Source organism: Panthera leo, chromosome B2, assembly GCF_018350215.1.
Source record: "Panthera leo isolate Ple1 chromosome B2, P.leo_Ple1_pat1.1, whole genome shotgun sequence".
Classification (NCBI taxonomy): Eukaryota; Metazoa; Chordata; class Mammalia; order Carnivora; family Felidae; genus Panthera; species Panthera leo.
This window is the reverse complement of record NC_056683.1, coordinates 38,403,377-38,545,669: the sequence shown is the minus strand read 5'-3', so window position 1 is coordinate 38,545,669 and position 142,293 is coordinate 38,403,377. Positions and strand designations below refer to the sequence as shown.

At 50.5% G+C, this 142,293-nt stretch overlaps 1 protein-coding gene, 2 long non-coding RNA genes and 1 pseudogene across 5 annotated transcripts; 2 read left to right on the top strand and 2 right to left on the bottom strand.

The window, feature by feature from the left end:
* The first annotated feature begins 40,291 nt into the window (after positions 1-40,291).
* On the top strand, positions 40,292-79,761 carry LRFN2 (leucine rich repeat and fibronectin type III domain containing 2). Of its 2 annotated transcripts, none has more exons than XM_042938668.1 (2): positions 40,292-41,704; positions 78,609-79,761. In XM_042938668.1, the coding sequence occupies exons 1-2, from the start codon at positions 40,305-40,307 to the stop codon at positions 79,585-79,587; spliced, it is 2,379 nt and encodes a 792-aa protein (XP_042794602.1). In that variant the 5' UTR covers positions 40,292-40,304; the 3' UTR covers positions 79,588-79,761. The 2 variants fall into 2 exon arrangements, with proteins under 2 accessions (XP_042794602.1, XP_042794603.1); XM_042938669.1 differs by lacking the exon at positions 78,609-79,761 and adding an exon at positions 65,686-66,423.
* LOC122220836 lies at positions 64,957-65,056 on the bottom strand (annotated as a pseudogene).
* Positions 79,762-92,131: 12,370 nt separating the features above from the next.
* Positions 92,132-93,655, bottom strand: LOC122219007. Its single transcript, XR_006202216.1, has 3 exons — positions 93,454-93,655; positions 93,155-93,287; positions 92,132-92,793 (listed from the first exon to the last, which is right to left on the bottom strand). It is a non-coding gene; the product is annotated as an uncharacterized LOC122219007 (long non-coding RNA).
* A 129-nt stretch (positions 93,656-93,784) lies between these two features.
* On the top strand, positions 93,785-105,665 carry LOC122219880. Of its 2 annotated transcripts, none has more exons than XR_006202593.1 (5): positions 93,785-93,857; positions 95,794-95,862; positions 101,921-102,274; positions 103,373-103,469; positions 104,950-105,665. It is a non-coding gene; the product is annotated as an uncharacterized LOC122219880 (long non-coding RNA). The 2 variants fall into 2 exon arrangements; XR_006202592.1 differs by having other exon boundaries at positions 104,734-105,665.
* Positions 105,666-142,293: the final 36,628 nt, after the last annotated feature.

Sequence of the window (142,293 nt, the reverse complement as noted above, 5' to 3'; positions counted from 1 at the left end):
CCTCATCCAGACCTCCCGGATCAGGACCTTTTTTTCTGGAGTCCCCAGGTATTTCATGTGTGCCTCTAAGTGTGAGAGGTGCTGACCAGCCATCCAGAGACACTGCTCTGAACTCAGAAGGTGGGGGCAGATCCACCGAGGAGCTCTCCCTCCTCAGAATCAGAGCAGCCAACAGCCAGGGACAGAGAAACACTGATGAGCAGTAACCGGGCAGAGTCCTCCGGAGATGAGAGCTCTCGGCCAGCTCTGTCCCTCGACCTGTCACCACACTCTGTCCCTGTCAGGGCCTGCTGTCTGCCCGCTAGTAAATCCTCGCCCCTGCAACATGATCGTTTCCTTGGCATTGGGGACTCAGGGGCAACAGGAAGCCTTTTACTGAACCCCTGGGTACAGGTTGTGCCAAAGGAGACCGAGAGCTGTGTGCCCACTGTGCATGCCGAGACAGCCCCACACCCGGCGGGCAGAGTGGATGAGAGACAGCCATCCCCTCTGAGTCAGGCACCTTGTTAGACTCCAAAGGCAGATGGTGGGAGAGACTCTGGGGGTCACCTTGCACTTGGACCAAGAATACTTCCTGGGAGTCAGATGCTCCTTGTGTGTGTTTGCGATATCACAGCAGAACCTGTCTCGAAGCTAACTGAGCCACAAGAAAGGAAGGGAAGTTCCAGCCTCTGAGCTGCCAGGCCTCCCCCTCCCTCTCCCCTACTCTCCTGTCACGTGCATGTCACAGAATCGCTGCCCCTCATTTCCTGCCACTTCTTCTTTTTTTTTTTTTAGATGCAAAATCGGGGATGGCAATAGTAAGTGTCTCCTAGGGGTGATGTGACAATTAAATGAGCTGATTTACCGAAAGATCCTCAAATAGAGTCTGGCACATTGTAAGTGCTCAATAAATGCTGTCGCTTGCCATCACTGTTGTTCTCGTGCTCCCACTGGCTCCCCATCAGACGAGGGCTGTCCCTTCTGGAGGCCGGGCATCTTCCACCCCCTTCCCCAAGAAGCCCCGTGACCCCGGGAAGAATGGAGGCCAGGCTGTGAGGGTGCTGCTGGCCCCACTAGCTGCCTTCCCAGTAAAGCCTGGGGAGGCGGGAGTGGAGAAGAGACAGGGCAGGGAGGGGGTGGAGAAGGGAGAGAAACAAATGGCAGGAGAAGGGGGTGGAAACAAGGGAAAGCAGAGAGAAGGGAAGGGAAGTCCCTCCAGCATCTATCGTGTTTTTTACACTCAGTTTCTCATTAATGCCCCACAGCAACCCTTAAGTTAAATCTTAGTCACCCATTTTGTGGATGGGGAAAGTGAGGCTCTGAGAGGTGAAATAGCTTACCCAAGGGTCAAGCTAACCAGTTTTCACAGATTCTTTCTTCTCAACCACCCTGGAGCCTTCTAGGCTTTGGAGGAAGAGGAGAGAACTCCAAAGGACAGAGGAGGCTTCAGCAGGGACAGGGAGCCAGCGGTGGAGTGGGCATGGCCCCTTGGGTGACTCAGGCATGTCCGGGCACCGCTGGCAGGCCCGTGCCACCCAGGACCTCACTACGGGTCACTTCCCCGCCTGTGTGCCCGGTTCCTCTGAAGTGCTCCTTGACCCAAGCCCGAACCATCTCCCACTCTGCCGGCCCGTGGCTTCTGACCCGCCGCACCTGGCCAGGAGGAATGGGAGGCTGGGCCCGGGGACCTGTGAGGGCAGGCGAGGGAAGGGGTGCAGGCACAGGTGGGGCGAGGAGGGGAGGGCGCAGGGGGGGAGGCTGCCAAGGCTGCTGGAGGTAGCGGAGTGCTGACTTCAGAGAAGCTGGCAGGTGTCACCATGGCAACCGCAGACCAGTGACATCTCCGAAAAAGAAAAAGGACAACAAGTTTGAAGATTTTATTTGCTGGTTTTGCACTCCTTGCCAAGAAGAGAAGGCTGGGTAGACAGGTTGGGTGGGGGTGTCAGAGGAAGGCTCCCCCTGAAGAGAGGATGTGGTTGAACCCCTGAGGAAGGTGGTGGAAGCTTCTGCACGTGGGCTTTAGGACCCCCAGGCCATGGTTCCCTCTCCTGAGGCAGATCCATCTACCCTCCACCTTCCAGATCCTATTTTGAGAACTGGGGACTCCTCAGGGCTTGTCAGCCTGGTCTGGTTCTATGCACAGTAACCCCCCGAGAATCCCTGTTCAGATTTAGGCCCACCAGGAGGAGGAAACTTCAGAGGTCAAGATTTTCCATGCCCCATCCTCCCTCCCCCTGCCTAAAAGTACCCCTTTCATCTACATGGCATTTGACATGCATCCAGGAGACACAGGAAACAGAAGTTCCGACTCCCAGAGCCACACTGCCTGGCTCCGTAACATCCTTGTCCCTTCCAGCCGTGTGGGTAAGCTAGTTAGCAACTGTACCTTGGTTTCCCCACTGTGGGACTGGGTCAATAATGATATCTGCTTCAATGGGTTGTGGGCCTGAGTTTCCAGCCCCAGCATAGGGACCTCTCATATCTGGGCACCCCCCACCTTGATCTTGCCCTGAGAGCCTCCATCCAGCACACTCACCGGGTCTCTGGAAGGGAGAGGAGGAGGGTTCCATCTTCTTAGGTCTGCCTTTCCAGGCTGCTCTGGGACCACATGCACAGCTAGAGTCCCTGGGCCTCAGATTGTTTAAGCGGCTTTCCATCTCTGGAATTTCTAAGATCCTGAGCAAGAAAAATGCACACACACACACACACACACACACACACACACATGCATACTGATTTCGATCCTCAGAGGAGGACCTGTCTGCATTGATGAGAGTGTGAACCAGAGGCTGCTTTTCGATAAGTAGTTTCCTTCCTTCCAGACCCAAGCCCGCAGAAGATCTGTCTTCCTGAACAGACCCAGACACTTGTCAGGGACCCATCAGCAATGGGTGACTCACTCAAATTAGCCTGGCAGTTGCAAATAACATGTAAGTGCTCTAGAAAGGTTCTCTGTGCATGTTTTCCCCAGAATTTTTTTAACGTTCCCTGTAGATGTAGATAGGTGATCTTGTTTTAGGCTCTATCTTAATTGCTATGAATTTCAAAGGAATGAGGCTTGGCCGTAAACGCCCAACCAGCAGTTAGCCAGTGCTTGTAGGTCCCACCGGACCTCCTCTGAGAGTTGGGGTTCTGTGTGACCCATTTTTAAGGTCTTATCCTTATTTCCAGGGGGAGGAATGAGGGGCCCGGAGGTCATGGGCTCATTCGAGATCACACGGTGAGCCAAAGAGTCAGGCCTCAAATTCTAAGATCTCCCGGCGCTAGACATGATCCCTGACCTATAGGGCAGCCTATGTGGTGATTAAGAGCCCGGGCTCCTGACCAGACAGGTAGGGCCAAGTCCCAGCTTTCCCAGCATCTAGCTGTAGGAAACCACCTTTCAGGCCTCCATTTCTGCATCTGAAAATCAGGGAGAAAACGTCTAACCTGGTGCTGTTAAAAAAGCCAAAGAGTAAATATATACCGAATTCTTAGAACAAAGCCTGGTACACAGCAAGTGCTCAATCAGTGTTTGATTTCAGCCTTCCTGTGGAGGCCATGAGGCTTCCATCCATGGCTCTGGAGAAGAGGAGTAGATACATGTCTCTACCCCAACATCAATTCTCAAGGGTCCTTGAAATTTTCCTAAAGGTAGGCCTTTAAAAAAAAAAAAAATCATGGGTTTTAAGCCAAAACTATCTTCCCCAACTTATCTCTCAGCAGCGTGGATTCTCAGGGCTGGCAGGGCCTCCCACGGCACAGAGAAGAAAGAGCGTGCAGCCAGATGGACCAGCATTAGAATTCAGGCTCTACCCTTCACACGAGGTGACCCTGGCACATTCTTTAACCTGCCGAGGGCTCCAGGTTGGCTCTGTGATGAGGGCTGAGCCAGCAGCCCGGCAGCCCCAGGCCAGTCTTACCCTGAACTTGATGGGTTCTTGCTCTGGGTCTCAGCCTCCTTACCTTAAGATGAGGAGTTCATTCCACACGGTGCTAACAACACAGGCTCAGGTTTATGGCCCCCCCACCCATAGCGCCCCCACCCCCAAAGTGCCCCTCAGAGTCCTGGGTGGCAGCATCAGATGCTCACAGCAGGAAGGAGATAGGAGAGAGACTCCTAGCAATTCTAGAAAATGAGGGCCAGAGGGGGGTCCTAGAAGGTTACATGGGGCACTCCCCATTTTACAGATGAGAAAACTGAGGCCACGGTCGGGGGTGGAGAGAGTGCCTTGTCCAACGTCAGAGCTGGGACTGGATCCCCTGTGTTCTGCCTTGTAGTCCCAGTGCCCTTGACACTGTGTCAGTTCATGCGTGTGAAGGCTGATACCCCTCCTCTGGGTTTTTCCCACTTGGCAGCTTGAGGAAAGCGAATCATCCCAAGTGTGTTTCAGCGCAAAGATGGTGAGACATGCTTCTTATTAACTGTAATGATCATGGTGATGACAATAGCTCTAATTCATCGAGTGCTATGTGTCAGACATGGTTGTAAGGGCTTTATATTCATTTAATCCGGTCGGGTGGGAACCGTTCTCGTCTCCCTTTACAATGAAAGGACTGAGGCACAGAGAAGTTAAGCAACCAGCCCAAGGTTTCCCAGCTGGTAAGTGCAGGAATATGGTCTTGAGCCACACAAAGTTCTAAAGCCTGCCCTTCAACCGTGTATCCACGCTGACTCCTGGGAGTGTAATTTTTCTGCATTTCCAGGCCGTAGAAGCCCAAGGAAGGGAATTGTGCTGGATTCAATTCGGTTTAACTCCATTGGTATATTTGTCGAGACGTGCTAATATGATCAGCTGGATAGCCAAAAACACTGGCAGGTTCCAAATTAAATGTATCAGGATAAAATAGGTTTCTGGATTGACCTCTCACACAAATGTGTGCATGTGTACACATATGCATACACACACACACACACACACACACACACACACACACACAGAGGGGGGAGAGAGAGAGAGAGAGAACCAAGACTATGGTCAAGCAAAGAACAGAATGAATTCAGAGAACCAGAACGCCTAATTCAAGTCCCAGCCCTGTTGCTATCCAGCTAGAGGCTGCTTGGCGGGTTCATCTGCCTGCTCTGTGAGCGATGGGGCTGCATCTATATTATTTGCCCCCAAATTTCCAGTGGTTCCCACTCAGCAAATGAATAGATTATTTCCTCACTTCGGCTTTCTAGCTGTGTGACTTTGGGTAAGTTACTCAGCCTCTCTGTTCCTCAGTTTCTCCCATCTGTAAAGTAAAGATAACGATTTTACTTACTCATGGGGCTGTCTGTTGCCAGGATTAGATAAATTGACGTGTGTAAAGTGCTTAGGGCTCCGCACAGAGTTAAATATGCACCAGTGTTAACCAGGACGGTGGTGAGTACATTGACAATCTCATTACCGTAAAATGGGCCGGCAATAGCGTTTACCTCCTAGGGTTATTCCAAGGACCAAATAAGATAGTAGCTAGCATGGAGTATGGGCTCAGCCCCCCACTCACATCACAGGTCAGGGACAGAGGAAGGAAGGGTGTGCAGAATATGGGGACACCCTACCACTCTATCCGTGAGGAAGAGGGAGGTGACAGGGTGGGCCCTGGCCTGGAGCCTGTCACGGTAGTAGCAGATGGGACATTTCTTCCCCTTGCGTCAGTTATTTCTATGACTTCCCACCCCAAAGCTGCCACTTTGCACGTGTGACCCAAACTGTCTCTTTAATTATCCCACGGAGGAGGAGAAGCCGCAAACAGGTTTAAGATATCACGGTTTGCTGCGTTGCGCTACACCCCGCATGCATGTAAACAACATCTTGTGGCATTGTCTGATAAATTAAACATCTCTCCTTCCTGGGCTCGGAGAGGAGCATCGGGTCCCCAAGAGGAGCATGGGTGACTCAGCCAGCACCTCCGCCGCTGAAGAGTTTCCCATGGTGCCCCTAGAGCTAAAAGCTTGGCGAAGGACAGAGAGTGGAAAGTGCCAACCTCAGCTCAAGCATGGTCTGTTTCCCTAGGAGCAGACAACAGGATGTGCCCAGACCAGGCTGGGATTCGTTATTGGGGAGCGGGGAGCCGAACACCTCGGCAGCCCCAGGTTCTGGGAGAGCACGCTTCTCCGCATCACACCGCCCCCAAGGCTCTGTCCCCTAGACTCTAGCCCCTCTGTCCCAGCCCATCACCAAGTCCTGACTTATCAGCTCAGCTCTGCCATCCACTGCGTGACCTTGTGACAGACACTCAACCTCCCTGGGTCTTGTTTTCCTCCTGGGCCCACAGACAATGAAGATAACCTTGTCAAAGGCAAGCAGCTGGATCACACTGTCCCCTGGGCTGTCCCATGAGCTCTAAGAGCCAAGAGCCTCTTCCCAGCCAGCCTCCAAGGAGATCTCCTGACTCGGAAAATGAGCCAAAACAAAGACATCCTGAGAACAAAGGGGAGCCAGCTTTGATGAGAAAACCCACCACCTAGATGACTATTCTTCCATCCCACTGGTAGTTAGAAATCACCCAAAAAGCTTTTTTTAAATAACCCCCCCAAATACCAACACTGGGACAATTCCCAGCATTTCTGACACAATTGTTTTGCTGGAAGCTCAGGCTTTGGCGTTTTGCAAAAGCTTCCCTTAAGGTCTAACACGCAGCCAGGATTGAGAACCACTGACCTAAATAATCCATTCCCTGTTAATTAAGAACTGAAGGTGATTTTAATTAATAAAGAAGATAAAGAAGATGGGAAGAGATTCTGGGGAACCAGACGTCTAGGTCTTTTGGCAGCCTGACCTGAGATGTTCCTCAGGGTCCAGCCCAGACAGGCTAGAAAAAGGACACCGCCCGCCCCCACCCACCTCTGATTCTTCTCCCCACTGAGTGTAGGCTGGGGCCGGGATGGAGTGTGTCCATGGGCCACCAGCGACTCCTAGGCCCCGTGCTGGGAACTGGGGAGAGCAGGCAAGGGGAGAGATGGGCTCTGCCTGGAAAGGTAAAGGAGGGAGGGCTTCTCCAGGCAGAAGGCTTGAGCTGAGGGTTGAAGGAGGCATACAAATTTGCCAGGTGGAAAGCAGAAGGAGACAGCAAGATTTCCAAGCAGGGAATGGGAAATAGCAAGCAGCTCAGTGCACGTGACCTAGGGGCTGTCCTGCTCCCTCAGCACTCATGGGGCTCTCTGTGTGGCCAGCTCCTTACCAGGCTATGCTGGTGTGGGTGGGAGGCCCGCCCACCAGAGAGCTTGGGCCCCGCCCTTCAGACTTACAGTGAGGCTGGGAGGTTCAAAGGGAATGTCAAGATGGTTCCATACAAAGGGAATTCCTAGTGAGGGCCCCTAGTTGGCCTGTATCATTAGGAAGTTGTTTGGAAGTTGAGTCTGGAGAAATGCATAGGTCAAACAAGATGCGGGTGACATCTCAGGGGACTGGGTAAGAAAAATCCCTGCTCATCTGATGATTTAGCCCCTGCCATGGCCTGGGGCAAGGACAGGACAGGGAGCCCCATGTGACTGAGGTACAAGGAGGGAGATGGCCTGAGCACAGCTGCACCAGGCCAGGCTGGGACTGGGCAGTGAGGGGTCCCCAAAACCACACTGAGTTGGTTGGACCCATTCTGAATTTGGGGCTTTGAAACAGATATTTTAGTTTTTAATCTAGTCTGGATTATCTTCATCTTTTTTTTTTTTTTACCAATCCAATTGTAAAATATAATTTTTAATCTCTTCTTATGGAGGAAGGAACCCACAAAGGCAAGCATACCTAGGGCCAAGGAAAATCACATCACCCTTGAGGCTGCCCAGTCGGCTGGGATTCTAAGTCCCCGGATGCTCGTCTGAGCCCGCCTGTAATTATCTGGGTATTTTTGGGCAAATCACCAACCCTCATGGAACCTCAGTTTCCCCTTCTATAACCCGGGAGCAGTAAACCCTTCCCAGAGGCAGCACCCCCATGGGCGCCGTCCACCTGGGTTACCTGGAGAACAGTGCCCACTGAATGTACAACAGGGCTTAAGGGCTCACGAGAGTGAAGAGTGGAGAAAATAAGAGCCATGCAACCACTTTTCTTTTTAAGTTTATTTATTTGTTTTGAGAGAGAGAGAGAGAGAGCAAGTGGGGGAGGGGCGGAGAGAGAGAATGCCAAGCAGGTGCTGCACTGGCAGTGCAGAGCCCTATGCGGGGTTCGAACTCATGAACCGTGAGATCATGACCTGAGCCGAAGTCAGATGCTTACCCGACTGAGCCTCGGTCTTAGCACTGGGGGAAGGGGATCGGGGCTCCTCACACAGCCTCACCATCCCGCTCCCTATACCTCCCATCAGATCTTCCCCTTGAAGGAAAGAGTATCTCTGAGGTTGCCAACGCTGATGAAACCCTTTGTGGGAACAGCCTGCGGCACTCTCTGTGCACCCCACCCGTGCACATCCCTGGCTCCTTCAAGACACCCACAAGTCCCGGAGACCTGGGACCCCGTTTTGTCCATTGCCAACCCACCGGCCCCAGCACACGACTCATCTTCATACAGGAGCTGGCACTGTTAGGCCACAGGCCGTGCTGGTCTGTGGTGCTGAGCCCAATCCCCTGGCTCCGACCCCATTGGGCTTACCTCCGGTTCCCTGTCCCCTGGGACACTCTGAGTCCAGCTGTCATCTCTCTGCACAACAGTGACCTGCCCTTGTTATGCTTAGGTCAGTCGGTTTCCGTGCTGGTGCTGGGGTCCCCAGCCCAGCCCAGGCCACATGCTGGCTTCTCACACACTCCGGGGGCCATGCTGACCTCTGGTGGCTCCTGTTCACTTGACTGTCCCCTCATGAAGCTCTAGTCCCCACCAAACATGAGTAAGGGCAGCTTCGGTGGGGCCGTCTCCCTCCTGCCGCAGGGGGGCTGACAGGTGCAATGTCATTTTCTTGGCAGACCCAGAAAAGCACAGGGTCTTCTAGCATTATCCTCTCAACAAGTTTGAAGAAGCAGCAGCTGGGGCCAAAAGAGCGTGTAGTGTGTTGAATGGTGGCCCTCGGAAGATAAATCCACCCACAACCTCAGAACGTGACCTTACTTGGAATGAGAATCTTGAGATGACATTAACCTGTATTGTATTTAAGCCGGGCCCTAACCCCAAGATGGGTGTCCTCATAAGAGACAAAAAAGGAAAAGATGCCAAGAAGCACAAAGACAGCCATGTGACGACCGAGGCAGAGATTGGAATGACATAGTCACAAGCTGAGGGGCTCCAGGGGTTGCAAGGAGCCAGCAGAAGCCAGATGAAGCATAAAGCCCTCAGAGGGAGCACGGCCCTACTGACATCCTGATTTCAGACTTCTGGCCCCCAGACTGTGCAAGGATCGATATCTGTCGTTTCAAGCCACCCAGTTTGTGGCAATTTGTTACAGCAGCCCCAGAAAATGAATGCAGAAGGGGCGTGCTCTCCCTGAAAGTGCCCCCTCTTCTTTTCCTGGTTTGATAGTCTCCCCTCGTTGCATCCATTCCAACCACTGGCTTGCCCCAAAACCCCATGTCTGAATTACCAACAATGGCAAGGCCATCTTGCATTTACCGAGTGCCTGCTATGTGCCAGGGACTGGGTTTTTGCAGCCCACTGAGTGTGCAGGGCAAGTGTGAGAAGCAGCATGTGACAGTGATTCAGGCCATGGAGGACCTGGATGGCCACTCTCTACTTCTGTGTCCCTGGGCGGTGGTTTAACCACTTGCTGCCTCAGTTTCCTTATCGGTAAAATGGGGATGATCATAGTAATGCCCACCTCCTGGGCCGCCGAGAGGATTACGTGGATTAACCTGTCTGACGCCCTTGGAACCACAGCCTGAACCCTGCAGGCATTGGCCGCCATCCTTTCCCCATGGCTCAGGTGAGGAAATGGAGGCTCAGGTGGAATATGTCACTTTCTCGGCACAGCTAGCAGATGGCTGGGCTGGAGTTTCATCCCAAGTTTTTCTGACTTTAAAGCTGAAGCACTTTCTAGTCTGACACACACGGTCTCCTTTCCAGGAGCTTCCCAGAGACTTGACATTTAAGCTGTGAGGAGGCATGATGTTACCTGAGATGCTTAACAGGGCTTCTCGCCCAGGGGTGGCAGCCGGGGGCCGCTTGTAAGTTCACAAGCACCGTCTTGGCCACCAGCTGGCAGAGAGCAGAGCCCCAGAGCTGGGCTGGGGCCCAGGAGATCACCATTCTTAAGGAGAAAGAAGGCAGAGGAGGAGACCCAGAGACTAGGAAAGCGAGGCGTGATCCGGCCTGGGAGAGCCAGGAGGGGGCCAGACACAGAGGCGTGGGGACTCCCTGGTGTGTGTTGTGCGTCTTCCGGTGGCGCAGGGAGGGCCTCTGTCCCAGCATCTCACCCAGTGAGACCCATTTCTGTAACAGCGCGAGAAACAGGTGCTTAAGTAGCTGTTGAACGACGCAGCCCGGAGGGAACGAGGGTGTGAACGCCGGGGTGGAAAGAGACAGGAGATCGCAGGCCAAGGAGAATCGCAGTCATGGGAAGTTGGACGCCAGTGAAAATGAGGTTTGGGGAATGACATGGTTCTTGACTGTCAGCTTGCCAGGGGACCTGAAGGTGGGGGCTGCGGCTGCAGGCGGGAGAGAGGCCTAGGGGAAAGCCGATATCATTGTGTCAAACAATGTTCAGGGTCATGATACACCAGGGGCTCCCCACTGGGTCTCCCTGGCACCACAGGCCCCAGTTTCTTACGTGATTTGTAACAACCGCAGTGTGGGAGGAGGGGCAGGTGTATACGCCTGGAAGGAAGTGCATATGTGTGCTAGGCTTTGGAGGGTCAAGGCTGTGGGTGCATCGCAGGGAAATCTGGATCTGTGTGGGGAGGGGGGGTACTTCACAGACCACTCCCAAAGGATATTTGGCAGGACCCCCCAGAATCCCTATAAGGCTAAAAATGACCACACTGGCCCCTCTGCTCCCCACAAATTTTCCCCCTTCTGTCGAGTCAGCGCTATGGCTGACATCCGGGGTCTTCCGACATCAACTCAGCCAGAAGCAGAATGAAAAGTTCAGGCAGACATTGAGTGGTTCTCATACTGCAAGAAGACGTCCCCAGATTTCCTGGTTTTCACCAAGACCCACCTGCTGGATTCCTGAGTTGGTGGACTCAACCAGTTTTGACCTAAAGACACCCAATCCACCCCTGGGGAGGAAATAAGACAAGAGAAATGGGAGGGGCTGGAAGGAGGGCAGAGGGAAGATGGGCAGAGGTGGGGAAGATTCAGGTTTTTTCATAGCACAACCCGAATTTCTTTCTCTCCTGTGCACACACACACGGAAACTTATCTCTTTTTTTTTTTTTTTCAAAAATTTTAAGTTTATTTATTTATTTTTGAGGAAAAGAGAGAGAGTGCAAGTGGGGTAGAGGCAGAGAGAGAGAGAGGGAGAGAGAGACAATCTCAAGCAGGTTCCGCGCTGTCAGCACAGAGCCCGACGTGGGGCTTGATCTCACCAACCACAAGATCATGACCTGAGCCGAAATCGAGAGTCAGATGCTTAACTGACTTTATCAAGCCCCCACATGTGGGGTGGGGGCATCTGTTTGTCCAAGTTATTGAGCCCCTGTGACCACACCCACCAGCACATGAGATGCCTGGGGGCAACCGGGGTCACTAAGTGCACAACTAGGTCTCACGGTTTCTGGGCACTCGGTCATCGTCCTAAGAGGCTTGCCTTGCAGGAATGAGGTTCTGTTCACCTTCTTCCTTCAGGCAAGTATATTCTGGCTGCGGGTGTGGGACAAGACATAATACAGAGCACATCGCTCTCAGTGTAAGCAGTAATGGAATCCTTGGGTCCGTCTGGAGGACGGCCCCCCGCCAGCCTGGGTGGCAGTTCCGGCTGTGGTACCGGAAAGAGCGAGTCCGAACAGTAATGACTGTAGCAAGCACTTAACCTATTACCTGCAGTATTAACTCATTCCATCTCTGCAGCAGCCCAAGGAAGGGGGGACTGTTATCTTCATCCCCATTTCACAGCAGGGGGCTTCAGGGAGCTGTCCCCACCCACACTGCTCACCAATGACAGAGCAGGGATTTGAACCAGGGCCAACTGACCCCCTGTCTGTGCTCTTGACTCTATACACAGCACTCCTCACAGCGTCTTAGGGAGAGATTTTAGCAGTCGGAGTAATACATCCTTTACAGAGCATTCCATGACAGCATCCCTGAATCCTGGTGGCCTGGCCCTCACTTGAATATATCCAATGATGGGTGGCTCATTACTTTGCCAGGAGTCCATTTTTCAACAGCTTGGGTTTTTGTAAAAGTCGTTTGGATGTTGAGCCCCCAACTTGCCTCCCTGTACCCTGCTTCCCTGGCTCCATTTCTGGAGCCACTGAAAACAAGTCCATTCCTTCTGCCTGATAACCCTCAGGTATTTATTTGTAGGCCAGCCCCATCCTCGGCACTGCAGACTTGGATTGCACAAGCATGGGGTCCCCTAGCCCCCACGTCCTACCTCCTTGCTTGTCATAAGCTCCCACACCCCTTTCCTGTCAGGCCCAGACCTACTGGACACGCTCTCCTTTGCCAACATGCTGTCTTTAGGCTTGGAGGCTCGGAGACACCCTGCTGTGGCCCCGCCTCTCCTGGTCTTTGGCCTCATGGGTAGGGTGAGGGGCTGGCTCCAGAGCTCTGACATTTTTCCAGCTCTGACATTCCCGTTTGTATCTGGGGTGCAGCGCCACCTGCCTCTGTCCTGTCCCTGGTCCCTCGTGATCCACTTCTGCCCCCGGTGCCCTCCTGGAGGTGGGCCCCAGGCCCACCAGAGCGGAACAGCGAGAGCAACAGCAGATGCTGCAGGGGCCGAGGCCAGAGGAGGCCGCAGGTGCTGAGTCTTGGGGAGTAGGGATGGGGTGGGAGAATCACAGCCCCCCCTCCCCAGCTGCTGGCTGCCTGGCCTTCTGAATTTCTCGACTTCTTTCTCCCTCCCTCCCTCAGGGAATCCCTCTAAGCTGCAGACAGGAAACAGCCTCTTAAGTTGTTATTAACTGGGAAACATTGGCACCATTTCACTGTTGGTCTCCGTTATGTCGCATGGGAGAGGGGGAGGGAGGACATTGTGTTTCCTTAGATGTGCCACCCCAAGCCTCCATGCCCCGGGGACCAAGGGCTGGGGCAGGGAAGTCCCAGGTGAGGTCCTGCAGGGAAGATGGGTGGGTGGGGGGTGTGTATGTGTGACAGGTGAGGAAACGGAGACCCAGACAAAGGCTTCAGGTATCCACGGGCCTGCGATCACCCTGTTTGATGGTCTAGAAAGAAAACTCTGCCAGCTGTGGGGACATCTCTGGTGAGAATTCAGAAGGAAGGGACAGGCTTTGGGGTTCCCAGTCTGTCAGGCAGGTGGATGCCGCAGCTGGCAGGGGCCCAGCTGCAAGTGGGTGACTAACCGCCAGCGCTGACCGAGGGACTCGGTCGCCCCGACCACTACAGGGCAGGGAGCAGTGCCACCCTGAGTCCATAGAGCAAGGGGCGAGAGCAGGGTGCTACTGAGAGCTTCATCCGTAGGGAGCAGCTGGGAGCCATGGCAGGGCACCGGAAGAGATCCCCCCCACCCCCACCTCCAGTCTCCTGTGGGCGCCTCCCATTGACCAAACCCGAGAAAGCCACTGGGAAGGGGAGTCCAAGAAACGCCGGGGCCAGAGCAGGGCAAAGAACAGGTTGCAGAGAGGGTGCCCTCACGGAGAGTGAGCAGCAGGAACACCAAGGTGATGATCGTGTTGGCTTCCTGGGACGGCTGTGACAAATGACCGCACACGGGGGCTGCCAACAACAGGAGTCTGCCCTCAACAGTTCTGGAGGCCAGAGGACTGAGTTCCAGGTGCTGCTGTGGCCGGCTCTCCTTCCCTCCCTCTGCTGGCTCATGGCTGAGGAACTCTACTCTCTGCCTCTGCCTTCATGTACCTTCTCCTTGGGTCTCTTCTAAGGACACTAACTGTTGGGTTTCGGGCCCACCTGGCTAATCCAGACTGGTTCCATCACCTTAACTGAATTACATCCCCAAAGACCCTTTTTCCAAATAAGACCACATTCACCGGTTCTGGGGATTAGGACAGGGATGGATCTTTTTTTGGGGTGGGGGGGCACCCTTCCACCCACTATAATGGTTATCCAGGTAAGCGTCTGTCCCTCTTCTAGGTCACCTACACATGTCACTTCAGTGCACTTCAAAGTTGGCCTGGAAGGAAGAAAGGGCCAACACTGGGTCCATTTTACAGAGGAAGCCAGAGAGGAGAAAAGATGCCTCAGAAAGGGCGGGGTGTATCTCTCCTGCCGCACCCCTCCCCCACCATACACAGTGCTTCTCAGCACTGGGCCTACTCCCTTTGCTGGTGTTGTTTTCACTGGATAGTTTTTCCCTCTTTGGACTTCAGGCGCCCAGACCTGGTTCTCCTGTTTCAATGGTCTTAATGTGACCCACTTTTATTTGGATATTTCATTTTCTTTAGTAACAGAATAAGTATGCACAGAACCACCACCCCCAAAAAACAGCTTGACTGTCACCCACATCTGAGTTCGATCCCACCCCATCCCACACCCCTGCTCCCCAAATCCGAACCTGCCTTCCCTCCCCTCTGCCGCATCCCATCCAGGCCACCTCTCCGTTTGGACCACCACTGGGCTTCCCCTCAGCTCTGGGAATGGGCAGGCATCCCTTGAGCCTCCAGATTCCTATAAATTTGATCATCTGGGGAACTTAATTGCCCCAGAGATCCTGAAGCTGTCATGTCAGATCTAGGTCAAATCATAGGTGGGTCAGGAGAGCCCAGGTGTTTTTGGTCAGACATCTCTCTAGTCCCTCCGACTCATTAATGTCTTATGTTGGGTTCCTCCAGAAACAAACGAAAGCGAGGATCTGAAGTAGGTAGTTTATTTGGGGGTGACCTTAGGAAGCACTGGTAGAGAAGCGGGGAAGTGAGAACAGGAACCAGCAGAAGCCATTCTGACTCCCCCTTTGCCATGTAACCTGATGTATTCCCAGAGGGTTAGGGTGCAGATACGCTGGGATACTAATCCACCAGCTCCCATCCAAGATTGGTTACAAGGGGAGGTAATTTCTCAGCGTTTCCGGTCTGCCCACTTGAGCCCAGTGAGTTCCTGTGCCCAGAGAAAGCCATTAGGCAGAGTCGCAGATGCTTGGAGCAGGAAGCCATCAGTATGCGTAGAGGTGCTGAGCACTGAGGGATATGGGCAGCTCACCAGTGGGGTCTGCTGCAATTAATTAATCTATTTATTCATCAGAAATTGAATGTCTGGTTAGACCGGGTCTTTACCAGGTCCTGGTGAGAGAGTGATGAAATAGACACTAGTCCTTGCTCTGAAGGCTCTCATAGTCTAGAGGAGGAAACAGAGGCGTGTGAAATCATTATAATGCAGTGTTGTTAAGTGCAGCAGTAGAGACCTGAGCTGGGAGTTTACACAGTCTGGAGTGGGCAGTGTAAAGCCCAAGTTAACATTGGAGGATGTTTAGGAGTTGGCTAGATGACAAGGGCAGGCCACTGTTCTGGACAGAGGATATGGTGTGAGCAAATAAACACACCTGGGCAAGAAATGGTGTGATGCATGCAGGGAGCGTGGAGTGGAATAAGTAGCCTGGCTTCAAACCCTGGGCGGGGAAGGGTAGAGGTGCCTCTGCACAGCTAGGCAGGGGCGTGGGCCTGGGGCACTAGCACCCACGAGAAGCCACCTCCTCTTCTGTCCTCGGGCCAAGCCAGGGTTAACACTCATGACTTAGGCCCTGTTTTTTCTCTTCACTGGCAAATGAAATCATTTCTTAGCTTTAGCCGAGGTGCCCTCCGCGCTTTATAGTAATTATTGCTCGATCAGTAAATGGAAAGGTTTTAATTTCGCAAGGGTATGTGCAAACTGCACGTTTTGCATTTACTCAGGCTTAATCAATACTGGAACAGGATTAAGAGGCCCCAGCAAGTCTTGTGATCCTACCTAAGCTAATAAAAAACGAGCCTACATAGCTACGGACAAGACTTTAGCTAATGTACTGGTAGATAGCTGGTGACCACATTTTTCTGTCTTGTATCAAATTGTCGCTAGTTTATTCAGGTATTGACTAAAAGAGTGTGTTTCTTAGAGGCAGGGACAGTCTATCATTGTTACTGTAGTTTAAGATTTTGTGTCATCTTCTTTCCAGTCACCCAGTTACATTACATCTCGATCTCAAGCCTGATCATCAGCAGTCTCCATCTGCTCTCTTGCTTTGTTTTTCTCCCTCCTCCTATTATACTCTTTTTTTTTTTTTATTTATCTCATTCGTTCTGTCTTTCCAAACTAGAATGTGGACTCTGTGAAGGCATCATCATTGATGCTCATTGTCTTTTTGTCTCGATCATTTGCGGCTGTGTTCCCAGAGCCTAGAACAGTGCCTGGCACAGGTTAGAAGTTCAATGAATTATTTGCTATTGAAAGGAATGCAATCACCTGGTACAGTTGTTGTACACACGGTATGTGCAGTTTCTAACGTCACTTTTTGGCTCTAAAATGCTGTGTTTCCATATGCTTGGTATATAGTGTATGCTTCCTTGAATGCCTGGCTGGCTGATTAAACAAATGGCCGAATCAAGTGTTACATTACAATGATGGAAAACGATGTCGTTGTTCCCTCCACCAGCCTCCCACAGACTCAGCTGGACAGAAGGAAGGAGGCGTGGAGAGCAAGCATATATTCTCTGCCCTATCTCTCCAGCACATGGCCAATTTTTAAAATAGCATTTAATGGCCATTGCATAAAGATGTCACTGCATCAGCGCTGGCCCCAAGCGGCTGGGAGACTGCGCAGCCCCCTCTTCTTTCTGTGGCGATCTCTCCAAGGGACCACAGAGTGGGGGTGTTTCCTGGCCCAGCTCACCTGCTTCATTTGTAACCCAACTCCCTGGATAGGGTGTTCTGCTAAACACACCGTCTCCCTTATCTGCCTCTCCTATGGTAATGCTCTTGCTACACAAGCCAGACAATTAGAGGTAATTGGGATAATCGGCATTTATTATGGCAATTTGCATTTCTACAGCAGGCAGCACAGAACTTACCACCCGGCTGGGGAGTGCGCTTTTTTGGATCAAGGCTGAATTCAGCTCTTCATCCTAAAGCACATTTTAGAACCCACAGGATTTGTCCCTTCTTTGCTCACTGGAGGTCCTTAGGACTGCATTAGATGGGAGTCTCACCAACCAATCAGAAGGGAGCATACAAATTAGGGTCTGGAAATTAGGGAAGCCTCCTTCTGTCTCCCGGGAGAAGAGTGTACCTGCTCCAAGGAGCACTTGGGTCTGTGGCCAGACCCCTGGTGACTGATTTTTCGCTACATTGACCAGATGTTTGACTTAATTGACAGAATTGTTTCACTGTCTCAGCCGAGTAACTCAAAGCTCATGCCTGCTGGTGGTAGGAGCCCTCAGCACAGGAGCCCCTGTGAGGAAACAGCTCCACACAGGAGCCCACATGGGCTTCTGTACTGGCCCCTGTGCTTGTCTGCAGCCACCTTCTCTTGTGCCCAGCGTGGACACTTCCCTCACGCCCAGCTTCATGGGCCCCTGCTCGTCCCTCTCATGAACGAGGGCAGCGTTGTGTCGTGATTCTAACTGTAGCTTCCAAGGTTGGAGTCTCTTCTCCAGCTGTTAGCTGGGTGACCACAAGCAAGTTACTTAACCTCTCTGTGCTGCAGTTTCTCATCATCAAAGTGGAGATCATAATAGTACCTTGACTTGTAGGGTTGACAGGAGAATCAAGATCATGTATGTGAGGGGCGCCTGGGTGGCTCAGTTGGTTGGACATTTGACTTCGGCTCAAGTCATGATCTCATGGTTCGTGAGTTCGAGCCCTGCGTCGGGCTCTGTGCTGACAGCTCAGAGACCGGAGCCTGCTTCTGATTCTGTGTCTCCCTCTCTCTCTTCCCCTCCCCCACTTGCGCTCTGTCTCTCAAAAATGAATAAACATTTAAAAAAACTGTTTAAAAGAAAAGATCATGTATGTGAGTCCTCTTGCAGAGTGCCCGAGACAAGTGTTGAGATAATCTAGTGAAAAGGTCCCCTCTCCAGCCACTGCACACGCCTTATTCTGCATTTTCACCAACCCATCTACACATTACAAAGTGCCAAGTGTCCCCAGAGAAGCACAGAGAAAAGTGCTTAGGGAGTTTGGAGAAGGGAGCAATCGATCTGGCCAGGGGCGTGTGCAGGCTTTTTGAGGGGAAAGAGGTGGCATTAGTTCTGGGCCCTGAAAAATGGAGAAGACAGAGACACCTGCCGAGACAAAGTGGAAGACATTAGGAAACAGGAAAAAGTGGGATGTGCATGAAGAGAAGTTCATTACAAAGGGCACAGGTTTGTGTCTGTACCCGAAATATCCCTATTTATAGAAAAAAGACCATGTTTACAATTTAACCACAACTGACAAGGGAGTGACATCACACACAGCCTCCTGGAGTCTCTTGCTCTATTTCATCTCACCCTGGGCAGGGAGACCCAGGGAACCTGTCACCCCCTATAATGGCAGCTCCTCGGGTCCAAGACTTTACTCCTATGACAGCCCCATCACAGAGTTTGTCCACTTGGTTAAGAATGTGGTGGCCAAGGAGCAGAGACAATTTCCTTGGATTGCTGGGGAAAATGAGGATAGTTAGATGGTGGGGCCCACAGATCGCTAGACCCTTCAGAGTCCCCCTACCTGCCTACCTAGGAGAGGGACCTGGCTTTCCTTCTACCCGGGCTCACAAACGAGAAAGATTGATTTTGTTGTTGTGGGTCCTGTGGGTTCTTGGAGAGCAGGTGGGAAATAAAGTAAAACATTTGCTGCACCTTCTTTTTATCCAGTGTATTAGTTAGGATATAGGTAAAATTGCTGTAACAGAGTCCCCAAAGAGAGTGGCTTAAAGAACAGGGAAGTGTATTATACTTTCACACAATGTGCTAGCTGGTTCAGGCTGGTGGGGCAGCTGTGATTGACAAAGTCATTCAGACCCGGGTTCCTTCTGTCTTGTGGCTCATTCTCCCCATGGGTGTGGTACTCACCTGCATAGTGATAGCTGTGTAGAGGGCACATTTGCTTTCTAATATATGAGAATCGGAATGAGGAGCATGATCCCTTTTTAAAGCCCTTTAAAGACAGGGATGTAGAAGTTGCACTTGTCATTTCTGTACCCTTTTCTTTGGAGAACACAAGGTCGCATTGTCACACCTAACCCTATGAAGGGCTGGGAAACACAGTCTCTGGCCGGTACCTTGTGCCGAGTAAAAGCCTTGCGGGAAAGATGGGGTCTGTCAGCATAAAGAAGCAGGGTGCTTAGTGTTTCTGTTCAATCTGGCTGTTGGGCGAATAGAAGAAGTTGGGAGTTATTTCACATGGCTCTGGACCATCACCTACCAGTGGAGCCAGGACTTGCAACCCAATATGTAGCTTGCTGTGGACCTCTCTGAGCTGAGCTCGAAAGAGAACATGGGTTGCTGAGCCCTTTGGGCTTCTGCCACTCCTAAACAGTACCTCTTTTCGTGAGAATGTCCACTGTCCAACCCCCACCCCCTTGCCCTCTCATGCCCAAGAGTCATCCCTGCTTGCATGGAAAAACAGCATCAGGTGACAATGAAGCCTCCATTCTGGGAAAGTGCCAGCCCATTTTCTGATCTAACCTGACACGTGTTCATGTTTGTAAAACAGTTGTCTGTAGTTTCATCCATTCCTCACATATACCCTAGGATGAAAGCTGGACAGGTTTTCCCCCACATGTGATTAAAGAGAAGACAGGCTCAGAGCAGTTAAGGGATTTATTAGTTAGTCCAAGCTAGTTACACTTTAGTAACAAGCAGCCCCAGTCTCCGTACCTCAGCACAACAAAGGTTTACCTCTCATCCTCACAAAATCCATGGGGGGCCTGAGTGACTCTTCAGAATGACCATCCTCCATGTGGACCATAAAGATCCAGGCCTCTAATGGTTCTGTCTTCCTATAGTCTCACCGTCTAAAACACACAGCCTCCTTGGGACTCATGGCCAGGGAAGAGAGACACCGGATAATCGTGTCTGACAGTGACACACTTTGTCTGCTTATATTCCAGAGTTCACCTGATAGGGAGTGGTGTTATCATCTTGACTACTGATACCATTGGCTATTATGGCTTTGACAGCTGTGGCTAATTATAGATCCTTGCTGGCTTGAGGTGTCAGCAGGATCATGGGAGCAAATAAATGGCATGGTTGACCCAGGATGTGGTCTTCCTTGGACCTGTGATGTTGACCAGCTATGACTCTGCCCTTGAGAATAGCTGCTACCATAAATGGTAAATAGGCTGTCCTGTACTGTCTGACATGTACTGACATTACATAGGAGTTCTGGTCTGTGCCCTGCCTTCTGTTTCCAGAAGACTTTCACTGAAGACTTCCCAGAAGACTGGACCCTTTGGAAGTCTTCTCAGAGTTTTTATCAATGTGTTCAGCCTTTTTCCTGTGCTTCTGTTTCTCCTTATGTAGGAGGGAAAATAATGATGATCTCTATGGTGATTTGAGGTGTACATAATATTGTTTTCACTGGGAGAGGTACCCTTGGAAATGACAAAATGAAAGAGTGATTGTCCTTGGAAGGCTGTCTACCGGCAGCCTGTGGAGTTACTAATTTTTAGTATGGAAAGAATCAGTGATATGTCTCATCATCTGTCTGCAGCCAGAGCAGCCCAGGCCCAAGGGCGCATCCCAAAAATGCCTTCCTCTTGTACTTTGGGTTCTCCTACAAGGGGCCTCTTGCCTCCCCTGGTCACTTAAGAGCTGCACATGTGACTGGGGAGTGGAAAAGAGCCTGTATGTTTTGAACAAGGTGACGTTCACAAAAGCATTCTGCTTGGCACTCTGGCTCCTTCTCATAATTGTCAGGAAACCAGGATCAACATTGCACCACTGAATTCTGGTAATGAAATGTCTGGTCTCCCCAACACAGGCCTCGTGGCTGGTCCAGAGAGATGCTCATTAAGTGAAAAGGCTGATAATTCAATCACTGCAGGGCCAGACATAAGCAGAGGATGCTTCTTCCTTGGGGAAGAACATGACTTGCTCTTCCCCTGAGTTTTCTACCACCTACTGACTCCCCCAACCCCAAGCTGAGGCTGGTTTAGCCTCTTAGGTAAGTCACATAATGTAGGTCTCAGGAATTAGAACTTGTGCAGGAAGAGCATATCTGGAAATCTCCAACCTCCCTTCATGAAGCAGATACAGTCAGACAAGTAATGGTCTGAGATTCAGTGAGGCCTTATTTCTCACCAGCTTCTAGAATGGGGGTTCAACTTTGGGGGAAGTCGCCTTCACCTTAGAGAATCTGATGAAAGCTGTGGATGCTCTTCCCAGAAAAATGCATGGTCACACAAAATTCAGCACACACTTTGAATAAGTTCACAGGTCCCAGAAACCCTTCCTGTGCTAGATTATGTCACATGTATCTGGTTCCCTCGGGGGCACTTCCCTCTTGTTTAGAGGGAGCAATGATAGTAAAGCTAAGAGTAATGTGGGTGGACATGCCTTGATGCTATCTTTGAGGTGCATAGGACCTTCAACTCACATCTATGCACGTCTAAATGTTGTGCATCCTTCAGGCCTCATAGCAAAGCCTCTGAAATTCTTCCCTGGTTATCTTTCCTCATCCATTTTCTGAGAACCGAAAGAACACAGCACCCCTAATGATGATGGCCATTTTCTTCTTACATTAGATCTTTATACACCTTCTGTGCTCTCTAAAGACCATTCCCAGGAGTTGGGGACCAGCCATATTTGTTTCATTGCTGGGTGTCCCTTAGCACCTACTGCAGTATTTTATACAGAGTGAGTGCTCAGTAAATACTCTCTGGATGAATGGATGGATGATGAATGAGTGTCCTCACTTGGGGATTGCCCAGTCCGCCTGCAGTGGGATGCAGCTGGACATTGACAAACACCACCCACTGGGCCTTCCTTGCAGGCTTCTGACACAGTTGCATATCCCAAGCACACATATTCGGGGACACAGACGAGTCTGTCCCCATGAGGAAATGCCCCTCCCTCCCTTGCAATATGCTCAGGGGCCTTTGACATTTAACTCCAGTGCAATTTGTTTCTTTTCACCCGAGTTGAAAATACCAACAAATGTCACCCGCCTTCGCTCCTCTCTCCTGACATGTGACTTTGATGGGCCAGGAGCTTGCAACACTAATGAGCATCTCGGGTGTCCAGGAACTAGCAGGGGGATGCAGGGCTCTTGGTAGGTAAGAGGCTGGTGTGGAGATGGTTCCCACCTGAGAAGGGTGAGCACAGAGTTAGGGATGGGGGCATTGATGTGTGCAGAGATGGGTGGTGGGACAAGGAGGTAGAAGAGGACAGTCCTTCCTTCTCCCAGCTCCATTGAAGGGAAAGATGACTTAAAAAGAAAACCTGCAGGGAGTCCAGGGCTATGTGGTGGCACCATGGTACCCAGGTTCCTTCTAGTTTCTTGTTTTGTATCCTCAACAAAATAATCCAACTGCTGGATCAAGATAGGTACTCAGGTCTGTCTGTGCATCTACTTTCCAGTTGTTAGGAAAGAGAGAAGTGTAAAGAAGGGTATGCCTTTTCTTTAAGGAAACCTCTACAATACCGCCTATTGGTTTATTTACAGCCCATTGGCTAGAACTTGGTCATGTGACCACACCTAGGTACAAGGGAGGCTGGGAAATGTAGTCTTTATTTTGCATGGCCTCTAAGGCAAATAAGACTTGGGGCTTCTTACTGGGGAAGAAGGAGAGAATGGATATTAGAGGACACCCAGGAGTCTCTGTACTGTCACTCCTTGGAGGAAGAGCACAGCACTGGGCATCAAGGAAGACCTGGTTGATTTGATTGCCCTCCCAGCTGTCCAACTGGACTTTCCCATTACCTCTCTGGAGGGGAGCACTTGCTTGCTGAGCTCACTAAACCCCAGGGGTTGTGGAGAGACAAGAACTTCACTGCCTGAGCCAAGCCCTGATCCTGTTTCTTCCATTGATAGCAGAAAATTGTGAGCCCCTACCCCAAATCAGTAAGCCCCCTGAATCCCGAGGCCATGTGATTATTGTGAATAAGAGGAGGCATTCACACACCAGTGTGAAGGACACTGCCCAGGGGCACCCAGCCCCCTGGTGTCTCACCTGCTTATGCTCTAACCCTGGGAGCACCCTGACCTTAGACATGTCAGGGTGGGGCCTCCTCACCCTGAAACTCTGGGGTGAGCTCCCCATTCCCTGTCCGTGGAATGCTCGACAATAAAGTGACTCTGAGTGATGTTTGACTAGAGCCTTCTGTATGTTTCATTGGTTGACTCTCCTGGAGAACATATGTGGTCAGTTCTAAAGTCCCAAGACTGATGACGCCCACAAAGCTCTCTGAGGGCCCAGAGGGACCACTGAACACCCCTCCGAGCCTCATGTGCCTCATCTGTAACATAAGGGTATTTACCACACTCCCCACAAGGTGTGAGTGGAAGGGTGAGAGGTTAAAGCATAAAATGGTTAGCAGGTAGTTAACAGTGGACAAATGTTCACCATGAGATGGTGATGATTCCATCTACATTTGAAGAGCCAGAATTACTGAAGCCAATTGCAAGGTGTTTAGCCTACAAAGTTCACAGAAGAAGAGAGGTTTGGGGGCAAGCTTTTAAAATGTTCTTGAAACCTAGTTCCCCCATTTAGTGGAGGTAGAAGACAGGACCACACACTGATAGCTGTGCCTATGGTGAGGCAAAAGGCAGCCAAGTTTGGAGGAAGAAGAGAGACTGGGGTGAGGCTCACTCCTGAGTCTGTGCCCAACATCATTATAACACAGCACCTTTAAAGCTAATGAGTGCCCATCTTTACACAGGAGAAGCTGAGCCACAGGGTGGGAATGTGCTTAGCCTGAAGTTAATGAGAAGTTCAGTGGGGGGGGGATTTGCCCCTTGCAAAGAGGAAGTATAAATAGAGTGTTCCTGAAGAAGTACTCTCATGGTGAAGAAACAGAAGACTTTGTTACCAAGGACCCCCAGTCTGAGGGGAGACAGCTCTGTCTTCAAGGAGCATCAGGGGAGACACAACCCTGTTGCAGGGACTCCAGTCTGAGGGGGGGAGACACAGCCCTGCCTTCAGGGAGACCCAGTCTGAGGGGGGAGACATAGCCCTGCCCTCAGGGAGCCCCAGTCTGAGGGGGAGACGCAGCCCTGCCCTCAGGGAGCCCCAGTCTGAGGGGGAGACACAGCCTTGCCCTCAGGGAGCCCCAGTCTGAGGGGAGAGACACAGCCCTGCCCTCAGGAAGCCATAGTCTGAAGGAGGAGACATGGCCCTACCCGCAGGGAGCCCCATTCTGAGGGGGAGACACAGCCCTGCCCTCAGGGAGCCACAGTCTGAGGGAGAGACACAGCCCTGCCCTCAGGGAGTCCAGTCTGAGGGGGGAGACGCAGCCCTGCCCTCAGGAAGCCATAGTCTGAAGGAGGAGACATGGCCCTACCCGCAGGGAGCCACAGTCTGAGGGGGAGACACAGCCCTGCCCTCAGGGAGTCCAGTCTGAGGGGGGAGACACAGCCCTGCCCTCAGGAAGCCATAGTCTGAAGGAGGAGACATGGCCCTGCCCTAAGGGAGCCCCAGTCTGAGGGGAAGACACAGCCCTGCCCTCAGCAAACCCCAGTCTGAGGGGGCAGACACAGCCTTGTCCTCGGGGAGCCCCAGTCTGAGGAGGGAGACACAGCCCTGCCCTCAGAGAGCCCCAGTCTGAGGGGGGAGACACAGCCCTGCCTTCAGGGAGCCCCAGTCTGAGGGGGGAGACACAGCCCTGTCCTCAGGGAGCCCCAGTCTGAGGGGGAGACACAGCCCTGCCCTCAGGAAGCCATAGTCTGAAGGAGGAGACATGGCCCTACCCACAGGGAGCCCCATTCTGAGGAGGAGACACAGCCCTGCCCTCAGGGAGTCCAGTCTGAGGGGGGAGACACAGCCCTGCCCTCAGGAAGCCATAGTCTGAAGGAGGAGACATGGCCCTACCCTCAGGGAGCCCCAGTCTGAGGGGAGACACAGCCTTGCCCTCAGGGAGCCATAGTCTGAAGGAGGAGACATGGCCCTACCCTCAGGGAGCCCCAGTCTGAGGGGAGACACAGCCCTGCCCTCAGGGAGCCCAGTCTGAGGGGGGAGACACAGCCCTGACCTCAGGGAGCCCCAGTCTGAGGAGGAGACACAGCCCTGCCCTCAGGGAACCCCAGTCTGAGGGGGAGACACAGCCCTGCCCTCAGGGAACCCCAGTCTGAGGGGGAGACACAGCCCTGCCCTCAGGGAGCCCCAGTCTGAGGAGGGAGACACAGCCCTGCCCTCAGGGAACCCCAGTCTGAGGGGGAGACACAGCCCTGCCCTCAGGGAACCCCAGTCTGAGGGGGAGACACAGCCCTGCCCTCAGGGAACCCCAGTCTGAGGGGGAGACACAGCCCTGCCCTCAGGGAGCCCCAGTCTGAAGGGGGAGACACAACCTTGTCCTCAGGGAGCCATAGTCTGAGGGAAAAGACACATCCCTATCCTCAGGGAGCTCCAATCTTAGGAGGGAGACACAGCCCTTCCCTCAGGGAGCCCTAGTCTGAGGGGAGACACAGCCCTGCCCTCAGGGAGCCCCAGTCTGAGGGGGAGACACAGCTCTGCCCTCAGGGAGCCCCAGTCTGAGGGGGAGACACAGTCCTGCCCTCAGAGAGACCCAGTCTGAGTGGGGAGACACAGCCCTGCCCTCAGCAAACCCCAGTCTGAGGGGGGAGACACAGCCCTGCCTCAAGGACCCCAGTCTGAGGGGAGACACAGCTCTGCCCTCAGGGAGCCATAGTCTGAAGGAGGAGACACAGCCCTGCCCTCAGGGAGCCCCAGTGTGAGGGCAGACACAGCCGTGCCTCAGGGAGCCCCAGTCTGAGAAGAGAGGCACAGCCCTGTCCTCAGGGAGTCTCAGTCTGAGGGGGAGACACAGCTCTGCTTTTCTGTGAGTTTGAGTTTGGGGAGGTAGGCAGGGCCGATTTTGCGTCTATCATCTGTCAGCTGCCCCCTACACCTCTCCCTCTTCCCTCATGGCTGGGTCTATCTGGCCTTTAATAGATTGCAGTCTCCTAGAGAACAGAGAGGAACTATTTATTCAGACTCTGTATGGAGCCCAGCACAGCAGGTGCTCAATAAATATTTATAGGTGCTAATGATTTTGCCCACTAAATACACATAACCTAAGTGACAGAAGTGTAATGAGCGTAGCACACAGCAGCTGTGCCAGCGGCCATTGGTAGTAAGAAGCAGGGTAGAGAAGGAGTTTACTAACAAACTGGAAGCGATCAGAGAGAGGGAGTGGAGGGTCCTCCTTTTCTGTGGACGGCACAGCGAGTGAGCAGAAAATACTCCCAGTACAAAAAAAATAAATAAAATAAAATAAAAATCTCAGCCTCTTCTCTGGGCCTAGAGGCATCCTATGCCCAAACTACCCCCAAGCCTGACCCTGGAATGGGAGCAGCCAGTTTGGAGGAAGATTTCAAGCATTGCTTCCTGACCCCAGCTTTACTTGCATTAACTTCTACACACGTGACCTACAACAACAGAATTTCTTCCACTAGTGGCAGAGATCCCTGGGTGTGCAGAATTCTAGAATATGTTTTACGTTCTAGCTTTCTATTTCAGTGGCAATCCCAAATCCATTCTTTACCAAAGATGCTTTTGAGAACAGCCAGTTGTGACTTAAAGACAGTCACAGAATAAGAATCATAATGGGTGACCCTGTTTCGCGATTTCACTGTGTGCTCAGCTCCGCTTAAGTGTGTTCTACACGGAGTGACCTAGCTAATCTTCACAACTCTGTGAAATTATCCAGTTTCACAGACAAGGAAACCAAGACCCTGAGAGGTCAAGCCAGTTGCCCATGATCACATGCTAGTAAGAGTCAGGATTCAAGTGCATGAGGTGGCTTGACTGGAGAGTCTGTATGCTTACCACTAGTCACCTTGCTTCTAGGTCAAGCTTTTTAAGACAGCACTTCTCAAACCGGGACCTCCAAAAGGATCTTCCCTTAAAAAAAAATTCTGTAATTACTCAGCTGTGTTAGACTACCACAACACCTTGAATCTGTGTTCTTCTAGAATGTTCTCATTAAGACAACCATCCCTAGCTGCTGAAATCCTACCACCTATCATGTAAGGCCACAATCAGTGCTACCTTCTTCCAGAAGTGTCCCATTGCCCTAGTTAGGAGGAATGTCTTCTGAAGAATTCCCATTGCATTTTGCCATCCTTCTATCTTGAGATCGGTGTTGTCCGTGGTGGGGTAGGGTTTATCTGGGTTGGGAGTCCAGCTCTACCTCTTGCCTTTGTCTTAATTCATTGAGCAAGCTTTGTCAGCTTCCTGAACCTCAGCTTCTCCATCTGTAAAATGGGCAAGTAGTATTACACTGTCAAATGGTTTAAAGGAGAAAACGTGTAGAAGGAGCCAGACTCACCAGACACTCTGTAAACACTGCCCCCCCAACCCCGCTGGGTTACAGTTATCTAGGTAGTTATTTTTAAGCTCCTCCTGAGAAAAGGGGGGATGTCCTGTCCAGTTCTGTCCACTCCCATGTCCTGCATGCCCACGTCCCAGCAGGTACTCAGCAGAAGCCTGATTAAATGACGGAGTCCCTGCTGCTGAGTCAATCAGGTCCCCTGTCTGGGGGAGTCGGGGTGGGGTAGAGCGTCGTAGGAGGGAGGAATTGGCTGCAGTGTTCCAGATCTCCCCTCCAGATAGTCTCCAGGGAAGAGGACAAAGGAGAGAAGAAGGAGAGGACAAAGAAGACTGGCAGAGACAGAGGGAAATGGGGAAGGATGGAAGGTCATGGAGAGAAAGGGGTACAGGAGGAAAAAGGAGATAAAAGGAAGGGAGAGATGAGTCTGTAAACTGAAAAAGAAAAAAGGAAAAAGAGAAACTTTGTGGGGCTTTCACACTTGAAGACAGAGAGGAGACTTCCATTTCCCACGCTTGACGGGCTGGGGTGATCGTGTGGCCCGAGTCTTCATTGCCCCACCCGAAATCTCATCCAATGGGCTAGAAATGGACTTGAATAGATGACCCCTTCAACACACACACACACACACACACACACACAGAACCAAATTGCCCAGATGAGGAAACTGAGGCACAAGGAAGAGAAGGGGCTTGCTGAGGGTCCCGGGCAGGGCCAGGATGGGGACGCGGGGCTTGGAAACCCTGCACCCCGCTCTTCCTGCTCTTCCTGCTCCGCTAGTCCTTACGTGGGAGTCAGGACGCTCACATTCCAACACGAAGAAAGACAATATTAGGAATGCAGAGAGCAAATCCCAGGGTAATGGAGCCTGGTGTTTGCAATAAAAATTTAAATGTGCCGTCCTGGTGGCGACAGTGACTTTTATCTGATCAGCCTGTCAGCGCTTAAGAAGGCCGGCACTGTAAATGGCAAAACCAAATTGAATTCATATTTACTGCCCTTGAATCTGTGGGGTTTATTGCTTCCAATGGATTAATCTCTCTCTTCTCTCTCTCCTCTTCCTCCTTTTCCCGCCGCCCTCCTGCTTCCTGCTTGTTTTTCTTCCACTTCCAAATGGCCTTATTATCTGCCAACTCATTGGGAAAGTTGACAGGAGAGAAGAGCACTCTTTCTGAGTGTAGATGATTTTCTATCTGCGCCTCCAAGTACACTCTCCACAGCCCTGCCCTGCGGCCAGGGAGGCTGACCTGTGTGGCAGCTTCACGCAGGCCTCCTTGTTCTCTGGCTTCCTGAGTTTGGCTGCTGGAAGGTACCAGCAGGCGGTGAGAGGGCAGCATGGGAGAGAGGCCCTTCCCTCCCGGGCCCGCTCCGTCCCAGGCTGCAGTTTGTCAGTGAATGTGTTCTCTACGCAAGCCCCACAACTCCTGTTGCCCGACTCTTCTCCCATGGCTGTAATGCATTCCTAAAACTGTCCTCTGCCTTTACCCCTTCAGGCCTGGGGGGCAAAAGGGTAAAATCCTCTCTGTTGCCAGTCCCTGGGTGCTACACCACCCTTCCAAGTCTTCCCTAACCCTGCCCACACCCCTGTACATCGTCCCTTCACTAAACTCCCTTCAGGCAGCCCTTAGACTCTGTCGGCCGTTTCCTCCAAGGACTCTGAGGGATAATGTGTCCCTGCCCCTTGTCCCCAGAACTGGGAGGACACAGGAGAGCATCGTAACGAAGGGACAGGCAGGAGGACCTTGTTCCATTCCCTTATTACAAAGTGGGAGGAAGCTTTTTTTCTCTTATGGCTTTTTCTTAGGCCTTCTGTCTGCTAGGGAAATTGTGGGGGTTATAAGACAGCAAAAGTAGCCCTGACTAAGAAGTCCTCTTGCTTTTGTGTGTCACTTTATAAGTCGAGGTTGGTCATCAGCTGAGGATTCTGTTCCAAGTTCAAGGAAAGACCAGACAGACCTTGGAGGTGAACATGGGATTCTCTATACCCATGTTCCTCCTTGCGGGAAGCAGGCCTGTCCCCGCCACCACAAACAGGCAAGATGAAACAGGCAAAAAAAAAGAAAAACCCTCCCATCAGGAAGCCGATTTGATTGTCTAAATTCTTTCTGTTTTAATAATCAGAGGTGTTATTAGAAGCCCGAGATTAAATATGCCATGCTTGATGTCCTGGTGAATGCATAATAACAGAGCAGGGTAATAACCACAGGCCTTTGTAATGAGACCTTCTCAGAGTAGCCTGTGAACTTGTATGATACTCTGCCCGGGGCTGCCCGGCTGAACCCCAGCTGCCTACCCACCAGGCAGGGCTGCTTCTTGGAGGTCTGGCCTTCACCTGAGCCCCCAAGACTGGGGTGAGGAGAAGGGCTATAGAGGGAACAGAAGGATAATGCTAAGGCTAGCTTCAGGTCCCAGAGACAGAACTGTGAGCAGATGCTTGGGATAGAGACACTAAACACAGCCCTGCCCTCAGGGAACCCCAGTCTGAGGAGGGAGATATTGCCTTGCCCTCAGGGAGCCCCAGTCTGAGGGGAGACACAGCCCTGGCCTATGGAAGCACCAGTCTGAGGGGAAAACATAGCCCTGCCCTCAGGGAGCCCAGTCGGAGGGGGGAGACACAGCCTTGCCCTCAGGGAGCCCCAGTCTGAGGGGGGAGACACAGCCCTGGCTTCAGGAAACCCAGTCTGAGGAGGGAGATATTACCTTGCCCTCAGGGAGCCCCAGTCTGAGGGGGAGACACAGCCCTGGCCTATGGAAGCACCAGTCTGAGGGGAAAACATAGCCCTGCCCTCAGGGAGCCCAGTCGGAGGGGGGAGACACAGCCTTGCCCTCAGGGAGCCCCAGTCTGAGGGGGGAGACACAGCCCTGGCTTCAGGAAACCCAGTCTGAGGAGGGAGATATTACCTTGCCCTCAGGGAGCCCCAGTCTGAGGGGGAGACACAGCCCTGGCCTATGGAAGCACCAGTCTGAGGGGAAAACATAGCCCTGCCCTCAGGGAGCCCAGTCTGAGGGGGGAGACACAGCCTTGCCCTCAGGGAGCCCCAGTCTGAGGGGGAGACACAGCCCTGGCCTATGGAAGCACCAGTCTGAGGGGAAAACATAGCCCTGCCCTCAGGGAGCCCAGTCTGAGGGGGGAGACACAGCCTTGCCCTCAGGGAGCCCCAGTCTGAGGGGGGAGACACAGTCCTGGCCTATGGAAGCACCAGTCTGAGGGGAAAACATAGCCCTGCCCTCAGGGAGCCCAGTCTGAGGGGGGAGACACAGCCCTGCCCTCAGGGAGCCCCAGTCTGTGGGAGAGATACAGTCCTGACTCAGGGAGCTCCAGTCTGAGGGGGGAGACACAGCCCTGGCTTCAGGAAACCCAGTCTGAGGAGGGAGATATTACCTTGCCCTCAAGGAGCCCCAGTCTGAGGGGGAGACACAGCCCTGGCCTATGGAAGCACCAGTCTGAGGGGAAAACATAACCCTGCCCTCAGGGAGCCCAGTCTGAGGGGGGAGACACAGCCTTGCCCTCAGGAGCTCCAGTCTGAGGGGGAGACACAGCCCTGCCCTCAGGGAGCCCCAGGCTGAGAGGGAGACATAGTCCTGAACTCAGCAAATCCCAGTCTGAGGGGGGAGACACAGCCTTGCCCTCAGGGAGCCCCAGTCTGAGGGGGGAGACACAGCCCTGCCCTCAGGGAGCCCCAGTCTGTGGGGGAGATACAGTCCTGACTCAGGGATCCCCAGTCTGAGGGGGGAGACACAGCCCTGACTTCAGGAGCTCCAGTCTGAGGGAGAGACACAGCCCTGCCCTCAGGGAGCCTCAGTCTGAGGAGGGCGATTTAACTTCTACCTCTAGTGACCTTCAAGTCTGATATCCTCATCAGATATCGACCCTAAATTATGTTCTCCAGCTGGAGTGAACTTTAATGCTATCCAGTCATTGCCTACCCTATAGCCTGGATGGCTTCAAGAAGAAAAGCCAATTTTAATTTTAGCCTGAGCCAAACATAATGAGGAGAGTAAATCATAGTGTGAACCTTCCCTAGCCAAATGGAAATGAGTTTTGGATTATCTGCCGTTTTGAATTATCCACCCCACTGCTCCTTTCATTAGCCCAGTCCCAGAGAGGACCACACACGGAGGTTGCTCCCCGAGTGTGGGGACCAGGGAAAGGTCAGGGCTCTTGGGGGCAGGGTGCTGTGAACCCAGGGGTGCTCTGTGATTTACAGCAGGGAAGGATTAAAGGGTTAAGATTGCAGGGACTGGGTCCTTGGACATGAGTTTGTGGCGGGGAGGCTTTGAGCGAGGGAGAGAGGACCAGACAGGCCCTGGTGCCTGGAAAGGCATCCCTGTGGATCCATACCCTCCATATTCTCCCTCTGAGGTACAAAAGGGGTGGTCCACCAAGCTTCCCAGAGCAGGACCGTTGTGTGAGTCTTCAGGTGATAGAATCCAAAAAAGCGTTTGGAATGGGGGCAGGGGGTATTTTAGAGAAAACATCTCGAAAGTCAGGACTGAATCAAAAGCAAAAATCTCTCTGTGTGAGACCAGAGCTCCCACACACTCACCCGAGGGCCGGAATAGAGGCTGACAAGCAAGAACAGGGAGGGAGGTCGAGGTCTAAACTGATGCCGGGAGCCGCCAGCCCTGTGGGCTGTCTGTGTCCCCTAGGCAGGGACAGATCATCTGCAGCCATGGAGAGGAGCACATTTGCGGTGGACGACACGGCAGCAAAACAGCATTTGTTTCCATCAAAGATGGACAAACAAGCTTGCTCCCTCTCCCTGCCTCGCATGCCATCGGCTCACAGGCAGCCTGATTCACATCCAGGCCCCCGTTCCTAAAAGCAGGCCCTCCTTCACCCACACAGCCCTCCATTCAGGCAAACACACCCGTTCCCTCACTCACTCACTCACCTCCATTCATGCAGCACCCCCTCACTCACACACGAGGCGCCTGCAGGCGCCTGATCAGTCAGACATGCCAGTTCCCGCACACACACACCCCTCCGTTCGCGTTCCAACCCCGGCATCCACACGCCACACGCGTCCACACATGGGCCTCCGTCATCCACGCTCCTTCCCACAGTGGCTCGCACGGGTCTTGAGACCAGAGGGCTGGCCGTGAACACGCTGGGTAGAAGACAGGTGCCATTCATCCATTACCGCCAGTCCTTTGTGTGGGAGCTAAGATCTTCTTCCTTCACCAAGTTGCTAGTTTTACGTGTGTGTGTGTGTGTGTCTCATTGACGAGAACGTGTGTGATTTTCGTATCATTTTTTATTTCCGTGTAGCTGACATTTCCACAGCGGCCCAAGCTCAGCTGGTACCTTATGTATGAGAGTAATCACTAAGGAGTTTGCCTCGAGCTGGGTTCCCCAGAAGTGGACCCAAAACAAGGATTTGAATGCAAGTGCCTTATTTGGCTGGTGGCATCAGGACACCCAGGAAAAGGAGTAGGAGGTGAGAGGGGGAAGGGAAGACAGCCAGTATCGGGTGAGAAGAGCAGGAGGCAGCAAAGGGCATCTGGGGCTCACCCGGGACCACTAGGGGACGGGAGAACGAGCCTCAGCATCATCCCACCCCAGGAGGGGAGGAGCCGAGGTATGTATCCTCCACCCTCTCATGGGGAAGCTTTGGTTGGAAGCTCCCCTCTGGGGCATCGCTTCTCCAGCATCAACAAATCAAAATGGACGGGGTGGCAAAGGTGCCCCCGGGGTTCAGCTGGTCATGCTAGAGCACTCATTCATTCAGTCCACCACTCATTCATTCTCTCATCAAGCATGTCTCACATGCCTGCTCTGGGCCAGGTACTGAGCTTGCTCCTGGGGATTCAGAGCTGAACAAAATATGGTCCCTGCCAAGAAGGGGTTCCCAGGTGAACGGAGTATGAGACAGAGAAACACGTAATTACATTGCAGCACAATAAAAGCTATCATGGATGCATTAACACGGAGGCATAATGCTGTCATTGAGAACAGAGAGGAAGCGGTTCTGAGCTTAATAACTTACTTATGCTAACAACTGCTTATCTTGCACAATAGAAGTTTAAACAGAGCCTAAATGGGCTCATTCTGCCCTTTTGATGTTTGAGACATTATTTCCCTCTTCCGTTCCCGTTGCCTGTGCTATCGCAGACCGCATTTTAAAAGTAGTTTGTGCAGAACTTTGGGGGTTCCGGATGTGGCCTCTGCCTCCATAGGTTTGCTTGGGGACAGCGCGGCAAAGGATTTTGCCCATCCTGCGTGAGTGTCTTTCTGTAGCCAAGAAACTAGGACCTTTGGAGGGGCTCCCTTGGGATTTGGCTTTCTCTCTCTCTCTCTCTCTCTTTCTCTCTCCTCTCTCTGTCTCTCCCCTTCCCCCATTCACACTAGAAGCTGTGACTCCAACATCAAAACAGGCGTTGCTGCCTGAGATCAAAGACGATGCCTCTCCCATCAGACTGGGCACTCTGAGGTCTCAGCTCTCTCTCTCCAGCACATACTCCTTAAGCTTGCTCCCTCCTCTCTTTCTCAGGATTCTAGAAGGATCTCTCTACAGGGCAGCATCAGAGAGGGGGCTTGGGAAATCAGCTCTCTAATGCTAACTCATTTTTCTTCTCCTTAGAAGAAGCCCCAGTCTGTTTTCCTGAGGGCCTGGGAGGTAGAGTTGTTGGAGATGGGGCTGACAGGGCTTGAAAGCCTTGCACTGGAGCCAAACGCGGGGCTGGGGGCAGGGCCACCACCTGCCAACTCCTAGGCCAAAAAAAAAAAAAAAAGCAGCCCCATCAGCTCTTGTCTGGAAGTGAGGTTTCCTTTCCCCATCCCCTTGCTCCAGAGCAAGTCCCTCCAGGGCTCGCCTGGAGTGGTATGATTTATGGGGAGCAGCAGGTGCCCCAGGAGGGGGAGTCTGGGAAGAAGGCGCAAGCAGCGGCCTCTCCTGACAGATCTGAACCCCTCCCACTTTTATTAATTCACACTTTCCTGGCTGGGAGCACCCTGGAGGGGCCATTTCTTTTTACCTGAAGCCGAGGCAGGCATCTTACTTGATTTACAAGCTCCAGGGGCGGGTGGCTCCTTGGCTGGTTGCTAAGGTATCTTTTAAATGGAAATCAGGGTGGAGAGATATCACATATATCGTGCCAGCCATCTGCTAAATGTTGCCTCTTCTGTCTGGAACAGCTCGAGGTGGTTCTGACAGGGAGGCAGGGCCCAGGGGCCGGAGGGAGTGGGGAGGAAAGTCTGTGGTCTCACCATCAAGGGAAGGAACAGGAACTTTCCGTTTCTGCCGCCATGTCCATTAGTTTTCTGATTTCAGCCCTCATCTTTCTTTTTCCCTTTTGTTTTAAATATAAAATCCCATCTGGAGATTCTGATTACAAACCATCAGCCTAGTTCCACACGCTATATTTATTGCCAGTATATTTAAGCATGTGCATGCATGTGTGTATGTGTGCGTGCGCATGTGCGTCCTGTGTGTGTGTGTGTGTGTGTGTGTGTGAGTGTGTGTGTGTGTGTGAGACCCACTGCCGTGAAGCCTGACAGGTGGGTCTTTCTGAGCCAGTTAGGGCTCTGCCTCTGGGAACACCATCCCTAAGCAGGAAACACAAGAGCCCCAATTTAGTCAAACAGCTGGGCCGTCACAGGTTACTAAGCGATCCCATAGTGGCAGCAGCAGGATTCTCTATGTACACCAGGCACATGGAAGCCTCTGGAGGGACCTGCTCCACTCCAAGGACAGCCTAGAGCCTGACAGTCCTCAGTTCAAACCATTGCTTTTCTCGGGGTAGCTGGGAGAGTTTGGGCCGGCCCAAACCTCTTTGAACCTCAAGTCCCAGTGGTTAAAATGGGGATAGCAATACTTGAGGCCACAAGGTACGGGAGGGTGGGTTGTCTCCTGCACAAGGTTATCCAGCGAAGGGGCCCTACAAATGCCCTGCAAGGACACCTGTTCCTAATTGCACAGGAATACCTTAGGGACCAGGGACAACACTCACCTTGCAGAGTTGCTGGGAAAACCACCCGAAGAAACCCAGGCAGGGAGGAGACATTGTTCCTGCCCAGAGTTGTGCAGATTCTTGCGGGCACTGCCGGTCCTGGGTAGAGTGTTTCTCCTCCTCTCCTGGGTCCTCTGTCTGCGTCTCCAGGCAGCCCCTGCCCCGCCCCTCCCTCTCTTCCCCTCCTCTCCCCTCCCCAGGCCCAGGCTCATAGACATTCTGAGCAGACGAGCTCTTGCTCCTCTGCAGATAGATTCCTCTGCATGAAGGCTGATGCTGACATTTGATACCAGCATCCATGTCACTGCCTGGCTTCTGATCCCCGTGCACCTCTCTCAGCTTTGCCCACAAATAATCCCATAGCCCCTCCTGACTGCTTTCATCCGCTCGCTCCTTTGTTCCTGAAACCAAATCTCTACTCCTAATCTCTCCCTCTCTTAGCTCCCCTCTGCCACCTGCCCCATCCAGACATGCTTAGAGGGACCTAGTGGCTCCTTCCAGCTCAAATCCCTGCTCAGGAGAGGGAGCCCCCACTCTGGGGGTGCGCTAATTACGCGCATCCACACGCTCCCCTTGCCTCCCTCCCGACTTGGGGTTTAAGATGCTTTTTGTTGGGCTATGGGAGTATTATAAGTGATGGTTCTCGGAATACAATTTTAATTAAGATTCAATAGTCACCTTCTCTGTCAGTAAGCTTCCATGCTGATTACTTAAAATATATTTACCCAGCTCTATTATGTCACAGATTTGAATTCATTAGACACTTGTTAATCCTTAACAAACTTTTTAAAAATAAGGTTTGGTTAACATAATTTACAAAGACAAAACTGTCTGAAACAATGGGCCCTGTGCAGGGTGTACATCCCAAAGTGCCCGGGGCTTCCCTGCTTGCGGCCACTGCCACCCTCTATCAGAGGGCAGGTGACAGGACCAAGGATGGGCAGGCCCAGAGGATGCCGTAGGATGGGGCGGTCTGTCCACATTGCACTGATGCAGCCCAGACAGCAAGCCTTCTAGGGCACAGGGCAGGGTCAGAGAGGGTAAAGGAAGGATCCAGAGGGGCAAATCAAAGAGATATAGCACAGGCCACCAGCAGGCTTGGCCCTGGACTCATAAGAACCTGACAGATATTACCACTTCCTATGTATGCCATGTTGTGTAAATGTTGGAAGTGCTGCTTAGCCTCGGGTCACTTCAGTGTTTACTGACAAGAGCTTATAAAGAGGAAGCCTTTCTCTTGGGACCATAGGCTTTCAGCACACTACCCCCCTCTCTACACATGCACACATGCATGCCTCCAACTTAACCAAGGAGGGACATCCTTGGGTGTGGCTGTCCCTGGATCCCCAGTGGGTATAAGGGGTACTGTTCACCTCTACTTGAGCAGACACAACAGCCAGAGACATATGGACTCCCTGACTCCATGACCATGGTGAGTCATGCTGGGCAGTGCAGCTGTTGGTTGCCAGAAGTTGTTTCTGAAGTTTCTGCCGTGACCGCACCTCTCCATAAAGATAGTCTTCTCAGCTGACTAACCAAGTGAACCCTAAACAGTGTTAATACAGACCTCGGAACCTTAGTGACAACGCCAGAAACTGGCTTTGTTCAGTACTATACTTCATTCATTCATTTAATTGATATTTATGGGGCACTTATGATGAGCTGGGTGTGTGCAAGGCACTGGAGGACAAGATAGGTAAAGTCCCTGTCTTTTGGAGTTTACGGTCTATGAAGGCAGATAGCTGAGTAATTAAGGAATTATAATGAAAAGTGCAGTGAGCATGTATGTAGGACAAGCATAGAATAAGGAGCACATAGCAGAAGGGTTTAATTTGGTTGAGGTTGTGGAGAGGCTTCCTGGAGTAGGTGGTGTTGAAGCTGAGACCCGGAGGTAGAATAGGAACTTGGCCAGGCAGGAGTGGAGTTAGGGAGAGAGGCCAGGAAGAAACCAGAGCATGTTGGAAGTCCTGGAGGAAGATCAAGCATGGCATTTATAAGTGAGAGACGTTGAGCCTAGCTGGGAAAAGAAGAGCGATGGAACAGAGGGTGGTAAGAGATAAACTAGGGTAGTGGCCAGAACCAGCCCTTGCAAAGATTTGTTCTTGTGCTAAAAATATAAGAAGAGGGTCAGCGCAGATGGAGAAGATTCCTGTTTGTTTTATCAGGCTCCAGCTAAGTATGAACCTAGAAAGCCCGAGCTCATTTGAGCACAGGGAAGGTGGCAGGTGGAAATCTTTCACATGCAGACACCTCTGGGCTGGATGTCTCTGGTGAGACCTGGTTCAGGGTCGGATGATAACCCCTCAGGTCTGTAAAGCAGGGACTGGCAGGGTGGATGGCTGCTCATGGAAACCCAGAGCGGAACTGTGTGGAATTAGGCGTGTTGGCAAAGGCTTGATGAGGGTGATTGTAATGAAGAAGATGAAGAGGGGGAAAAAATCCTCTACAACAGATATTGGCAAACATTTTCTGTAAAGGGCAAGACAATACATATTCTAGGCTTTGCTGGCCACATTATATCTGCTGCAACTACTCACCTTTGCCATTGTAGTGTGTGCCCACACGCACGCACGCACACACACGCACACACACACACATAAGGCATAGCCATAGATAATATGTAAATGAATTGAACATGACCATGTTCTAATAAAACTTTATTTCCATAAACAGGTGGCAGGCTGGATTCGGCCCTTGGCTATAGTTAGCCAACACCTGTTCCAACAACACTGTCCAATATGGTAGCCAATAGCCACATATGGCTAGTGAGCACTTAAAATGTGCTCTAAGTATTAAATACACACCCAATTTTAAAGACTTAGTGCAAATAAAAGAATGTTAAATATCTTGTTAATAATTGTATGTATTGATTACATGCGAAATAATATTTTGAATATAGTGGTTTAAATAAAATATATTATCAAAATTTATTTCATCTTTTTCTTTTTTACTCTGTATATGTCTGCTAGAACATTTAAATTACATTTATGGCTAGTAAATTACATTTCTATTGGACAGCGCTGAGCAGAAACAACACTCTCCAGATGGAATACAGATTAAGTCTTTGGCCCTTGAAGGGTCTTAGGTGGGAGATTTACCCTGAAATAGACACAATAATGAAATTCACATCTTCACAATAAAGTAATATCTAATTGGAGTAGGTTTTTAAATTTACCATACAGCCTTTCAAATCAGCTGGCTGTTTTTTCTGTGTCTGGGCTTCTCAAACTGGGAGCTATGGAGCCCTACTTCCTCAAGATATTAATGATCGTTGCTCCCCAAAAAGAGTATCTTTAGCTAAAAAAGGCAAAGCAATGTAGAATTAAACATTAATCTATTTTCTTTACTGCAGCAGAATTTCTCAACCTTTCTGCACTTGCTAACGCATATCGAGCTTTTGCGAGAGCAAGAGAGAGCAGGCAATGTGTCCCCAACTCGGTGGCCTTAGAACGCCTTTCTTGCAGAACCCTAGCCTGCACTGCTAGAAGGCAGTTTGAGAGCGCTGGTCTGCGTGAGGCTACACAACCCGTGTGCAGGGATTTTCAAAAGTCCAACTCCATTGATGTTTTCAGCACTACATAAATGGAGCCACAGCTAGTACAACATGGAATAGTGAGAAAACTCTAAGATTTGGAAGCACAAAGACCTGAGTCAAAGGCCATTTCTTCCTTCCCTAGATATCCATTCATGCAAAAGCACAGACTATGTTCCAGGCAGTACTTTCGGCCTTTGAGTATGTAGTGGTGAATAAAAACAAGCCCCTACGTCTTGGGGCTCTGTTGCCAGTGCAGAAGACAAGCATTAAACAAGACAAGTAGGTAAAATAAACAGACAGGAGGTTAGATCGTGATCAGTTTTAAGGAGAAAATACAAAGTAAGGAAAAGGGATGTGCACGTCAGGGTGGGGCGTCGGGAGGGAAGGTGACTTTTGAGTGAACACCTGAAGGAGGCTATTCAGCGGTGGACAAGTTCTCATCTATATACACAGATAAGCCCTTCCTTATGACAGATGTTCCCAAAGCCCAAATGAGATGATGTACCTGAAGGTCTGGGCAGAGGACCCAGCACAGGAGAAGTTCATGCCTTTGCTTCCTGTCTCACCCCTCTTCTGCATTTCCCAAAGATTCATCCACTGTATGGACTCTCCATGGTGAAACTTACCTATAACCAGTTCCCCAAAAACCCCAATAACCAGTTCTCCAGGGGTCAGCTCTCTCCCTGTCCATGTCCTTGTTCCTAAGGAATGCTAAGTCTAAACCAATTAAGAAAGGAAAACTGCGGGGCGCCTGGGTGGCTCAGTCGGTTAAGCGTCCGACTTCAGCTCAGGTCGTGATCTCACACTCCGTGAGTTCGAGCCCCATTTCGGGCTCTGCTGTCAGTCCAGAGCCTGGAGCCTGGTTCAGATTCTGTGTCTCCCTCTCTCTCTGCCGCTCCCCACTCACACTCTCTCTCTATCAAAAAAATGAATAAACAACAACAAAAAAAAAGAAAGTAAAACTGCTTCAAGATACATCCATAACACACTTTTCAAATCTGATGATTATTACTTGAACCACTGGTATGGATTTGTCCCTCCATTCATTCCACACATTTATAGCGCGCCTACTGTGTTCCAGACACTGTGCTAGACGTGTGGGATAGAGCAATTCACAAAACAGATCAAAGTAATCTATCCCTGTGGAGCTGACATTCTCGTGGGGGAGATAAGAAATATTCCATAAATATAATTAGTAAGTAAATTAGTCTGTTAGAAGGTGATGGTAACTAAGGGCACGGGGGGAGTGGAACTCTATGAAAGGGATTGGTTGGAAGAAGAGGTTAGACCTCGCACGAGCACAGGCCATTCTCTGCTGCCCCCCTAAGGCAGGGGTTTGGGTGACCAGTGAAGCTCTGGTGGGTCATTAGGAAGTGGCCTCTTGACCCTGACCTTGTGTCCCTCCCTTCTAGGCACCACGGCCTGAGTGACCAGACCATGGAGACCCTGCTTGGTGGCCTGCTGGCGTTTGGCATGGCGTTTGCCGTGGTCGACGCCTGCCCCAAGTACTGTGTCTGCCAGAACCTGTCTGAGTCACTGGGGACCCTCTGCCCTTCCAAGGGGTTGCTCTTCGTGCCCCCTGACATTGACCGGCGGACGGTGGAGCTGCGTCTGGGTGGCAACTTCATCATCCACATCGGCCGCCAGGACTTCGCCAACATGACGGGGCTGGTGGACCTGACCCTGTCCAGGAACACCATCAGCCACATCCAGCCCTTCTCCTTCCTGGACCTCGAGAGCCTCCGCTCCCTGCACCTGGACAGCAACCGGCTGCCCAGCCTCGGGGAGGACACCCTGCGGGGCCTGGTCAACCTGCAGCACCTCATCGTCAACAACAACCAGCTGGGCGGCATCGCCGACGAGGCCTTCGAGGACTTCTTGCTGACACTGGAGGACCTGGACCTCTCCTACAACAACCTGCACGGCCTGCCCTGGGGCTCCGTGCGGCGCATGGTCAACCTGCACCAGCTGAGCCTGGACCACAACCTGCTGGACCACATTGCCGAGGGCACATTCGCCGACCTGCAGAAACTGGCTCGCCTCGACCTCACCTCCAACCGGCTGCAAAAGTTGCCCCCGGACCCCATCTTCGCCCGCTCCCAAGCCTCCGCCCTGACTGCCACGCCTTTTGCTCCACCCTTGTCCTTTAGTTTTGGGGGGAACCCGCTGCACTGCAACTGTGAGCTGCTCTGGCTGCGGAGGCTCCAGCGGGACGACGACCTGGAGACCTGCGGCTCCCCCGGCGGCCTCAAGGGCCGCTACTTCTGGCACGTGCGAGAGGAGGAGTTTGTGTGCGAGCCGCCTCTCATCACCCAGCACACACACAGGCTGCTGGTTCTGGAGGGCCAGGCGGCCACGCTCAAGTGCAAGGCCATCGGGGACCCCGGCCCCCTCATCCACTGGGTGGCCCCTGACGACCGCCTGGTGGGGAACTCCTCAAGGACCGCCGTGTACGACAACGGCACCCTGGACATCCTCATCACCACGTCCCAGGACAGCGGCACCTTCACCTGCATCGCCGCCAACGCCGCCGGGGAGGCCACGGCCATGGTGGAGGTGTCCATCGTCCAGCTGCCACATGTCAGCAACAGCACCAGCCGCACGGCGCCCCCCAAGTCCCGCCTCTCGGACATCACTGGCTCCAGCAAGACCAGTCGGGGAGGGGGAGGCAGTGGGGGCGGGGAGCCGCCCAAAAGCCCCCCGGAGCGGGCTGTGCTCGTGTCTGATGTGACTACCACCTCGGCCCTGGTCAAGTGGTCGGTCAGCAAGTCGGCGCCCCGCGTGAAGATGTACCAGCTGCAGTATAACTGCTCCGACGATGAGGTACTGATTTACAGGTGAGCCGGGGGCTGTGGCAAAGGCAGGGAGGTGTCTGGCAGGAGAGGGAGGAGGAGGTGACGGGGAGGGTGTTGAACTATTCCCACCTACACCCTTTCTCCCCAGAGGTGCCTGTGGGGTTCTTGGGGCAAACTGTGTCCTCTGTGCAGGTAAGAGGACATAGAAAGAACTTCGACTACCTGCCCCGGGGGCAGCCCCAAGAGATACATGTCAGAAGGACCAGGCCTCCGAGGGCGTGGCTGTGATAGGTGGGCATGTGGCTCTGAGCCTCCGGACTTTCTGGGTTTTGAGCCCCAGGTGGGGGACACACAAGAACAATGAGGGGAGCTCTTGGCCAAGGGATCTAACTCCTCCAAGGAGGAATGAATCTGGCCTTCATCTGGACTCGCATGTAGTCATGCTTAAGGCTTTGAGGCCAGAAAGAGTAGAATTTGGATCATGACCCCACCACTTGCTACCCATTTAATTCTCCTGGGCTGCCTCAGTTTTCCCTACCTGTAAAATGGGGAGAAGCCATACCTGACTTAGGCTGGACATTTGAATGCAGGTAATCGAATCCAATTCAAACCGGTTGAAAAAAGAAAAAGGGGAAATGGAGACATAGTGTGTTAGCCCAGGTACTGTAAAAGTCAGGAAGCTGCTTCGGGCTCAGCTAGATCAAAGGACCCACCAAAGTCCTGTATTCTCAGAGTTTCTTACATTCCCTAAGTTCCATTTTCTTCTGGTTTGGCTCACCCCCATGCAGTCTCTTTCCTCTGAGCTTCCCTCTGTCCCTTTCCCAGCTGGTCCCACAGAAGCCCTGGATGAGCTCTGATTGGCAAGAGAAGGTCACGGTAGCCCCCTGGATATTAGAGGTGGGGCCATCTTGCCCACCTGTGCTGACATCTCTGGGCATGATCTCCTTTAACTGGAAATGGAGACAATGAAGTTGACCTTGTAACTTTACGGTGAGGATCAAGGGGTCATTTCCTGGGCCTGGTAGAAAGGGAGGTTAAGACTAAAAAGCTGCACTTGAATTGCCCCTCAGTCATTCAGAGGGAGGGAGAGAGGAGCTCACAGAGGGACAGATCCAGGCCAGAGGGTCCAGGCTCTGACCTCGGATGAGTCCCCATCTCAGCCAGCCTTGGTTTGCGTTAACCGAGAAGCATATGGCCTAGTATCTTACTGCTCAAGGAATGCCTGGTTTCTCCTGAAACCCTGTGTATTTTATTGCGTGCCTTTAAAATGATTATTCTGAGAAGGGATCCCATGGGCTTCGTAGACACCCGAGGGTCCATGGTGCAGGAGAGGTCAAGAGCATTGAGATTTCTTCTGGCCTCTGTCTCAGTTGCTGTGTCTCTGGATCAGGATGTCTGAGGGAGAAGAGCTCACAAGGAAGGCATTCATTCACCAAATAGAGTCCTGGAGACTGAAGGGGGGCGCGTCATGGAAACTGATAGAAACCAGGGTACTTCCCTGACTGGCCTATGCTTGGCTTGTCTGGACAGCAGCTCCTCCCCTCAGGATGTGCAGAAGGCAGCATTAGACCCTATTAAATATATACATGTGAGCACATATAAAGAGATCTACAGATAGATCATTAAGCCTAATAATACACATATGTAATTTTCTAATGATAAAAGTAATAGTCTGTAGTAAATTTGAAAAATACAATGACAAAGAGAAATGAGAATTACCTGTAATCCCACCACCTAAAGTTACCCCGTTTTCTTTCTCTACATTTTATCTCAATTCGAAATGATATTTATGGCCAGTCTAGTTTGTACTTCTTAATTCTTTGCACCCAACATTATACTTGCTTAGTTCCCATAGTAGTAAAAATATTTTCCATTTGCCTCTACCACAATTTCTTTAACTAATCTTCTATTGTTGAACATTTGGGTTTCTCATTTTCAGCATGAAAAGCAGTGCAGCGATGGCTCTTTGTACACAAATAGATTTGTGCAGGTTCAGTGCTGTGCTTGGCATATTTTTCTAGGGGTTGAATGACTGGTTTCATGAGTAAATTATAATCTTTACACAGTCTGTGTAAATATTTATCGACCCCTCCCTATGGAAGGGGACAGTGCCCATTTCGACCACACCTTCACCAATGATTGAATATATAATTACTTTCATCTTTGCCATTTTATAAGTAAGAAATGGAACTTGTTTTAATTTGCATCTCTTTGATAACTTGTGAGGTTGACCTTTGGAAAATAAGTATATTTCTTCACTTGTGAATTTATCATATGGTCTGACTTTGGTGAGAAGTGTCAAGGTGAAAGGCGACCAGCTCTGAGGCTTGCACCGGCATAGGGTTGCACAGGCAGCACGCCCCTATCATACCCCTCCCCGGGGGGGCCAGAAAGCCAGGCAGGGACACAGGAGGGGTTGGGGCTCTGCTTCTGAAGTCACTCAAGATGGGAGTTCAACCTGCTTGCATTTGGTGATTGAGAACCTGGAGACACTACGTTCTTAAAAATAAATAAAATGAATCTATCAGAAAACTTGGAAGGGCACCTGGGTGGTCCAGTGGGTTGAGCGTCCGACTTTGGCTCAGGTCATGATCTCTCAGTTTGTGAGTTCGAGCCCTGCATCAGGCTCTCTGCTGTCAGTGCAAAGCCCACTTTATATCTACTGTCTCCTTCTTTTTGTCCCTCCCTGCCTTTTCTCTCTCTCTAAAAAATAAGTAAACATTAAAAAAAAAAAAGAAAAGAAAATGGAATAAAAACAACAACAACAAAAACTGCTGACTTCCTCTGAGCTCAGTCATGGGGACCAGGGGAGACAGAGCTCAGAAAGATTTCCAGATAGTGCATGCACATAGTAGGTGTTCAGGGTACACGCGTCACTATCATTATTAGTAAAAGTAATAGTAATGGTGAGAGGAAGACCATTATCTTGTCTGTGGCACTTGGGGGAGGAAAGGAAAGGGAGAGCTGAATACATACTTCGGTCTTTAACAAGACAGATTTCTAAAATTGGAAACAAAAAGTTCAGAGTGAGTCTGTAGTCAGTTGATAGGAGCGGCCCTCGCTGGTCACCTTGGCTGTCTCCTCACTCTGTGTCTGACACGTGGCTTTCCAGGCCGTGTCACATTCAGGGCTCCCAGGCATACTGCGAGACGTGGAAAGGGCCGAGAGAATTAGGAAACTCTCCCAGGCTCGGGCAGCCAGAAAGAAGCAAGACTGATTTGAACTGAGGCCGCTCCTGGAGTCACTGCTAGACTCAGCCCTGTGTTCATGCCGCCCAGCATCCTAACAGCAACTCTGAGAAAGAAGGAGACTCCAGGAAGGAAACTGAAGTTTTAGAAAATGAACTGTCCCCATAAGAAAGAAAAGACACCAGTGGCTGCACGGTGGCTTCTGATGTGCACCAGAAAGTGTACAAGAGAAGGGAAGAAAGGCCTGTATCCAAAGATGAGGAGGAGAAGGTGCTGTGTGGAGAGAGCTAAAGACAGTCGAACGGGGGCTTTTTAACCCCTGTTCTAGCAAGAAGGAAAAATGACAGCAGTCTGCAGGTTGGGAAGAAGGTTACAGGGAGACTAGACCAGAAGCTGCGGGCCAGCCTGGCCTTTTCGGATTTGCCCCCACTCTCCCCAGCAAGGAGACCAGCAGCACAAATAGCACAAATCTGCGCTACGAGCTTAGTTGTGCCGCGCGCCGTGTTCTAAGGGCTTTATGCACACCGATTCATTTAGTCTTTACTATCCCCGGGAGGTGAGGGCTACGATTATGCCACTTTGCATATAAGAAACTTGCCCAAGGTGTTACACAGGGGTAAGTAGCAGAGACAGAATTGGGATCCCAGTCACCTGGGTAGGAAAAGCCCTATACATTGCAGAAGGAAACAAAGAACGTGAGTGCTGGTCCCCAGGCCCTGAGGGTCATGTTCAAGACTAAAGGAACACTAGATGAGGTTCTCGAGCTGTGGGAGTGGTCCCGAGGCAGCATGGACAGAAAGAGAAGTGCCTCAGATGGGGAAAGGGCGGATATTCCGCTTTTCCAAGAATAGACGGCGTAAATCATAGGATGCTAGGCTGGGCATGGAGTCCCTGCCAAGTTCTAGAAAGGATTTCACAACAGATGGCGGCAAGCCCTGAGAAGAGAATGCTGATTGCCAGGCCCCAGCGTGGATTCACATGGGGAAAATCCTGCCTAATTACTGATCTGTCTTCAGGAGACACTGTGGACCCGCAGCTCTCAGACCCGCGTGCCTCCAAGCCATTTACGAGGCTACACCCCTCGGTTGACACCCTCCTTGTACAGCGATTCTCCGCTAGACCCTACCCCCATGTGGCCCCACAGGGAAGAAGAGTCGAATCTCTGGGGTGCTGAGTGCCCTTGGAAAGCATCCCAGGAGTTTCCATTGGCTATGACTCACAACCGTAAACAGAGCTCCTCACAATTTTATAGGACACTTGACAAAATCTCACACTGTGTTTGGGACAAAATGGAGACACGCGTGCATGGTGAAATGGGCTTGAAACTGTTCAAGTAACCAGACTGATAAATTAATGTGAACATGCAACAAAGCCTCTACCGTGTGCCTCAATTTCTGCCCCCATTTCTGTTCCTCTTGATACATTTCCCTCTTGTCATGGATAACGATGCGGAAAATGTGTCTTCCCTTTGGTTCAAGGATTCCATTGAACAAGCACAAGGTGAAGAAAATCTGGCTCAACTGGAATTCTGTGCAGCATGGGCTCTGGAGTTTTAGTTGATCTCAAGGACATTATAGCCCCAAAGTGATGGAGCCACTAAGACTCCTATGGTTTTGATTGTGTTAACAGAAATAGAAGGCTCAGCTAGGGAGAGATTACAATTCTAACCACGGAATCATTTGAGCTGGTCAGAGCAGCGATGTAGAGTGTTTAGCACAGGGTGGCGCAGTCTTAAGAATCATTTTACCAATTGCAATGTGTCCAGAGATCAGTTGATGAGAGTGGGATTCTAGAAGCTCGTGTGAGATGGACGAAAGTTACCTTGGAGAGGAGAGGACTTAGAAAAGAAGTCGTAACTCCCTGAGCTTATTCCAAGAATTCAGGAGTAAAAGATTGGAAAACACACGCACAAACGCACACGCATGCATATGCACTTACAAAAGTAAGCATCAGCCCATTACAAGAAAAAAGCCCGACGGCAGCAGCTTGATGTACTTTCTCACTGCTGTCCATCTGGCTGCGAAATTTAGTGTTGTATCCTTCTTCCTCTCCAGCATGTGTTTTCACGTGTACTCATCTCTGTACCCCAGCTCCTAGTAAGTCCTGGCCCACCCACAGCTACTGAATCAACCTTCAGTGAACTGAACAGAATGGAAATGAGCATTAGAGCCGCCCAACAGCAGAATAAGTAAGAGCTGTCACAAAACAACAAGCCGCCCATGCCAGAAAGGTTCAAGCAGAACCTTGCTGACTTCATGCTGGGGACACTGGGTGGGCAGCCTGACGTTAGGTGAATATGGAAACATTTGACTTAAATGACCCCAGCTCTGGTAGTCTACGACTCTTTTTAAGATCTTTTTAATCCCATGATTGAGGCAGTATGGTTATCACTTTTGCTAAATACACCTGCTTTTACCAGTTGGGGCCACTATGGCATCTTACCTCCCAGGGTTCGGGTGTCCTATCTCATAGGGGTTTGAGCCCCAGGGCCTGAAGTCACAGACAGGCTTTTTGGCAGAGACTCAAATTGTCCAACAAGAACTGGACACAAGTCATTGATGGGTCGCCACTGACCCACACCAAGGGCCCATAGAAGCCCTGGGATGCTGTGAGCAGTGTCTGAAAACATCAGGTTCTATTCTGCATATCAGGAAGGGGGAGCAGCCATGGGTAACTCAAACCCAAAACATGGGTAACTCAGGATTTCAATTTGACTATGAAATAGGGTCTTGCTCTTTTATCAGATAATTAGCTCCCTAGTTATCTAATGCTTCCCACTGACCTCCCAAGGCATTTGTCTTCCCTGCGTACACACGGCTGAGCCCCACAGCGCCCTGGCATGTTCCCCGTGTGACTGGGGAGGGCCAACTCTCCCATCTTTATGCCCCAGGGCCTGCCCTTTCAGGAAGTATCCAACATTAATGAGGGCATTGTCAGAGCCAGGAGGGGTCACAAGGGCAAGAGGCAGGGTGGCAGGAGAGGAGTCAGAAAGAGGGGAGCCTCCCTTCCCATTGGAGAAGCCAGCAGCCCATCCAGCTTAGCCTCATCCCTGATGTGACATGGAAAGTTAAGTGCCCTGCGTGTCATTATCAGCCCAAGTGACATTCACAAACACTTGTCTCCAAGAGTCATCGAGAACATCTGTCACCAGGCGTGATGTTGCAACTGTCCCCAGGAGGGCCAGGGGAACAGCAAGCATGCTTCTAAAACACAGTGTGGAATTAGCCAGCCTTGCCTCCCTGCTGTTTATTATGCCATGGTCATCAACATGTAGGGCAAGTGGGGGATGATGAGAAGAGAGACCCCAAAGGTGGGGCAAGACAGCAGCCATTTCATGCCCCACCCCCGTTCCATCTGCAGGCCCCCCTTCCCATGCCGTCTTCTTCCATGAATGTCAGACATGACACCACCACCCCTATCCTGGGGAGAATGTACCACCCTACTAAGTTTTGCAGTGCTGGGGCTGGGGGCATCTTCTACTGTTGTTCTGCCTTCCATCGAGGCAAAGGATAAGAGGGCCAATTCCATCAGGTCCCACCCCATCAGGATCTTATCAATCAACACTTGAATGGAGGTCCGTTCCCTCCCCATGATAATACAGCCATGTCCACCATGGGATGGAGGGAAATTTACTAATGAAGCCGAGACCTTGTGGATGGGGGAGAAACTGGTAGGAGAAACATGTGTTCCCTACACAGAGGGGGAGCCCAGGTCTATAAAACCCTCCCCCTGGATGAAGAGAGGTTCTTTGACTCAGCTGATTCCCCAGACACCCAGCTTCTACTGAAAGTTTTGACTGAGCTCCCACAGGTGAAAGAAGAAAAAGATGTAAAGGAAGAAACAGGGGTGCATGGGTCGGGGGAAGTTCCCTACAGCTTGCTGGTCAGGACCACAATCAAAACCAGCCTGCCTTGGATTTTATAGTTTTCTAAGTTTCGTTCATGCTGTTAAGTTACTGAAAGCTGACATCCACAAGGGAGGGATGGACAGGACAGATGCTCATTTTATAGGTGGCGAAATTGATTGTCAAACGAATTGAGTAGATTTCCCAAAGTTGCAAAAAATCAGACTAGAAGTGTGGTCTCCTTTCTAGTCCCAGGTACCATGGGACTAGTTACCATGCTGTGGGGCACATCTCACTAAGAGCACATGAGTTTTTGTTAAGACTTGGGCTGAGGAGTGGCACCTGTAACTTCTCTTTCTGGGAAGGATGGATAACTCAATGGGAGTCTGCTGGGATTGTCTCTTTCAGCTTTAGTTGTTCCACCGTTCTTTTTTTTTTTTAATGTTTATTTTTATTTTTGAGAGAGAGACAGAGACAGAGCATGAGCAGAGGAGAGACAGAGAGTGAGGGAGACACAGAATTCGAAACAGGCTCCAGGCTCTGAGCTGTCAGCACAGAGCCTGACGTGGGGCTCACTCATGAACCGTGAGATCATGACTTGAGCCAAAGTCGAACATTTAAATGACTGAGCCACCCAGGCACACCCATTTCCCCCCACATTTCTAAGACCTAGTAGGGTTGAGGGAAAATGACAGGAGTGCCAGTAAGAACCTTGGGTCCCATTCAGAAATAGCCACCTGGGACCAGCTAACAGAAAATAAGGCAAGATGAGATAAGGGCAGGTGAGCCATTGTGGAGTAACTTAGTTGCTAGAGGCATCCCAGAGAAAAACAAGTCTGGAGTCAGAAGTCTGGAGTGGCAATTAGGATGAAAAACTAAACTTAATACGACTTAAACCCACTAGGGTTTATATGTCTCTCATGTAAAAGAAGTCCAGTGGAAGAGAGTTTAGGTCTGGTCTTATGGGCAGCATGGCCACCAGCAGCCCAGCTCCTTCTAGCTTTCTGCTCTGCCATCCTCAGCACATGGTTTGTGTCCTTAAGGATCACCTCGTGGTGCAAAAATGGCTGCTGAAGCTCTAGCTGTCACATCTCCCTTTTTAAAAATTTTATTTTATTTTTATTTTAGAGAGAGATAGAGCATGCGTGAAGGGGAGAGGGGCAGAGGGAGAGAGAGAGAGAGAGAGAGAGAGAATCCCAAGCAGGCTCCATGATCTGTGTGGACCCCGACCTGGGGCTTGATCCCACAACCCTGAGATTGTGACCTGAGCTGAAATCAAGAGTCAGACACTCAACTGACTGAACCACCACCTAGACGCCTCCACATCTCCTGTCTACACACGGCAGGAAAGATGAAAACCAGAGAGCAAGAGGGCAAAGGGGAGGAAATTCACAGAAGCCCCAGCCAATAACTTGACCACACCTATCTGCAAAGAAGGCTGGGAAGCGTAGTGTTTTAAAGCTAGGCACAATGTACTCCCATTACTATAGAGAAGATAGGGAGGCAGCTAGAATTTCCAGAAATTCAGTTTGCACCCCAACTCCACCATTTACTAGTCCTGGAACCAGGAGCAAATTGTTTCATTGCCCTCTGTCTCTATTTTCTCACTTGTACTTGGGAACAGAGATTCCCCTCTGCATATTTCCTGGGATTGTGGTGCAGACTGAATGAGATCGTGTATTTGAAAACACATCTTTCATTTTCTACTGTGCAGTGCTGGACACATATAAGTATGTATTGTTATTAGAAACCTTCCCACTTTCCCTTCTTGCCCCTCTTCTTGGCCCTTTTCTCCAGGCTGTCTTTTGTGGCTCCAGTCTTCAAAACCTTATTCTAAGAGAGCTGTAAAATTGAAAAATGATCTAATAGGGTTTTAAGAGATAAAGGTATAAGATGTAAACCCTCTCACAAATTTTTGCAGTTCAATTGGGAATTCTGAAAGACCCAAAGGAATGAATCTCTAATGGTGGAATTTCAAAACCCATAGCAGACTTGTGCATAGGGAAGACATTTTTCAGGGGTGCCTTCCAAGAGTATTTCAAATCATAGCGCTACCTTCTCATCCTTTCTTTCTTGTGCTGCACAAAGAAGATGACACCACCGAGATTCAAAAAGCTTCAGGGCATCTGCTCAGAGGTGACTACTTTTTCTACTTGTCATTCCCTCTTCATTCTCAAAAAGCTTTGGCTGGAGACATCTCCGAAGATAGAAATAATTAGCAGGAGTAAAGGGATTATCCAGTGTGCCTTGCTTCTGAAATATGGTTTTCCCCCCACTGGTAAGGAAGAACCAGAGAACCAGATCCTTGTTAATTTTATATACCTTTGGTTACTCAGTGGGTGGAAGAGGGGATATCATTTATTTCACGCCAGCAAAACCAAAGAAGGTTCACAGAGGGAGGGGCTATGTCCGGAGGAGTGTCTGGTGCTGGGGGTCAGTGCTGGTGGTGATGGTCATCAGAATGCCTCCAAACCCTCATCTGACAAGACTCTGCCCAGGTGGGTTCACAGAAGCCAGCTTCTTTTAGAAAGCACCAGGGGTGGGGAAGGGGTGAAACCCAGGTGTCCTGACCCCAAGCCCCAGGTTCCCACCTCCCCAGTGTTCCTTGACCTTGGCTGCACGCTGGAATCTTTTGGGGAGTTGTAATCTCTCTCCAAAAGATTCTGAGTCAGCTTGGGGTGGCGCCCAAGCATCCGTGTTTTCAAAGCTCCCCTGGTGACTCTGACGCGCATTCAGCATCATGCCACATGCCAGGGAAATCAGGTGTGTGGGCAGCACCGGTGGGCAGAGCCACTGTGCATCCCACGGCTGGGGGTTGGTCTCTGAACTTCCGGTGAGGGGAGAAGCCAGAAGACCTGGTCATCTCACTTCTCGGAGACTTTGCTTCATCCTTAACATCGAAATAAAAATCCCTGAGAATGGGGTTATCTCCCAAGAGGTAAAGTGTGAGAAACACAATGGAAACTCAAGCACCTTGCACGCTTTAGTTGCTGGAGTAACGGTTCTTGGTCTCTCAGTGGAGCCTGAGTGACGAATACAAGGATGGGATCAGGGGCCCCAAACATGGGTTCTCGTTATCTCCCCTCCCTTTCCTTCTCTGAGCCTCCAGCTTCCCATCTGCAGAATGGGAATAATACTAACCATCCTGCGTACCTCACTACGTGGTAGCGAAATGGAAGGAGATGTCAAGACGTGAACAAAGAGCATCTTCATAAAGCGCCAAGTGCTTCTAGTGGCGGAGATCGGACTACAATGGATTAATCAAATTTGAACTTGGAGAGTTTTTGTGTAACAGAATCCTAGAAGGAGGTAGTTCAAGGCTGGTATGGGAGCCCCCTGGCCTTCAAGGACTGAGGCTTCTTCTGTAGGTCAATGGCATAATCCTTAACATGTGGCTCATGTCTCCTGTGCTCGGGGCCTCCCCGCCTGCCCAGCCCACAGGTCGAGCAGGCACCGCCTCTGAGAGATGTCCCAGGAGGACTGAGCCCCAATTGCCTACAGTGGTAACCTGCTTAGTGGAACCCCCTGTATGGACTTTCTTCCCCATTTCCTCACTCACCACAGTGTCCTGGGCCCACCTCCCAGATAAACTACTCGTGTTCAAATCCTTATCTCCGGGTCTGCCTCTGGGAAACCAAAACTTAAACAAGCACCGCCTCCTGGATGGGTCAGCCCCTGTAAAGAGGGTAAAGAGCCCCCCAGAAGTCCCACCCAGTGACTCTGCTGAAGGCTGAGAAAGGTAGTCCTTTGTGAGGCACGTCGCCTCCCCAAACAAAATCAGGCCTCTGCCGGGAAGCTGGGAGAGGGGACAGGATGGTGGGGAGGCTACAGCCACTGCAGAGCTTTGGTGGTGAAAAGCTTTGGTGTCATTAACATCTCTTGGCACCTGTCCACTCAATCCCAGAACCCAGTAGCCAACATGTAGCTGAGGCCAGCCTGGGAAAGAAGATGATCCCGGCTGCTTTTCTGCCTCTTTGTGAGTGCTCTTTTTTCATCTCTGGAGACAGTGAGACAGAGAGAAACAAAGAGGGATGTCTTAGTTCTTGCCAATTAGGCCTATGGTCTGGCATGTGTGTGTGTGATGGGAGTGGGGCACCCTGTGGGTGACAGGAGGGCTCGGGACATGAAGTCAAATTAATGCCCATCATCCTCAAAGTCGCCAAGGTGGTGGGGGCGGGGGGCGAGTGGGCAGAGGCACATGAACCACAGACTGCGGTGCGCCAGCCCAGGGTGAAGGCAGGGCCACGGAGACTTTGCAACGTGGACGAACGAGCTCATTTACTATTCACAAGGGAGAGCTACTTCTAGCTGGGGTGGGCTCCCAAGATGGGCTCCGACTCATTCTCTGGCTGCGGGGCTGATGCTGTGGGTGGAAGTGCTGATCCAGATGTGGGAACTAACTTGCACTGCCTCGTAAAGGAGATAAGTGTTGGGAAATTGAACATCACAGGGAACTATTAAACACTTAACCTTGTAACATGGTAATTAGTTAGCGATGGTACCGAGTTAAGAGGCCTTTCAGTGTAGTAATTAGCCGCCTAAAAGGTTAAAATATAAACGAATGGCTTCGTGAACTTTATCCACTTGAGCTTTTTCATGAGCTAACTGAAGTGAATTCACTTGCTTGGGTCAGGAGGGTGTGTTCCGGGAGGGGGGCGGGGAGCTTCCGGGAACAGGTGGAGTGGAGTGTTGGGTGTATCCTAGAAAATAAGTGGAATTCGAGGCAAGAAGGTAAGGCAAGCTATTTTAGGTGGAACTAGTAAAGACAGATGCAGAGGCAAGACCTGGTCAAGGACCTACAAGGGCTCCTGGTATATTAGTCAGCTGCTGCCACAGTAATGCTGCATGACAAAGAACCTCCAAATCTAGGCTGCTTACAGCCATTAACATTTCATTTTCTTACTCCTGTGTCTGCAGGTTTGTTGGAGTTTGGCTGGTCTTGGCCAGCCTGGGCTGGGCTGGGCTGGGCTGGGCTGTGGTTTAGATCCTCCCTACATACCTCATTCTGGAGCCCAGCTAGGGGTGGGAGCGGTTCAAGGTATGTTCTTCATTCTTCTCGCAATGAGAGCAGAAATGCAGGAGGGGAAGCCCAACAGAAGAGCCACACGCCAAGCCGCTGGTGACACCACACGTACTAAATCCCATTGGCCGAAGCGAGTTACCTGGCCAAGCCCAAAGTCAAGGGGCAAGGCTTGTACTTCACCCACCATCAGGCCATGGCTAGGCTGGGACGAAACAGGACCGACAACTCAATCCAGCATGCATGGCCTGCCTCATGGAAGAGCCGTCTCTGGGCAGGTTCTCAAACCTAAGCGTGCATCTGAGTCACCCGGCACATTTGTAGGCACCCAGATGCACAACCCGACTGGGTTTCTGACTCAGCTGGTCTGGAGCGGAGTCTGACAATCTGCTGTTGTAATACATTCTCCCAGGGTTGCCAATACTGTCGGCCTGGGGACCACACTTCAAGAAGATCCAGTCTAGGAAAATAATAGGAGGTTTGCTTAGAGAGGATCAGAGAGGTCAGCCTGTGGGTAGCCTTGAATGCCACACAAAATAGCTCTATGTACTGAACCCTTACTACCTTCCAGTTACTGTCCTAAAAACATTCTGTGTGTTCTTTTCGTTGGTACATTAACCCTGTGAGGTGTGGCATTGCCATCTGACAGATGAGGACTCTGAAACCTGGTGGGTGATGTGACTGACAAGTCCCCACAGCTTGGGGCGGGGTGGGGGGGGTGGAGATAGAACTTATAACCAGTGCTCTATCCTGTCCTGAATGTCAGCCTTTCACCTGTTGACAGTGGGGAGCCAGATCAAGTTCTAAGAGAAGGAATGACCTGCGGTCGAGGAAAGTCTGGATTTGGAACTGGATGGTCTAGGCACAAACCACACTTTGATGGTCGATAGCTAGATTTTCATTTATTCAATCAACAAAAATTTATTGAATTTTGGGGTAGACTCTGTCAAGACCCTAGGGCTAGAACAAGATAGGCAAAGTCCTTACATTCTTATGAGAGAGGGGGACAAAACATTTTATATGTGCACTAGGAAGACAAATAATTAGTATGAGGGGACACAGACTGAAGGGCTACTGTTGTATATGGGTGGCCAGGGATGGCCCCTGTAAGGAGTGACATTGGAAGAGAGACCTCAATGGGAGGAGAAAAACAGTCCAGCAAGGGAAATAGCATGGGCAAAGGCCCTGGGGTGGGAACAACTGGCCTTGTTGGAGGAGCAGCAAGGATTCTAGTGCATCTGGAGGAAGAGTGACAGTAAATGAGATTAGAGGACTGGACAGGGCTGGGTCCTGGAGGGGCTCACAGACTGTGGTTAGGCCTTGGATTTTATGCTGAAAGAGATGGGAGCCACTGGGGTATTGAACGTGGGAGAGTGATGTGATTAAGAAAGAAGATTCTGGCTGCTAGGTGAAGAATAGACCTCAGGTGGTTAGGGGTGGAAGCAGGGAGACCAGTTACAAGATGGTTGCCGAGGTCTTCGCTATGTCTTGAGACCTTCTTGCTCCTTAAGGTTCACATCCAGAAAATGGGAGAAGCATCCCTTCTGTCTTTTGCCCTCAGGCTCTGTATGAGAGCAGAAGGAGATCAGGGTGTGGGCAAGGGAGTGAGTAGGAAAGACTCGGGCAGGGAAATCAGGTAGTGATTTTTCTGGCGGAATCCGTGGGCCTGCCTCTGCCTGGCTGGGGGACCAGCACAAGCCTGGAGTGGAGAGGGGTCCCGTCTCCCCCTGCAGAGCAGACGTCTCACGCATCACTGTCCCAGCTCTGCGCACAGCGTCCCATCCCCCACCCTCTCCACCCCCAACCCTCTCACTCTGATAGGGAGTAATTATTTATGTTCTTGTTTAATTAGCTCATTAGGCATGTGCTGCAGTATTTCTGATAATAAATCTCCTCCTCTAGTGGCTCTTAAGTGCATTTTCACTGGTGCCTGGCCGCAGCGATGGACGCTGCAGTTGCAGATGTGAGGGTAGCTGCTGGTTGGGGCTGGGTGACCCGCGTTCTGTCCCCTGGAGTGTGTGTGGACAGGTGGGGAGGCTGCCGAGGCCCTAGGCATGGAGACAGGATCTTGGAAGCTAAGGCGGTGGCAGCAGCCGGCACTGAACGCCAGAGAGATATTTTTACCACCCGTCAAAATGCCACCGTGTGTGAGCCAGTGCCAAGGGCTGCCTCCCAAGGCTGCTTTGCTCTCCTCCCCCAGCCTTTGATTGTCGCTCAAAGGAAGGTCTGAGTGAAACAGAGAGACTTTGAAAATTCCCGGGTTGGGTAGGCTGGTGCCCAGCAGTTCTTTCCCTCTGGCAGGGGCTGGAAGGAAGCTTCTGTCCTACAGCAAAAGTGAGTGGGTGGGAGTTGCCTTCCTAAGGCACAAGTGCCAGGATTTAGACCCAAACCCCACTCTCCCCCATTCTGTCTAGAGTCCCCTCCTTCACAGAAGATCAGAGGGCCTGAAATTCTACCGTTAGAGATGCATTTCTTTGTACTCAGCACAGGCAAAAGCCTGGGTGATGCTGACATGGCTTCCTCCGGGACTGGTCAACAGAGGATACGTGCATGATGGAGGGCACAGTGGAGGTCCCAGCAGCAGGAGGAGGCACGGGGTCAGGGTGGGGTCGTAAGGCAAACTCAGAGCCCAGTTCCGCTGCGTGAACATATTGCCCAGGGCTCAAAAATGCCCAGAGAGACGAAGGGGAAGCCAAGGTCTTGCGATGGGTCCTGCTATTTATCTGTCACAACTCTCTTGGACTCTGTTCTTCTATCTTTAAATGAGCTTTGTTCTTGTTACCCTCACAGATTGAAAAAGGTTCGGAGTTAGAAAGGCATAGTTCAAGGTCATCCATGCCTGGCCTCTCTTCGTGAATGCTCATGATGCCCACCCCTTCTCCCACCCATCACCCCCACCTCCCACCACACCCTTAGGATGTTACCTGGCCCCATAGGGGAAGAACTTCCACATAAGAGAAACTACCCCCTCCTTTATTTCCCCAGGAGCCCAACTACTGTTGGGAGCTCTAGCTAAAAATGTTCCTATGACAGACCCCCCAAATTCATCTGCCTCCGCCTCCTGCCCTTACCTTCTGCCTTCACCCACATCAGGAATAATATGAATTCTTGTTTCAAAATATGTCCATGTGATGTTTGCAGATAATTCTCAGGGCTTGCCTGCCTAATGCCATTTTTTTTTTTTCAGATTCAACATCCTTTTTTTCCTGCCTTCTTCCGTTCTTGCATTTCACCTTTAGACATTGAAGAGGTGTTTAGTTTATGCTTCTAATGTCAGGTCTGGGCCACTCACAGGACCCCCCTGCCCTCATGCAATTCACATTTCCGAGGGAGGCAGACATTAAAGCACTTGGTACTTGAGGAGTAACTGATTCAGTTATTACAGTTGGGATAAGTGCTGTGCAAGCACACGTGAGAGAGTGTCCTGGGAAGGTCAGGGAAGTCTTCCTGGAGGAGGTGATTCAGAAGGTCAAATAGGAGCATGGTCAATGAAGAGACACAGGAGGCGATTTAGGTCAAGGGCCGCCATGCTTGTCCCTGGAGCAGGGAGGGACCTGGGGTGTATTCTGTGCTGCGTCTCCTGCTCCCCTGCCTCCGAAGTGTGCCAGGTTGTGCCCTCCCTCTGCATGTGTGGGGTCCAGTGGGCAGTGTGCTGGATGTGGCCTGGCCAGAGCAATGTGGACTAAGGCAGCCCCTCCTGGGTTGGGGGTACCCCTCATCTGAAGGCAGCCTCGGCCCTTTCTGCTCCTATGGTCCAAGTCCCACCCAGACTGGAGGCCCCTAACATACCTCCCCGTCTCACGTTGTTGTGAGACCACCACAGCCCCTCCTCCGTACGAGGCTCTTTCCAAGACAGAATGACCCAGGGCTGTGTGGCAGCTTTGTGGGCACAACCAAGCATCCTGGGGTCCCAGGGCCTCTAGCTCAAACCTTCCTGATTCTTGATCTTCCATAAAATATATATTTTTTTACTTTACTTGTCTCATTTTATGCGCTTTTGTGTGGCAACTCATTTTATATCGTTGGTTGGAAGTAAGTGGATTATAAATCACAAAACCAATGGATGGAAATTAGGTCAAAAGTGCCAAGTAAATGCAAGTGGTTTTTTTTTCCTCCAGTAATGATGATGACAATAAGAGCCAACCTTTCTTTTTTAAAAATTTTTGAGAGAGAGAGAGAGAGAGAGAGCGCATGAGTGTGGGAGGGGCAGAGAGAGGGACACACAGAATCCGAAGCAGGCTCCAGGCTCCGAGCTGTCAGCACAGAGCTCAATGTGGGGCTTGAACTCATGGACTTTGAGATCATGATCTGAGCTGAAGTCAGATGCTTAACCGACTGAGCCACCCAGGCGCCCCAAGAGCCAACCTTTCTGAGAAAGTACTATGTGCTAGTTATGATTCTAGTGGCTACCATGTATAAGCTTATTTAATGTTTCCAATACATCGATGACCAAGGTACTGTTATTATCTTATTTGTTTTGTTTTTTTTTCTTTTACAGATGAGAAAACTCAGGTGCCGAGAGGTTAAGTAGCTTTCCTGAGGTGTTCTGCCTGGGATTTGAACCCAGGCAGGCTGGCTCCAGGGTCTGGACCTCAATGCCTTAAAAATCTGCAGCTAGCTTGTGAGCGCTTGCTGTATGCTCCCCACTGTGCCAGGCATGTACGTCATGACCCGAGAGGCAGCCCTTACTAATATGCTCACTTCACAGGGTAGGAATCTCCAGGATCAGAGAGGGTAGGCAAGCTGTGTGAGGTCTCCCATCTTGGAAGTGGCAGAGCCAGAATCCAAACCCAGGCCTGCCATCCTCCAGAGAGTTCCTGACCACTCTTCTTCCTCCCCAGACATGACTTAGGGTGGAGAGGGGTGACATGGATGTCTTGGAGTTATAGGTAGTATGTTCAAAATTAGGGCATCTTGCTGGCTCAGTGGGTAGAGCATGTGACTCTTGGTCTCAGGGTCATGAGTTCAAGCCCCACACTGGGGCTTTAAAGCTTGCTTTCTTCTTTCTTTCTTTCTTTCTTTCTTTCTTCCTTCCTTTCTTTCCTTCTTCTTTCTTTCTTTCTTCTTTCTTTCTATCTTTCTTTTTTCTTTCTTTCTTTCTTTCTTTCTTTCTTCCTTTTTCTTTCTTTCTTTCTTTCTTTCTTTCTTTCTTTCTTTCTTTTCAGCTTACCATAAATAAATAAATAAATACATAAATAAATAAATAAACAGACCAGTGACCGCATTTCCTTTCTAGATCGCCCCCTTCCCAGCCACCTACTCTATTAACAAACCCAGAACCATCAGCCCGCTCTCCTTCAGAACCACCATGAGGCGAAAGGGAAGTGTGAGCCAGGCCAACACATCCCAGCCACCCAAACATGGGAAAGCAAGTGGGTGCCTTAGGGAGGGGTCTCAGCTGGGCAGGTGGCAGAACTTCCAGGCAGTGCCGGTGACGTCTCACAAATAAAACCATAGCTTCTGTGAAAGCAGAAGGAGGTCCGCGCTGCAGAAAGGGCCTGGAGGATTCCATGTGAGGCCTGCGAGCTGAGGCGTGTGTGCCTTCCGCCTCTTCTCCACACTGCAGAAAGGGATGGCCGGGCCCTGGGGCATTTTAATTTATGGCTTGCCATTTGAACCGTGGCCGATCGGCCTCCCCATGGCTGCCTCCTCCCAGGACTGAAATGAAACGCAGGTCACGGGTTCAACCCTAGTGATGGGGTGTACTCAGGAGAGAGGGAGGAGATTTATGGCTTGGTCTCTACCCTTAATGAGCCATCATCCCCCAGAGCCACGGTGGCCACTGCCTTCCCAGCCGGGTGAAGCCCGGAACCAGTGCCAAGGGGCAGGCAGGGGTGCGGGGCTGGAGGACGGTGCCATGAATCTCTGACAGCCACGGGGCTCCCTGGCTCACGGACATCCGGTGGAGGGAGCAGCCAGTGGATCACAGTTGGGCTGTTGACCTTGAGTCTTAAGCAAAGTGAAGAATAAAAGGTCATATTTATTCCGTCAGAGCCACAGGAGCCATAAAATATCTGAATGTGAATCAAGACAGCGATAAATCACTCATCGTTCTTGGGAACTTGGCTGATCTGTCTTCTGGCCTTGTCACCCACTGGGCAAGCTGGGGAGCAGTGTGTTCAGAAACGGGGGACTCCAGGGGATCCCAAACAGTGCTCTCTCTGGAACGCAGAAGTGCCAAGAATCACTGAGACTCATGGGTTCCTAGAATGTAAGATGTCCCTCACTGCAAATAAGACCTTCTTAAGAGGTCTTCCTGACCACCTCCCCACAGAGGTTTTCGAGTGTGAGCGGGGGAGTGACACAGAGGGGGAGACACAGAATCCGAAGCATGCTCCAGGTGCTACACTGTCAGCACGGAGTCTGACGCAGGGCTTGAACTCACGAACCGTGAGATCATGACCTGAGCCGATGCTGGACGCTTAACTGAATGAGCCTCCCAGGCGTCTCTTACTTTCTTTTAACCCAATAGGCTTTTCCTTTTTGCCATAGCATGGTCCACTTTATAACATATTCATTTGCCAATTATGTTTGTTATTTATTTTCTGCCCTCACCCTGCCCAGAATGTCAACTCCGCGAGGCAGGGACTTGTATCCCCAGTGCTGTATCCCCACTGCCTCCAGCAGCGCTGGCATATAACAGGTGCTCCGCAGACATTTCTTGGATGAATGGACCAGCCTGAAAAGACTGATCTAACCGTAACCCTTCTCTGTGCCCAGGAAGACCAGAGTCCCATCTGGGACACAGGACTTGCCCCGGGTCATACAGCCGTTAGGGGTTGCAGGACTGGAAAAAGAATCCAGGCATCCAACTCCTGGGCCAGAGATGGGGTTCCACGTGGTCTGAACTGCACTCACACCCATCAGAGGACGTGCTTGCCCGCCACATTCTGCTAACTACCTATAAGATCGGGAGCTGGCAGTCCAGGGTGGGCAGGCTGGGGGTTCCTTGCTTCCTGTCTTGATTTTTTAAAAAAGTAGGAAGGGGGGGGGCAGGGGGGGGCTCAGTCAGTTGAACATCTGATTCCCGCTCAGGTCATGATCTCGCGGTTTGAGCCCTGCATGGGGCTCTGTGCTGGCAGTGCAGAGCCTGCTTGGGATTCTCTGTCTTTCTCTCTCTCTGCCCCTCCCCCACTTGTGCATGCATGTGCTCTCTGTCTCTCTCTCTCTCAGATAAATAAATAAACTTAAAACAAGGTGATGAATATACTGATAACTGACTTCCTAACCCAGAGGGGGTCCGATAATATGGGTTCCATGGGTGTGGGAGGTCAGGGAACTCTTACAAGGTGGCTGGGCATACAGCAAGAGGTGTTTAGGGAGCACCTTCGCCTGGTGGCCACCACTGTGCCGGCTTCTTCGCCTGGATCGCTCGTTGCATTCTGACTCCGCGCCGTGAAGGAGTATAATAATAATAGCCAACGTGCACTGAACTATGCGCCAAGTCCTGTTCTCAGTGCTTTTAGGTATTCATTCATTTAATCTGCCCGACAGCCCTATGAAGTGGAGAGCTTTCTATTATCGTCCCTACGTTACAAATGAGAAACCGGAGGCAAATATGCCAGGATATAAATGCTTCCATTCTGGGTGCTTGGGAGGCATCAGTGAACAAAACAACACAAGATCCTTGTCCTCCTGGGGGAAGCGGGCAACCAACACAAGTCCACAAGTTCATTCTATAGGTAGGGGGAGGCAATGCATGCTGTGCAGGTAGAGCAGAGCAGGGTAAGGGGCTGGCGGCAGTGGCCTAGTTGCAGTCCTAGGGCAGCAGGAGCAGGCCTCCCTGGCAGAGGCTTGAAGGAGGTGAGCCAAGCGGAGGTCTGCAGGAAGTGAGTTCCAGGCAGAAGGAACAGCCAGGGCCAGACCCCCAGGCCAGAGAACCTCCGAGGAGCAGTGAGGGGCCTGGGTGGCTGCAGTGGGGGAGTGAGGGGCAGAGTCCAGGAGATGGGACAGGAAGGGAGTGGGGTCAGATGACGGGAGCCTTACAGGCCCCCTCAAGGACACTGTCTCAAATGCTCTGACTCATTCAAATGGTCGCCTCACTTCCAAGCTCACAGGTGGGACGCTTGCGTGGTTCAGTTAGTTAAGACTCTGACTTCAGCTCAGGTCACGATCTCACAGCTCATGAGTTCGAGCCCCGCATCAGGCTCTGTGCTGACAGCTCAGAGCCTGGAGCCTGCTTCGCATTCTGTGTCTCCCTCTCTCTCTGCCCCTCTCCTTCTCTCTCTCTTTCTCAAAAATAAATAAATAAATAAATAAATGCTCACATGTGCTCACAGGCTCATGCCAGCACCCTCCTCTCCTCTCTGCTCACACACTGAGGGTGCTTCCACACTGGCCAGTAGACACACACTCACACACACACTGGCCAACAGACACACACTTACACGGCTACCCCTCCCCCCAGAGCTCCCCAGAGCTTCATTTTCCATCCTACCTGTGTCTGTGGAAGAAGGACGGGAGGGGTCCTCATCAGCCTTGCCCCATCAGCAGCCCAGCCTGGCCTCTCCACAGCTGGACCAGGTGAGGGAGGAAGGCAAGCCAGTTCCTGGACCTTCAGACCCGTACACCCCAACAAACAGTGCTGGAGAGACTCCCAGAAAATTACAGATGGAAGTCTATGATGTACTCACACCCAACTGACTCACGTGATTACTCCCATATGAGATTACAGACCCACATGGCCATCCTGCAGGGACACCAAAGTGCATTTAGTGGCTCTGTTCTGTGCTCATTGTCGGCACAGGAGCTGCTGTCCCAGGCACGGGGAGGGGTGGGGACAGAGAAGGTAATAATACTGCTGCTTTTAGGGGCACCTGGGTGGCTCAGTTGGTTGGGTATCCGTCTCTTGATTTTGGCTCAGGTCATGATCTCACGATGGGTGGGATTGAGCCCTGCCTCAGGCTCTGCACTGATTGTGCAGAGCCTGCTTGGAATTCTCTCTCTCCCTCTCTCTCTCTGCCCCTCCTCCACTCACTCGTGCTCTCTCTCTCTCTCTCTCTCTTCCTCAAAATAAATAAACTTAAAAAAAAATACTGCTGCTTTTAGGTAATCCCAGTTAGAACCAGGACGGGGCACCTCTAGACCAGGCCGGCCTCACCTGAGAGCTTCTGGCTAATGAATAAATTCCACAGTAAGGTTCATCTTCTCAGCACCGAGACCCTGACCCCCAAGATGACCTACCGGTGCCCCCAGACAGTTCACCTTCTGCCACTACAAGAGCTCCTGCCTGGAGATGGGTTAGGTGGTGTTAGTGTTCTCTATGAAAAAGATGTTGCTGCAGCCAAAGATCAGTAGACAGACAGACAGACAGGGAGAGATGATAGACATGACAAAGTAGGTAAGCGTTCACTATATTTATACATGATGTAGTGAGTACATATTGCATGCCAGTGTTTTGCATGTACTATTTCTAATCCTTATGTGGCTCTGCAAATTAGATTTGCAAACTGCCTTTATGAGCAAGAAGCCTGAAGTTCTGGGAAGTGAAGTAACAGGGGTAAAGATTAGGCGGCCGGTACGTTGGGAGTCAGAAGTCGAGCTCACGGTCCGGGTCACTCCCGGGCCAAATCCTCTGTGCGCTCATGGTTGGGAACGCGGTGCCTGAGCTCCCCGCCCCTCTTTGCTGGCCGTACCTCACCCGCCCTCCTCCTGCTCCACATGGCTCCGGTCACCCTCTTCTGGTGATATTCTTGTAGAGTTCTAGAATGTCAGAATTGGACATTGAAGCACAGAGAAGAAAAGTGCCTTGCCCAAGGCCCCACAGCAAGTCCATGGCAAAGCCAGGGTTAGAGCCTTGTCCATGCAGTCTGGACCTGAGGCTATTTGATGGCGGGGGACAGCTCTGTTCCCCCACCCCGCCTCCCACTCGGCTGCGCAGAGTAGCCTCCGCACTGCGTCAAGATCTGACTCCAGAGGTCATTCTCTCCCTACCCCTGTTTAATTCCTTCCCGGCCAGCCTGCTTGTGAGAGGCAGAGGTGTCCGGGGGAGGATCAGCAGAAACACAGCCGGGAGAAGTGCTGAGCGGGCTCCCTCCGCCCACCGGCTGGAAAGGACATCTCTCTGCAGGATGAGGCCGCAGGAGAATGATGCCTGGCCAGCCAGGTGTCTGGCACGCCACTTGGTCGTGGGGTCCGGCTTCCAGGCACGCAGCTCAGAGCAGCCCTTAAGGAAGCACCAGACAGTCTCCAGATCACTGATTCGTGCACCGGTGCTGAGTGTCCCTGTTATAAAAAACACCACCTCACATCCGTGACCACCTTACCGCTTAACATGCTGTGTCCGAGGAGACACATCTTCCTAGGTTTTCCCAACAGTCCAGTTGCAGTAGTATCTTTCCCATGTGACAGACAAGAAAGCGGAGATTCTCAGGAGCGAGACCTCCTTGTTCCCGATGGCTCAGCTAGCCGACGGCGAAGCCAGAAATGGAACCTGATCTTCAGACGGTAGATCTGAGCATTTTTATTACACACACGTATTCCAAGCACTGTACACGGTACTGAGCAAATATTGTATTTAATTTTCACAAAGATACCGTACGATCGCTATTATTAACCCATTTTGCAAGCAAGAAAACCGAGTGCAGTTTGGAGATGTGCTGTGAAGAGGCGTACGTACATTGCATGGCCAGTGAGCTTTCTTTCTTCCACATAGCACAGATTCGACCTCGGGATTGATACAGTTCCCTTCCTCGGGGAGCTTCTCATCTGACACAGAGAGGGGATTATTACTGGGGGGAAAGGCAGGACCCCAAAACTCACCCATGAAATAACTGAGGGTTTCACATCATCTTGATTTCTTCTATCAAGGGTCAGCGTTGACTTCAGCACCATCATCGAAACAAAACCTCCCTCCTACCCTCCTGGCAGAATTTGCTTTGTGATGGCATTTTGCGGGGGGAAGGGGGGGGCACTGATTTTATTGCGCCAAAATATGCGTAACGTGAAATTGACTATTTTAGCCATTTTCAGTGTGCAGTTCGGTGGCACAAAATGCATCCACACTTGTGCTACCGCCGCCCATCCCCCAACTTTCCGTATTCCGGACCGTAACTCCGCATCCATCAAACACCAGCTCCCCTTTCCCTTCCCCCCAGCCACCCTTCTACTTCTTGTCTCCCCCCACTCTCAGAACTTCGTATAAGTGGAATTGTGCCATTTTGGTCCTTTTGTATCTGGCTTATTGCCCTGAGCGGAATGTCCTCAAGGTTCACTTACGGTGTAACGTGGGGCAGAATTTCAGAAAAATATGGAATGCGTCATGAATTTTCACGTCATCCTTGTGCAAGGGCTTCACTAATCTGTGTATCATTCCAACTTTAGTATACATGCAGCTGAAGCAAGTACTGTGATAACATTTTTTAAATGTTTATTTATTTTTGAGAGAGAGAGAGAGACAGAGCGTGAGCAGGGGAAGGGCAGAGACAGAGAGGGAGACACAGAATCTGAAGCAGGCTCCAGGTTCTGAGCTGTCAGCACAGAGCCCAAGGCAGGGCTTGAACCCACAGACCAGGAGATCATGACCTGAGCTGAAGTCAGACGCTTAACCAACTGAGCCACCCAGGTGCCCCGCTGTGATAACATTTTTAAGAAGGCTGGTGCCACAGGTGACTTTGCCGCTGGGTGGTGCCACCGTGAAATTATGGATCTGACAATGCGGGGAACTGTCTGATCAGGGACATCACTGGGTGGCACTGACCTGGGTCTGCCAGTTAGCTTTTCCGGTGCATTTTGGACGCAGCTGGTGGGGAATCTTCGGTTTGAACACTCCTGTGTTTACAGCGAGGTGTAATTGGTCTGACACCTTCTGCATTTTTTCTGTAAGTGATGAATTGTTAGTGAGCAAGCTTTCTCAGCTCCTCAAGGAGATGAAAGGCAACTATCATCGTCATCTTCACGGGGGTAACCAGCCGCCCTGGGAGGGGGCGGCCATGCTTATCTCCACTGCATTTCATTTTTCATACCCACACAGGAGGTTGTCCTGCTATCCTCATTTCACACATGAGCGAAGAGGTTCGGAAGGAGAAAGTGATCCGGAGTCCCACGGTTGGGGGCAGAACCGGCCCTCAAAGAGAGATTTCTGTCTGATTCCAAAACCCACGCTTTTTCCTCTGAGACATGCCAACCCAGTCCTTGGGGGCTGGGAGCAAAGGACAAGTAAATACAGGGAGAAGTTCCCCATCCACAGAGACCTGGATCAAGAGAGATGGAGAGAAATTAAAGACCCAGAGAGAGAGGCCCGACACGGGCGGGAGAGCTTGCTGGGTCGGCTGCGGTGGTAGAAACAAGTCTGCAATCGTAGAAACACTGCTTCCAGGGAACAGAATGGAACAACATGACTTAATAGCAGCCTGGGGGAAATCACAGAACGTTTCCATTGACCGTGCGGAGCCACGGATGGGATGCAGCTTCCAGAAACTCTGATGCAATCTTGGGTGGGAATGGGAAGAGGCTCAAGAGAAGTAGGATGTCCCATTGGGGGAAGGTGGGGTCTGACTCTGTTCTCTGTGCTCAGACCGCCCCAGAGAGAAGGGCCAAACCCACCCTGGCATGCTACTGGAAGGGAGCAGCCGGGTTGTACGTGGAACCCGGGGCCCTGAGGAAATTGGAAGGAATGGGAATGTTAATTCTGCAGAGGCAAAAAGCTCAACGTGGGATGGGAGAGCAAAGCCCAGTTTGAGGAGCACTGATGTGTCCACACAAAATAAATAAATAACACCTTGTTCTGAGTGTTCCCAGGCGGGTGGCTTGGGGCCCATAAGAAGAAGGCCCAACGTGGGCCAGGACTCTCCTCCACTCAGGGTTGTGAGAAGCTGGAGGGGCTGCCTGGCCTGCCCCTGCAGAGTGGCGATCACAGTGCTGATAGCCAGAACAGTCTGTTGCAGAGGGACCCATGCCCCTCTCCAGCAGCGCTCCTGAGGTCTGTGTGTGGAGATGGCAGGGGAGGCTGGAAAGACCAGCAGACGTGGGTGAGTCACCAAGCTGGGCCAGCGGCCACACGGAGACAGACCATCAGGTCTCAGATGGCTGCCTCTGAGCTGGGCTGCATGCTGCCTAGCTGGCCGGAACTTGATTTCTCCGTCCCCATTGAGACCAGATGACTCCTCAGGTACCAACTAGCATACGCTGAGTGCTCTCTATGGACCCGGAACTGGTCAGAGCACAGGTGCTGACTCTTTAGTCCTCATAGCAACCCTGTTGAACTGTAAACCTCCCTCTTTACGGAGAGGTTGAGCAGCTTGCCCAAGGTCACACAGTCGGTAAGTGATGGTGCTTGGCTTTGAACCCTGATGACCCAGTATCAGCACTTTAACCCCTCCAAGAGGAAGAGCACCATGGAGCGGGGCCAGCCTCCCCCAGTGACACTATAGTCTCAGCCAAACCCGGGGCCTGGTGATTTCCCATACCCTGACAGGCAGCCAGATCTGCCACACTTCCCGAGTCAGAGAGCAAAGGAAGGGTCTCCCCCGGGTCAGACCCTCACCTGTCACCAGGTAAGCCCTTCCTCTGGGGAGGGGAGCGAAGAGGCAGCCTGCTGGAGCTTGGCTCACTTTGGCCTGATTTCCAGCCATCTCTGCAATCACTCAGCCAGGGTTTAACTAACACTGGTCACCACCTGTCTTCTGGAAAACACTCTTGGAGTCACGTGGTGGGTGGGGGCACATGTCCTGCAGTGAGTGTTGCAGGCACGATGCCTCCCTACTGACCCAGCCAGGACCCAGGCACACCCCAGGTCTTCAGCTTTCTAGCTTGTGTGAGGTTTGTTAGGCACAAATCCCCGAGGCCTGCATTTCCACCGTCAGAGATACGTTTTTTTTGGTTCAGCATCACCAACTCCTTTATATAACAATCCCTCAAGAGGAGCTTACTCTGTGCCAGACACCGACCTAGGTTCTTTGTGAATCATGACTCGTTAAACCTTATAGCAACCCTATAAAGCAGAGCTTATAAATGCCCCATTTTACAGAAATGGGGTATTTTTAGGAAACTAAGGCACAGGCAGGTTAAGAAATTGCCCACGGTAAGTTATTACAGCTGGGAAACGGCTGAGCCAGCATTTGAACCCAGCAGGCTGGCTCCAGGGTCTGCTCATCACCACTGCCCTCGGCTGCCTCTGAAGCTTCTCTTTCTTTCCTCGGCTGCCTCTGAAGCTTCTCTTTCTTTCTAATGGTAGGTATTCCTGGGAGGGGTGACATCTATTGTCGGGATTGGATTTATCAGGGATTTTTCTTAATAGAGACTTATGCAACAGAACTGTAACTAACAGGCAGAAAGTGGAAAAACAGGAACAACGATGTAGAAACAGAGGACCAGAGGGGGGGTGCCTCAAACTTCAGTTTGGCAAGGCAAAGAGTGCACTCTGGGAGCACACGAGCTTGAGCCCGGCCCAGGGAAACCCCAGAAGGATCCCAGTAAACCCTGAGGTCAGAGGAGTCAAGAAAAGCTGGAAAAACCAGAAAGAAGGGATTAAGCTTTCCAAAGTCACCGAGAGAGCTTGTGGGGAGAAAGAGAAACACAGGCATTCTATTGAAACCTTTAGGAGTGGCCTCTGAACCGGACAGCGTTCCCTGGGCTGGCCCCATCCGTTTGGGGTGCCAGGGCTCACGCAGGAAAGCACCTGTCACCTGCTGGAGCACATAACAAAGCTGTCCAGCATGCTCTGGAAGAGCAGCATCCTACTGCCCTGTCCGGTGTGGCAGCCTCTAGCCACATGTGACTAGCGTGACTGGGACCTGAATTTTTTGTCTGATTCCATTTTAACTAATTTGAAGTTACATTTAAATAGCCACATGTAGCTACTCTTTGGTGGTGCAAATATAGAACATGCATTTCCTTCACCTGCCCAACAAATGTTTTTAAGGGCTGACTTTGTGCCAAGTGTTGTTCTAAAGGCTGGGGAAATATCAGTGAACAAAAGAGGCAGAAAAAAAAAAAAAAAAAACCCTGGTCTCCAGAAGGAGAGCTGGGATTCTACTGGAAAGAAAGAAAAGATAATTAAGAGGAAGCGTAGGAAGGGGTGCCTGGGTGACTCAGCTGGTTAGGTATATGACTCTTGATTTCAGCTCAGGTCATGATTTCATGGTTTGTGAGTTCGAGCCCCACATTGGGCTCTGCACTGACAGTGTGGAGCCTGCTTGGGATTCTCTGTCTCTCTCTCTCTCTCTGCCCCTCCCCCACTGATGCGTGCTTTCTCTGTCTCTCAAAATAAATGAACATTAAAAAATAGCATAGTAAGTAAGCCAATGACAACATCTTTCTCTCAGGCAATAAAAGTGGACTGGGGTAAAAATGGAGCAGAGTAAGGGGCATGGGGGACCCAAGATAGAGGCGAGGGAGAGCCTGTGGTGTTAAATGGGTGATCAGAGAAGGTAACATTGGAGCAGAATTGAAGGAGGTGAGGTAGTGGGCATATGGACACCTGGTGGAAGAGCACTGAGGTAAGGTCAATGGCCAGTGCAAAGGCCCTGAGGCCCTGAGGCACCTTTGGCAGGTTTGAGGAATAGCAGGGAGGCCAGGCCCTGGTGCAGAGTGATCAGGGTGAGTAGGAAGAGAGGAAATAAGAGAGGAGACGTGCAGATCACATGGGACCTGTGGGCCATGCCAGGACTTTGACACATGAGACAGGCCTCACTGGGGGCATTGAGCAGAGGAAGGACTTGATCTGACTGGCTTGTAACAAGATCCTCTGGCTGCTGTCTCAGAAGACGCAGGGGGAGGAGAGCCAGAGAGTTCACCCAGAGGCCAAATAAACAAGTCTTTGATCCCCAACCCTGCCTGCTCTCCCAAGGGAGGTGGGAATGGGTAGGGGGGGGGGGGGGGGGCCTTTGCCTCAGAATCTCAGTAATCTTGAATGTGGCTTCTTTACTTGTGGAGGCCCTCAGGGCACCCGGAGGGGGTGGGGGGCCTGTGTTCTCAGCAGTGGCAAAGGCAGAAAGACAGAGACAGAGCCTGGTCCCTGGCCCCTGGCCCTTGTCAGAAGTTGGTAAGAGGCTTCTGATTCTTGGAGCCCTCACCCAGTCACGCCAGCTCCATGATAATCCCATTCTAAAGAGCGGCCTTGTGCCTTCCCCTGCTATCACTCAGGGCCAGGCATTTAGGGAAGACCGGCGTCTGGCATGAGACACCAGAAGAAGGGTGGCCACCACTTGCATCGGTACTTCCAGTAAATTCTCTGTAACTATTCTCTGATCTAGACCAGAAACAACAAATCTGAGACACAGATCCTTCCTGCCCCATGCCACTCTGTCCCACGGAATTTGAACACAGCCTCAGAATCCTTCTTGACCCTGGCACTCAGCCAACACTCAGGATTGGAACACAGCACTGAACGTATTTGCGAGCCTTCCAGAACCTCGCTCCTGGCTACTACTTTGATGACCCTATTTCCTGTCACTCTTCCCTCCCACCACTCTATTACAGCCATGCCAGCTTCCTCACTGTTCCCGCCTCAGGGCCTTTGTACTGGCAGCTCCCTCTGTGAGGAAACTGCCCACAGATACCCACATGGCTCCCTCACAGTCTTCAGACCTTACAGGAGCATAAGGAAGCAGCCAGACAACCCTCATCCCTCCCTGAAATCCCACCTCCACCTCTAATTAGCTGTGCAACCTCGGGGCAATTCAGTTACCTTCTCTAAAATGGGAGCATAATTGTGAAAGGAACTTCTCAGGGCTATCATGAGCATTACTATCATGAAGTAATGTGAGAGTGCTGAGTTCAAGCCTTGGTTAGGTGCACATGTTCCCTCTGTGAGACCTGGGGCAAGTCACTTCTCTGCACTTCAATTTATTTATCTGTACATGGAGGATAATAGTACACCTCCCTCCCAGAGTTGCCATTAGAATTAAATCAGTTAATATATGTAGCATACTCAGAACAGTGTTTGACATACGGCAAGTGTTCAATAAATATAAGCTGTCGTGGTAGCAATACACGATTTTTTTTTTATTATTGCTGTCAGTTAGCCTGACTCTTAAGACTCACTTCCTGCCAAAGTCGGATTCTGCACAGTTCAGTTCAAGGTAATTCAGTATAGGGAGGCTCATGCTCCACGGTCTGACGACCCGGGCTTACAGCACTGGCTCAGCCATTTTCCGGCAGTGTGCACTTGAGCAGGTGACCCGTATGCCTGAGCCTCAGTCTCTTCGTCTGTAACATGGGGATAATTATTCCCACCGAGAGCGCCCGTGCACGGAATCAAAGAGACCGTGCCTGTCAAGCGCCCAGCACGTGGTAGGTACTCTGTAAGTTGTATGCAGGATAGAAGCAGCCCGGTCTCCTTTCCACCTTGCGGTTTGTGCAGGATGCAAACAGGCCCCTTTGGGGGCTTGCGGAAAGAAGGAGAGGCTGGGGAGCGGGGACACTTGCCTCGGTTTAATGAGGCTCTTTCATGTGCCCCGAGATCTCGCAGCCTGCCAGAGAGGTTGGCAGGCTGGTGCTACTCTGAAGAGCCGGGTAATGAGGGTGCAGAGCCGGGGAAGTGGAGTAAGGCAGCTTGACGTGGCTTCTCCAAATTAGTGCTGGGGCTCAGCGGGCAGCCGTGGTGCATCACGGACGAGGGGACATGCACCTGCAAAGAAGTGGTGCTGGGGGAGCTGAGGGGCTGGGGGCTGGAGATAAAAAGAGGTGCATTTGCTGACAACTCCAAGAAAGCAGAGAATGTGTTTCTTGCGTCGATACCAGCACCAGTGTCTTCCTCTTCCACACATACACACTCAGCCCTCTGGGCCGTCACCCATGTACGCAGGTAGCAAGCCCCCCAGGCCCTCCCTGTCCCATCTGCAGAGCCTGCACTAGTCAGGAGAGCCTAAGGCTGCTGCAAATGGCTGCAAACACAGAAAGCCTCAAACGCAATCAAAGTTGATGTCTCGCTCTCCTGAGAGTCCAGGGCGGTAAACAGGGTTAGTCAGGAGTCCTTCTTCACCTGGAGATGCAGGCAGCAGCTTCCACCACCCCTCGGGCCTTGCTGTCACCCACCTGGTCGTGTCACCACACCCCGAGTCTGGCCACAGAAAGGAAAGAGAGCGCGGGGCAGGCAGTCCCTCTCGTTTAAGGCCTGATTCTGGGCGGGGAACACATCCTGTTTGCCAGAATGTACCACTTGGAATCCCCTAACTGCAAGGGAGACGGGGGAATGTGGTCCAGAGCGAGCCCAGGGAGGAGGGAGTAGGTCTGGTAGTCAGCTCGCAGGCTTTGCGCTGAGACCCAGGCAGAGACTCAGCGTGTCTCCCATTTGTTCCCGGATGCCCCCAGTGCCTTTAACGGGAGCAGTTAGGAAAGAGCAGGCCTGGTCTGCAAGTGACTCTGGGAGAGGTCACACGGGAGTCACCTCAGAAGTGTCAGGGACATGCAAGAGTGTCTGAAGGGGGTGAGGCCTGGGCCGCAGAGGGGCAGAGCAGTGACTAACATTGCCTGGGACCAGAACCCTTACGTACTATATATATATGTGTGAACACCTACACACACACACACACACACACACACACACACACACTCAGCTCTCAGATGGCACTGAGACACACAGACGTGTTCTACACACTTTGTTTCACACATGCACACACGTGCCCGCACTGACACACCCATACACATCCCTAAAGGTTGCCAGGAGGCCACGCGGTGAGCCTCAAGGCTATAGAAAAATGCCTCTCTGGAAAGACCTCCGCAGGACCAGCCGGTGTCTGAGAGTCACCATTAGCCAGCCGTCATATTTAAATAAGATTCGCTCGCATTTGTCTAGACCTTAACATTTAATGTAGCGCTCTTTCATTCACTCAACCGTAGGGTAAATATTTACTCAGCAGTGACTCTGGGCCAGATACCATGATTGACAGTGGGGATAGAAGTGAGTAAGACATAAGATGTGGCCCCTGGCCTCCAGGGAGCTAGAGAAGAGCTCTAAGGGAGGAATGCAGGGAGGGCGCTGGGAGAGGAGGGCAGGGGCAGCTCTCGGTGGGGGGGCGGGGGGGTGGGCAGACATGACGTCTGGGTCAGGCCTCAAGGGCCGTGGTCACCAGGTGGAGAAAGATAGGTGATTTCCAGGAAGAGGGGCTGCTAGATGCAAAGGGGTCAAGGCGGCTTATGTGGGGAGTGGGGAGTCACTCAGAGAAAGTGGCACAGTGCTTCCCGAAGCTGGAGTTTCCACGAGGTTAGGCCAAGATGTGCTGCCGCCGGCAGGAAGCCATGATGGTCTTTTCCCAAAGTGAAAGGGGAAAATGATAACAGGCAGAACATTCTCGTCATGGAAAGGTTACCTCCTGTGCCACATAGGATTCAGTCAGGATTTATTGAGAAGAATAAAGCTCGCTTTAGATCTAAGAGGGAATTCAGTACAGGGGTTGGGCTACACAGGGGTTGGAATTGCTGGGGAGGGGTGTCAACAACAGGGCACAGTGAGGCACCCAGGGATTGGCTACAGCTACTACCACCCATCCACCCCCACCCAGTGGTGGGAAGCACTGGAGACGGAATGACCAGAACCTGAGATCCAAATCTATCTGGCATGAACCAGAACCCCAGGAGCTGGGATCACAGAGCGGGCTCAGGAACTGATGGGAAACCACCACCAGAGGCAGAAAAAGAGGAAGAAACAGCTGGCGTCTCCTGTTCCTCCCACCCTCCTTCCAGTGCCCCCATTGGCCAACTGCTCCTGGAAGCCCCGGGCCAAGGAGCCTGGGAACAGGCAAGGGAGCCTGGGAAATGTAGTTCCTTGCCACACAGAGTGGGGACAGGTGAAAGGAAGACAGACCTGACAGCAAATAGTGGGATAACCGGCATGCTCCTATGATTCCCTCCTAAGCCTCCGGCATCAGCTGTAGACAACAGCTATAGATATGTCTGGCAGTATGAAGCTGAATGAACAAATGCCAAACGAATATTAATAGGGAAAAAGAAAAACAACCCAGGAGCAGCCACGTACTCCTGTTTTGTTTTTCCCGGGTAAGTGCTTGGGGTTGCAGCCTTAAATTGTGCTTTAGAACACGTGAGCTTAGTTACATTTAATGTGTTGGGGCAACTTAACTTAAAATAGCAATTCATGTTTTCTGCTAACAGAGATGTCGCTGGTTTCCGTGATGGAGAGAAACCTATGAGGATTTCAGCATGTGTCTTTTGCAAGGAGGGCTGTGACCTGATGGCTGTGCCAGATATACTGCGTGGCCTCTCCAGATCCCCTCTTCTATACTGCTGTGTGCCCTGGAAGGCTGACCAGTGTGCAGCCACGAGCCCCAGCTTTTGGTTGGGGTCAGCCAAAGAGAGCAACAGCAGAAGGTGGGGAGGAGGGAGGAGAGGAGGATACTTATTTGGCCAGTCCCCGCGCTGTAAGGTTGCCCCTGGCTGCCTCTGTCCCTCAACCAAATTTTCTATTCCAGTGTGTTGGCACCAGAGGACATCTGGCAATGTGTGGAGACATCTTTGGTCATCACAACTGGAGATGCTACTCATGTCCAGTCAGTAGAGGCCAGGGATGCTGCAATCATCCTACAGTGCCCGCGACAGCCCCAACAACAAAGAATTTTCGGCCCAAAGTGTCATCAGGGCCGAGGCTGAGAATCCCTACTCTGGATCAGTCCCTCTCAAGCTAGTCATAGTGAGGGATTTGCGCTGTTTCCCAATCTGTTGGAGACCAATGCTTTTATAAGAATGTAATGGAAATAAGTTATCACAAAAAATGATCATGCACTGGGATGTCACGCCGATGCCAAATTGCTAGAAAACTTTCATAATGCTTACTCTGAATTTCTGTACTCTCTGTTCGTGGACCTGTGGGCCACACACAGAGTAGCTCTGCTTGGCCTGCATGGGTCTTTCTCCTTCCTGGATCTGGTGACCTCCCCTTGATATGCTCAGGGCTAGATTAACAGCTTGGCTGCTATCAACCCTGGGTTATGACATGTTCCCTTGCGGTCCCCCATCCCCAAATCTACCCCTTTGTAATGAGGTCCTTGTAACATATCCCTTTGTGTGTGTGCCTTCTACCCCTAAAGAACCCAGCTGATTCCGAGGTGTTTTCCTAAAGACCGTGGGCAGAGTCAGAGGGTGTGTGAATGGAAGGACAAGAGTGTGATGGGCAGTCCGGTTTGGGAGCCCAGCTCGGGAGCTTGGCCTGTCTCTTGTAGGTCATGGGCAGCCCTTGAAGAATGTTTCAGTGGGCAAGGGGCATGGCCAGAGTTGTTTCAGATGGAGCACTCTGGGAATGGCGGTGCTGAGCATGGACTTTAAGGGAGCATGGGTGGAGGCAGGGAGGCCGTTTGGAGGCTGCTGCATTCAGGCACACCAGAGACGGTAGGACCTAAGCAAAAGTGTGTGTGTGGAGAGGGAAGGCAGGGAGAAGTCCAGAAGGAGAACCTGTCACCACAGTGCCCGTGGGGCATGGACAGTAGTGAAGGGGGACCCAGGCTCTCCACCTCTCACCGGGAGGATCAGCAGTTGATTGTGTTGTGGGGCATGAGCAGGTAGACAGGGCCACCCGGGCCAGAGATGAGTTCAGTTCTGTCACTAGAGTTTGAATAGTGCCCATTTCACATGACTTTCTCGCGCAGTTCATCTCCCTGACTGCCTGGGGTGGGAAGCAGTCTTGCTTAGAAGTGTGGGCTCTGAGTCCCCGAGGATCCAGATCTGGCCTCAGCTCCACCACTCCCCCGAGGGAGGGGAAGCGACAACTGCTTAACGTCCCCCTTCCCTAAATTGGGAATGATGATAATGACTCCCTCCGGGGGCTGTCAGGAGGGTTAAGTGAGATAATGTGCGCAGACTTCCAGGCACAAGGTTAGTGTTCGGCAATTACCGTTTTTTTGGCAAAGGCAGACTTGACTGCCAAGGCTATTTGGAGCCAGCTGGCTCTGGCTCTCCTGTAAGTAGACACACACACACACACACACACACACACACACGGGAACCAGGAGCTGCTTCCCTGCTCTTAATCCTGGAAGGTAGTCCCTTTCCTCCACCTTGTTGCTGACAGGCCAGTTAAGGTCCAAAGCTTTTCCAGCCCAACCCCTCATCCCTGGTGCCAAGGATCTGCCTCGCCCTATCGCACCTCTGTCAACAACACAGCCCTTTGGGGCCTCATCACCTTCTGATCTTGCCTGATTTGGGAAGCAGGGACTGGGGGGTGGTGGGGAGAGGCCAGGCAGGGTCCTGCCCAAACAAAGTTGCCCTGAGGCCTCAGGAAAATAGGGCAGTGTCTGACAGGCAGGATGGCTCAGTAGTCAGGAGTGGGGGCCCTGAGGCCCAACTGCCTGGTTCAGATCCCAGCACTGTCAGTTACTAGCTGGGTGCCCTTGGGGAGGCAGTTTAACCTTTCTGTGCCTCTGGTTCTTGTCTGTCTAATGGAGATGACAATTGTTATTATGAGTATTAATCCCCTTAAAGATCTCAGAACAGTGCCTGGCACATAGTAAGCCAGCCCTCGGTGTTAACTCCTCTTTTTCTTTATTATTAATCAGCAGTAGTGGTAGTCTGCTTTCCAGGAGGAGACAGCCAAACTCCGATAGGATTTCTGGGCTCATGGTCCATCCCCCATGTCCTGGGATCGTTGCAAAGGTTGAATGCCATACTGAATGTGGAAACCCTGTCACACAACAGGTGTTCAGTAAACGAGCTGGGCCATCCCCTCCTCGAATGGACATGCTCTTACATTACTCATGTCCCAGCAAGGTGCTGGGTGGAGTGAATTTGGAGCCAAATGCTAGCTGTATAGGTTTGCCTCTTACCTCAGCACCTCTTCCTTCCTGTCTGCAGAGTAAGTATCGCGAGAGTGGCCACCTTGGAGAGTTGCTGTAGGACTAAGGGAGTTAATAGACAGAAAATAGGGCCTGGCCTACAGTTGACACGTAGTGTTGGCTCTTACTGTCATCTGTGTTCTGGGTGTATACAGCTCCTGCCTCTCCAACTTACATCATTAGCTTGGAGAGGAAGCGAAGTGGGGCCTGTGGGGCCCTGGTCACATAGGACTCCTTGGGCTCTGCCCAGTGGGTGGCCCAGCAGACCAGAGATCCTATTGGAGGAGGAGTGTGAGCCCCGGTGGTGTTCTGGGCGCTGTTCCAAGGAAGGGGTGGCTGACAAGCCACAGGCTGGGGCGGGCTTTTCAGTGAGATGAGGAAAAATGCCCCCATGTTTATCACATGGTAAGGAGCAAGCCCAGACTATGGGCCTAGAAACTAGCGTTAAAGGCCAGTGGCCCCTCCTAGCAGTCCTAGCTGTGTGACTTCAGGCCAGTCACTTCACCTCTCTGAGTCTTGGCCATTCCTCCTCTGTCATGACAGCACCAGTCCCTATCCTCACAGGGTTGCCGTGATGCCCAGGTGAAACAGATAGACCCAAGGGGCTGGCCTGTAGGCCTGGCAATTGTGCAACTCCCCCTCCCCCCTGTCCCGTCCCCCTCCTCTCCCCCCCCCCGCCCCCGCAGCCCCAGCCCCAGCCCCACCACCCTACCTCTTATAGCTATGGGCCAGGGGCGGGGCTGGGGACAAAGTTTCCTCCCCTGTGGCTTCCCCATCAGCAGAGCAGGCTGGGAGAATGAGGAGGGAGGCAACAGCCTCTGGGGCTGCCCACTGACGGGATGTCAATAAATGCCTGTCAGCTCCGATCCTGCACGCTGAGTTCCCTGGTGGAGGTTTTCAGGCTCCAGTATTTCATATTTGAGATCTCAATTAAGCTGCCTGGCTCTGGTTTGAGGGGTTGACGGGTGCTGATGGAGCCCTTGAGTAGTAGGGGACTGGAGAACAGAGGGCCCTTTGGGAGGAGGGGCGGTGGGAAAGGCAGAGAGGGACATGGCCCCTCCAGGCCGAGGTGAATCTCTCTGCAGGAGTGTTTATGGGGTGACACAGGCATGGTCTCCCGAGATGTCACAAGGCCTGATACCCAGACAGGGCCTTAGAGATCAAGGTTTACCTCCAGGCTGCCGGAGGGGCCAGGCGGGAGAGGCCCAGGAGAGTGGACGGGCCCCAGCATGGGACACTGCTGCCCCACCAGAGCCTCCCAGAGCCGAGGGACCAGTCCAGGCCTCCCCAAGCAGAGAATCTCTTTCCAGGCCTCTCTGGATGAGGCTGGCCCGCTATGCCCATGACGGAGGAATCATCCCTTCTCTCTGGGAAGCAGAATCGCCCTCCCATCTTCAACGTCGTGTGGTGCCCCTCACCTCTGTCAACACCCTCGCCCCGCTTCCAGTTCTCTTCTGCTTGGACCCTTTCTAGCCGGTTTGCAGCAGCAAGCATTCTCCCTGCACAGCGCAGGCCCAGGGAGGGGCTCCGGTCGGTCGTGTGGATGAATCTCCAGGACACAAAAAGGGGTAGAGTCCCCGGGGGACTCGAGCAGGGTCAGGGTGGGCCTGGCGCCCACCACCTCCCAGAGTCTGAGGGAACCATGGAGTCAGGCTGGGGGAGGGGGCTCCCTTGGTTTAGTCTCTGCTTCTGCAGCCTTTAACCTCTCTGCCTCTCTGTGTCTCTCCCTCTGCCCCTCCCGTGTTTCCTCTCCCATCTCTTTCCCCGAGGCGTCCCCCTTCTTCTCTGTACCTCCATCTCTTAACCACCCTCCACACCCCTGGCCTTTGTATTTCTACACCTGGTCTGCGTGTGCACCTCTCGCTGACCCCTCTGCCCCCGAAACTCTGTCACTGCCTTTTTCATCCCCCACCCCCCCGTCCCTCTCTGGCTCCTTATCTGCACCCCTCACCTCCCACCTCTCGGACTCCTTCACCACTTCCTGTCAACTTCCTGTCACCTGCCCTCCCTTCCTTTTCCTGTCTCTTCACCTGTCCCTCTCTCCTCTGCTCCACCTCATTCCCTCTGTGTCCCCGTGTCTGTCTCTCCCTCTCCCTGCCTCTCCTGTCCTCGTCACTCTCTATTACCGCCTCTGCCGACCCTCACCGTCCTCCCCCTCTGCGTCCACCCACCCCAGGATGATCCCAGCCTCCAACAAGGCCTTCGTGGTCAACAACCTGGTGTCAGGAACCGGCTACGACCTGTGCGTGCTGGCCATGTGGGACGACACGGCCACAACGCTCACAGCCACCAACATCGTGGGCTGCGCCCAGTTCTTCACCAAGGCTGACTACCCACAGTGCCAGTCGATGCACAGCCAGATCCTGGGTGGCACCATGATCCTGGTCATCGGCGGCATCATCGTGGCCACACTCCTGGTCTTCATCGTCATCCTCATGGTGCGCTACAAGGTCTGCAACCAGGAGGCCCCAGGCAAGCTGGCAGCTGCCGCGGTCAGCAACGTGCACTCGCAGACCAACGGGGCCCCGCCGCCCCCTCTGGCCAGCGCGCCCAGCGGGGCGCCCGTGCCAGGGCCGCCCAAGGTGGTGGTGCGCAACGAGCTCGTGCACTTCAGTGCCAGCCTGGCCCGAGGCAGCGACTCCTCTTCCTCCAGCTCCCTGGGCAGTGGGGAGGCCGCAGGGTTGGGACGGGGCCCCTGGAGGCTCCCCCCACCTGCTCCCCGCCCCAAGCCCAACCTTGACCGCCTGATGGGGGCCTTTGCCTCCCTGGACCTCAAGAGTCAGAGAAAGGAGGAGCTGCTGGACTCCAGGACTCCGGGCGGGAGAGGGTCTGGGACATCGGCCAGGGGCCACCACTCGGACCGAGAGCCGCTGCTGGGGCCGCCTGCGGCCCGGGCCAGGAGCCTGCTCCCCTTGCCCCTGGAGGGCAAGGCTAAGCGCAGCCACTCCTTCGACATGGGGGACTTTGCCGCTGCGGCTGCGGCAGCCGGAGGGGTCGCCCCGGGTGGCTACAGCCCCCCTCGGAGGGTCTCGAACATCTGGACAAAGCGCAGCCTCTCTGTCAATGGCATGCTCTTGCCCTTTGAGGAGAGTGACCTGGTGGGGGCCCGGGGAACATTTGGCAGCTCCGAGTGGGTGATGGAGAGCACGGTGTAAGCCCGTAGGGCGGGAGGTGGAGGGGGGGCTCCTCCTCTCACCCTTGCAGGGTGGATAAAGGGGAAAGAATCTATACTGGCAAGTCTTTGTGGAGTTTCCATGGTGATGTTTACATCCAGGGACAGTCTCGTCTCCCTGTCAACGCCCCCACCACCACCCACACCCCCTTCCAGGCCTGTCCCCCCCCCCACCCACCCAGCCGGGGTGTGCTCAGGGAAAGCGGACTCGATCGCTAAAATGTCGGACTGAGCCCTGAGTGTTTGGAAAGGCGGACTCCCTCCTTTCTAATCACGAATGTAGCGTGTAAGCAAGCGGCTTTGGATTGCTTATGGCTCCAGTGTTGTTTTTATTCCTCAACTTATTTTTCCCACTTCCCAGACTCCTCCTCTTCATTCACACAGATCACGGAGAATTTACTCTTCGTGCGAGAGCGGGTTCCCAGCAGCCCCGGTAGTGGGAGATTATCTACTGTCAGTTGACAAGAGAAGGGAGCGATTCTGGTCCCACACTTGTTTGGAAGGAAGACTAGGGCATCCCCTGCCCAGGCTCCTCGTTATTCCCAACCACCAGAGCACTGGGGAGGGATGGGCCCCCACCGCCATGCCTGACCCAGCTTCCTCTGCTAAACATGATGCCCCACAGCCATCACATCAGCTTAAGCCAGAAGGTTAACTTCCAGGACTTATGTGTGGGAAAGGGAGAAGGGCTTTATGAGACCTAAGAGCATAAAGGATGTTAACCTTTGGAATTGCTTTAGGATTTTTACCTCTTTCAGGGGAAGCTAGGACAGAAAGTCCCCATGAGCCTGTGACAGGCCAAGAGGGTTTCTGAGGAAAGCAGAGTGGGATGGCCAAAGGAGCATTGGACTTGGAGTCCAGTGCTCTCCATTCGGGTTCTGGAGCCACCACCGGAGAACCAGCTGATCATACTGGGCAAGACCCTTTTTCTCTTTGGACCTCAGTCTCTTAATTTGCAAAATACTGGATTGTACCAGCTCTTGGGATTCCCTTTAAGTTCTAAGGACAAATGAACTCTTCCATGCCTCTAGATGTTATGGTTTCCAGATCAGCAGTACCAACAGCACAAGCTGGTAGAGCGTCGCTATGCTTCCTTCTGGACACAGAGGAAGTCTTCTAGAGGTTTTGGAGGGGGAGAATCTGAATCTTTTTAGGATGGTAGGGTTTTGAAGTTTGAAGAGGTGTTTGCAAACATCTCATCCTTAGCCCTCTCTCCCTTTCCCCCAGAGCATAAAGGACTTGCCCAAGGTCACACAGTGAGTTAGTGACCAAGTCAGGCCACTTCCTGGGGTGGTGTTTGGGATTCATTATGCTGTCTACACCCTGGCTCGGGCATTTCTGTGTCCAGAGTCCATCCCTTGTCTGTCCTTGAGGAAGGTGGCTCAGGGTGGCACATGGGGGGACACCTTTCCTGGATGACATCCTTGAGGAGGATCCATCTGTGGAAATGACATATGGCGATGGGAAGGGTACATGGGCTCCTTTCCACAAGGGGCATTAACCTTCACACCCCAGACCATGTCAAGAGGGGGCAGAGGACATATGGCCATGGAGATACTGCATGAGAAGCATCTCGAGGGCTTTCTCCTACATCTCTGTCTCTCTTGCTCTCCATCTTTCAGGTCTCTCCTCATTGCCAACATACTACCTCTCCCTCGGTCTCCCCAACCCATCCTTTGCTCTTCTGAGTCTCTGCCATTGATCTTTAGCCTCTCTTTTGTTCTTCTCCCTTCTTCCACTTGCCAACCACACCACATACAACATCCAGGTGAGTCCCCTTCTGCTGAAGGGTTCTAATAGGCTCAGACCCGGAGCTGAGCTGGCGGCCCCCAAACCCACCTGGAACACACAAGGAGCTGGTGGGGAACTGTCTATGCAGGATTGCCTTCTGGCTCCAGCCCGGGAGCCTCCAAATCCCTTGTCTTTGTCCTTCTCCACTGACCCAGATCCCTCCTGCCTCCTCTCTCCTCCCTTCTACTCTCCTGTCTTCATACTTGTCCTTCCTGTGACTCTCTGCCTTCCCCAGTCCCTTTCTTGTCCTGACAAAGTCATTAACAGACCAGGCCAGTCTCTTCCCGACACAAGTTAATTTTCCAGGCCAGTCCCGGGGCCAGAGCACATGTCTTCCCCCATCATGGTGGCAACCACAAAATTGGATGACTAGAAAGGAAATCTCTCCTTCCCTCCCTCTTCCCCTGCCCGAGTTTTTCTTCTCTCCTTTTTCTCTCTGAACCTTTCTCCTTCAGTCTTTCTAAATGTAGCCATTGAGGAATTGAGCCCAAATACCACCTGTCTTTTTGCCTTTGGGTTCAGACACCCAGAGGGAAAATGGTGGACACCGGAAGAGGAGGAACCAACTGTCTACTCCTGTCAGTGACCCCAAGCTCTGTCGTGACATGATATGTACTTGCACTTCTGTTTGTCATGTTTCTGACTGGGGCTTTTGGAAAGCAACATCCCTGTGGTCAGAATATAAATGCCAACTTTCTTTGCTTAAAAAAAATGTACAGTAAAATGTACAGTCTAAAAAAACAAAACCAACCACACTTCTTGGGAGAGAGAAAAAAAAGAACATTCTCATATCTGTGAATGTCTGCTGTTCATTTCTCTGGAAACTGCGGTTTTCCGAAGGTGGCTTTGAAGTGACATTTTCTCTTGCACCTGTGTTTATTACTGCCTGGTGGGAGCCTGCTCCCTGCCAAGTTCGTGTATACGATGGGAGCCTTCTGAAATAAGAGAGAATGGGGTCGTCCTTCTGAAATAAAGAATGGTAGAGGGATCTGGAGTGAAGCTCCAGGCGAAGAAGGAATGGTCCGTCCGCAGCTATTCTGACTGTCCCACCTGGTACCTCTCTGTATCTCAAATACCAGCCCTGCCTCCTTTTTCCTGTACTGTGGCCACCACCACACTTAGCCACCAGGGGTGTACAGGTCCCTCCACCCATTTGGTTGAGCCCTGAATGACACTTTTTCAAAAGGGTCTTTTCCTGGGAAACTGGAACAAGGAACCAAAGCATAAACTCAAAGTATAAAAACGAATAAACTTCTGGAACACAGCTTCCCAACCCTAGCTACATCTAATGGCTAGATTAGCACTGTCAGATAGGAATACGGTGTGATCCACAGTCATTTTAAATTTTCCAGTAGTTGCATTAAAGCAAGTATAAAGAAACAGGTGAAATTAATTGTCATAACATATTTTAGCTAATCCAATATATCCCAAATATTATTATCTCAATGTGTAATCACTATAAAATTATAAATATGACATTTAAGTTTAGTTCCCCACCACACCACCAAAGTTTTGGAAATCTAGTATGTTTTTTACACTCAGAACACATCTCAGTTCAGACTAGCCATGTGTAAAGTGCTTGAGGGCCACCTGTGACTAGTACTGGTCACCATATTGGACAGTCCAACTGGACATATAATGATCGACTTTCAAGCACAGCTTTGGGGAGGGGAAGGAAACTAACAGTTATTAAGCACCTACAGTTTCCAGGTACTGTGTTGGTACTTGACAGGCATTTCTTACTGAAGCCTCCCAAAGTAGATATTATTATGCTGATTTTACAGATGAAGGGCCTGAGCCCCAGAGGGGTTAAATAACTTGCCCAAGGTCACACAGTAAGTCTGGCTGAAAAGCCTTCGCTCTTCCCATATCATCGCACTGCCTCACCAGTTCTCTCTTCCTCCCTTCAATCCATTATAGATTATATTTTAGAATGATGGAAGTACTCAGATTTACCGCCTAATCTGGAAGCAATTGGTTTGGCCTCCATGTCTGGTAAAATTCTCAGAATGTTGACTCCAGGCAAAGGTCCCTTTGTTAAGTGGTTTCCTCTGAATTCGCACTGGCCTTTCTGGCCCTTCTTGGCCTGTAATGCATTCCCTCCCCTGGCCAGGAAGATCCCCCCAGGCTTCAGAAGGTCTTGCTCAAATCATCCTTGTGATCACCCCTTCTCCTGCCCTGGTGATGTCTAGGAGGTCCCTTGCTTAATAACCTTCTACCTCCAGTCTCACCTAGTCCCCTCTGCCCTGAAAGCCTGTTAACTTCATCCTCATAAGATAGAAAGCCTCACAACAGCTCACTCCAATGACCACACCCATCTTCCCACCTCTTCTTCTTCCTAAACTCTTAGTCCCTACCAGGAGTATGGCTTACCCACCCAGATCCTTCTTCCTGATTGAGAAAAGCTTCAGTTCTCTGATCTTTTGCAAAGAAGAGGTAGCCCAACCTAATTCTTAAGCTTTCTGACCAATAGTCCAACCCCCCTTTCCCCAAATTCTTTTTTTTTTAATGTTTGTTTATTGGGGCTCCAGTGTGGCTCAGCTGGTTGAGTATCCAACTTCGGCTCAGGTCCTGATCCCACAGTTTGTGAGTTCGAGTCCTGTATCAGTCTCACTGCTGTCAGCAAAGAGCTCACTTCCAATCCCATGTCTCCCTCTTTCTGTCCCTCCCTTGTTCATGCTCTCTCTCTCTCTCTCTCTCTCAAAACTAAATAAAACATTAAAAAATAATAAAATAAAATGTTTATTTATTTTGAGAGTGAGAGAATGTGCCCATGCACCAGTAGGGGAGGGGCAGAGAAAGAGGGAGAGAGAGAATCCCAAGCAGGCTCCGAGATGTCAGCACAGAGCCCGATGCGGAGCTAGATCTCACCAACCGGGAGATCATGACCTGAGCAGAAATCAAGAGTCCGACACTTAACTGACTGAGCCACCCAGGCACCCCTCCCCAAATTCTTGATAATGATGCATTCTTCAGTTTCCCCTCAAAGGAGATGCTTTCATTTTGCCATCATAACACTCTTGAAATTCCAAGAGAAAGACACATACTTTTTCTTTTTTAAAAGGGATATAATTTCCAGCCAGGTAAAAGGAAGGTCATTGTCTCAGATTTTACCCTTCCAACACCAGTAATAACTTCTCTCCCACAGTCTGTAGGTACTGAATTTTCCTAAGCAGGGCCTGAGTCCTTCTGTGTCTTCTATTCTCTGTTGTCTGTCTGTCTGCAGTGAGGGTCTGAGCCAGGCGGGGCTTCCTCTGTTCTCGCCACCATTGTGATAGCTACAAATTGCTGCTGGTAAAATCGACACCCTTCTTCAAAAGACAAGACTTGGCAGACAGCGGGCGAAAACCCAACGCATGGTTTTAAATAGCACACCTCGATCCTCAAACCCAGCCGCTCCCTGCGATGCGGTTGGCAGCAGGAAGTTTGTTGTGACAAGGCTTCTCATGGGTAAATACCCGAGGTTTCTACCTTTGCGTAATAGAATCCAACCCATCCATGTTGCTCTCCCAACACCTAAAAGGAACACGGCTCCCTTCACAGTTTAAAAATACCTGTTTTTGCCTTAAACCCAAGATCTTAGTGATCTGATCTTCTGTGATCTATTTAAGTTTTCCCACCTCACAGCTGGTCAGTGTTTTACTACAAGACTCAGGGTTTCCCTTCCTTGCAGCCTCTGGCAGAGGGAATTGCTATGTTTCCCAACGGACTGTAGAGGGGAGCCCTTTATGTCTCAAGCTACCCTGTGATGCCCATCATGGCCATTTAGCATCTTCTGACGGGCACAGCCATCTTGCCCCGTGGCCTCATTTTGGACACTTGGCATCTTTCTTCAGCTCACCAACTCTAGGCAAATGGGTGCAGATTTCAGGCTCCTGCCTGGCTATTTTCTTGTTCTTGTTGGGATCATTGAGCCTCTGGTTCCTTTAGCCAGCAGTCAAATGTGAGCGAGAGCCAGGATTCTGGGCCCGCATCTGGAGTCTCTGTGGGGCTGGGGCAAGAGAGATCTGATTCTCTAATCCCTTTCTGCGCTGCCGGTGCCTCCTGCAGGCACCCGCTTGGTTTCTTAGTGATGAGGGGGTGAAGCTGGAATTTCACCCATCTCCATGGGATCCCCAAACCCATCTGGTCCACAGCCAGTCAGCCCACTGACCAGCCTCCCACGGCCTCAGGCCGCTCCGTCCAGCTGCCCATTTGGTTAAGTGACAATGAGCACACCCCCTCTTCTTTTACCACCTCCTCTGTACCATGTGTTCATGGGTGCTCCCTGGCACACCCAGCAGCGAGTCTAGCATTTATACACGTTGCGGGAGTGAGATTTTTCCCCTGGACATCCCCTATGCTGTATTCAAGATAGCCCCTGTTCCTTGAACCGTTGTTACCTCTGCTAGCTGAACTTCCTGATGCTGTTCCCACGTTGGGAAGAAAAACCTCAGAGCCTCACACCTCCATCACCGACTGGGTACGTCCTGATACAAAGCAGGTGTCTCATTCACTGAGAAGGAATATTATGAAGAAGGAGTTGAGATCTCAGTTACACCCAGTAATCCCTGTTACATACTTTCCACCCATTCCTTTTGGGGATCTCTGGAGGATTACAATTCTGCCCGTCTACCGAGGATGGGCCCGTTGCCTTACCTACCCAGACTAATTAAGGGAAAGTTTTATCCCTTCATTAAGTTGACACAAGGTTAGCATTTTCCAAGTGGATATTGAACTGCAAAATTAAATTGCTAATAATAGCCGACATTATTGAGATTTTCCTATGTGCCATGCACTGTTCTAAGATTTTGTTTTTAATATAATCTCAATTTATCATCAAAACAACACAGTGAAGTAGGTATTATTATTAACATTTCTGTTGGAGAAGCTAAGGTAGAGAGGGGTTAAATATCTTGCCCAACATCACATAGTTAAGTGAGTGGCAGAGCTGGATAAACATTCAATAAATGGATTTGTACCGAAGGTACCTGCAGAGCTGCAGAGGTGAATAGAAACACAGTTTGCTGGGTTTCATGTCAAAGGCCTGAACCCTGGCGTGTGAACCTTGAATTCAAGAAGACTGAACCCAGCAGAAAAAGTGAGAGAGGTGGAGAAATCAGTGCTGCATGCATTCAACATGCATTTGCTGACCTGCTGTGTGCCCCACACTGTGCCTGGTTTTAAAAGAAAGCAAAATAAAAGTAAAGGACACTGTGCATGCCCTTGAGGGCCTTCTATGTTTCCCTGAGGGGCAGGGACATGAGCTAGTTTCTGGATCTCTGATTTTACAAGATGGCTCTGTTTTCATTTATTTTAAGATAACGTATAGCTTCGGGGAACCCACTATCCAGGAGGTGATGGATGGATGAATGGATGGATGGATTGGCCAGAACCACATGCCCAAGGCGGCACTTCTGGCTGGAAGCATTAGCTAGGTTTTAAGTTCCAAAGGAAAAGGAACTTGACATGGCGGGGGGGGGGGGGGGGGGGGGGGGGGGGGGGGAGGGGGTGAGGGGGTGTTACTGGCTCTGTGCCAAACACGTGCCCAGTCAGGACTGAAATCCTGTGTCTTATCAAGCAGGGGTGGAAGGAGGCAAGTGGCTCTCACGGGAGCTTTTAAACAGGGATGGGGGGCAGGATGGAGAGAACAAAGAGAGGCAGTTGCAGAGAACTGGGTGTGGGGGTCCTGAGTAACCCAAGGCAAGTGCAATTGCTCCTGTGGGTGAGGGGCCATTCTGTGGGAGTAGCTGGATTCAGAGCCATTTCTTGGTTCTAGTTTCCTTTCTGGTAAACTACCAATGGTAAGTATGGACTTTGGTAAGTATGCCTCAGAAGTACTGTGTAGTTCTATAGATCACACTTGAGATTGGCTATTATCATAGCCATTATTATTAATGATATGCATCATTGAAAACATTAGTATAAATTACAGAGAATTAGTGATGATATTAGGTATCTCAGACTCAGAGAATCTCAGGGCTGCCAGAGCCATCAGATGCCATCCACTTGAGCCTCCCTCGATGGGTATTAGAATCTTCTGTTCGATATCCATGGAAACTGTTATTAATCTTATTACAAGCAAGACTGTGCATGATGAATTTCAGAATTCACCCCGGCAGGAAGTGGCTCCCTGTACTCCAATCAGATCAAGGCCCGATGGTTATGGCTCTGTGTTCCTGGTGAGCCTTGCGGAGCCATCATTCCTGCCTTCATAAGAAATGCAGAGGCCAGACAGAAAGCAGCTGTGGCCAGAATAGTGGTAGGAAACTGGGTACAGAGCCGGGACCTTAGCTGGGAAAATCTCGGAGGGGGAGATGCTGTCCCCTTGACAAATCAGCCCTGGTCTCCATGACACTGAGAAAAGGTAGGAGGCAAGAAAGGGGCAGGAAACACATGGTAGCCTCTGCAGCCCCTAATGCTCCTTCATGTTCCAAGATCCTCAGTCCCAACAGCAGCAAGGAGGACCTGAAAAATCTCTGACCTCACTGCTGGGCTCCCTCACTTATCACTTCCCCAATCCCTGCTCACCCTTTATCCTTGTTCCAAGTCTGGCATAAAAGCCAAAATCTAACAATGGGACTCTGGAATGACATAAAGGCTACCACCAAGTCCTCCCAGCCGCTTTCTCCATTTCTCTGGGTTAACAGACATTTTCCTTTATAGGATGTAAATGCTCATGCTCTGCCAGATGCCAGGTAAATCACCTAGGGACAGTACTTGAGTTAGGGGTGAGTTCTTCCCAATGGGATGGTAGGAGGACCTGAAGCAGCCCACTGACCAGCCCTTTCCACCTCTCCTTAACATCCAGGTCCCCTCCAGCACAAACATGGTGAAAAGTGGCTCCCAGTTTGGTCTTTACTTCTCAGTCATCACATTAGTCCCCACTGGAATGAAGAAGGAATTTTAGAGGAATACTCCACCTCATCCAGCAGTGGATGGCTGGGCAGGCCCCTTGGGTAGAGCTGACACTTCACAGTTACTTGAGGGAGAAGTGAGGTACAGAAGAACACGTGGCTGGGGATAGGGTGACCCCCCACGCAAAGAGCCTGGCTTCCATGATGAAGGTAAATGGAGAGGACTGTGGGTCACTGCAGAGGGAGGATGTGGGGAGGGCCCCAGCAGCCATCAAGTAAAGGAGTCTAATTCTTCCTTGATCCTCACATTTTTTGCAGGGTTCTGATGAGACTCTGCCTTCTGAGGAATTCTGCAAACAGGGTTAGTTTAGTTCAGCCTTGGCCAGTATCATTAGGGAAGCAGAGCTTGGGACTTTTCTGGGACTTTTCCTCTTGAGCTCTAGAGCCCTCTATCTCCCCTGAGGTATGGAAAATGGGGATCTGTGCCAGGTATGAGAAAACAAGATACTCTTGCCTGAGCCCCTCCACCTTTGGTTTGGGGTAGAAAACAAGATGGAGGGGGTTGAGACAAGAGTATCTGATTCCAGGGGTGGTCAACTGGGCTTTCTTCCCTACATCCAGACTTGTCTGCAGAATGGTGGGGGAGAAAGCCAAGTGGAGACATTTGAGATATATACAGTCCACAGCAGGGCTAGAGAGGTTGTACAGCATCCCGCTGTTTCAAGTAAATTCTTTCAGATGGATTACCATGACTTCCATTTCTTTTTTTTTAAGTTGATTTATTTATTTTGAGAGAGAGAGAGAAGCAGAGAGAGAATCCCAAGCAGACTCTGAAGTACCAGCGTGGAGCCCTACTCAGGGCTCTAACTCATGAACCATGAGATCATGACCTGAGCCAAAATTAAGAGCTGGATGCTTACCCAACTGAGCCACCCAGGCGCCCCATGCCTTCCATCCCTTACCCCAAAACTCAGATTTACGCATCACTGCTTTCCCCAGTTTACAGCTTTTCCAACCTGAAGATGTAAGTTATTTATTTGGGATTTTTTTTCCAAGTTCTTATAGAGCTTATGGAGCAGAAGTGGTTCTCAAATGAAACCTTCAGACCCCAGAACTGGTGTTTCCATCACACTATACCCTCCCCCCCCCCCACACACACACACACTCACTCGGCCATTACAGTGATGCCCACCTGCTGCAGAAAATAGAAGTGAAGGCCGAGAAGGCACCCAGAGAAAGGAAACAAAATATCCACACAGCAAGAGAACAACCAAGTCTGGGAGAGATACAAAAGGATATAGGGCTCTTGAGAGTTGCAGTATGAGTCTGGGAAGGGTGGCTCTGCCAGGAATGTTCCATGAGCATGAAGATCTCTCAGCCCTCCAGTCCCACCCTGGGTGGGATAGGGGTCAGAGACCACGGTCCGCTATTGGCTAAGCAAAGGAAGGGGGGAGGTGAGAGGGATCAGGCAAGCACGAGTAAGGAAGAGGTGAGGGGCAGAATCAGAGGAAAACTTGGGAGGACAAAGCTGTATAGGTCCAGCTCATCTTCCATCCACATCTAGAAGAGGGCACAGAGCAGAGGCCTGGGATGGGCCTCCACCTGGATTGTCCCTGTAGGCCCACTCCCTAGTGAAGCCAGGAGGCAAGCAGGGGGCCCCCTGAATCTGAGGTCCTTCTCGGGATTTGAGCGTTTGTGCTGTATGTGTTTGATGCTCTTTTTCTTCCCTGTGGGAAGGCAAAGACTTCCCCAGGAAGTCTTTGGAAGCCTTAGGAAGAGAGGCCCATTGGGACATCAAAGCTTAGTGAAGGAGGAAAGGGCTGGCTTGTCCATGAACACTAGAGGCTCTAAGGCATAGACCCACCATCAAATCCACTTGTCTCTTCCAGGTCTTCATGAAGGGATGGACACCAAATGACTGGAGAATGGCTGAGGGTGATGAGCCCCTGGCTTTCCAGATTATTCCAGGGTAAATTTATTGAGGGGACAGCTGTTGCACAGAAGAACAGAAGTGTTCCAGAAAGTTTTACAGAATCTGAGTTGGCCTTGAAGTAGCTAGGGAAGGGCAGACTCAGGACTCTCCCTTCTTGATTGTGAGGCGCCATAGATAGCAAAGCTCTTCACAGAACACAAAGGACTGTGCAAGCAGGGAAAAGGGAACTCATCCTACTTGCCAAACAGAGGAATAAGCATCCATGTGCTATTTCTTATAATCCTCACCCATGACACACAGGTTGGATCACCCATTTTACCACCTAGAAAACTGAGACTCGGAAAGGGTAAACAACATGCTGCAGGTCATAGAACTAGTTAGGGGAAGAGCTGGGTAATCAGCCAATCATTGGAGGTGCCCCAAAGTTACCTAACAACAGCAAAGGACATTAGAATCTCAGTGAATCATCTGGAGGGATGATGCGAGCCACAAGGGTTAAAAGAGGACCTGTGACATTAAAAAATGGAAGACATGGAGAAATCTATTGGACAGATATTTAATGCCTTCTCTGTGTCTGTCCCAGTGCCTGTGTGATGAAAAGTAGAAGGCTGTCCTCAAAGTCCTTAAACATCCTGACAAACTGAGGCCTATTGGCTTTTTTGTTCTTGCTTTCTCAAATGTGGGGGCTGGAGAGAGGAGTAAGCCAGCAGGCCCAATGCGGCAAGTGCACTGCATACCCTCTCCAAGGGAGTGGAGTCTTTTTCAGTATTCTCATCTGTAAAATGGCCATGGCGTCTCTCTACCTCCAAGGATTTCTGTGTTTGTAAATCACAGAGCTCTATGTTGATACACAAATAACCCAGCGCATTTGAGAAATCACCAATTCATGATGATTAACGACATGGATCAATGATAACACTGTTATAAATTACAGAACACTAATGATTATGTGGGTATTAGGCCCAGAGTCTTGGGGCTGGAAAGATCAGAGGTCTCCAAGTAAGCTCTCCTCTGTTCATCAATATCCCTGCCAGGTGGTTATTCTGATTACTAATGATTCCATACTTTTAATTTATAAGTCCTCCAAGGACAAGAACACATGAACTCATTCCCTGTGCTCCGATGAACTCAGTGCTTAATTATGGCTCTAGCTTTGTACAGACTACACCATTCCCACTCCTTAGGAGACCCCCGAGTCTTTACTGAAGACAACTCCCAGAATATTCTGTGGTTATCACTGGAGTAGAAAAGCACAGAGAAAGGGCCCCAATGTGGGGAGTCTTAGGGATTGTTCCCTTGCCAGATCAGCTCTTGTCTCCGTGGCATGTGGGAAAACAAGACAGGAAGAGGGGGCAGGGCACTGGGTGACATCCAAAGCCCCAGCAAGTGAATGTTTTTTCTGCAACGACTTTCACTACCAACTGTGAGATCCAGCAAAGCTGCCCACCACCTGCCAGGTACACAGCCCAGGCCACTGACAGGATACCTGTACTCTTGGGTCCCCACTCTGAAGACAACCCCCTCCCACCAGTAATTTCTTATTAATTCTCCCATTATCCTTAATCAAGGACTAGGAGAATGAAGTTTCAAAACAGTAATGAAATCCCAGGACCTCAATATGAATCACTATTTAGCCCCTTCCACATCCTTCCTAATGGCCTGACATTCTGGCAGATAAATTTGTCCCTTTGGTTGTTGCCCTATTACCATGTAGAAGCTCAAAGAAAACCCTGCTGGGTGTCTAGCAAATCGACTGGTGTCAGGTCCCTCCCTGACATACTGAGGAGCATTCTTCAAAGAGGGAAGGGGGAAGAGCCAGGGATATCCCTCAAAATCCCACCCACCCCCAGCCTCCCCTCATTGCCCACGTGTCTGTGGCACAAGTACCATGCACCTGTTTGGATGGAAAGAAAAAAAAGAACCATCCAAATCTCCTGAACCCGCACACCAATCACGAGTCCTGACAGTCAAGGTCGTGAAGCCTTTATTAAATCTGTCTACCTGACCTGAGGTCTGCGGGGCTCAGTCACCTCTGCGTGACTGGCCAGGCCCCTTGACCCCACAGGCCTTCACGGAAGGGCGGTTTGAGGAACAAGATAATGCACAAAAGAGGGAGAATATACTCATGTGAAGAGCCAAGTTTCCATGTTGATGGTAAGTGGAAGAGCCTTTGGGTCTGAGCTGAGCTCTGAGGAGGGCAAGGGACCCATCCTTTTCACTGCTACAAACGCCTACAGCCGGGTTCCTGCTCACGGGTTCCTCATTCTCTCCTGAGGAATCCTGTGAGCCTTGACTTTGAAGGAACCTTAACCCCTGAGGGCTGTGTCTTCTCCCGCTGCCTGGACCAAGCTCAGATCTCCTCAGTGAAGGGAGAGTACTCAGTACCTTGAGGGGGAAACGGGTGTGGGCAATGCACGGACCAAGACAAGAGCCCCAGGTCCTGCTCGCAGACCCTTTTCCAGATAGCTAACACTGGGGTGAAGGCTGGGAAGGCAGGAACCTGGGAAGGTCCTGCTGGGATGCGGACTCCTGGAAGGTGACTTTCTAGTGGCTAGAAGATGACCGCGTGCACAAATAGCCTCCACACTCTTGGTTATGCTTGACTGATGACCGTGGGCAGTGACCAGTCCTGTGAAAGCAAAAGGAAATGAGAGGAAACTTGATACACAGAGAGGCGGCCAAGTTAAAACCACCAGCAGTGTGTGCCGCACCTGTTTTCAAAAGACACTCCCATTCGCGTGGAGCTTCTGACTTAGGCGTTACTATTCCGTCGCGTTTCAGGTGAGAGCAAATTTCGCAAAGGGTTCCCTGGTCCCCCCACCCCGCCCCCGCATCCCGAGCTTAGATGGGAGCCCCTGGCCCTTGCAGAGGAGGTCTCCTGACCCCAAGCTTCCACCTCTCACGCTGGGAAGGGAGGTGAGAAACGGAACATCCCTCAAAACCCGGGGGGAGCCAGCCTACGAGAGGAGAGGGGCGGCCGGGACACTCACCCCGGCGCCGGGGAACACGGGGCACGGGGCCGGGCGGGGCAGGGCGGCTCCGCTAGGCTAGTCCGGGTCCTCGGAGTCCTGCGCTCTTTCATGGCCTGCAGGCGGCGACTCCTCAGGAAGGGAGAATGGAATCCTGCCACGGGAGACCAAACACAGAGGTAGAGGGAGAAAAGGGGGCGGAGTTGCCAGGGTGAGCCCGAGGCGAGGGGAGGGGCTCAGCCCTGCAGCGCGGGAGCCACGCCCTGAGAGGACAGAGCTGTGGCCCTGGGGACGCCAAGGCCGCAACTTCTGCAACCAACCTGAGGTAAGGGAGGGGGCGCCCAGTTCCCCACATCCTGGGTCTCGGGGTTTTTCCTGCATCCTTAAGGCAGTTCTGATCTTCCCTGGATAGGGAGGGTGCGTATAAGCCGGGTTGTCGGCTAAGAAGTCAACTCAGAGCGGTCGCGGAGAAACTGAACCAGGGGCGGCCCGAAATTAACCGCCAACTGCCGGGCTCCAGCCGTTGGCCACGCCCACCGCCCCTCCCCCGCAGCCCTCCTCCAATCAGAGGCCAAGCTCCTCCCCCTGCCCGCTCCCGCTCCCCCGAAACTCCGCAACCTGCCAACGGTCCTGGGTTTGGCAGTTTGCGGACCAGTGTAGGTGGGAGAGGGCCTGGAATCCGCGGAGCGCGGGGGCTGCCTAGGAGCCTTGGCCCTCGGAACAGGTGGTGGCAGGGTGGAAGGGGACGGAGCCCCTGGGCCTCCTGCTTTATATTTACCAGGCCGTGGAATCCCAGGATTTCTGTGCTTCCTGAGTTCTTACTTCCCTTTTATCTTACCTCAGAGGAAAGCACCATCCAGAAGGCACTTGGCCTGAGGTCTCACAAGAGTTAGAGGCACAACTGCAATTCAGACCCTACTAACGCCAATTTCTGACATTTTCCACCCAACCAAAGACCCTCTACTAGAGAGAAACGCTTGACCAGGCTCATCCAGCTCATGGGGCCTCAGAACCCTGAAGAAAGCTTTGCTATTGTCTCCTGCTTCCCCTGTCCCCTTCTGCAAGGCCTGGGGAACCAGGTTCTCACTCAGACCTGCAGAGACTGGTTGGAGGGGAGCTCGTCTGTTAATATTTCCTGGGCACTTATTTTGAAAGACTCCCTCCTGGAAAGTTCAACATGCATCATCATACCTGAGCATCCCAGATTCCTTTGTAAAAAATTGACAGAATTCACATAAGGTTCACCATTTTAAAGTGTACAATTCAATGGCTTTTATTACATTCACACTGTTGTGCAACCATTACCACTATTGAATTCCAGAACATTTTGTCACTCCCCGCAAAAGAAGCCCCATACAAGCCAAGCGGTCACTCCGTATTCTTTGCTTTAGCCTAGAGCAACACGTAAGCCGTTTTCTGTTTTGACGGATTTACCTCTTCTGGACACTTCGTGTGAACAGGATCACACAACATATGATCTTTTGTGTCTGGCTGTCTTTTACCTAGTATAGTGTTTTCAAGGTTTCTCCATGTTGTAGCATGTACTAGTACTTCATTCCTTTTAAGGCTAAAGAATACTCCCCTGCATGATTACACCTTATTTTGTTTATCCATTCCCATCGATGGACTTTTGGGTTGTTTCCACTCTTTGATTTTCATGACTAACTCTGCTATAAACATTTGTGTACGTGTTTTTTTTTTTTGTTTGAATGTATGTTTTCAGTTTGTTTTGGATATATGCTTGGGAATGGAATTGCTGGGTCATATGGCAATTCCGCATTTCACTTTTTTTGAGGAATTGCCAAAATGCTTTCCACAGTGGCTACACCATTTTACATTCCTACCAGCGATGCATGAAAGTTCAGGTTTCTCCTCATCAATACTGGCTATTTTCATTTAAAAAAAAAGTTTATAGCCATCCTAATAGGTGTGAAGTGGTATTGCACGGTGGTTTTGATTTGCATTTCCTTTGTTGTTGTTTGTTTGTTGCATGGCTTTTCTGAGCTAGTTTTGTAGTTTGTATCCTATGACAGTTTGTCATGTGTGGCCACTAAAGTCTGTTCTGTTAGATTTATGGTCAGCTAGTGATTTCACAGAAATTTCCTTAAATACTTGGAACTAAAAAAACAAAAAAAACCCAAAACCTCCCAGTCTTAGTGGATGGTGCGTGTGTGCATGTGTGTGTGTATGTGTGTTGGGACATGTATTCAACACTCAGCTAGACAATTTACAACTGTATCTCAGCCTTTGCTTCCTGCTTGTGCAGAGCCTGAAGATAAGTCAGAGATAAGAGCTTAGGGCCTTCTCAGGTCTTTTCTGAGCCCTGGGTATTTGCATGGCTTTCTGGATTCCCAGAAATGTGTGGCAGCATTCCAAAATCCTTATTCTCATTCCCTAGCGTTTCTCTTCCAGGCTTTTAAGTTAGACTATTGTTTTCCCCAACTGTTATTCCCTGCCTGAGGAAGCAGCAGCTAACACATTTGACTTTAAGTATTTTTGACAAATTCTCCCTGGGTAGCTGCTTCAACCCTGGGATCATTCTGAGGTAGATGAAATAAAGTCAGCTGTTTGAGACAGCTCTTCCAGGAGTCACCAGACAGGTCAAAACAAAAACCACAACTGTTTGAGAATAAGGTCTCTTCTGTTCCCTCTGGTTCCAGGTATATATTGGGAATACCAACTGTTGCCTTCAGGTCACTACCAAGTTGGGGAGTGGGAGATGGTACCAGGTAGGTTAAAATATCTTATTTTATCGAGGCTCATATGTGTTTTTCTTGAATAATCATTCCCGTGCTTGCTGTATGACATTGATTAGATTCCCCAAAATGTTGATTCTCACAGTTTTTGCCAGATTATTCATTGCTTCTGTGGAGGAACAGACTTCTGGAGTTCCATACTCCACCATTTTTGCCGACATCACACTCTCTATACCCCTTTTAGGTAACTACTCATTAGGAGCTAAGTTCCTGAGAAGTTTAGTAACTTGCCCATGTTGTATCCAGTAACATGAAGAAAAAGGATTTGGACACAGATCATCTGACTCTAGAGTCTGTTATATCCAATTGTAGCATTTGTCCACTCATTCAAGAATATTAATAATTCTACATCTACTAAGTGCTAGGTATAGTTCTAGAAATTCAAGATTACCTCATAGTACAAAATAGCAACTATTCAGGTCCCTGAGAACTTGTACTTTTATGGAGGGAAGGTCATGACAGACATTTAATAGATATTTGATATTAGAACTTCAGAAGTGCTATGGAATAAAGAAATTGAGATATTTATTTTATATAAGGACTGTTATGGGAGTGGTGTGTATACAATTTTTTAACATTTATTTTGTCTTGGTTGCAAATTTTATAGAAAAGTTGCAATAGTAGTACCTGAATTCCTATATATGCTAAAGCAGATCTATTCATGGTTAACATTTTGCTACATTTGCTTTATCTCTCTCTCATTTGATAGTAAGTTGTATTACATTGTGCCTGTTTACTCCTTCATAATTAATTATTTCCTAAGAATTAGGAAATTCTCTTATACAAGCGCAGGGTAGTTATCAATTAGGAAACTTAGCATCTATACAATAGTATTATATAATCAACAACTTACATCCTGAATCTAAATTATGTTATGTCCTCTCATTTGACTGATTACAATATACATTCTTTATCTGTGGTAATAGTCTTTGTTCTGAAATCTACTTAGTTTCATAGTGGTATAGGTACTCCAGCTTCCTTTTGATTAGTATTAGCACTGTTTATCTTTCCCCATTTCTTTACCTTTTTAAAATTTTTTAAATGTTTATTTATTCAGAGAGAGAGATAGAGAGCAAGTGAGGGAGGGGCAGAGAGATCCAGAGACAGAGAATCCCAAGCTGGCTCCACACTGTCAGTGCAGAGGCTGACACAGGGCTTGAAACCACAAGCCACGAGACCATGACCCAAGTGGAAACCAAGAGTCAGACATTTTAACCGACTGAGCCACCCAGATGCCCCTTCCCATTTCTTTGCCTCAACTTATCTGTATCTTTATATTTAAAGCAAGTTTTGTGTAGGCAGCAGTAGTGGGGATTTCTTTTTTATGCATTTGAGCAATCTCTGCCTTTTTATTGGAGTGTTTAAACCATTTACATGTAATGAGTTATTGATATGGTTAGGTGTAAGTATATCATCTTGCAGTTTGATTTCTATCTGTTCCATGTGTGTGATTTTTATTTTCCTCTTTATCTTGCTTTATTTTAAAGTATTTGAACATTTTACTCCATTTTCTCTTTTGTTGGCTTACTATCTACAATTCTTTGTTTTTGCCATTTTAGTGGTTGTTTTAGGATTTATAATACACATCATTAACTTGTTACAATTTACTTTCAAGTGATTCTATACTACATCATATATATTATAGGAATCAACTTCTCCATAGTATATTTTCATTTATCTCCTAGTAGCCTTTATGCTATCTATGCCATACAGTTCACTTTTACATATATTATAAACTCCACACTACAATGTTTTCTCTTAAATGTAACTAACTTTAAAGGGATTTAAATAATAAGAATAAAATCCTACATATTTATCCATAAAGCTACCATTTTCAGTGCTGTTTATTCCTTTGTGAAATTTTATATTTCCATCTGGTATAATTTTCCTCTGCCTGAAGGATTTCTTTTAACAAATCTTGTAATGTGGTTCTACAGGCATGAATTCTTTCAACCTCTGCATGCCTAAAAATCATATTTATTTGCATTAGTTTTTGAAAGATGCTTTCACTGGGAATTGAATACTAGGTTGACAGTTTACTTCTTTTAGTACTTTCAAGATGTTTCACAGTCTTCTTACTTGCATTGTTTCTCACTAGAAATCTTCTAGCACACTTGTCTTTTTTTCTTCTTCATGTAAGGTGTATTTTTCTCTGGTTGCTTTTAAGGGTTTCTCTATCACTGGTTTTGAGTAATTTTATTATGATTTGGCTTAGAGTGGTTTTCTTCGTGTTTCTTGTGCTTAGAGTTTGTTAACCATCTTGAGTATGTGAGTTAGTTTTTATCATGTTTTGAGTATTTTAAGCTAATATTTCTTCAGATTTTTTTTTGTATGTCCCTTTTCTATCCTTTCCTTTGGGGATTCCAATTATAGATATAGTAGGCAGCGTGAAGTTGTACTACTGTTCACTGATACTCTTTTCATTTTCTTTTTTATTATGATTTTTTCTGTGTATTTCATTTTAGATTGTTTCCATTGCTGTCTTAAATTCACTAATCTTTTCTTCTTTAGTGTCTGATCTGTTGTTAATCCTATCGAGTGTGACTTTCACATCAAGCATTGCAGTTTTCCTCTCTAGCTGTTCAATTTGGGTCTTTTTTTTTGCATCTTGTGTCTCTCTACTAACTTTTTCAACATATGGATTACAGTTATAATAACTATCTTAATGTCTTTGTCTGCTACCTCTAACAATGCGCCCAGTTATGGCTTGTTTTAATTAATTGAATTTCCTCCTCATTATAGGTTATATTTTCCTGCTTTTCTACAGGCCAGGTAATTTTTTATTGGACATTATGAATTTTAATTTGTTTTTGTATTCCTATAACTATTCCTGAACTTTGTTCTCAGATGGAGTTAAGTTATGTGGAAAGAGTTCAGTCCTTTCAGGTTTTGCATTAAAGATTTGTCAGATAAAGCCGATGCAGTGTTCAGTCTAGGGCTAATTATCCCCCACCTTTGAGGCAAGATCCTTATGAGTACCCTATACAATTCTACATGAATTATGAAGCTTTCTAGTTCAGCAGCTTGGAGCAGACACTACTCTTGGTCCTGTGACAGTACCTGGAGATGTTTCTGCTTATCCTTTTAAAAGGTTCTTTCTGTGGTTTGGGTAGTGCTATGATCTGAATGTTTGTTTCCTCTCAAAATGCATATGTTAAAATCCTAGCCCCCAAAGATGATGGATTAGTAGGTGGGGACTTTGGGGAGTACTTAAGTCATGAGCATGGAACTCTCATCATGGGATTGGTGCCTTATAAAAGAAGAGAGCTGCCTGGCCCCTTCCAGCATGTGAGGACTACACAGTGAGAAGTGGACCACCAGAAAAGGGCCTCACCCAACCATGCCAGCATCTGGGTCCTAGACTTCCAGCCCCCAGAACTGTGAGAAATAAATTTCTGTTGTTTATAAGCTGCCCAGTAATGGTATTTTGTTATAGCAGCCTGAATGGACTGAGACGGGTAGTTTCCTCACACAAGTGTGCTGATGAGCATTCTGTTGAATACGTGAGAGGGACCCTCTACAGCTCTCCTCTCTCTTGGACTCTGTCCTGTGAGCTGCAGCTCCCTTGATCTCCTCAGACTCTCAGCTTCTTCAGTCAGGCAGGCAGTCCACTGGGCTCCCTGAGCTGGGCCTGGAACTCTCTCCAGGCACTCAACTGATAAAATTGTAGAATTAATCTCCTTTGTTTCCAAGTCTTCAGGATCTTTGACCTTCATGGTTTGATGTCTTGTATGTTTCAAATATTTTGTTCAGACTTTATGTTACTGTTTTAGGAGGGAGAATGAAGTTAGTCCCTTTTTCTCCATCTTTGAAAGGGCTTTTAATTTTTTTAATTTTTTTATTTATTAATTTTGAGAGGGGAGGGGCAGAGAGAGGGGGAGAGAGAGAGAGAGAGAATCCCATGCAAGCTCTGTGCTGTCAGCACAGAGCCCAACGTGGGGCTCAATCTCACAAACTCTGAGATCATGACCTGAGCCAAAATCAAAAGTCGGATGCTTAACTATCTGAGCCATGCAGGCACCCCTGGAAGGGCTTTTTAAATTTTTGCTTTTTATTTCTGCTTTTACTGCATTGTAATCAGAGAATTGTTTGTAATATTTCTAACGTGGAACCTACTTATGTTTCCTTTGTGATATAACATATGATCAATTTCAATAAATATTTCATGTCTGCTTGAGAAGAATGTATATTCTTTATTAAAGGGTAAAGCATTTAATACATATTTATGGAATCTAATTTAACATTAATGTTGGTTAAGTCTTCTCCATTTAGACTTATTTTTTGTTCACATGCCCTTCTTGTCCTGAGAGTGGTGTGTAAAACTGTCTTATCGTTATTATTTTTATCTATTTCTCCTTGCATTGCTGTCATTTCTATTTCATTGATAAGTGGTTTCTGTGTAATCTGGTACATAGATATTAATGGCTGATATATTTTATTGTAGACTGTGGGTTTTTGCCTTATAATATGTTTTTATTTGTCTTGTTTGATGCTTTTTGGTCTAAATTCTGCATTGTCTAATAGTAAGCTTACTACTATTCTTTAGAGTTGTTCTATTTAAATAGCATAACTTTTCCTATCCTCTTTTATTCTTTAGCCTTTGAATCACTTTGTTTTAAATGTCTCTATCCTATATAGAAGAGACTGGAATTTTGCTTTGTAAAATATTTTGAAAATCTATTTCTTTTACTAGGCAAGTTAAATATCCGTCGCATTTATTTATTTATTTATTTATTTTTAAATGTTTATCTATTTTGAGCAAGAGGGAGGGAGGGGAAGAGAGAGAAAGGGAGAGAGACTCCCAAGCAGGCTCCATGCTATCAGCTTTCCATGCTATCAATTTCATGAACTGGGAGATGATGACCCGAGCCGAAACCAAGAGTCAGACTCTTAACCAACTAAGCCACCCTGGTGCCCCTCTCCTTCACATTTATTGACATGACTAATAAATATATTGGTGTCAATTTTATGTTATGCTTACTTTGCTTTTTTCTCTATAAGTCCCCTTTGCTTTTTTTTAATAAAAATTGTTTTGATATTTACAAAAGTACACATTTTTGCTCTACTAGTTACCTTTGATTGATATCTTTTAACATACCCTTATTTAACTTTTATCTCAACTATGAATTATCTGCCTAGATTGTGAATTCTAAATGGTGTCATTTGATTCCTACCTGTTCCTCTTTCTGTCTTCTTTCTTGGCTCTAATTTTAAGTTACATGCTTTCTACTTGGTCAGAACCTATGATATTTACAAATTATTTTCCACCTTTGTCCCCAATCCTTGTTTAACTATTAGATCTACATGCTCTAAATATACTTTAAATACACTACACAATCACCATCATTCTCTTTTCCCCCCACTCCTCAGTCATGTCTTGAGCAGACAGAATTCCTCATCTAGCAGGTTATCTTAAAAGGGCTCATGTGTACAGGATTCTCTCACTCTTTGCATATATAATTTTTCAATAGCCTTGATAATTGAATGATAGCTATATTGCATATAAAGTCCTTGGCTTACAACTCATCTCCTTTCTGTTGGTTATCTGAATATAAAGCTCCATTCTTGCCTTGCTTTACAGGTTGCTCTCAAATATCCTGTTGCCAATAGAATTTTCATACTTTTAGAGGTATTATGACTATTGTGTCTGGAGGTCTTGAGTATTGCTTCTTTTTCTTTCTAGTCTAATTACTGTATAGGCTATATTTCTGAGTTGATCATTCTCAACTTGCCCAGGCACGTGGTTGACCTTTACATAAATTTAAGTTTTCTTCTATTTCCATAAAGTGTTCTTGAATTCTGTTTTTAAAATATTAGTTCTATTCCATTGTTCCCTCCAATTTTTAGGGATATCCCTGTTCCTGAACATGTGAGAAGGGGTAGGATATAGTAGAAAAGCGGAGGGACTGGTTTGAGACGGGAGTGCAGATAATTCATTTACTCCAACGGGCAGGAAAGCAGAGGGTGTGGACATGGATGCTGACAGGTGGCGTCTAAGGAAGCACACTTCTAATTGCTTTGTTTTTCTCAGTGGTAAGGAAGCAAGATCGAAGCTAACTCTCTAATTTTCCCCACCTGGAAAGAAGAATGGAGATGAGTGTGTTTGCCAAATTTACATCTGTGGTCTGAATGTGAATCCTTTGCCAAAATTTGTGGACTATGTTCCAGAAGGAGTTCTACCTGGTAGAACACCCAGAGCTTCTTCCTCCTGGGATTTGCTCATGTCCAGAGGAACAGAAAACGGCACTGATGGAGAATATGAATGGAGGGAGAGGCCAGGCACATCTCTGATGGGAATCTGGAGGATTGTCTGTGGGAGGTGTGAAGACCTGCTCCATATTGCTTCTGGAACAGTGAGAGAAAGACATAGGGACATTGACTTTGAGTGAGTATAAGAAAGAAATTTAAGGGACTGGGTAAGGCTGTTGTGTGAGGCAGTGAATCCTCTCTCCCAGGGAGTATTCCTTAAGTGGCTGAACATCATGATGTCAGGGATGTTGGCTTGGAGATTCCTAGTCAGCAGGGTGATTGTCAAATGGTCTTCACAGCAACTCCAACTTGACTATTCACTGTCTCTCTCTATCAAAACCCTCTTGGTCCAATCTACCTTCAACAAATATTCAGAATGCAACCATTTGTAACTTCCTCCATCTGATTCCCCTGGACCAATACATGGTTTTCTCTCTCCTGAATTATTTCAACGGCCTTCTAGATGATTTCTCTGCTTCCTTCTTGGCCCCCACTCTATTCTCAAAACAGCAGTCGGACCTATCCTGTTAAATTGTAAGTCAGATAATGTCACTCCTCTGTGTGAAATTCCACATCGCCCAAAGTCCTAACAATCGCGTTCACGGTCACATGTGATCTTTCCACGCTCTACCCCCCACCCCAGCCAACCCTGATCTCAACTTCAACTGCACTCTTCCTTGCCCTGTATTCCCTGCTCACTTACACGGGCCTCTGGCTGTTCCTCAGACACGCCAGACATGCTGTCTTTGCCCTCAAAGGGCCTTGGCAATTTCTTCTTCCTGGAATACTTCTGCCTCTGATACTGAGAGAGCTCACTTTTTTTCTGCTTTCTCCTTAGATTTCATTACCTATTCAAAGAGGCTCTGCCTGTCCACACTTTATAAAAAGGCACTTTTCATCTTTTGGTGTTCCTTTATTTTGCACAATAGTATTTATCGCCTACATATTATATATTTAATTATTTGTTTATATTCTGACTGCCTCGTCTGGCAGTGGCTTTGTCTGTTTCTCACTGCTGAATTCTCAGCGTCTAGAAGGGGCCCAGCACAGACAGAACCGGTGCTCAAGAAATATTTGTTAAGAGAATGAATAAGTGAATAGATGTGATTGTGTTTTCATGAGGAGATGGGATAATGTGACAATCAGCCAGGACTTGTCTCCTTCCTCTTGGAGGCAGGAGAAGGACCAAGGCTTTTAAAACTTGATAATGCTTTCAAATCTTATTGTGTTCCAGTTCCAGGTAAGAGGAAATAAACACATGGCTGCCTCTCTCCCTTACCGAGTATACAACCTAGACAGTACACAGTGCAGCTACCTGAAGTCTCTGAACAGTAAGTACCGGCAAGTGGACTAGGGGGGTAGGGGAAACCAGAAGTCCAAGCACCACCAGACTGGTGGTGCATGGGGCATATTTTGTACTTGGGTCTCTGCTGAGCAGAACTTAGTGTAGCCTGAAACCTAAAGTCAGGTGCTTGGTGCAGAGTTGCAGAAGAAACCCTCTGCTTCTGGCTACAGCAGCAAAATAGGGAACTCCTTTATCTATCTATCTATCTATCTATCTATTTATTTAATGTTTATTTATTTTTGAGAGAGAGAGAGAGTGAGAGAGAGAGCACAAGCTGGGGAGGGGCAGAGAGAGAGGGAGACAGAGAATCTGAAGCAGGCTCCAGGCTCTGAGCTGTCAGCACAGAGCCCGACGCGGGGCTCAAACTCGTGAACCACAAGATCATCACCTGAGCTGAAGTCGGCCCTTTAAGCAACCGAGCTATCCAGGTGCCCCGAAGGGAGCTCCTATAAATCAGAGCATGCGTGGGGGTGAGGATCCCTGCTTTTTCCCTCTTGTTTTTCCTCCACTCTGGTGTCCCAGCCATCAGGAGTCCATGGCTGGAGTGACAGTGGTGACAAACATGGCTGTCAACATAAAAAGGCAGGGGCTAGGACTCTGAGGAAGGGAAGCTTATATTCTGGACTCAGGGCGCTCTTTCTTCCTGCTTTGGGGGTCTTATCCCACCGGTACCTCAGGACTCTTGCTATCTGTCACTCTTCCCTGTCAGTTTTTAACCCAGGTCAGAGGGGTTGGGAGTGCAACATGCTCTTGAAGACACAGCAGCTGTCACATTTGGGACCAGTCAGAAAGCCTGGCCCCAGACACCCCCACCCCAATAAGTATCCTGTGGCTGGGACCTGCCCATCACCCCACCTAGGCTGTGGCCTCCTCAGATGAGGAGCTGGGCCGGCCCCCTGAACCAGAAGACAGAGAGGGGAGCTAATGAACCACTAGCCTTATAAAAACTGTCATGGTCTCTGGTTAGTCATGACAGCTTAAATACAGGGAGAGGGATAAAGCTGGAGCCCAGGAAGATGGGACAGAGGAGGAGCTGAGACCTGACCTTACAGAATGTTTCAAGGGCACTGAATGGGCCACGCTATGGCATCTGTGATGAAAGATGGGCACTGAGGAGGTAACCTCACTCGACTGTTCAGAGGCTGCATGAAGAGGAAGGTCCTTAGCAGTTAGAAGGGGTGAGTGGGGCAGGGAGGAGCTCATGTTTCTTTACACAGCTTCTGCTAAACGCTTCATATGTGCTATGCCAGGTAAGCCTCACTAAGCCTGGGACGTGGGGTGGGCCACCTATTTTCCAGAAGAGCAAGCTGAGTCCCAGAGCCGTTAAACCTCTGTGTCAAAGGCCACAGTCGTGGTGAGTGACAGGGCTGAGGAAGCCTTCAATAAACTTATATGCCTCCATCAGAATTGATATGAATGAAACCCCCCAGATTTCCTTCATTCCTACACTTTTGAATCCCAAACAGGCCATGAACTTGAGAAGACAGAAGCCACCAGCAGTGTGAGGGAAGTGTAGAAATCAAAATATTTCACTGTTCAGTGGTTTGCTGAACACAAGACACTCCACCCCATGTCATGAGACATGAAAGAACAGGGGCTGGGGCCCTTGGTACCTTCACAGGTCTCCCTGAGGAGCTCGTCTCTGGCTGACAAAGATGGGGAGCGGGTTTTCCACACCTCTCATCTGGTCTTCTTGTCTCTGAGGAGGGCGCTGCCGTCAAGGATGGATTGGCCACAGTTCAGCCCAGGCCAGGGTGGCTGTCACAGCTGGGAGAATTCATGGCGCTCTCGGTGGTTCCCAGACCTGCACGCCTCTCTTAGCAGAGAAAGTGACTAAGGGGAAGAGATTTGCTTTGAGTCCCAACTAAGTGTGGGTTAAGACAGACCACTCTTTCTGAGGAAGGGGAAGCCAGAGGAACAAACCCTAGCTTTCGGGTTGAGGGGGGATGCGGTTCTGTGGGCCTGTAGGGGAGGACACGCGGAACGCCCCTATGGGCATGGGCAGGGGGCCACAGGAACTTCTCTCAGAGGCTCAAATCCAGGGGCTTGCTTGGCTCTTCATGGGTGAGGGGCGTGGTCTCAGGACTCCAATTGGTAAACGGCAATGGAGAAAGATCTAGCTCAGGGGCTGTGTATTTATAAGCTGCGAATTACTGAGTAATTAAATACATAACACATAGAACCGGGGAGTAGAAGTGCTAACAGCCTCCCTTATGTTAACTGTATGTGTCACTGAGCACATCGGCATCAACTGCTTCATATTCGTGATAATAGTCAGTGTGTAGGGTTCTAGAACCTCTAGACTGGCACATTCAGAACCTTAGAGGCCATCCAGCTTGGTCTCCCATATCTGATATTAGAATTCTCATGGCTACTGTTCATGCCAGGGAGCACTGATATTATCTTGAGTAGCAACGAGCATGCAACAATGGGTAGAATTCATCTGGGGACTGGTGCCCATCCCCCTCTGGGCAGCCTGGCAGACAGGATCCATTTCTGCCTGGTGAACGGTGCATGATCTCACATTTCCCAAATACCTCTTGTCAGAAAGGAATGCCTAAGGGCACCTGGGTGGCTCAGTCCATTGAGTGTCTGACTTTGGCTCAGTCATGATCTTGCGGTTAGTAAGTTCAAGCCCCACATCCAGGTCGCTGCTGTCAGCCTATCAGCACAGAGCTGGCATCAGATCCTCTGCGCCTCCCCTGTTTACACTCTACCAAAAATAAATAAATATTAAAAACAAACTTAAAAAAAAAAAAAGAATGGAATGCCCAAACTTGGGTGAGGCACTGGGTCAGAACATACATAAGCTTAGGTCCCTGCTGCCTGTCTCCCTCCATCTCCTTTTCAGGGCAGATGGCACCCACTCCTCCCCAGAACAGTCCTGGCAGGCGAGTGATAAGGTGGGGGCCAGGGAACCTGGGTGAGAGGGGATCCCCCCCGACTCCATCCTGGGTGATCTCAGACCTGCCTCATTGGTGCCCCATGTCCGGCCCAGCTATATTTGGAAGCTCAACTCTGAAACTAGAGTGACTGGGCCACCCCAGTCCCTTCCCCTCACAGGGGCCAGTTTCTCACCTCTTTTAATCAAGTCTTCCATTTCTCCAGGCAACCCACACAAAAGGCCTGGGCCAGGTGGTGGAGATACTCTGGCTCCTACACAGAGGTTCTATTTTCTGTTCTGCCTTCTTCCAGGCTGGGTAATTATGGATCTGTCCTCAGAGGCATTCTGTTTCTTAGCATTGGCTGCTCGAAAGCCCGTGTACATGAGGCTGGTCTCACCACTTCTATCTAGTGTTACACTGCAGAGTACTATATCACAGACACGCAGCTGTCTGTGCCCAGTGTGAATACGCTCAAGAGCACATTCTAACATGTGGACCATGTGTGTGTGTGTGTATTGGTATATGACCAGAGTGCTCATCGACCAATAGGTATTATCAAGTGCCCACTATGTGCCAGGCCAAGGTGGTCTAGGTTCGAGGGCACACCGTCATGAACTGGCGGGGAAAGATGGCGGCCCCCATGGTTTACATCTTAGTGGCAGCAATAGTAAACTCTGAAGTCGGGTCATTTCAGGTGGCGAGCAATGCTGAAGGAAATAAGCAAATCGATGCTAGTGAATGAAAGTCGCAGTGAGCTAGCTATGGGTGGCTGCTTCTGATGAGGTCATCAAATTAACTTCTTATGGGGGGACATGAAGGTGTGGAGGCCAAGCATTCCAGGCAGAGGGAACAGCAGAGGCAGAAGCCCTAGAAAGGAACCAGTGTGGTGTTTGTAGCTGGAGAGCAGTAGCAGGGATGGGGGAAGTAGGGCAGTGGATGGTGGGAGCTGAGATCGGAGATGTTAGCAGGGGCCAGGTCCTAAAGGGTTCAAGAGGTCAGACCTTGGACTCTTCAGTCAAATTTCCCAGGTCCCGTTTTCTACTATGCCACCTACTAGTTGTGTGACCTTGAGACAAGTTATTTAACCTCTCTGGGTCCCTGGATGGTGCTGGTGGGGGTAATGCTAGTACCTCCTTCAGAGAGTTGTGAACCAATGAGTTACCAGAAGTAAAGGGCTTAGAACACCACCTGCCTCATGGTGCATAGCTGTTCTTTTTATTAAGTGTTTGCTATTATGAGAAGCCTTATTGTTATTACAAAAAAGGAACTAAGGTTTTAAGAGATATACATTTGTCTGCTGGGACAAGTTCTGCTCTGGAAATTAGGGGAGACCTGAGCCTTAGTCCTTGCTCCATCTTCAAGTCCCTGGGTGTCCAGATCCTCTAAGTGGGTTCCAAAGCAGTTCTGTGGGACCCCAGCTTAAGTAGTTGGCATAGCAGTAACCTCTGAGGGGTGAGGTCTTAATGACACCAGAAAAGGAGCTCAAATCTCATCAAGAGAGCATCAGAGGTGACCTAAAGCTCAAAGAACACATCTGCCACCTGAAGCAGGGAAGGGAGGCAAAGCAAAGAAATGAGAGGGGCAGGCACAGGGCTGGAGGGGATTGGAAAGCAAGGCCAGCCTCCTAGAAGCCATCTTTATTGGTCCCGGCCTCACCATGCACCATGGGGATGGCTGGGATGAAGCCCCAAGGTCAGATGCACACTGGGCTTTTCATCTTTCGAATGAAGGAGTTGATTGAGTTGATTAATAAGCTCTTTTAAGCCACTCCTCTCAAGATACCCATGGGAGGCCGCACCGTTGAGGGGCTAGGAGGGTAAAAGGAGAGGATTCTTTGAGAATAAAGAATCCTGCCTGGGTCTGTGGTTGTCTTGGGATACAAGGTTTGGTTTCCTTTCTGCTAGCTGGAGGTGGAGAAGGAACTAGTGTTTATAGTCCTAGCTAAGGGTCCTGCTCTGTGATCAGACCTCTTATGTGTGTAGCCGGCCAGCTCTGGGGAGGGCTTCCATCAGAAATGCCCACCCTTCTCCCAGCTGGATGAAAAGAGGCACTGACAAGTTCTGCACATTTACAAACACACATCCACGCCCCTACCATGCATGGGTTTCTGAATATTTCCAGGTAAATCAGATTTTTGTAAATCAAATTTTGTGTTCAATGCACTTTGGCTGCTTGCTGTTTAAAGAAACCCTGTTGCAAGTCCTCTTGTGAAGCAAATATCTCTCCTCCCATAAATATCAATGTTCATATTTAGGCTTTCAAAGTATGGAAGCCCCTGTCTGTTCAAGGGTGTGTGTGTGTGCATGTGTGTGTGTGTGTGTGTGTGTGTGTATGTGTATGTGCACGCATGTGTGTGTGTGCATTTGCATTCATTCTGGCACATAAAAGGATCCATGAATAAAAATGTTTTTTCTCTCCTAGGCTTTGTTGTGATATGTTGCTGGAAAAAAGACACACTGTTCAAGCAAAGGGCAGACCCTGAGCAGCTCAGGTCTCTGTGTGCTTCCCATTCTTCCTGACTGCTGCTGGAAGTCAGCAGCTGACTGCTGCTCCCCAGCGGGTAGACCCCATGGGTCCCACCTCAGCGCGAAGCGCGGAGGCACTTAACAACTTGGGGAAGACAAAAAATTTTTCTACTACCTGGAATAGGGTGGGGAAGGGAGGCAGGTGGGTGAGTGTAGAGGGGCTAACCAGGAATGCTAGAATTCATTCACAAGATTGCATTCTACAATCAATTATTCATCAGGAAACATCCAGGGAACCACTGTTATTTGCTTCCTGCTTGTCTGCAGGACCAGGGTGGTGGCCCTGACAGTTTTGTATTCCCGTGCTCCCATGAGTGGCTCAACTTTCCCTTGTAAATTTGTGGCACCACCCTGGGCTTTACGGCCTGTCTCCCCAGCCCGCGCCTCTGACCTCTGCGTGGGGGAAGAGTCCCCTTTACTCCCTGGCCTTCTGCAGGCTGGTGTGGGGACAGGCCAAGAAGTCTCTGGAAAGACTCTCCTTCATCATTTATTAATGGTCCCTGGCCTCTTCCCTGAAATAATTAGGGTTGGGATATTTTCGTATCATGCAGTTAATTGCCATCTGTACTGTTTAACAAGTGAGGGCACTGGGTAGTAATCTGGAGGCCCACCGAGGATGGGACATGAGTCATGGTGTTGGCTGCCACAGCTTGATGGGAGGGGGACGTGCAGAGGGAGCCGGCGCTGGGATGTGGGAGGTGCCGGACTCACAGTTCACAGGGAAAGTGTTAAGAACCAGGCTTCTCCTCTGGGAGCAGGAGCCCAAACGAGATCCTGGCAGAAAGCTGGGTTCTCACCACAACAGACACCCACAGGATGTCCCAGGAGCTGCCTCAAGAGCATGAAGATTGGGGATCAGAAGCCCTGTGCTCTAGCCCTCGGTTCGCTGGAGGAGAGTCTGAGCTGGGGATTCCAGTGTGTGTGTGATTTGTTGAGGGAGCAGCAGAGGACTGAAGAAGAATCTAGGCCAAGCTGCCACTTCGGGCAAGGTCTTGCCTGAGCCTGATCCCTCAGGGAATTCTGGAACGTGAATGGCCCCTTGGAGTCTGTCCAACCTTAAGACAGGGGGCCAGCCTTCATATTCTGACAACAGTGTCACTAGCCAAGGGTTATTACAGAGGGTGGGGGGTGTGACAGAGGGCTTTCACCTCCTGAGTGTCTCCCCGGGAAATGGCTTCTGTCCTGTCAAGTAAGGACAACCCATTGGAGAAGGCACAGCTATGACCTATTGGCAACCAACACTCCAGCAGCTTGGTGAAGGAGATGTGGTGGGGCACCAGCGGCCTCTGACACAACCTTCCAGGCTGAGAGACAGTGGACATCTAGTCTCTCTGAGGCCCAGTTCCTGCCCACAAGAGGATTCGCAGCCTTCCAGGGCTCTCTTACAAGAGAGCACAGAAGGCTGGTGTGGAGGGCATCTCTTAGCTGTCACGTGCTATATAAATACCCTGCCCCTACTCCTGCACAAACCCCTGCTATTCCATGAGGAACTGCCTGGATGCAACTTTGCATGTGGCTGGAGTGCACAGACTAATGCTTGGCTGGATTTATAAGGTGTCTCTCTTTACCCTCTGCCCTGGCCTGGGCACCCTCCATTAGACAAACGTTCTTTTGGGAAGGCATTATCCTTGGGGATAATTCACAGAGAAAGGGGAGAGGGGCTAATTTTCGGTTCTGTCATGAATGCCAGTGTGAGGATCCTTCCCAGGCCATCCTAGACTAGAGTCAGGGAGAGTGACAGGGGCCAAGCAGATGGCCACTGACGGGACTGCAAGAGGGGCCTCTTCCCACCCTCATCCATTTAGGGCAGGCTGACTGGTAAGCTAGAAATTGCTGAGCACTCAGGCTGGTGACAGCTGCTGTCTGTCCCTCAGGGAAGACAGTGAGTGCAAAAGAAGCTCTCCCTCCCCATCCCGCTAAACCCCCTCCTTCACTAAGCCTTGCCCTAGCTCCTAAGAAAAAGGGCTGCCTGGCCAAAGGTGGCTTCCGTGGGACAAACCAGGAGAGGTGATTATTGGGAAATGTGGCGCTTTCTGTTGTGAAGGCTACTGGGGAGACAGGCAACTCTGGGGTCTGGGCAGTCTTGTAGGTGGGGGGGGGGGGGCAGTGTCAAAAGAGCCCTGTGATGAGCCTGGGGCTCAGTATGGTCTGGAGGGCAGCAAGTATTAATAGTCCAAGGTCAGGGGGCGCCTGGGTGGCCCAGTCGCTTAAGCATCTGACTTCAGCTCAGGCCGTGATCTCACAGTCTGTGAGTTTGAGCCCCGCATTTGGCTCTGTGCTGACGGCTCGGAGCCTGGAGCCTGCTTCGGATTCTGTGTCTCCCTTTCTCTAACCCTCCCCCGTTCATGCTCTGTCTCTCTCTGTCTCAAAAATAAATAAACATTAAAAAAAATTTTTTTTTAAATAGTCCAAGGTCAGAAAGGTTGACCACTGTCCATCAGGCCTTCAAGGGAGAGAAGAAAATGATACTCTGGTGTTTCTTTCCACCTCCGGAGATGTCCTTCAGCCTTCAGCAAGACCGTTGTCTCCCCTTTGCCCACGAGACACCTTGGTGCCCCCTCAGGATGTCACCAGCTTACCCCTTCCTAGGGGAGGAGGGGTTCCACTTCTAGGACACCCTGCCCTACTCCTTTCCTCCTGAACTCCTGGCTGTGCCCCGCCTCCTGGGGAGCAGTGAGGCAGGCTGGCCTGTTCCTCTGTTGGACTGAAAAATCCAGAAAATGGAATGTCATTAGTGGGAATGTGAAATTATTTCTGGGAGGAAACAGAGCATGTGTGTGTGTGTGTGTGTGTGTGTGTGTCTGTTGGGAGGCCAGGTCACACTGTCCCCCATCCCAGGAATACAGACACCTGCTTGAAGCAGAGAGGTCAAGACTCAGCGAGGACAGGGCTGACTAAGGACAGCCTTGGCTCCACTGCCGTTCGCCCAGCTTGAGGTTGGGCTCTGTGTCCCTGAGGTGGGCAGGAGAGGCGAGCCAGGCAGAGGATGTGCTTCAGGGTCCAGAGACTGGATTTACTCATGGGAACCACGCCAGGGGTCAGGCCTAGGGCACTAGAGAAGGAAAGTAGTACAAAGTCCACCAAAATGGTCATGGGGCCTGCTTGGAAGAGGTGGGGCCTGACAGAAGTGCCCCATTTGAATTGGGAGGGATGAGGAGAGAGAGAGCGCATGGGGAGAGCGACTGTGCCAGCTAAGTGTGGAGGCTGGAGGCAGGGAGGGAGCCCTGGTGGGAAGAAGATCTGCCCCAAATAATGATCATTGGATACTGATGATATTCCAACTAACTGAACACCCACTATGTGCTGGGCACTATTTGTAGAACTTTCCATGTGAACTTCAATCCTCACAATGACCCCATGAGATAGGTACTTCCTCCACTTTAGGGGGGAAGAAACTGAGTCTCAGAGAGGTTAAGGAATTCACACGGGGTCACTCAACCAGTGAGTGGCAAAACCAGGATTTGAACCCAGATGTCCTGGTTCTGGGACGTCTATCCCTAATCAATAAACCTTTCGGTACGGGCCAGCACGCACTGATTGCTTATTATGCGCCAAACGCCATTCTGAGCCTTTTCTTCATGGAGCCTTCATTGCTGGTCCCATTTTACAGATGAGAAAACTGAGACCCAGAAGATTTCACATAAGATTACTCGAGGTCACTCAGAGAACAGTGGAGTCCGTGCTGGCCCCTAGGCAGTCAGAGTCCTTAGTGACCACACCACACCTCCATGTGTGGGTGAAGGCTCTGGACATGGAACTGGGGTGTGTTGACTTGCCCGCAGGCACTGAGAGTTTTTGTACGGCTTGATCACCGAGAGGGAGGAGAGATGTCGGCAAGATGTGTCCAGCTGGAGCATGTGCCAAAGTCTACTCATGAATGGGCAGGAGATGCAGCCCAGAGGTGAGCTTATGGACACATGGAGCCCTTTCTAGAAACCTTCTAGAAACTTGCCCCAGGAGTGGGGCAAGTTTTCTGGCTGGTGCAAAAGGCTTTTTCTCTCCAATCCCACTTCCTGGGAGCCTGCGGAGGCAGGGGGGCAGGGGGGGCAGGGGGGCAGAGGGCAGAGCCCGCCTCCTCTGTGGCTCCTGTGGCCTAGTTTCCAGGCGGCTGCCAGGTACTGGGGCCTGACAGACAGGTTATAAATATCCTCTAGTGACAGCAAGGCCTCCTCACTGACGCTGATGTGGATTAAGCCGGATGTGCAGCCTCAAGGTCACTGGCATGGCTGTGGCTTCAACTGCTCTTGGAGGGTCTAGGTGAGGGGGTGCTAAGGAGGCAAGAGCAGAGGGGCAGGGGTCTGAGCCCCAGGGGCAGGCCCAGCTCAGACTTTCCTGCCGTGTGGTCCAAGTGCTTCACTCCTGCTCTTACCTGCTCAGATCCTTTCTCAGCTCCCCCTACCTCCAGCCTCTTCTGCCCTCTTCAGCAGCCTGCCCCCAGCAGGTTTTCTTAGCCAGTCTGGGCCCCAATGCCCTTAGGACACAAGGTCTTGGTGGGGGAATGGGATGTCAGGTGAGGAAATGGGTTGTGAGGGGGGAATGGGTTGTCATGTGGGGGGATGGGATGTCAAGTGAAGGAAGGGGTGGGTTTTCAGGGAGGGGATGGGTTTCTGGATGGGCGGATGGGTTTCCAGGTGTGGGAGATGAATTGTCAGGTGGGGGATGGGTTGCCAGATGGGGAATGGGTTGCCATGTGGGGGGATGGGTTGCCAGGTGGGGGATGGATTGCCAGGTGGGGGATGGGTTGCCAGGTGGGGGGATGGGTTGCCAGGTGGGGAATAGGTTGCCATGTGGGGGGATGGGTTGCCAGGTGGGGGGATGGATTGCCAGGTGGGGGGATGGCTTGCCAGGTGGGGGATGGGTTGACAGGTGGGGGATGGGTTGCCAGGTGGGGGGATCGGTTGCCAGGTGGGGGATGGATTGCCAGGTGGGGGGAAGGGTTGCCAGGTGGGGGATGGGTTGCCAGTTGGGGGATGGGTTGCCAGGTGGGGGATGGATTGCCAGGTGGGGGGAAGAGTTGCCAGGTGGGGGATGGGTTGTCAGGTGGGGGATGGGTTGCCAGGTGGGGGATGGGTTGCCAGGTGGGGGATGGGTTGCCAGGTGGAGGATGGGTTGCCAGGTGGGGGATGGGTTGCCAGTTGGGGGATGGGTTGCCAGGTGGGGGATGGATTGCCAGGTGGGGGGAAGAGTTGCCAGGTGGGGGATGGGTTGCCAGGTGGGGGATGGGTTGCCAGGTGGGGGATGGGTTGCCAGGTGGGGGGTGGGTTGTCAGGTGGGGGATGCATTGTTAGGTGGGGGATGCATTGTTAGGTGGGGCAGAATGGATGTCAAATGTGGGGTGGGTTTCTTTCTTTCTTTCTTTCCTTCCTCCCTCCCTCCCTTTCCTTGTTTCTTTTTCTTTCTTTCTTTCTTTCTTTCTTTCTCTCTTTCCTTCTTTCTTTCCCCAAGGTGTTTCTGTCCTCTACATGGATTGACACATAGGACACATAGACACAGTTGGGGCAGGTGGATGCTGGGCTGAATTGAGGAGGGCTGGACTCAAGCCTTATTCACAGGCCAATGTGGACGCTGAGCCCGGCATCTGTGACAGGACATGACAGTGGGAGAGAGCCATACACTGTAGGTGTGGTCAGGGCCAGAGGCTCTCTGGGTGGCCAGGGAGGAACTGCCAATTGGTCCGGATGCTAAAGAGATGGTAGAAATCCCAGCAGACCCCCTCAAAGACAACCTTGTGCTGCCCTTGCTCTGAGACCAAGGGCTCTTCCCTCCTCCAGAGTTGAGGAAAATGGGAAGGCAAATCCAGGCACAGTCACTGTGAGCCCGGGGGGCCAAGCTGGGTCAGGCTGCCGAGACAATTCTAGTTCATCCAGGAGAGGATTGAATGATGGATGAGCAGGTCCTTTCAAGAAGGTTGGCTGGAAAAATGCATGGACTGTCAAGAGCATCTCCTGGGGAACTTGTCCAGACTGCTTCGGCCCTGCAAGTCTCATCTCTGCCCCCTCTCTGCCTCCAGGAAGCCCAGATGCAAGTCAATCTGGAAGGAGGAGGCGCTGCAGTGGGGGGCTCAGAGGGAGGGCCCAGGCCCCGGGGCCTGACATGCCTACCCCACTGAGGGAGGGGAGGCAGAGGTTGCCAGCAGGGCCATGTTCTCACCAGACCCACACACTCCCCCTACAGAATTAAAAATAAGAGACTGTCGGAGGCCAAAATGACTCTGAGCAGTGAGCTGGGCATGAGCCGTGCTATTCCTGGCGCTCGGCTGCTGACATACCAGATTGGTCAGAAGCCTTTGCCACATATCCCTCCCTCTACACCTGGACACACGGACTCCCCACCCACTCTGGTCCCCATCTCAAGTCGCCCAGTTCTCGGGGATTTTGCTCACCCTCCCTCGGTGTACCTTCCCCATCTATAAAGTAGGAGTAACAGTAGTACCCATGCATGAGGTTGTCATGAGGGTTAAACCTCAGGGTTGAAGGTTAAGTGCTTAGAGCAGTGCCCGCAGGCAAGCATCTGGTAAATGTGAGCCGCTGTCCCTGCTACCGTTGTTAACTGGACCCTATTAATCAGATGATTGCCCCAACTCTCTGGTATCCACCACCAGTGAAGCTATGCTGTAGAAACATTTTCTGGATTTCTTTCCCAGGACACCAAAACTCACATCGGAGATGACAGGCAAAGGCTCAGCGTTCTTACCCTGCACTGAGCGGCCATCACTGGGCATGTTCCGCCGGATACAAATGGCCTGCCAGAAGTTGGTGGTGGGCAACCTTGCAGTGGGTAGAAATCAAAGATACTACTTGCTGAGTATCACTGTCTATTGAGTGACAGGCACAACCCCCTTCAGCGCTAAAAGGAGTTCTCACCCCAATGTTACAGATGAAGAACCAAGGCTCAGGGACGTTAAGGAAGGTGCCTACGGTCATAGAGCTAGTTGGTGGAGGAGCTGGGATTTGAACCTAGTCTGTCTAGTTGAGAGACACGGGTGCACTGCCCGATGGAGCAGGGTGCCTCCTGGGCCCCTCCTTGTGAGCCCTGTCAACACCCGCTCTGCCCTCTCCCTGCCACACCCCACCCCTGCAGCCTCCTTCCAGCACCTTCTGACCCAGGCAACGTGGCTGAGGATTGAATGTGGAAGCACAGGGCTTCTTTCCACCCTTCTGGTTTGACTTGATGGCTGCTGGATGGGTTTTTCCTTCCTTTCTTGCTTTCAGTTTAAGCTGGTAGCTGTCATGCTGCTCGGATATCACTCACTGGCATTTAAATCCCAAGTCTTTTTATACATGGAAAGGAAAGGACTGACCTCGATTTGTGCCAAGGAGAGATGGCCACTGAGCTGCAGGCCTTCCTGGCAGCGTGAGGGGCACTGTCTCTGTGGGGCCCGCTCCTGGGCTGCCTTTGAGAGGAGCAGGGAGGAGCTGCTCCCTTCGCTGGTGTAGGAGACTCAGAGCTGCTCTGGAATGATCTGAAGGCGGGGGCATGCTGTTACCCCATTTGTGCTCAGCCCTCGGCCTCCAGTCCCACTATTCCAGACACCTTTGTCTCAGGGGCGGCAAACCGGGGGCCCATCACCAAATGCTTCCTTTGGCCCACACAGTGTTTCACAATTTTGAACTTGAATGCTTGTGCCCCCTTATTCTTTCTGGCCCCCATGGCTTCCTATTGTCTTACTACTATTAACATTTGCCTGCTAGCTACTTGGTGAACGCATCTCCATACCTTCTGTGAATGCCTGTGGCCCTGGGAAACATAGAACCTCTTCATCCCTGAGAATTATACCTGTGGGAGCTACCTGTTCTCAGCCACCCTCCAATAATGCTGGTTGGCTAGGGCTCTGGGGGTATAGGGGCGGGCTGCATCATTTTGGAGCCTGGGGCACTGCCTTGGAGTAGTGTAGGGCAGCAGAAGGGACAGGTGGCTTGGGTAGGGAAGGGTGGGACATTCTTGGGCATCTTCACCATTTTTCCGGGGTGAGTCTCCATGGGATCACTTCCAGCCACCATTGTTTTAAGTACCCACCACAGGCCCGGGATTGTACTAGGTGCTTCAAGATATCATCTAAGTTGGTTCTCTGAGGCGAGGGTATTAAGCACATCACAGTTGGGAACACTGAGGCTCGGAGGGGAGGAGTCACTTGCCGAAGACCTGACCGTGGACAAAAGGCCAAGTCCAGACAGAGCTCATGCATCTGTGTGGCATTACGGTGGCACATTATCTTTGCATGGCAGCTTCTATCAACTCATCACACTGGCTTCATGGAACGTCTCCTTCTTGCCAGGATCCAGGCCAGATGGATACAGTCCAAGCCCCTGATGGGCTCCTGGGCTGATGTGGAGAGGTAAGATGAGCGAGCAAGAACCTTCTAAGTCATAGAGGTGGTGCCACAATATTCCCCACCCCCACCACTAAGAAAACAACCAGCAACATTTCCTGAGGGCCCACAGTGCACTCACCTGTCCTGGAGCTTCACAGGTATCGACTCTCTTAGCAGCCTGAATAAGTGAGCACTGTCACTATGGCCTTTTCAGACAGGAGGTAACTGGATCACGGAGACAGTAAGTCATTTGTCTGAAGCCACACAGCGAACAAGTACAGGGCCAAGGCTTCTTGACCATGGCATTACCCACCAGAGGCCCCAAATGCTACAGGAGCACAAAAGACATAGCCACCATGCAGAGACCCGCACCAGCTGCTTGCAACACCTTGAGACCAGGTGACAGACCTGGGGCAGGGAAGTGACCTACCTGCCCAAGATCTTCAGCTAGTGAATAGTGGAGTTGGGGTTCCAGCCCAGATATTAAGTCTCTGAGACTTCATCTGTGCCTTTGCCTGCCCTGGCCGGGAAGGACCCGTGAGCCGACAGAGAGGAGGTGACGCGAATGCTACAGAAAGGGAACATCCTTAGATGTCCACTGCCCTGAGGTGGAAGGGCTTCCATAATCCAGTTTATAAAGTGCCGGGCCTGCTGACCTGGGCCTGTCGGAGGGGGCTTTGCTGGCAGCCTCCATCCCCTGTTTGAAATGTGCAGCCTGCCTCTGACTGACGCCCGCTCAGCCTCTCAATCCCCGAGAGTGATTCCGTCTCATGGATGAGAGCCTCCGACATCTGTACCTGTCGGGCGACAAATCCAGACGCACACTCCCTGTCTGGTTAGAGATGCATCAGGCCTGATTAGGCCTGTGAACTTGCCGGCTCCTCGCGAATCCCTTTAGTTGAAAGCCTCAAAGATAAATGGAAATCGGGAGCAATTCACCCGGGAAGTTGCCTGGTGACGGGCAGTGAAGGGCGTAGAGTAGGGCCGTGAGGGTGTGGGCCGAAGGCCCTCCTGCCGTGTGACGCCGGGGTGCAAGAAAGGGCCCACCAGCAGGTGCAAGGCACCTCAGTAAGGGCCCCACCGGCTGCTGTTGCACAGTCCCCTCACTTATGGCCTCTCGCTTAGGTGCCATAATTGCTGTCGTGGGTTCTCCCTGCTCCAAACCCGTGCAAGGCTCGGCGTCTCCCTACCTGCCTGGACACTCTCTCCTCTTCCCTCTGCCCTGCCCCACTTCCGCAGTCTCCCTTCTAGCCCTCTTCACTGCCCACCCTGCCCAACTCTCTGAGCCGCTTCTCCGCCACCTACTTTCCCTCCAACTGTCTCAGCCCCTCTCTCTCAGGAGCCCCACCCGCCCACCTCTTATCTACTCCTGCCATGGGGAGTGGGGAGCACAGCAGGTGCAGCGGCATCCACTGCCCCCCGGCAGGCTCCGTCCACAGTGCTTGGACATGGCAGACCTCCCCTGTTCAGGGGATAGGCCAATGCGGGACCAGCAGAGGACAGGATGAGGCAAGAAAGGGAGGGCAGCCACGGAGATGGGGAGACTCGGCTCAAGGACCTCTGAGATCCAGGAGACACAGCCCCTACCTTGCAAGACGGGGAGCAGGGATTCCAGCACAGAAGCGAGAGACGAGGGCAGGGGTGGCCTTTGAGGGTGCACCTTTCGCTCTGGGCTCAGGATGTGTCTGCCTCCCTCTTTCCCCTTCCATCTCTCTGTTCTCTCCTCTGTCTCTGTCTCTGGGTGTCTCTAACTCGGCCCCTTGGTCTCTTTGTATCTCCAGCTCTGTGCAGTGTAAAGGGTGAGTTGGAATAACTTCTCAGCATTAACCACCGCTTTTGTGCAGGGCAACGTTATCTTAATTGAGTCTCAGCTTGTCTACAGCCACTCAGCTGCCATAAATAATGGATGTCCAAACAGACTGTAAACCAGAAGGACTGAACAATGCTGCACGTTGCAATTGGCACCAGCTTCAGCTTCTGCAAGGAGCCCAGCCTCCCTCCTAATAATGTATGCTCCAAGCCTTCCATGGCCAGACATCCAGAGGCTCCAATGAGGAGCACTGTTACGCTGTGGACCAAAGCGAAGCTGTAGGGAAGGGATTGGGAATCTGCCCGCCCTCTGATCCTTTTAGTGCGAGGGCAGCAGGTACCACACAGAGAAGTGTCCATGGTGCAGGTCTTCTGGGCAAACCATCCTGCCCACGATGTCACTAAGACACTGAAACTGACCCATACCCTCCTATGTGCACTAGCAGATGGTCTCTTGGTCTGTGGCTTTAATCCTGGGGTATGAATCCTGTGGCCGTCTGCTCACCAGGTCCCTGATGACTGCGCTATTCTCTGTGTATAGAGCAGGTTGCTATTCAGAGAATCTGAAACTTTTTAGCACACCCATGCTGTTTGTAGAACCTCCCTGTTTGTAGAGCCTCCCAATGATTGCAAAATGAGGGCTGGTTGCAGACACGGATGCTGTTGGCTACTTCTGCCCCGGAATTCGTAGCGCCTTTACTCACACATAGAGGACTCTCTTACCCCCAAATCCCAGTTTCCACATGCATCCCCCCTCCTTCTGCCTGCTCTGCTGACCCAGGGTCTTCAACTCTGCCCTGTGGACCACCCATGTCAAAGATATCCTCACCCACTATGCCCCATGCTGTCGCTGTGCTCAGAAATAGTCTCTTATAATAGGACCTAAAAATTAGTTTCCGACCTTGAGGTTTCTGGGGTGGGGGTTGAGAGTGTTCTGGAAGGGCCCCCCGGGCTTCTCAACAGTGCCTGGTAGGTGAGGTTCTCAATGCCTGGGGTCTTGCTTTTAAAACTCTGCGCAAACACAGGCTATTAATAAATCTCAGTGTCCGCTTTATTCTAACACATTCTTGTTGGTTTTGTTTTGGATGCCTGTGGGGTGGATGATGGGAAGCAAGCTGTGGTTGTTTAGTGGTTTTTAACTTTAATGGCTTTGGTAATGTAGCTAAAGCCTGTTCAGCTTCCGTTGTTACTGGTACCCAAATGCTTCAAACAAATCATCACCAGCCTTCTGGTTATCTCTTTCACAGGCCAGGCTGGAAGTGCATGGGTCGTTGGGATATTTGGGGTCCTCAGAGGAGAAGGGGATGGTCCCTCAGTGACCAGAGTGGAAAGCGATTGCTTTTGTCCAGTGCTGGGCCTCCCGATAAGGTGGCTTTGCCTCACTTTCCCCTCTGTGTCCACAGACTCATTTTATCATAGACGGGTTTTGAGATTGGCTGTTTAGTGGTGCATGATACCACTAATAACGCTTAGCATTCATATAACACCGGACAGGTACCACAGCAAGCGTTTCACAAACATTACTGCACTAGATGGTTGTGAAATAGATGACGAAAATGAACTTCAGAGGCATGGGGGCCTTTTCCAAAGGCTAGACTTCAACTCAGCTGACTCCACATTCAAGTTGCCCCCTCTGTACCGGGGTGGGCTCTCAACCACAGGACAAAGTTCAAAGAGAACTTCAGCTCCTGCGGGAGTTGCTGTGAACGCCCTGAAGTTGCTTGCAAATCCCCCAACCCCGGGGATCTAGTATGGGATGTGGTGGGGAGGGATGTTCAGCCATCTTGAAATACTGGTGAGTCTGGAATATTCTTTCACTTGGGGTTTTTTCATTCTGTTTATTTGACGGAGGCCTCCCCACTCCTGGCATCTCCAGCCTCAAAACCTGGATCTTCCTCTCTGAGAGAGGATCACATCTTTTTCAGTCCTTCCAATTTCTTTCCCAGCACCATATTCCAAGAATAGGGATGCAGGCTAAGGCCAGCTACACCCCGTCCCTCCCCCACTCCCACCACCTCTGCCCCTCCGCCCAGCACCCCTCCTCCCACCACTGCCCCCCGGTTCGGAAAGCTCCAGCAGCCTGGCCCTCTCCCCTTCATAGCAGAGCATGTAACCAAAATTGGCTGTTGTAATGGCAAACTAAGTGATGCCCTAATACCCAGATCAATCTTCCTGTGAAATAACTCATTATTCAGGCTCCAATTGCAGGGGATGGAATTAAAACAAGAACAGTTAAGAGAGAAACTGTTGCACCAGGTAGCATTCAGGGCATCCTGGATGAGGTGCAGGGGAGGGAGACTGAGAGGGAAGGGCTGGGCTCTGGGGGGAGGGGGTGTCAGGTCAAGACATCTCTTCTTTTTTTTAATTTTTTTTTACATTTTATTTATTTTTGAGAGAGAGAGAGAGAGAGCGAGAGAGAGAGAGAGAGACAGAGCACAAGTGGGGGAGGGGCAGAGAGAGGAAGACACAGAATTCGAAGCAGGCTCCAGGCTCCAAGCTGTCAGCACAGAGCCCGATGCGGGGCTCGAATCCACGAACCATGAGATCAAGACCTGAGCTGAAGTCAGTTGCTTAACCGACTGAGCCACCCAGGTGCTCCTCACGACATCTCTTCTTAACTTGAGATGACAGGAAGCTGGATGGTGGAATATAAAAAAAAAAAAAAAAATGTGCAGAGCTGGCAACAAGCTATAGGAACACAACAGGAGTCACTTTTGTGACTGCACTGATGGCCACGTGTTGGCCAGAACACAGGGCTCTGAGTAGACAACGAACCACAGAGACAAGGACCAGGGCCATGACTCCCAAGGAAGAGGCTTAATCTCAGAAAATGGCCTCAGACCTCTAAAGATCTCTCCATAGAGAACAAGGAACATGGTCTCTACACACACAGGTGCCAGTGGAGGGAGAGAATGCATGCCAAGAGGTCACAGGTATATTGGCAGTGGAGACAGGACCCCCTCTGGGGACCCCTCAGTACAAAGGGACTGCCCCGTCCCCACTGCCATCTATGCTTATGTTAGTGGGACAGGGGCCAGCAGGTCACCAGGGGCTCCAGGAAAGAAGAAGGGTGTTTTCTCCCTCCTCATTCATTCACCCACCAAACATTCCATGGTCTCCTGCTATGTTTCCACCAGTCAGGCTGAGGATGCTGTAGCGAAATGACCATCTTGCTGAGAGCTGAGAAGCCCAGGTTCTAACCCTAGCTCTGGGACAAACTGGCAGTGCAACACTAAGACAGCCTCCTCAGGTTCTCTGGGCCTTGGGTCTCCTCATCTGAAGGGTGAGGAAGCTGGAAGACGGGGGTGGGGGGGGTGGGGGTGCGCAAGGTCCCATCCAGCCCTGATGCCGGAGTGTCCATCCTCAGGGCTGAGTACCGGAGGCCTCCTCGCAGGGCTGAGGCTGGCTAAGCTGGAGGCTGAGCTGGAAGCAGAGCATGGTGTGCGCTGGGCACGGGCGGCAGGGGAAGGTGCATGCTAGTCCGAAGGCCGGAGTGGGCAGGGCAAGTGTTTGAAAGGAAGACAGAGCAAGAGTGTGAAATAGAGAGAGGAAGATGGTGGAGAAACAAAAGAGAGGCTGACAGAGGGAGAGAGGGTGGAAGGAGGAAGAGGAGAGACGGGGACAGATGGGGAGAGGGTGGTCATCTGAAGAATGAGGACAAAATCCCCTCCTACCCAGCTGCATTCAACAAGTTCTTGTTGGAGTACCAACCATGTGCCACACATCATTATAAGGACTCAAGAACAAAGGCTGATAAGCCCAGCTCACTCCCCTCAAGGAACTACATGATAATGTGGGAAAGGAGCAAAATAACGCAATGTCAGCATTAGCATTTTGATTTTTTTTAATGCTTATTTTTTTTGAGAGAGAGAGAGAGGGAGACACAGAATCTGAAGCAGGCCCCAGGCTCCGAGCTGTCAGCACAGAGCCCGACGCGGGGCTCGAACTCACGAACCACGGGATCAGATCATAACCTGAGCCGAAGTCAGTCGCCTAACTGACTAAGCCACCCAGGCACCTCAATGTGGACATTTCCTATGGGGATCTTAATCCGGAATCCATGGGAAAACAATAGCAATAGCTAACACTCTTGTTTCTTACTAACTTCATCTTTTCAGTAACCTTATGAGGTAGGCACAAATTATCATCTCTTGGGGCACCTGGGTGGCTCAGTCGGTTTAGCGTCCGACTTCAGCTCAGGTCACGAACTCGCGGTCCGTGAGTTTGAGTCCCACGTCGGGCTCTGGGTTGATGGCTCAGAGCCTGGAGCCTGCTTCCGATTCTGTGTCTCCCTCTCTCTCTGCCCCTCCCCCATTCATGCTCTGTCTCTCTCTGTCTCAAAAATAAATAAAACGTTAAAAAAAATTTTTTTTTTAAATTATCATCTCTTGTAGAGATGGGAGGATCTGAGGCATAGGGAGGTTGAGCAGTTTTGCTGAGGTCACATTCAGTAAGTGGTGGAGCCTGGATTCGAACCAGGCAGTCTGGTCTCAGTGCCTGTGCTTAATCATCACCCTGTATGGACAGACTGGGGGAGCTGGGGATAGAAAAATGGAAAAACTGCCCTCCTCCAGCCTCAGGCAGGGTAGAAGCAGTTCACCTCCTCACGAGCAGCATCACCCCAAAAAGGATAGATTCTTCCCCCTGAATCTGCTTTGTATGATGATAAGGAACAGTCTGGTGCTTCTTAAAGTAACACATCTCCCAGCAGAAGAAAGGAGCAGAGCCTTACCCAGGCAAGCTCTGACTCTACAGTCAGGACCAGTGCATTGCAAGGTTGGAAAGCATGTCAGGTTTTCTCTGAGGCTTTCTAAGCCCTCTTAAGTGGTAGTGGAGGGGTGGGTTGAATTTCTGACAGCAGACTAATGATTAATTCTGTCTGAAATTCAGTCTTGTCATCCATACAGTGAGTGGTTGAATGATATCCATGCACCCTTAATTCTGTGTCCCAGGCCCCCTTTCCCTGAACTGGATCTCTCCTGTCCCTCATTCCTATCACGTGTCACATCCATAAATGTTGTATCTGAAACTGGCTCAGGCACTGGCCTTGGCAGGTAAGCAGTTCCCGTCAGTCAGATGAAGAAACAGGTGAAGAAATGCCGTGTCTTCCTTACTTAGGAATCAATTTGACTACCTGTACGTACTAAAAGATACAACATAAAGTAGCTAAAACAAGATGGAAGCTTATCGCTTTTGCAAAAAGAAATCCAGAGACTAGCCAACCACACAAACAGGGTGAATCTTCAGAGTCAGGGACCTGAGCTCCTTCTGTCTACGTCTCCCCTATAGCCTGCATGTGGCTTCCATCTCATGGTCTTAAAATGCCTGCCAGAGATCCAGCCTTTGCAGCCACGTTTCAGCTAGCAAGTAAGAGAAAAGAGATTAAGGAAATTGTGCTTTCTCCTTTTTACGAAGGCTTCACATAAGTCCTATATAACACTTGCACTTAGATCTCATTGGCCAGAACCTGGTCAAATGGACCCACCTAAGCTGCAAGGGATTCTAGGTAATATAGCGTTAATGTGTTAGCTGGATTTCAAGCCTGGTGTTCAGCTAAGGGTCTTGTTGCTGTAAAAGCGGGGGAGAATGGGTATTGGACACAGACACTTAGTAGGCTTCGCCATTTTCTCTTGACTTTAAATATGCTGATAGCCAGGACGATGGAAATTATCAGCTAGGAGATCTATCACCAAAGGTAAGGCCTTGGCATGTCATTCAAGGACAGGAGTCCAAGGGTCTAGGTTTGTCTAGACTGGAGGCAGTGGAAGAGGTGGTTAATGGCATGAGGCAGAAGTTCCAAGGGTGCAAAATGACAGCTATACCACCTGCTCAGGTCCCTCTAATTTCTGATGTCCACCTGGGGTGTGGGCCTGAGGCACACAGTAGGGGGGGGGCAAGCCTTCCCAGCTGTGGAGTTTGGGAGCAAGGGGAAAGGAAGCCAGGCAGCTCATTATACCAGGCATGTGGCCTGGGCGAAAGGGACGGGGAGCAAATGGAAAACGTCAGGTGTTTGGACCAACAACAGCAAAGTCTGGACTCCTGGTCAGGAGCTGAAGCTGACTCACAGCCCCAGGGTGGGTCCCCGCAGAAGACCAAGGTGGGCTGCTCCTGGGGAATGGAAAGGTGGGGGGGGGGTCCTAGAAGCTGGCTAACAGCAAGCCCCCTCTGCAATGAAAACGGTATTCTAAACAGAATAAAGCTTGGGAGGCAAAACAAAGCTATTCCGCTGAATAAATGTTCTGCATTAAAGCAGCCAGAATAGCGATGAATTAAACATCAGGTCTGAATGAAGGGAATATGCCGTGATTTATAATTGCTTCAGGCAGGAGGCAGCCTGGGAGAGAGGCTGAGGCCCCATCGGGGACTGGGTTCCCCCACAGAGCTGTGGAAGTACTGAGAGGAGATACAGCCTGCCTTCAGGATAGGGAGACTGGGATGGAGTCTTCTAGAAAAGGGGGCAGCCTGGAGAGAGGAAATGCTTCCAGGAGACCCAGCTGCTAGTTTTAGCTTCGTGTGACCTTGGCTAAGTCACTCGGCATGTCTGTCCTCTTTTTCCCATCTGTCTGATGGGGATAATAACACCTGCCTCATCTCGCTTGGTTCTTGGAGGATAAAGGGAGATGATGGATGATAAAGGGTTTTGCAAATGTAACATGCTGCCGTTACTTCCCAGTCTCCGCAATGCTGAGCTCTCTCGGCTTCTCTAAGGTGATCTGTCTTTGGGGAGACAGAAGGCGGGGAGGGGGAAGAATAAAACAAGATGTATTGGCAAGAGCTTAGAAATGCCGCTCCGGAGATGCCTGTCAGAACAGCTCTGTGTCAGTCTTCCCGCCGTCCTGCAGACAGCGGGGTAAAGTGGTTACCATTCTGGGGGGCAGGCTTGGAGTCCCAGCTCACCTGCATGTTGGCATGTGACCTCAGGCAAGTTAGGTAACTTCTCTGCATCTCAGTTTCCTCTCGGTATAGTAACGGGACCCCAGCTCTGAGAGTCCTTGGGAGGATTAAATGGGTAATCCAAGCAAAACACATCCAGCGCTGCCCGGTACCTGGAAACTTCCCTGTAATTGCTAGCTCTCATTAAGTTTCTAATACCGAGTACATCAGCTACACACATCTAGGAAAGAAACCACGGGTTGGCTTTACAGGCTCTGGAATACTGCCAAAGACTAGCTGCTCTTACTTGGCTCTGTGAAGGGAACCCCTGCAGGTTGTGTTAAAATGCAGATTCTGATTCGGCAAGTCTGGATTGGAGTCTGGGATTCTGCATTTCTAATCAGCTCCCAGGTGATGCCAAGACCACGCGTTGAGAGGTGGGATTTGAAAGGATGCTTCTGGTTGAATCCTGATGATGCCTGCCTCTTCCAGTCTGGAAGTTTGGCTATTCCAGGAGGGTGTTGGGTGAGCTGGTCTTTCCTGCTGCACTCTGCCCTTATCCACCCCCCCAGCCACCTCTTACCCAAAAAGAGATGCTACCCAAGGCTGCCTTCCTGGGTGGGGGGGAAGGAAATCATTGACATACCAGCAGGATGAGCCTTGATTTTCAACTGACAGGACTTTATCAGCTCACAGAAAACCACCCAAAAGGTTCAGGCAATCTGTCTTGCTGGGATATTTCTGATCTATTACAAATGACACAAAAATCCATTCCTAAAAATTCCCAGCATCTGACGACGGTGCCAAGGCTGCTGGGAGAAAAGTGTTGAGTGGGCGGGTGTAGCTGTGGGCAGCTCCCCGCTGGACGTCCCAGATCCTGCTGGGCTGACAAGCCTGTCCCTTGTGGGCCGCGTGCCTGGGGCAACTTACCTTCCCTGAGCCCAGCTTCCTCAGAGATAAATGGGGATCACAAGAGACTCCACTTTCTAGAGCAGTACACACGGGGTATGGAGAGTTGTCCAAGACTGACTAAGTGAAGAAACCAAATTGCAGACAAGCCTAATGCCATTTTAGAAAATGTACAATAATATATATTTGCAAACCCACGGGAACATCCAGAAGTATAGATACCAAGCTGTGAATAGTAGTTATCTGGAAAGGGACAGTTGGGATTAGGAGGGATTTTACTATCAATATTGTGCATTTCTATATTGTTTGATTTTTAAAATAATGAGCATGCATTACATTCGTAATCTGAAAACTTCTTTTAAAAAATCTGCTTAAAAAAAATCTGCTTAAAAAATGGCTAATGCCAGCCTTATTGGAGACAAGGCATTTGGGCAAGGTCCCTTCTCCTATCCAGCACAGACCATAGGATCTGGGGCCGGAGTCTCACTTTGTCGCTCATTCACTGTGTAACCTGGGCAGCCCCCTTGATCTCTTTGAGCCCTGGCTATCACATGAGCAAAATGGGAATGGTCGTCATATCTGAACCAGAGATCAGCATTCAGGGAGCACCAATGAGGACCAAGTGGTAGCTCCTTTCCCCCAAATTTGGACATCCACCCCTTTCGTGGAAGGAGGAGGAGGAGGAGGAAAAGGGGGAGGAGGCTGGAGAGGAGGAGAAGGAGGAAGAGAAGGAGGAGGAGGAGGAGGAGGAGGAGGAGAGCAGGACAATGGGAAAGCCGGGGAACCCTGCTAGGTTTCTTAGAGTAGCACAGTTGGGGTTTCCTCCAACCAGCAAGGAGAGGAACGGATCCTGTTGTCTAGACTATGACATAGCTCTAATTACCCTACATTCCAGTCTGAACACTTTCACACCTCTGAGCCTCTGCTCATGCTGTTCCCACTCCATGGGATGCCCTTCCCTCCTTCACCTGGCTACTCCTTGCTCACCCTTTAAGACTTGGCTCCTGTGGGAATCTTCTCTGAGCCCCTTGCCAGTCAGGAGGCAGGGGCACATTTTGGATGTTCCCTCAGCAGGCTACATTTCTCTAACTCCCTGGGCTCATCCCCACTGCATAGTTATTGCCCGTTTCTTGTCTGTTTCCCATTTAAGGCTGAGAGTGGGCAGCTAGGGGTCTTATTTATCTTTTAATCCCTGATATCTGGCACAGTGCCGGGCGCACGTTTTTATCCACCTTTCAGCTTTCATACACCTTTTAACTTAAGCCCCTTCAATTGTCCTGGAATTTCCTCACTGGTTCCTTTGTGCCAAGGCTGATGGGGCTTTTCTACCAGGAAGAGGGAAATAGGAAAGGGAAGGATCGCTGGGGTGGTGGTGAGGGCATGGTGCCCTCTAGTGGCCAGGTGCAGGGGCGGCTGCAGGGTCCTTACAGGAGAAAGAGGGGAGGGGCCAGGTGCGCCTGGGGCGCTCAGTAAGACCAATGAACTTCCCCCACGGGCAAACAAACGAGTGGGGGGCCAATGTGTTAGCTGTTTCCCCAGCGCGGCTTGGAGCAGTCCCCCTCATGGACCCACGTAGGGCTGTGGCTTGGCTTACAAGTAATTGAAAAGCAGGAGGAAGTCCAGAGACTGCCCCCTGGTGCAGAGGAGGAGGCAGACACGTGGAGGAGCGTGGGGGGCATGCTAAGGGTGGGAGGAGGGACGCAGAGAACCTAGAGGTGTGATCTGGGAGAGGGTCATGTCTGCTGCTGAGAGGCTGGCGAAAGCGGACAACAGAGAGGCCCTTCAGGTAGGGGGACCTGACCAGTTTTCTCTTGCAGGGAAACCATATTTGAAAGCCTCTTGCTCCTCCCAGCATCCTTCCTGTGTTGACATCTTGGGATCCATGAGGCTCCCATGATGCCCCTCAGCCTCAGACCCGCAAACCAGAGTTGGCAGGTGCTGGTCAGGGTCCTCTCCCTTCTTGTCATAAGGCACTAGGAACATTATTAGATATTTATCTGCTTCCCACACCTTTGGGACATCACGCCCCCAGTCACCCTTTGTGCTTGGCCCTTTGTAGGGCCAGGAAAGGGCCCACCAAGACCTCCTGAGCAGCCAGCCTATCTCCCCAATGTACGGCTCCCTTTCAACCAAGCTTCGCTGCCTGGGTGGCACGTAAGTCTCTCTGCTGCTATATGAACCCACGTCCGCTGGTTCTGTTCCCTCCCCCAAACTAGAGGGGTGCTCATTAGCATCCACCTGCCTCTCTCAGTCCCATTTAACTCCCACTTCCCCTAGGCTTTCCCTACAGGGTTTTTTTTGTTTTTTTTTTTTTCCCCCCACTCTTCATCCTTTCTCCTATTGGCTCTGGCTCCACCCCAGAACCTCCAAATCCTTCTTAAATGTGACAGCTAAAATAAGATCCGGGAGAAGGCCAAGTACAGTGGGATGATCGCACCCTGTCTTGCATGTGCTGCTTCCTCCTTCCTGGGTCCTGTCCCAGAGGTGTAGGCTGGCCTGTCACTGAGGATGTTATCAGGCTTGTGTCCCCTGCGATCCTGGGTCCCCTTGGGTTTTCTCCTTGCCTCCTCCAGGATGGGCAAGGCTGGTGTTTCACTTCTAAATGCCTTGCCTTGTATTTCACGCATCCTGAATGGATCGTTTTTCTAACCCGTCAAGCTTCCCCTGAATTATATCCCGGCTTCCTTGAAACTGTGTTTTCCTTCTGGTGCCCCAGGATAAGCCAGGATCTAGCTCTAAGATGCACTTAGCTGGCTTTGGTTTGTTCATTTGTTCACCTACCCACCCATTTAGTCAACAGTTACTTACTGGGTTTCTCTGCACCAGCCCCTCTGCTGGCTTGCCGATGCCTAAGGCAGCCCCTGGCTTCCACGGAGGTTGTGGTCTTAGCAAAAAACATAGAAATGGGACAAGGGCTGAAAATATGAGGGGGACTAACCATCTCTCTGGGAGAACGCATTATGGCTTAGAACTCCATTTCTGTAACGCCAAGTATGCTGCGGTAAACAAACAAAATGAAAAACACCAACCGAACAAACAAAACAAACCTCCAACTCTCAGTACGTTAACACAATAAAGTTTTGTTGTCGTTGTTTTCTAATTCGTGCATTCCAGTGTAGGTTTTGACTCTCCAGGGCAGCCATTCTCGCTAGACATTCTGCTGCTTCGATCCTCCGGCATCATGTCAACACGTGTCAACATCCAGGTTGGCGGTGGCAGGGAAAGAAGATGTGGCGGAACTCACACGTGCTTTGAAGGGTCTTGGACTGCAAGACACCCACCTCACCCCTGCCCACACGCCATTGGCCGGGACTGGTCACGTGGCCCGCGCCGCCGAGCAGGGGATGCTGGGAGATTCCGCCTTGCCACGTGCTCAGGTGGAGGAGGTGGATTGATGAGCGCGTCGCGTTGTCTCTCCCACAGTGACCCGCAGGGTGGAGTTGGGGAAGAAAAGGTCAGTGAGTCCCCATTACCACAATCAGCCCTCTCTCTTTAGCCACCTGCCTTCAAGTGTCAAAGGAGCTCTTGCTCTTCAAGAAGGGGGCCAGGGCCAGAAGCCCGACATATCCTACCCCGGGGGAGGCCCTCCACAGGGTCCCATCCTTGGGGCAGTAGGCGGAGATCTTGGCTCCACCCTGAAATGGCAGTGGGCTTGGCCAGGGGGCCTCGAGGTCTCAGCACAGGGTGGTCTGGGGATCCCACTGTGTTGGTCTTGGGCCTGTTGTTCTCAAATCCCTGCCCCGCCTTTCCCCTGCATCTCATTCTGCCGGCTGCCTTCCCCAGACTCCGTGTCTGTGTCTACTGGGTTCCGTCTCCCTGGAGGGGAGTGCAGGGTCAGGAAAGAAGCAGCAGGGGATGGCCCCTCTCTCCCTGCCTGGAGCAGCTATGGCCCAGCTCCTCCTCTGGCGGCCATCACGGTCCCAGCTGTCCCAGGTGACCCCAGCTCCCCAGGCTCTGTCAGTAGCCCCCCTTCCCTTTCTCTGTCCAGCTCCGGGGCTGGCGGTGGCTCCTGGAGGTTTGCTAATTTCTGAATTACTTCACTGCTCCATTTGGCTCTTGGCTCCTCCAACATCTGTGTAACCAGGGCCTGCAATACATTGCCTCCATTGTGTACTTGAATTGATTTCTGTTTTCCCATTTAGATACAGACTGAGACACCATGGACTTGGCAGGACCCTGGTAGGGGGTGGGGGAGGGAAGCTGGGAGAATGGCGTGGCTGTCAAGTGAGGTAGAAAATATGACAAATAGAGATGAGGTACAGATGATGGTCCCCTCCCTACCCCCTCTTTGTGGTCTCCAGTACAGACATCCTCCCAAGGGCTGTGTCCTCCAAATTGGTCCCCGGCAATAAAAGGGAGGGGGTAAGCATGCATTAGAAACAGACCCTGGCTGAGCTGGTCCTGAGGCAGAAGGGAAAATAGGCAGAGCCGAGTCCTCTGAGTTAGGGCAGAACTTTCTAGGAGCCCCCTGCAGTCAAGGCCTGTGTTGCCCCATCCATCCCAAAGCCTTGTGCTGGGAAAGCTCATGGGGAGACGTTCGGGTGCAGGCAGGGCCTTGCCGTGTCACATCAATCACCCCCAGGAAGGGGACCAGCTTCTCAGCCAATGCGATGGGCGAACTCTGCCATCCATCGTGGCCCAGCTCACAGCAGTCCTGGCTGTGCAGGCAGCAGGCAGTAGGGAGCAGAGTTCTCTGTATGCAGAAGAACAGCTTTGAGGGAGGGAAATAAATAAAATCAGAAATCATAAATAAAACCGCTGGCCTTGCATGGGGGGGGGGGCATGGTGAACCGGCAGCCCCCTGGGGAGCTAGGCTCTGCTTCCAAGGAAGTGATTAAATTCCAAGCCAACCCAGCACCATCCCCAGGAAAGGCAGGGCCAGGACTGTGGGGCTGCAGGAGAGGAATACGATCACAAAATGTTAGAAAACCGAGGGATTTCAGACCAAGAATCAGAACTTTGAAATTTGGAAGGACCTTCCCGGTGGCTCTCAACCCTGGCTTCACATTGGGATTACCTGTGGTGCTTCTTTGAAAAACTAGAAAGGCCCTAAAGATGCTGGCTCAGCAAGGCTGGACTGGGGGGGAGGGGGCTCAGCTCCTCCGATGGTCCTGAAACGCACTCCAGTCCAGAAGCTTCAGGCGCCACTGAGAAGGAATCCAGGGGTTCTGAGAGCAGTGCCAAGGGGTTCCTCCACTAAAATCGAATCATGCAGCTCTCTTCCCAATGCACAGAAGAAATCAGGGTAATGAATAGAATGTTCTGTATTTAAAGTTTTCCCCCATAAATTTTCCCTCTCCTTTTGGCACCTGCTGCTGCGTGCCTGCCAGTAATCAGTGAGAAACCGATATGAACAGAAAATCTCAGAAGCCATTGATCACGTCTACTTTGACGATACTTTTTTTTTTTTTTTTTTTTTTTTTTGGTAAGCCCATGTGCTCAAGCTTATGTTTTGTATTGTGTTTCTAGCACAAATTTAATTAAACGTAACGTTTTCAGGCAATTTAAGCTCTGGATAAGAAAATCAGGTAGCAGTTCCCTCAAACCTTCTTTAGAACAAAGTGAGTAAATAAATAAGACTCCATCTTTTGACCGTCTTCAAAGCGTCCATAACAGGTGGTGCAACCTTCCTAGAGGTCAAGACCCCAAATCCCAGAATTAGTCTGCCAGGGGTGAATGTCAGCCCCACTGATAATTAGACAAGTGACCTTGAATATGATAATTAACCTCCCTCTGCCTTAGTTTCTCCATGTGGGAACAGGGATAATAAATAGGGTCCACATCATGTGGCTGTTGTGAGGCCTAAATAAATCTGTATACGTAAAGCTCTTCCAGCAGCACTGGGCACGCAGAAATGCTATTAGCTAAGCCCATTTGAGGATTCAGTAGGGGTGTGGGATAGCAGAGTTAGTATCTTTAAAGAGGGTGCTTTGGTCAAAGGAATAGTCTTTTTTTCCATTGGTTTTTTTTTTTAACTTAATTTTTTAGAACAGTTTTAGGTTTGTGGCAAAATTAAAGTGAAGGCACAGAAATTTCCCAGACACCTACTGCCCTCCCACATGCACAGCCTCCCCATTGTGAACATCACTCACCAAGTGGTACATTTGTTACATCTGATGAACTTACATTGATACATCATTATCTCCCAAAGTCCATAGTTTACATTAGGGTTCACTCTCAGTGTTGTGTACATTCTTTGGGTTTGTACAAATGTGTAATGACATGTATCCATCATGATGGTATCATAGAGACCATTTTCACTGCCCTAACTAAAACAATCCTCTGTGCTCTGCCTATTCATCCCTGGCAACCCCTCATCTTTTTATCTTTTTATCTTTATCTTTTTATCTTTTACCCCTTATCTTTTCATGGCTTGACACACCATTTCTTTCTAGCACTACATAACGTTCCATTGTCTGGATGTGCCACAGTTTGTTTATCCATCCCCCTACGGAAGGGTGTCTTGGTTGTTTCTGTGTTTTGCCGAATATGAATAAAGCTGCTGTAAACATCCATGTGCAGACTTTTATAAGTTTTCAACTCCTTTGGGTAAATGCCAATGAGAACAATTGCTGGACTGGATAGTCAGAGTGTGTTTAGTTTTGTCAGAAACTGCTAAACTGTCTTCCAAAGAGACTACGGTTTTGCATTCCCACCAGCAATGCATGAGAGTTCCCGTTGCTCCCCGTCCACATCAGCATTTGGTGCTGTCAGTGCTCTGGCTCGTGGTTATTCTAATAGCTGTGCGGTGCTAGCTCGTTGCTTTAACTTGCATTTCCCTGATGACATATGAGGCGGAGCATCTTTCCACATCTCTCTTGCCATCTGTATTTTCTTTGGTAGGGTGTCTGTTAAGGTCTTTGGCCCATTTTTTAAATTGGGTTATTTGCCTATTGTTGAGCTTGAAGAGTTCTTTGTATATTTTAGATAACAATCTTTTGTCAGACGTGTCTCTTGCAAGTATTTTCTCCCAGTCTGTGACTTGTCTTCTCATTCTCTTGATGTAATTTTTTAATCACACAATAATCCGTGAGTCATTCTCCTTCTGAAAACCCAAACAAGATAGCAGTCTCTAGAATTACAAAGTAACAGCCCTTCCTCCTGGAGAGAGAGCCACTGCTCTCCAGCAGTTTGAGCACAGCTAAGTCTTCTCTTGGGAATCCATAAGTATCCGAAGACACTTGTCCTGTTCTCTAGGGACAGACAGTCTTGGAGGCAGTCAGACAGGCAAATAAAGCACAGCAGAAGGTGGTGACTGGAAAAAAGGCATCTAAGAGGAAAAGGCACATGTACTTTTCCAGCATTCCCTGTGAGGAAGGTTGCAGAGTAGCTCTGGTGCCAGGTAAGGAGCCAGACCAATGGTTCTCAAAGTGTGGTCTTTGGACCAGCAGCATCAGCATCAACATCACAGGGAGGCTTGTTAGAAATGAAATCCTGGGGCCCACCTCGACCTGTGAGTCAGAAGCTCCGGGAGTAGGGTACAGCAGTCTGAATTTTGACAAGCCCTTGAGAAGATTCTGCTGTGCCCTGAAGCTGAGAGCCACTGCCTTAGAACTAATCCCTCCAGAGCCATTCCCTGAGACTCCCTGTTCTCCAGCCTGTGACCAAGGAGGGCTGTGGACAAAATGGCTTCCAAGCTGTCCAGGAAGATGATGCCACAGGCATAAGGTCACCCACAGGGGCAGTGAGCGGGGCAGTGAAAGGCACAGAGCAGCTGCCCACTGGGTGGGGGTGGGGGTACAGGTGGAGAGGAATCACCTTAGCTATTTCTCCTTCAGGCCAGACCTTTTCCTGGGAGACATGTCTTAGCCCCTTCCCTTTGCTTAAGGGAAGTATCCCTGCACAAGGCTTAACGGATTCCTCTGGAGGAGGCAGCAAAGTGCACACACCATCCATAATGAATGAGCCCATTTCCTGTGTGAATCAGGCAGGAGTTGGGACAGATTAGCCCTGGTAATGGAGTTAAAGTCAAGCTCATCTGTTTGCAAGACTGTTGGGAAGTCCAAGTCCCTTTGTGCAGCTCTGTTTTTTGGGAATGGAGCAGAGAAGACAGCATCACGTTCCCTTGAGAGAGTCTGTTGCCTGGGCTTCTTCAGGTGTGTGTGTATATTTTCCTGTAGACGTTTTTAGGAGTGGGGGGAGGAGTGTGAAAGCCTTGTTCCACAGCCTAAGACCCTGACTTGGTATAGTCATGGATGAAGTCCTTCGGCCTCTTGCATTTCACCCCTGCCCCACCTAGGACCCAGTTCTGGTTGGTGGGTAGGTAGGGGAACTCTGCTGCTCCCTCAGTATGAACTAATGGTTTCTTCTTTTGAGGTTCACCTGTTTCTGAAGTCCCATGAGTTAAGATTACAAAAGAACCATTGATGTCCCATTAAACCAACTTGGATCCGCCCCGGGCCCAGGTCTGCAAGAGAGCAAATTACCAGGGGAGGAAAGTCAGTGAGACCCAAGGCTCCCCTCTTGCCCCCTGAGTCACCCCCCCTTGAGCTCTCCCCATCATTACCACCACCACCACTTGGCTGACCTTGGGAGCACCATGGCTCCTTTAAGGCAATTTTCCAATCAGGCCACATTTTCTTTCATCCTTTCCTAGGCTGGGACAGTCACACAAGGCTTTACTGGAAGCTCAAGGGTACGATAAGAAAAAAAAAAAAATGCAAAGGATTATAGGCAAATGGCCAATCTGGCTCACAGGGACACTCCTCCTCGGGGTGGTCTGGCCCCTTTCCTCCCCACCCTGTACCAGCCTCATTGTGATGATGCCATCTTGGTTCCCATGCTTAAAGCTCCTGCCTGGAAAACAGCCCCTTTGTGCCTGGGATCTAGAAAAATGAGGCCCAGGGAGAGAATGATGTTCCCCTCTGTAATCTAGGAATTACCGTCAGAGTTCTGGGTGTCTGAGGACTCCACACTTCTGGGTAAGACTGAAAAGGAGTATAAGAACACTCTCTTTAGGGGAGATACTGTCCCTTCCCCACAAAGGGGTAGTGCCAACAGGCACCAAAACTGGGTCAGGTACCAACACAGTAAGCCTAAATCAATTCCAAAGGGAAATAAGCAGAGAACTGAGGGCCATTACTCTGGAGACATGCCCATACCCCTGCTTGGTCCCTAGATGACCAACATTGGCCTTTACCAAGCTGCTGTACCCTCTTGACATTGGCGTCATGCCCAAAGATGCACTTGGTCCTACCCTCCTGCATCCCTCCCCTTCACCCTCCTCTTATGGTGGGCAGGCTTTGTTCCCCATCCTGGGGCTCCCAGTCTTCTTCTCCAGCTGAGGTTAACCTCTCAGTACATAAGTCATGACTGGAGGGGCTGCACTAAAGGTTTCCAGAATGACTTGAAGGTATCTTCCAGAATTACTTGAAGGTATCTAAGAATCTATAGCAAATGTGGGCCTACACCCACACAGAACACTGTCCAGGGTTAGAGTTGACTTGCAAGTCCCCAGTCACCAGCCACATCCGAGGAAGCCAGGCCCTAAGGTGGAGGGTCCAAGGGCTGAGACCCTTGCTGCTCTTTCCTGGGGTAGCCCAGGTTTCAGGTGAGTGCATGCCATTCTTCATGGAGGAAGTTACCCCCTGCCTTTGCTGAAAACCTTCTTATGACTCCCAACACCCACTGTGGATAAACTCCAAATAGCTCAAGGTCCTTGGCCCTGCCTGGGTGCCAAAGGTTCCTTTGCCTTGTGAACTCTGACCTATACTGTTGGGAGCCCTCCCTGAGCATTGAGAAGGAGTTCCTCAAGCTCTTCTGCATTCCCTCAGCACCTGTGTTTCTGTCACGTCTCCCACAGGCCTCCTTACATCCTTTGGGAATGATCTATGAGCCCAACTTCCACAGCAGGCTGTGGGCCCCCAGCAGTGGTAGGGGGTGTTTTCCTGTACATCTTTGTCTCCCTGTAGCCCACACACTGTGGGACACATGGAAGATGCCAAATGAACAGGGAACTGAAGAGGCTTGGCCGATCCCTGGCCAGGAAGCCTCACAGCGCTCCAGAGAGCATGGATTCCCCAGGGACCCAGCCCCTGCAAGGGCCAGCTTTTCCTCTGGTGGGACCTGCTTGCATTCCCAGAATGTCTCTTTTTCCTCCCCAATGCTAAAGCAGAAACAACAAGGGAAGGAAATATGTGGAAACCCATCAGATGACTTTCCTTATTGTCTCTATGCCAGGTGTCCTTGGAGGGGTCAGAGCCCACTCTCCACTCCTCCCACCTGCCATATGGCTCCTTTGTAACAGGCAGGCCTAATTTTATAGTCAGAGGGAGGCAGCAAAGATGGAAACCTGCTTCAGGGACTTTAGCATCCTTGCCTCCTGTGGGATCAGGCTCCTTCCCAGAGAGCAGGCTTTCAGGACCGAGAGCCAAGACCATTTTAAGATATGGGCAAAGAGAGTGTTTGCTGGGAGGTATGGTGTGCAAGGGAAGCTGTCTCAGGGAGTGGCAGGTCCCCCTCTTCCTCAAATACATCTGCCCACTGACTGTAACACTACTTAGAGGACCAGTGTGGACACTTCATTCTTGGGGACTTGGGTTTAGACTAGAATTCACATGTGCCTGAGAGGGATAATAACTTAAGCAGTTATCAGTATACTCTTCAGGAAGAGTCACTTTAACAAATAATGAGAACTGTCTTAGCTAGGGCTATCTAACACAATGCCATAGATTTGGTGGCTTAAATAGCGGAAATTTATTTCTTAACAGTTCTGGAAGCTGGAAGTCTGAGATCAGGATGCCAGCATGGCTGGGTTCTAAGGAGAGCCTCCTTCCTGTCTTATACACAGTCTTCTTGGGCTGTGTCCTCATCCTGCAGAGAGAGCACTCTGCTGTCTCTTCCTCTTCTTATAAGGGCACTAATCTCATCGTGGGGCTCCACCCTCGTGACCTCATCACCTCCCTGAGGCCTCGCCTATAAATACCACCACCTTAGGGCTTCAACATATGAATTTGGAAGGGACACAACTATTCAATCCATGGCATTCTACCTCTTGTCTCCCTAAACTTCTATCCCTCTCACATGCAAAATATATCCATTCCATCCCAACAGCCCTAAGAACCTTAATTAATTTCAGCATCAACTTTAAACTTTAAAATCCAAAGTTTCATCTGAGTATCTATACCAGACACGGGTGAGACTCAGGTATGATTCCCTCTCCATCTGTGCACCTGTGAATCCAGGGGACACACTCCTATTGCAAAATGGAGAAACAGGAAAGAAGGAAGGGTGATGGGTCCCAAACAAGTCAAGCAAGGAAAACTTCACAAGATCTTAAATCTTGAGAATGATGCTCTTTGGTTCATTGCTCTACCTTCTGGACCCACTGGGTTGGGGGGTCCCACCTTTGCAGGTCTGCTGAGAGGGAGTCATGTCCCCAAGCCTCTGGGCAGCCCTGCCCCCAATCTTCCACAGGTAGTTCCTGGCCCCACATGTCTGCCTGCAGGGCAGTCCTGGGCCCTAGGCCTCAGGTCAGGGACTATCTGGCCTATTGAAAATGAGACAGTGGCCCTGGTAGTCTCTGGATTGCCTCCAGGTCCATCTTCCCTCTTCTTGATGAATAGTGCATGCTCACATCAATAGCTCAATGATGCGGTCCTGTAGGAGCATCTAAGAAGTCCAACAGCTTCCCTCCACTTCATGTTATCTTCTCTGTCCCCTTTAGGTCAAGCTGTCTGTGTCATTGTGGTGTAATCCCATCTCTGCTCCTCCCTTCTGCTGAAATGGCTAGTAAGCCCATGAGTCCATTCGTGATCTCTTCATCAGATGGCTATTCAGCCATATTAATGTTCTTTTCAGAACAACATGTCTCAGTTGTTGCAATATGGATAGGCTGAGAAATTTCCCAGTCTTCCAGTTCTGGTTCCTTTTTGCTGAACAATTACCACTCTTTCAGTGCTCTGCTTAGACATCACCTCAGCTAAGTATCCAGCTTCATCCCTCAAAAGTTCTACCTTCCACAAGATCTGAGAGGACAGTTCAGCCAAGTCCTTTGCCATTCCCTAACAAGGAATGCTCCGGTTTCCATGGACATGCTCCTCACTTCTGTTTGAGGCATCACCAGAATCACCTATATTTCTGAAATGCATCTCAAAACTCTTCAAGGATCCAAAGTCCCCTCCACATTTTTAGGTATTTGTTGTAGTAACATCCCACTTCTTCATACCAAAACCTGTCTTATTCAGCATAGGCTGCCATAACAAAAATGCCATAGACTGGGGTAGCTTAAACAACAGGAATTTATTTCTTACAGGGCCTGGAAGTCCAAGATCAGGAACTGTTGGTTCCTAGTGACAGAGCCTTCTTCCTGGCTTGCAGACTGCCACCTTCTTGCTATATCCTCACATGGCAGAGAGAGCCCTGATGTCTCCTCCTCTTCTCCTAAGGGCACTAAGCCCATTATGATGGCCTCATCCAAACTTAATTGTCTCCCAAAGACCTCATCTCTAAATAGGGCTTCAACATAGTAATTTGTTGTGTGTGGGGGGGGGGGGGGTGGGGGGGGGTAGGCGGGGGGGAGACACAATTTAGTCTATAGCAAGAACAATTCTATGCAAGAATAAGGGAGCTAATTTAAGTCTCCTGGACAGAAAAACTAAGGCAAACCTCCTATATTTTCATAGTGCTTCATATCAAACAAGGATGTAAATATGGTTGTTCAGGTTGTACACTGCACAAGCCTATCAGTTACCTGTCACTTTAGAGACCTTGTATATTTGAAAGCTTAATCTGACCATTTCATGACAGATAGGATGTATTTTTTTCTAAGAAAATCAGTATATTAAGATAAATTTCTAGTTTATAACACTAAAATGTCTTGAAGAAGGGTTCATTGTTTTTGTCCACACAAAACATAGTATATAAGTAGATTAGACCTTATGCAAAATCTCCTTTGATTTCTTTTTTTAAAAGTTTACTCATTTATTTCGAGGGAGAGAGAGAATCCCAAGCAGGCTCTGCACTGACATTGCAGAGCCCAGGGTAGGGCTCAATCTCACAAACCATGAGATCATGACCTGAGCCAAAATCCAGAGTCAGACGCCTAACTAACTGAGCTACCCAGATGCCCCATCTCCTTTCGATATCTAACTCAAGATAATGCTATGAGTAGTTATTTGGGGTCCATTTTACTGGTGAGGAAGTTGAAATGAGGAGGATCAAATTCACCCAGGGGGTTAGTAAAGAACTAGCCTGCCTGTGATGCAGCCCAAGACAGAGCCTCTTTCCCACTGTGTCTGGCCACTTTAGACATGGTCCTGTGTCTGGCTCCACTACCTTCTATGAAGATGTTTGGGGTTTTTGTTTTATTTATTTATTTATTTATTTATTTATTTAAATTAGAGAGAGAGCATGCATGAGAGGGGCGGGGGGAGAGAGAGAGAGAGAGAGAGAGAGAGAGAGAGAGAGAGAGAGATTGAGAACCTTAGTCTGGCTCCATGCTCAGCGTGGAGCCTGATACGGGGCTCAAACCCACAACCCTGGGATCATGACCTGAGCTGAAATCAAGAGTCAGGCACTCAACTGACTGAGCCACCCAGGCGCTCCTATGAAAACATTTCTATTGATGGTCCCCCTTGAGGAGAAGCTGTGGAAGGACTGATCTCTCCACATCCTGCCTCTCCCAGGCATCCCCTCATCAGCTCTGCCAGGGAGCTCTCGCCCCACAAAAGAGCCACCTGGCTCAGGAGAATGGTGCACCAAGATCTGACATCCCCAACCCCAACTTGACCCTGATGGTTGAGCCCAGGGAAGGAGGAGGGCTCTTTGGACCTTCAGAGCTTGCTTTGCTGGAATATGGGGGCTGAAGTGAGGAGGAGATGGAACCCCAGAGTGTCCCTCAAGTGAAGTCTCACTAAAACATCTACGGGGAGATACGCTGAGAAATGAATATGGATTTCTACTTTGCAATGAGATGGGGAATCCTCAGGTTCTTGTTTGAAATAATTAATTAATAGTAAAATGAAGAACAATGCCGGTTGGAAGGGCTTGGAACTTCAGTCACTCAAACCTGTGAACCATTATTTCTTTTTAAATTGAGATATGGCATACATATAATAAAGTACACAGGTCTTAAGTGTACAGCTTATTGGGTTCTTATCTGTGGATATGCCCGTGTAACCATACAGCCCCCCAGCATGCTCCTGCCCAGGGGTCCTGGTGCCCCTTCCCAGTCTCCAACCCACCCCAGTGGTAACTGCTGTTCTGATCCCTGCCACCAAGACTACCTTTGTCTATTCTTGAACTTCATATAAATTGACCCATACAGTATGTTTCCTTTTGTGTCTGGCTTCTTTCACTCAACAAATATCTATGAGATTCATCTATGTTGTTTTGTGTAACCATAGTTTGTTCCTTGTCTGTGCTGGGTAAGTATGTGTGAATGTGCCACAAAGTATGTATCTGTTCTATTACTGATAAATATTGGCTAGCTTCTAGTTGAGGCCATGATGAACGTTCTTATGGGAACGTTCTTATGCGTGTTGTTTTATGGACATAAGACCTGATTTCTCTAGGATAGATACCTATCATGGATTGCTGGGGTTTAGAGAGGCTTTCACAGCATGATTAGATGAGTGGGGGGACGAGGGGTAGGTCAAACAGATTTGTTTCAAGTGCCCATGTCACCACTGCTTGACCTTGGGTTGTCTACGTGCCTTTTCTGTGCCTCAGCACTCTCCATCTGTAAAATGAGGCCTAAGAAGACATCCCTCAGGTGGTTAGTATAAGACTGCAAAGAGATAATACCTGTTAAGCACCTGGTACAGCACACTTTTCTTAGCACACTGAAGAAAATAATCATTTCTGGCTACTTTACTCCACCACTCATGTTTCACTAGCCTCAGTCCAGCCTCCCCTCAGGAAAAGAGTACCTGCATTCTTCACCAATAAGCCAGGTAAGATGTGTAGGTGGGACCCTGCCTTCAAAGCTTGTACTAGTCCCTTGTTCTAGAATGACTTGCCCTCTATGGTGGATACGCATGGTTTGTTCTGCCCAAAACAGTATCCTCATCTTCTGGAAAGCTTCCCGTGAACCACATGGTTCTGGTGAGGACTGCTAATCATGGATCCCATTCCTGCCCCCACACCTCCAAGTCCAAGGGTTGATCACATGACACAGACCTGGCCAATCACAACCCTTCCCTAGGAGTTTCAGACAAGATCTCAGAAGAAAGACCCCTCTCCTCTTTGGTCACAAAGTTTCCAGACAGACTCTTTGTCAGAGCTGGTCATTGATCAGTTTTTCAACAACTCCCTACCCTCTACCTACAACACAAAATAAAAAGGTCAATGAGATCAGAGTTTACACTGAGGTGGGAAGCAGAGGAAAGAGAGGGAAGGAAACAGAGCTATTGACAACCATGTCTTTGGTTCCAGGTATTCCTGAGGCCAGTGGCTTTGCTAGCCTTCTGAGTAATTTGGTTACATGAGGCAATAAATCTCTCATTCTTTTGAAGCTGCCTTTAGTTAGGTTTCTGTCTCTGGCTCCCAAGATAGTTC

Bases quoted from the DNA above. Each gene is read 5' to 3' on its own strand.
- LRFN2 (XM_042938668.1), top strand. From the start codon at position 40,305: ATGGAGACCCTGCTTGGTGGCCTGCTGGCGTTTGGCATGGCGTTTGCC. The intron at 41,705-78,608 runs GTGAGCCGGGGG...CACCCACCCCAG, and splicing joins GATGAGGTACTGATTTACAG to GATGATCCCAGCCTCCAACA.